Source organism: Papilio machaon, chromosome 12 (assembly GCF_912999745.1).
Source record: "Papilio machaon chromosome 12, ilPapMach1.1, whole genome shotgun sequence".
NCBI lineage: Eukaryota > Metazoa > Arthropoda > Insecta > Lepidoptera > Papilionidae > Papilio > Papilio machaon.
In genome coordinates, this window is record NC_059997.1 from 684,267 (window position 1) to 828,445 (window position 144,179).

A 144,179-nucleotide genomic window follows, 5' to 3' on the forward strand; every position below is an offset into this window, starting at 1 on the left:
AAATTAACCGTTCTAGACTTTACTATCATATTTGCTCACATTTGTATATTACATTTTTGCGGGGAATTTTACGGATAATGTGCTATACGGGTTTAAAATATATACTGATTTTCGTAAAGCTTTCGATCGAGTAGACCATAAAATACTACTAGAAAAACTCGCTTTTAACGGAATTCGTGGTAACCTATGGCGTTGGTTCAAATCCTATGTTACTAACCGAACTCAAAAAGTCATTGTCAATGGATGTCAATCTAATTTCGAAAATATCACATCTGGAGTACCTCAAGGTTCGATCTTAGGACCCCTTATGTTTATTCTTTTCATTAATGATATACATTTATGTTTTCACTACTGCGATTTCTTACTTTACGCTGATGACCTAAAAGTTTTTCATACCATTAACAACATTGACAATCACTATGAAATACAACAAGACCTTGACCGCTTGTGTTCCTATTGTTTACAAAATAAGCTTGAACTCAATGTTGTTAAATGTAAAGCAATAACGTTTACTAAAAAGAGACATGTAAGCAAATTCAACTATAATTTGAATGGCATTACCTTAGAAAATGTTAATCATATTAGAGACCTGGGGGTTACCTTAGATAGTAAATTACACCTTGATCTGCACATTGACAACATTATAAACAAATCATTTAAAATGTACGGTTTTATCATGCGCGCGAGTTCAGAATTTAAACGTCCATCTACTTACCTTTATTTATATAAAACCCTAGTTCGCTCACAACTTGAATATGCTGTGCCCATCTGGAACCCATATTATAATAAATATATCGAATCATTAGAAACGGTACAACAAAAATATCTTCGTTGTCTAAACTATAAATGCTTCCATACATACTTACCTTATCAAGGCCTTCTAGAAAAATTCAAATTACTACGTCTCGAATCTAGACGTGCTCAACATGAAGCGGTGCTGCTACACGATCTATGTCACAATAGATACGATTGTATTTGTTTGATTAAAAGACTCTGTTACAAAGTGCCTACAAGGGCACATCCTAGAAAGGAATGTAAAGTATTTGCACTAACTCGGTGTCGTACAAATTCTGGCAAGAGATCACCACTTAACAGAATTGTAGACACATATAACTCCAATTTTAATCATATAGATATAATGCATGTTAATAAAAATAACTTTAAAAAAGAAATTGTAAAATCGTTGTCTAACTATTAATTATACGTCTAACTATAAATTATATTATACAAAAACTATTAACAAACTAGAATACTACTACTCGAATGTTTTAGCTAAACCTAATTTTAAGAGCAATATGTGGTGAACATTGTGGATGGCACATTTACTTAAGACTTTACTTTGTGTATTTTATATTGTTTATTTTCTACTTATTGTGCTATTGTTAGTTTACCTCAATAAATGAAAAAAAAAAAAAAAAAAAAGTGCGTTTATTTTTAAGACACGATACATGGATCACTATTCCATATATATAAGGTTTAAAATCCTAAAACGTGATATCCTAGAACTAATACAAAATAAAGAAGTAGTTTTCAATGGCCGAAGGTAGAGGCGAGGTTCGGACAAATCGCTAATTTACATAAAACAAATACTGAAGTCACGTTTTCAGAACAAAAATCGTAAGTTTTGAAGACGATATTTGCACGAGGAGCTATTCGATAATACTTCGTGTAGATTATTTTTCCAATCCCTATTGTCTTAGATTTAAAGTTCTGTAAGAAATTTCAACAACCTTAGAAAAAAAATCGAAAAATCATATTTATTTAGTTTATATATATATAATATTAAGTATTAATGGTATGATCAAGATAACATCTGAACACCAATACCTATGATTTGTATTTAATACTATATTATCCTCATAGATACGTGTTGTTATTATTATATTGCATTATCGTATATAAGGTTAGTTTTCAAGGTAATAATTAATAACGTAGTTGTTCTATACGAGCAGTAACCGTGTAATTTTTTAAACCAATGACTTAAGTCGAAAATGTCGTTGATGTCTTTTCTTTTACAAAGAATTCGTTTAAGTCTTTTGTAAGGAGTATTGCAACATTTTAAACGGCGATATGATTTTGTGTTGTTATTTAGGCAGTGAAAATTACAACTATATATAAAAACTAGGTGTCGCCCGCGACTCCGTCCGCGCGCAGTTAAAAAATGGGGGGGGGGTTATGAAAAATAGATGTTGGCCGATTCTCAGACCTACTGAATATGCTCACAAAATTTCATGAGAATCGGTCAAGCCGTTTCGGAGGAGTATGGCAACGAAAATTGTGACACGAGAATTTTATATATTACATGTTGTATTAAACCTTTAAGAAGTGTTTTTAAGCAAGATTTTTGCGGTTTACATAAGATTGTTTATTTTCTAAAATTCTTGTTGCTATAAAATTTTATAACAGACATTAAGGTTTTTTTATCGTTATCTAGTAAATTAATAATTATTAAAGTGAGTCATAACATATTTAATTTGATGATATTAAGCTCTTGATTGCACGTGGGCGTGGGTGTTACCAAAAGTCAGTCTGTGGGATCGCGATGATAATTTTCAAACCCGTTGTGAGCACAAAAGAATCCAAAGAGGTTAACGAAGCTACTGCGACTTAACATCTAATAATAATAAATATCTAATAACTAAACTATGTATACATATGTATCTATTTTTTTTTTATAAAATCACATCTACAGACGCTTGGTCCGTACTCTTTTCTGCACAGGTTTTAGTTATCTTTTTTTTTTTTTAAATGTATCTATTTAGTATATACAATATGCAGGTGTATGAGTCACGTACCAAAAACGTATCATTTGGTATGAGGTAATTTGTTAGATCATCAAAAACAGAATAATTCGTAAATAAATTATTTTCTGTCTTCATTTAAATTATTAAGAATATTGTATATCACTGACATCTATATATCTATATATATAAAAGAAAGTCGTGTTAGTTACACCATTTATAACTCAAGAACGGCTGAATCGATTTGACTGAAAATTGGTGGGCAGGTAGCTTAGAACCAGGAAACGGACATAGGATAATTTTTACCCCGTTTTCTATTTTTTATTACGCGCGAACGGAGTCGCGGGTAAAAGCTAGTATAAAATAGTTATGTGTAAAAAAGGATAAAATGAAAGGAATTATTTTTTTTTAATTATGTATTTTGATATACAAATTTGTATGTTAATTCCACTAATTTCTAATTAAATTTAAATATAAACCCCTCTAAGAAACTTATAATGTCATTTAACTGGTGCATATTATAAATGGAGGTAATAATGAGATAGTACTTCTGATTTACTACGATACCATTTTAGTTAATGCCAGCTTCATTAAACTGAGAGCAAATGTCTTATGAACTGAAATATAACTTAGACGAAATGGTAATGCAATGTAATTATACATAAATTATGTAACATTATATTTATGAGAGTACATATAATGCTATTATGTACTTTTAGCTTGAAGTACAATAGACATTTTAGTACAATCGTTTGAATAGCTTTAAATTCGGAGATATTGTGGCATATTTTATAACATAAAATAATAGAACCTGTGTATAACCAAAGACATATGTATCATTAGATTGGACAATACAAATCTGTTATCTACGATTTGATAACAATAGGTAACAAATTTAGTTTAGAACGCTGACAAGTACCGTGAGATGGAAAAGTCGCTGCTACTGGTTATGATTATATAGTATCATCTTTGTAATGTCCGTTCTATTTTAGAATTGTTTGAATCTCTGTTCAACTAATACTGACTGAGTATTCGTAAAATAAAAGCAGTAATAGAATTAAACAAGCGGATTGTCGGATGCAAAATTTAAGTTGTATCGTAATAAAATGTCGCCGAGAGCCGCGCACGCTCAAACTCAAACCGTCTCAGCTCAGATCTGTATCCAAACTCACGAAATACAAAAGAATAGTGTGGATCGTTGTCATATTTACTAAATCATACTAATATTATAAATGCGAATGTTAAGATGAATGGATCATGATGAAATTTATCACAGTTGTAGTACATAGTCTGGAAAACACATACTTATGAAATTTTTTATACCGTTTTTTATACCGGAGTCGCGGGCGATAGCTAGTTTTATATACATTTTCAGTATAATTTGTTTTATATTCATGTTAACGAATTTAGAAAAGCATAATAACCTTAATAGAAAAAATCTAAGCGTACTTCTTCATTTGTAAAAAATCAATATTAAGTACAGATATGTCATCAACATCATCATCACATGTCCCCAACTGCTGAGCTTAAGCGTCCCCCAAAAATCGCCACGATGATCGGTCCTGGGACGCCGTCATACAGATATGTGTACTTAAGTATCTACTTAAGATGAACGAGGTTCGAATGTCTATCAAGTAACGTTTACAATATTAATAAAATTTAACCGTATCCTTATTATTCTAACAAGTGTGAGTGCGTGGGTGTCGATAGGCGAACGTCAGCACATCTGCGCGACTCCCATTGCCTCTCCGATACTATTGTCATGGGAACGCTGCACCATATCCGGCCAGTTTGCTTATACCACAAGCTCGATCTAGGCATTCGTATAGAAATGTTAGTTTACTCGGTTTGCCTGTACATTAAAGACAGAGATTACAATCTCAAGTATTTTGTTTTAATATTTACTTACGATTGTTTTCATTATATGTCGTTATAATTAATAGATTGTACAAACACTGAAAAGAAAGCAAACAAAACATTGATTTTTTATAGAGGCTAAGCCCGAAAGTGACGAAACTCCTTAGTAACGAAAGCTTATTAAACGTGTTACTTATGTACCCCAATTTAAACTCTCAGCTTTAACAAAAAATAAGCCATAATAGTATAGAGTCACAGAAATTAAAGAATGAAATCAGGTTAAACCAATGAACAGCAGAATTGAAATCATTGTCTCTTCATAATGATCATCATCAGCTCACTATACGTCCCCCTGAGGGGCTCGGAGCCTACCCTAAGTTAGGGGTGACAAGGACATAGTCAATCACGCTGGCCCAGTGCGGGTTAGTTGACTTCACACATATCATTGAATTTCTTCTCTGATATGTGCAGGTTGCATCACGATGTTTTCCTTCATAGTAAGAACGTCGGATAAATGTACATATGTAAATCGTAAATCGAAAAACACATTGGTACATGGCGGGATTCGAACCCAGGCCTGCAGATTGCAAGTCAAGTAATCATTGTTTCCATCTACTATTAATAAAAAATCAATTTATATTGCTGCACTACAATTTTAATTTCTTAATCCAATCTGACATTTAAAGAAATTCGACCATTGCAAATTAACTGACAAATATAGGTAAAGGAAATGTCTTCATCCATCGATAATGAAAGGCTATCGAACTGACAATAAACGTGAATTACATATAATTTCACATCTGTAATGATTGAAAAAAAAAAGGTTAGAAACAATTGTACTCTCCGCGGTGTGATCGATTTAATATGGACGTAATGACAGTGCGGGCGAGGAATCGGGCCGCGATGACCCGTTGAAGATATTATAAGCTCATCAACACCTTGTTTGTTGTGGGAACTGAAAGACCGGAAGAGGTAACGGGTGTCTACGAAGCATCTGCTTTGATATTCGCGTATATCGTCACGGGAACTGATCGAATTAACGATGTAGAAGCAAAGAACGTTAACACTTATCCAACATTACACTGTTAAAGAGTACGGAAACGATCCAAGTTCAGAACCGCAGAATCAGCAGGAGAAGTTCATGTTCAATTACAAGACCGAGAAAGGTCGACTAAACAACGATAGCTAAGGTATAGAATTGATGTGTTCACACTGGTTGCTATGACAACGTCACAAATAAGATATAAATAGATAATTGTGTTTCCTTATTTACGCATTTTTTTCCAATTTACATCTTGTTTATTTCTGACATTGTCATGGCAACCAGTGTGGACACATCAAGAATACACAAACGTATTATGCAGATCCTCCATTATTGGGCAAAAGGCAGCGAGATAACGACGACTAGGTTACTAATTTAAGAAGACGCTGAATAACTAATTTCGATGACTATGATGCAAGTTTATAGAAACATTTCAAAAGTATGTCTTTTGACCTTTTATTACCAGCATAAGATGCAGCGGTACTGTCAACATTCGATTAACATCACTAAATACCTTCATAATTATTTTACAACCGTTTAATAAGTTGCTAAATTAGCTTTCTTTAAAATATTGCACAAGTATCGGGTTATACCAGTATCGTTATCGCTAATAACGGATGCAGCTGGTTGGTACTTAGTTGCTTAAGTATATAAAAAATATACAACATCCTAGAATACTTATAAAGGCTATTAAGTGCAACAGTAACATTTATCGGCTATTGGTCACTTGCAGTATAAAATATGCTGTCAAATAAAATTTAATACGTAAGCGTTTTTATTGCAGACCTCTAAAATATTATGATCCTCTATTTCATCAGATAACTGAACTAAAAATCAAGAAGATCTACTTAAAATGCAGAAAAAAGAGACTAAATAAAAGAAAAATAAACATAAAATACTAGATTATTTTTCCACTCAGTGTCTAGACGTTGCTCTTTCTTTGAGTATAAGAGAACAGTACGGATTCTTCTAGCACGATCGTCACTGTTCATACTATACTTGTCGACAAGTTGGTTTAGTATAAAAGAATATCATTATCCTTAATATATATATTATTTTTAAATGTCATAACGAATATCTTTTAGCATTTCACATCGTAGCCTATAAACTATCAATTACATTTCACTTTATCTCACCACAAAGTGACCACAAATCACGTTGTCTAAATAAAAGTATATTCAGTTACCACACGCATGTTACATTTGTTACCACTTAAACATCCTCATTCTAAATTGTCTTTACAAAAGTAAACGACTGAGAATTGATGAGGTACTACAACGAATGCATTTACTCTGTGTTTGGTATTAAACGTGTCTGTGTTCAGTATACAGCGAGTGTGTGCTTAGTATAAAGCGCATATAGGTACAGTCGTCTACGTTCGCGGTGTTCAAGTTAAAGAAAAATTGCTGTCCTCTACCAAAATGAATTCGAACTCGGCCTTTCTTAAAAATATACAACAATGATGTAATATTTTGATTAAATAAAAATTGTTTATCTGCATTATAGCTCTAGTATTTATTTTGTAATTTTCCTGCATATCTGAATTCGGTCCCATGTTCATATCTTCTTCTACAAAATCTTTGCATACCTCCTTCTCTGTACCTCTATTTTTGTACCCCTGACTGTTGTATTGTAAAGGATACTTCAGCATATTTTCTCGTTAGATTGTTTCAAGGGGTACAAGGAGTTCTTATATTACTTTGTATGTAGAATACCGACAGTAAAGCTCACTGTACATTGAATATAAATAGCGTAGTGCAGGGCGGCTGGCGCGCGATATGTCCTGCTGACGATAAGGCTGAGATATCGCGACTGCGGTGGTCCTTTTGCTTTTCTGCAACATATCGTTTATATCATAGCGGAAAGCGTGGGTATTTGAGATTAATCGTAACTGTTTTTTTTATGCAGAGTCTAAAAAGATTGCATTACGCTATATCGTCTTGCGTTAGTACTTTAAGTAGTAAAGAATCTTACCATGATCAATAAAAAATTAAACTTGCCTTATAACTTACACGATATTGATATCAAAATGTATCTCATTATTGTTATTAATTTTATTTACATAATACGTAATAACAAAGTATTTTCAATACAAATCTGGGAAGATATTATCTCTGAATATCTACGGATATCTTAACTAATATCAAAATAAGGGATACAAGATTATATAATTATTAAAATTAAAAAGAAGGATGTGCATCGTAATATTAGTCAAGGGCGGATATTAGCGATGCACCGGCCCTGCCCACGTTCTGCCAGGAACGGGCAGAGAACACGCGAGCACAGACAGCCACGCTATAACCGAATGGGTACTCCGTTCGAATTAACTTTTATATGTAAAACTAAGTAGAATTAAACTAAAACAAAGTACTGCTAACAAGGAAGTACATATCTGATTATAACATCTAATTTTCGTAAATTAAATTCGTAACTTTGAAATTGGTTTCCACATTAGTAAATTCAATTATGTATCATTTAGATCAATTTCGTATCAAATTACAACAATTTTAATAATGAAAATTATACGCTGCTGTTAAAACATCTATATTTGTAACACGCGAGGTAAAAGACGTTTAAAACAATATCTGATGTTGGAATAAATGAAGCGAAATAATAATCATTACCGTGGTGCGATTGCAGGTCAAGTTACGTTGGTCGGTTATTCGAAGGTCGAACAATGTAGGTGCAACGAAGATCTGCTCCCACGGTCTCGCGACCTCCGGGTCTACAGTTCATGTGGGCAAATGAAATCAGGCGGATCAATCATGCAACAATCACCGTCATATGTGTACTCTATTGGGCTGTGTCGAACTTTTACCTGTGACTTCGCTTGCTTCATTTTGTAACGATCTTTAGCGCGAACAAATGATTGGCCAACATTTGTTAGAATTGCTAACGTTTTGACAAATTTCGAAACTTTATGTGTCTGTTGTCCATCGTTATTGTGATTTTTACGTATGAATTATAACGTTAATATGCCAAACGACTATTTTTCTTTTAGTTTAACGGTAAACAAAGCTCAATTTATTTTATTTACGAATCCTATTAAATAAAAAGAAATGCCTATGGAAATTAATATTAATGCTTACGTATACGATACTCATGTTATTTTCAATTTTAAATATATTTAGCTCTTTTGAAATATTACGTATATAAATATATTACATTCAATTACACAAATGTGTAGAGCAATTTAATATAGAAACATCTTTTGTCAGATTGTTGACGAGACGTGGCGGGGACGTCTCGTCGTCAGAAAAAATCTCGTGTCTTGATTCTTTAGCAAACGGATATTGCGAAGTCAACAAAAACTTGGTGACTTGCAAGTAAGATGAATTAGGGTCACCCGGGTCACGGGTACACTGGGCGACAAAGTTTGTGCTGTGACCTTCGATATGTTGTAATACCATTCAAAATAAGTGCTTTCATAATAAGACCTGTCTGCAAAAAAGGTCTTGATAGACGAATGGACAATTAAGTTATCCTATCCTATAAGGGTTCTGTTTTTTTCGTATGGATGGTACGAGGTATGGAACCGTAAAAAGGTTGTGTTTGCCACGAAAAGATTTAATGTGTCGCTATATCTTGAACTAACTGAGTTCTCCGATAAATTCAAATTTTTTAACGATTATCAGCGACTTTAACCAAACCTTGTAGCCTCAATTCTGATACTTATTTCCATTTTGTTTCACATAACTTTATTATTATTAAGGAGCGGAGAGTGTACTAAGGAGCTCCAAGTAACCATTAAATGACTGTGAGTACGGTAGTTAAAGGCATAAAAAAATCAAGTCCATTAGATAAGTCGCAAACGTAAACACAAACGAAGTCATAGAAGGTAATGACTACCAATCATAAATCCATTTCGATAACATCAAAGCCGAGGTGTCATGGCCAGATGAAATTGGCAGCGTGTTTGAAAATTATAACACTAGATGGCGCTGAGATAAAACTACGTCGCTCGCGCACACAGCTCGAGTTCACAGCAGTGTACGTCAATCAGACGGTGTAAGGTAACCATGATAGTGATGAATGATACCACGAAAACGTTAGAGATATAATCAAAGAGTACTTAAAGAGTGTACTTAGCATATTTCAATATTTTTAAGTTATTTTAAGTTACTTGTTAGACATTTTTGTTAACTATATGAGTATGAACACCGACTGATTTCAGGCTAATAGGGCGCCCTTCCTCGAAATTCGTGCGACTGGTGTTAAACGGATTACGAGGCGAACTGTGTAAGTAGATACTTTATTTATAATGCTAACAGTGACTGCCTCGACTATTGAAATATCATCATTTCATCATCAGCTCACTATAGGTCATTACTGAGGGGCTCGGAGCTTACATTAGTCAGTGGGGACTAGGCCATAGTCAAGCACGCTGGCCCTGTGCGGGTTAGTTCACTTCACACATATCTTTGAAATTCTTCTCAGATATGTGCAGGTTGCATCACGATGTTTTCCTTCACCGTAAGTACGTGGATAAATGCCGAATCGAAGAAAACATTGGTACACGGCGGGATTCGAATCCAGGACCTGCAGATTACAAGTCTAGTGCAAGCCCCCGACATTATCCGGTATTTCAGGTCTAGAGCTTGGTCACCGTATTGGAAGACATCAAGTGCACTAATGTCGGTACATTAAGATTAAGGACACATTTAGTTGCTTTACCGGAGATCGTGTTTTTTTCGCTGCTATTATATTTTCATTGCAACTGGAGTGCGAAATGTCTGCCGCTCGATGATATGGATGTGGTTTTCTTGATGTACGAACGAAACTTGTTATGGCGTGCAAAAAATTGTTTTGTTTTTATAAATTACGTAAACAACTATTAAGGAGAAATACAGAAAGAAGTTTTTATATTTCACAACATATATTTATTTATGAAAATTATGGGAAGTAGGTACCAATGCTTAATTTCTTGACCTATTATTTAATTCATACTGATAAAAGTTCTTAGTAGTTATAAGAAGGACGTCGTAGAGGATGTTTTGACATTTTTAATTGGCTTCTGAGATGTAATCTCAAATTAAACATGATCCAAAAATAAATCGTTAATCTATTTAATAAATAATAAGTGTTTCGATGTTGAATGATCATACTTTCAAGTACACGTAAAAAAGCAAGTTACATAACGCATACATAATCATCCATTCGTAGTTCAATGCACCATTATATAGCAAACAGCGCTCGCAATCGGTCACCTTGACTTTTCCCGATCGGTATAGAATAATTTGACATAATACTGCATCCAACATCATTACGACATATTATTACTTCTTGGTGCGCAATACTTTACAATTGCAGTTATACTTTATGTAATATATTTTATTAATTTATAATTTATATCTTGACCTCAATCTAGTGTTGGAACATCACTCATATTAAATACGATTTGAATAAAATCGATTTATTTGAATGTATTCAAAGATAAAGACTTGCATTTATTACGTACTCATTACGTATTTTAATAGGGATTCTTTTTAAAAACAGTCATCATCATCATCAACCTGCCCTTATCCCTATGGAGGGTCGGCACAGTATGTACTACTCCTCCATACATCTCTATTAGCCGTCATATCTGAATTTACCCCCTTCTTACGCATATCCTCTTTCACACAATCCATCCATACTTTCTTTGGTCTTCCTCTACCTTTATAGCCATCCACATTCAATCTCATTACTTTTTTGTTTATATGATTATCATCCCTCCGCATAACATGTCCAAACCACGCTAACCTTCTGCTCCTCAATTTCTCGATAACTGGCGCTACTTTCAAACTTCCTCTGATATGAACATTCTTAACTTTATCTTTTCTTGTCACACCACACATCCATCTTAGCATACGCATCTCAGCTACATGCAATCTTCTTTCATCCGAAACCTTGGTGGCCCAACATTCAGATCCGTACAATAAGACAGGTCTTACGATTGACTTGTAGATCTGTCCCTTAAGCTTGGGTGGCATTCTTGGATCACAAGTCACACCGGTTACCTGTCGCCATTTCATCCAACCTGCATTTATTCGGCTTTTCACATCCCGGTCAACACCACCATCGTATTGGACGAGTGAACCGAGGTACTTAAAATCGGAGCAGGTTGGTAGGTCAACACCATTTAAAGCGATTGGGGAAAAGCTGGTCGGACCACCAAAATCGCAGAACAAATGTTCAGTTTTGGTTCTGCTGATTTTAAGACCAGCTCTCTCCAATTTATCTCGCCATTTTTCCAACCTGCTCTGCACCTCGCATTCATCCTCCCCGACAAGCACGATGTCATCAGCATAAAGCATACACCAGGGTGCTTCGTCCTGTATGTCTGATGTTAGCGCATCCATTACCAGGAGGAAGAGATACGGACTTAAAGCCGAACCCTGGTGTAGGCCTACCGAGACACCAAACCTGTCACTTTCGCCAACAGCGGACTGGATGTGTGTATTGGCTCGACAATACATAGCACGAATAAGCTGCAGGTATTTCCCAGGCACTCCTTTCACTTTCAAAGCCCACCACAAAACCTTCCTCGGAACCCTATCGTATGCTTTTTCGAGGTCTACAAACACCATGTGCAGGTTTTTATGCACACGCCTATATTTCTCGCAAAGTTGGCGAATAGCAAAAATGGCATCCGTAGTCCCCCGTCCTGGTGTAAACCCAAATTGGTTCCGAGTTACCTCACTCTCCTCTCTTATTCTTCCGTCCACCACTCTCTCCCAAGCTTTCATACTGTGTGACATGAGCTTTATTCCTCTATAGTTGTTACAGATTTGTACATCATCTTTTTAAAAACAGTATTAGTTACGTAATCAGGCAGTATATTTGATTCAAATTATAATGGTAGAACTAACTCTTACAATGCGTGGTGCATCAAAAAATCAAGATAAGCTGGTATAATTTGAAATTTAACAAGACATTAAACAAATAAATGTTCGTGCGGAGTTTAAAAGAGGTGATGAAAAAATTTGCATTTTTACACAACACAAAGTTCACTCAACGTCAATCAAAACGATGATTAATAAGTAATCAGTTAAGGAACGGATACATTGCAGTGGATAGCGGATTTTAAACATTTAATAGGAGACAGGAGTAAACAAACATCACACATACAATTACATAATTAAGATAAGTACTCATATATGTATAAAAATACAGATTTTCAAAACACGCCAAAACATCCTATATATATAAATAAAATAAAAAAAGAACTGTATGATTATTTATTTATTAAACATTTTTTTCGATACATAATCATTAAAAATTGAAAGACACTTCACAGACTGTTAAATAGGTTCTTTTTAACGCATAAATAACGTATCTACGAATCAAAATAAACACCAAAGTCCACTCGTTCATAGAATTTTTACGCCATTACTGTCGTTCAGCTTACGATTTGTCAGTGTATTAGCCTCAATTTATATTCCGGGGCTGTCGTAAAGGTAACAAAAATTGGGATTTAACGTAATAATGAGCTGTGTTGTCGATAACTGCGTGTCGTGTTTAGACAGCCGGCGTCGTGGCAATGGATTTGTGAGCCATTGATTATAGAGAAATGGACTAGGCTAAGAACCGCCGTTGTACTAAATTATTGCCACTTTTCGTGGGGTTTGATGTATGGATGGTAATCACACATGTGTACATAATGCTGACACTTTCGTAAAATAAAAAAAAATGTTTTATTTGAGTTGGTTGGTATGTCCTGTTTCTTAAAAATCAAAGTTGTCATCGGTTGAGCTTAGAGGGTCAAATTATGCTCACATAAAAACCAGTGAATGGTCTACTTTAGATAAGACAGGTCGGGTGTGGACGCCCACGCTTTTTGTTTGAACTTTACTGTCATTTGTTATACAATGTTTGACCTTTGTTTTGATATTATTCTTTTAAATATTCCGTTAGACATTTATTAGAGATATTTAATAATTTAGTATCGTCGTAATATTGTTTTGATGCTTAAATTAGCCTTGACTTATAAAAGGTAATTAATACTGCAAGCGATGGTTACTTTAATTTTACATTAATTTGACTTATAAATACCAGCGATATGTGTATAATCGATATTTTTTACTAAACAAACCCGCTATCCAAATACTAAATTCCATAATCAATTGCTGCAATACATTTTAGAAAAGAATAAAGAAAACAATAAATTAATATGCTTATAAATTATTGATTAGTGGTAGAAGCTAACAACAACAAAATCTATTCACGAATGGGCCAGCTCGACCGGTGAAATACCGCGACCATTCAGAAGGCAGGCGTGAAGTGGAAGTAATTCCGCGTTTCATCTGATGAGTGTTCGTGCCGGAGAACATATTTTAGTCACTTTTCTCTTCCCAGTCTTTTCTTATTAAGAAAGGATAGGAAGGGGAAGTGGATTAAGCGAAGGAGTAGCATAGGAATTGAAAATAACCCCTTTCTGTACGTCCCTCCCTCCGTTGATTTCAGGTAGGCAACTGTAATTGCGGATGTCTATGGGCAGAGCTTCACTATTACTAATTCAGGTTCCCGCTTGATAGTTTGCCACCTCATGATATAGAAAAGATCTCTAATAGCTTCGTAAAGTGACAAATAATTCTGTCATCGAATATCTTTCATATTCTCATTGAATGAATTGATATTTCTACTTTACGCCGCTCTCCGTCGCTTTCCATCGTGATGATAGAACGGTAACACGGACCACCCATTTGCTGGACCACGCTCTGCCAGTATAAGTTATGTTGTGCTGATAAGATGGACTAATGTGGACATGACTTTAATTTGATGGTGACATTTAATAGTCTCGATGAAATACTGTTTTGTGAGTATTATATCTTTAAATAGTATATATGTCTTTAACTATACATTTTATACTTATATAAAAATACACTATTTTATAATTACAGCGACGTAAATAAAGTAAGTGAAATTTGTTTGATATTTGAACGCATATAAATTACAAGATATCGTTCATATTCCAAAAAGTTTGTGGGATTGATCTTTCAATTCAAATCGTATCCATTTAAAACTAGCTGTCGCCCGCGACTCCGTCCGCGCGGAATTAAAAAAAAAAAACTTAATAAGTAGCCTATGTGTTCTTCGAGACTATGTTCTACATCTGTGCCATATTTCATCCAGATCCGTTGAGCTGTTTCGGAGATACATACAAATAAACATCTATCCATCCATCCATCCATATAAATATTCGCATTTATAATATTAGTGAAATTATTAAAAATGAGTAATCAATCAATTGCTTCATTTGTTTTAAGAAATTAAAATAAATGTAAGTCATATCCACACTATTCATACATCGGCTGCCATGTTTATCGTTGTAATTGGATTAAACGATTTTTTTCTGTCATTGTTCCCGCGCTCGGCCATTGTTCTTATGAGACTCGTTTGTTTGTTTGTCTGTCTGTGTGCTAATAATCTGTAATGTGATACAATACTTCATCCCGATACCGACACGCACTCTATAGGATTAAATGGATTATGACAATAGAAATAAGATTAAGGTAAGCGCTTGCTATCGCAGGATCGAGGTGGTGAATGCATAGCATAGATTTTTTATTATGACATTTATGAAGACGTAGTTGTATGTCTTTAAATGATCTGATTATAACTTTAAATAATGCATTTTTTTTTGTTCGTACCAATTTCTGATATCGTGTTGTGATCTTTTTAATTAGAATTTTAATTTTACGAGTATATTTTGTTAAAGTTTTACATCATTAGTAACTAGCCGTCTTTGAAATAATTAAAATTTCAATCGACACTAAGCTTACTTCATATTAATGATATTTGTGACAAGGTATCTCCAGTACAGCTGCATAGATCTCTATATCTGGTATAGGTGTAGAACACAGTCTGAAAGAACACATACGATACTAATTAAGTTTTTTTTTTAATTCCGTGCGGATAGAATGGAGGGCGATAGTTAGTTGTTAATAATTTAACGATGTATTCTTTCCTCAAATTTTAACATCGTAATAAATATTAATCTTGTTCATTAACAACAAAATTATTACAAACAAGAATACAATTCTATCAAACACGTCGCACGAATCACAGCCTTATTACGTAACATTCGATCACAAGTTCCAAGAACGCATTGTGCGAATTCGGTCGGCGTTCGGAGCATAAATTTGACTATCGAAGTCAGATCGGCGCCGATATCCGACTGATTGTAGGTATTAAGGCTTTTTTGGTAAGCGGAGGCTTCAATCGCATCGCTTCCAATCTGTAATTTGTGAGCCGCGTCGAAATCGAACGGGATCGTGTGGCCCAATTGTAATAACCCTCAATCAATGATATTGTATGCCCATGAAAGTACGTAATAGGTGAATTGGTTGTAATTAATCGATGGAATCGATTCTCGGAATCGATGTTTTTCTCGTGCGACCGAGAGAAATTTTAGTATCGATTGCGTATTGCTACCGCAGTGGCAACAATTATGGAACAGATAAAAAATATAAATTTAATAAATCAGTAATTACTTAATAGCCTCGTATTCTATTGGCTACTAACTTGGGCTCAGTTAACATATGAAATAAAATATCAGTACTTAACAATGTTATTCGTATTACCTTACTAATATTATAAACTAGCTTTTTCCCGCGACTCCGTCCGCGCGAAATGAAAAAAAAAATAATAGAAAACGGAGTAAAAATTATCCTATGTCCTATTCCTGGTTCTAAGCTATCTGCCCACCAATTTTCAGTCAAATCGATTCAGCCGTTCTTGAGTTATAAGTGGTGTAACTAACACGACTTTCTTTTATATATATAGAGATAGAAGATGCGAAAGTTTACATGGATGGATGTTTATTAGAAGGTATCTCCAGGCACAATGGGTCTCGATGAAATTTGGCCTAAATGTAGAACATAGCCTGGAAGAACACATAGGCTACATAATAAGTTTTTTTGAATCCCGCGCGTAAGTAGTCGTGTGAGAGTACTTGTACAAAACAATCTACATCATGTTTTATAAGAAGACGTTTTAAAAGTTTAATTTCACATTTAGATATTTGTATCTTATGTTTATTTAAATATTAGTTTAAATCGTAAATTGTGACCATTTATAATGTATTAGGTGATCTCATACTGAAACAGTATTTAGCATTAGATAATTTGATATTATTTATTGTAGTTAAATTGAGTAGTTTTGGACTAAATAAATTAATCTATTATTTCATTAATATTTAGTAAATTCAGCGACTTAATATATCACTTATGATTTAGATTTAATAACTATTTAAATCTCTCGCATATTAGTTTTTCAATATGATAACTTTTACTACTTCACTAGCTGTCGCCCGCGACTCCGGCAACGCGGCGTTTTAATATAAACGTAAAAAGTATTATGTGTTCTTCCAGACTATGTTCTACGTCTATGCGAAATTTCATCGAGATCAGTTGAGTCGTTCCGGAGATATCTTCAAACAAACATCCATCCATCCATCTAAACATTCGCGTTTATAATATTAGTATAATTTAGGAAAGAAACAAATAGGAACTTCTTTTCTTTCACTCAATAAAACATATTGATATTAAATTTCACTATCACAAGCACATCTTAGTGTTTTTGCGTGACACATTTTTGTTGATGTGTAATCTTTGAGGTCCATTTATGTACTTGTTTGATTCACATCAAATTAAGTATTTATAACATTAGCACAAAGTGTTATAATCGCAACTAGTGCATTCAACTTTATATAGTTGAGTAAGAGGACTTCAACCTAGAATCGAATAAATTAAACGCACCGACCGTCTATATCCATCAGTCGATCAAAGCGAAATTATAAATCACCGGCAGCGACGACAATTAATCAATCGAATCACTCGATTGATACAATTCGATTCATCTCTCGATTAGACTGATTCGATTCGGCGCGAAACAATCGCCTCGGAGTTCACTTATGAATAATTCTATATCAATTACTTGTATGTGATTTACTGCGTCAGTAAAACGCTGCAAGGCGCAGAAATAGGTTCAGCTGTAATGATTAACTTGATCTCAATCACTGTCCGTTATAAACTCTATGTGGAAATGTTACGTTAATCTTTGCTTGGTAATTTCTACAGATTATTTTAATTCTTTATTTTCGTGTTTTTTTTTTTAACTATAGGGTGGCAAATACGCATGTGGCCACCTTAATTCGCCAGAATAGCGATGCGACCTCTGCTCATTGACATCTGCAATTGCAGTTGTGTACCTGCAATTAACGGAGGAGGGGACGCACAGAACTATAATATTTCCCCTTCCTATGCATCCCCTTGTTCGACAAATCCACTTCCTCTTCCCATCATTTAATTAAAACAAAAGGGTAGGAAGGGAACGTGGAATAAAATAGGGCCTCCGGTTCCACACTCATCGGCCGAAACGCGGAATAGCTACCACTTCACGCCTGTCTTCTGTATAGTTGTGGTATTGCACCAGTCAATCCGACCTATCTGTGCACCCAATTATTATGTTAAATGTGATTTTGTGAATAGAAAAAATATTATATATTTTTATAATCCAAAATGAAATCTTGAAAAATAAATAACAAAGATTTTTTTTCAGTTTTGGTGATACATAAAAAATATATATTTTTTTATAATCACGTTGATGTTTTCACAACCACTTTGACGTTAATATCACTGGAGGTTAAAGGGTTAACGCGTTTAACTAAAAATTGTCTTAACATAAGGTGTTTAAATATTCGTCAATTTGGTATCAATGCTAACGAATGCAATGTTAGGATACTGACCCTTTAATAAAAATCAGTAATGGCGTTTAGTTTGCATTGTCTACCAGCTGACACCCACGCTGGCTCCAGATAAATTATTAATATTGGATTTGTAAAGACAACATAGATTAATACGCTTACAGAGGATTACTTCGACCAATTAAATTTTAACCGAAAATAGAACGAGAATATACAAATATTAATTTTTAATTATTTAAATTCTAACCCACAAAACATGTAGTTTATAGAATAATTAGAACAATTTCTAATGATTTATGTACAAACTTTTAAAAGTCCTCCGCTGAAATAAGCTACAGTTCTTAATAACAAATTAATTTGTTGTTTGTCAAAATTAAGTTATAAAAAAATTGATAACACATCTATGATAGTTATTACATGACGTTCGTAATTCTTCTTTACATTGTAAGTAAGTCTTGTTTGTTATTGTTCAATCAGTGAAATGGCTTTACATTTAATAATACCTCGTTAGTCTTTAGTCTATAATCGTTTGTGTAGAGCATTGTTAGTCACCGTACGACAATAGCCCCACGTCTTTGTATCACACAGTACGTATATCTTACGCTATCGGCCTCAGCTAGCGATTTGCATAATTTGACACGAGTAATGCTCTAGTACTTGAATAATATAAGCCTCGAATGGTAGCGTACGAAATCGTATTAGAAACAAAGTACAAGCTACTGAAATTAGATTTAGGTCAATGATAATGTGACAGGAAGTAAAACTATGTCGCGGTTTGTTTACATATTAGTTCGTCAAATATGAAAACGTCTGTGAGGACTGTTAGGTAACTGACTTGATTTTGAGGATAAGGATTTTCGTTTTAATTGATATGACAAACTACAGTCGAACCCGGATAAGCGAGAAACTACTATAAACGAGAATCATTGTCCGCTTTCGACGGTTGACCTCCATAAGAGAGAAATTCGGGTTAGAGAGGAAACATTGTAATAAAAATAATGCGGTCCCTGGGACTCTCGCTTATCCTGGTTCGTCTGTATACTATAACTATCTCCTATATCACCAAGAAGTTACTCTTTGTAAGTTAGTCTGTGAAAGACAAAAATTGGCTTTCCAGACAGATCTTTCCCAGACAAATCTCAACTATTCCACAATTTGTACTCAAGAATTCAGGTCTTAGACTACAGAAACAAGCTAACTAAAGCCCGCTTCACACTTTTCAGTCTTAACTGCACTCAGTTCAGAAGGTTTATAGCCAGCTTAAAAGATAAGTGACCTTATCACATAAAATGCGAATCTTTGGATATATGAATGGATGGATGTTTTTTACAATGTATCTCCAAAACGGCTCAATGGATCTGGCTGTAATTTGGCATAGATGTAGAATCATAGTCTGAAAGAACACATAGACTACTTATTAAGTTTTCCTTTAATATCTGGCGAACGGAATCACGGTCGACAGCAAGTATCTTAATATATGCAGTCTTTCAATTTTTTACCAAACATAGACCGCAAGTAACTTGTAAAATTTTAATTTATCAAGGCATAAGTACTGTAAGGTGATGACAATGTCTATTTTCACTTTAATCTTCCGATCTTATCTCCAATTCCCAGTATGTGACCCCTAATAAATAAAGATTTTTTTTCTTAACCAATAACGAATCTATACATTTCATTATTTATGGTTCTGGTCGTCAACAAATCATTGCATTGTGTACTACTTTCCTACTATATTGTATTTAAAGTCGTCGAAGTGCTAAGATTTATGTCAACTTAACACTTATAAATATTTATGGTAAATTCTAGAAGTGACTTCGTTTCGTATTTCATATAAATATCAAAGCATAGATTTTAAGTAATTTGAGCAAGATGGATTTTATAGTTTAAAGGATTTATAATATTTTAATTAAATATGTTATAAAGTAAAACATTAACATTTTATAATACATGAGCCGGATTTCCTTATAGTTCCTGTGCTTAATTGAATAAAAAAAACCTAAATATTACATACTAAGATCAAGAGTACACTTCTAGTTATTGACATATCTTTGGCTTTGATTCAAATAAATGTCAAAATATTTTCAACCCTCATCGTTTATAGGTTAAGTGAAGTAGGGAGCGTTTTGTAGAGCATTTGTTTGATAATTTTATTTATGAAGCGTAAGCAAACCAAAGGTACCTTAGTAGGTACCATTTTAAATGCTTCTATTTATTTCATACAAAAATGACCTTTATTCTAATGGCTTAAATTCTATAGTAAATCTTTTAGGTGAAATTGTAAATTTGTTAATGTACTTCTTTCGCAGTCCATAAATAAAGTACGGTACAGTATTGTAACAATTGATAGATTTAAAGAGCAGTTATTGTACTTTGGGCGCGACAAATCATTTCACCAGTTTGTTCCGCCCCTTAAATTATGAAATAATTGGTAAACTCGACTTTTATGGCATTTAAAATGTAGAAAGATGAAGTTTGAATTTTGAGAAAAGGGTGGAAAAAATACAAAAAAATACTTCGGGGTAGGCATTTAGGAGATAGGTACTAAACTTTAATAATGTATAATAATATTTATTCAGATTTCTTCACTAATCTATTAATTAATTTTAAAGTAATTGTGAATTTTATGACGGACAAAAAAATCAATACTCAGATTTTTCGCGGGTACGTATTATTTAAATAAGCGTTCCATTCCACGCAATAGACTCAACTGTCAATTTTTAAAAGTGTGATGTCATTTGTTTTCCTTCAAAAATATATTCGAAGATACGTCAACATAAGTAATTTCATTCTGGTAATTGCCTATTTGTTCGTATGTCTGGGAACTGATATAATATCACCGTATTAACATAAGAATTCACTTACAATATGCGAATTAACTATATCCCTGATTCTATGGCCTAAGAAATAGTCTTGAACCATTGAAAGCTAGAGTTAAGGCAATAAATTTCAAGGGGGAATAAATTACGACTGGTACAAGGTTATAACGCGAATATATATCGAATTTGAATATTTCACAATTGTCATAACCAGCAATTTATATCAATAACTAATTTGGTAATGACGTCATATTGCGTTGTTATTTGTATTACCACTCATATACGTAGTCTTAGTGCCGCTGTACACGGACAGTTTCAATAATTTGTCGCTACTAAATGCTACCGACAGCAATTGAAAACTGACTGAAGTGGCAAATTTCGACTGCTTGATGTAATCCGTGTACAGTTTAGTCCGTCTTTAGTGGGACAGCTTAGGACGATCAAAAACAATGACGTCTCGTAACTACGAGTATCATGATACATTTTAATCAAAATTTGTACTAGCGAGAAAACATTTTTTATCACATGACATCGATTGCACAGGAGTTTTATAAATCACATTAGTAATTTGTAACATATAGCTTTTAAATTAGCAGAAGAGTAATGGAAGCATACAGTGCATTTGACCAAGGGGTTCGTAGGTCAAAACAACGCTCTGCTGTAATTTTCATTGCAAACGAAATTCTTGACGTTCATGCAGAATAACATTTTCATAATTAAATGACAAATTCGACTACTAATTATAATCTTCTGAAAACTGAAAATAGATTTAAAATAATTATTTCTCAATTTTTTTTTTCGTTTATAATTTCCATTAGATATTTACTAAGAAATTTATAAGAACGACATATGTTAAGTTTAACTTTTTCATTAATTATATAACAGTAGGATAGTTATACTACCTTGATCTAGCAATGGCTACGTTTACATACTTGAAGACTATAACAAAAGATTACAAACATGTCATAAAAGTTGTTATACCAATTCAATAACTAATAATATTTAAGCGCGTTAATGAATGGTAGATATATTAATGACCCTACTAGGACCTAGCATGAAAATTTGCAAGAAAGTATTGGTAAGATCAACAAAATTTGTATAAAATTTTTATAGAACGTAAAATATAACGACAAATCTGACACAACACGAAAACATAACTCGTAAATATTCGTAATAGAACCTCTGGAAGTTTTCACTTTAAAAACACAAATAAGAATACATATTGCTATCGCTGTTTATTTTTTTTTTCAAAGACAATGAGAAGGATAAAAAGTTCTAAACATTTGTTTCCGCAATGAAATTTCACGACAATGATTAACTGGATATACTTAAGTTAGTAAAGCTGTTTTTATACAATCACTAGTTTAATTTAATTTTAGTACAAATTAGTAGTTGGTAGGACAATTCACTCAGCTGGTACAGCTTGATAATACCATTCAGAGAGATTGAAATGCGTCGCCCACGCGTCAAAATTGTTCACACTTCTGAGAATACGGGAACCGCATTGGTATCCGCCATTACTGTAATACTTTGATATGAACAGAATCCAAATAAATTAATATTCATTGATTTATGTATTCATTTTTTTAAAATCAAAAGCTAATGCTTTTTTAAAACTTCCTTCAATACATTTGCAGTTTCTATGGTATTGCATGCACCTCGATGGATAATCATCTTAGTGTTCCCAACGCTCCTTTGCCCCTTCCCTTAAAAAAAAAAATCGTAATCCCAAACAGAGGAACAAACTTTCAATTAAAAGCAATTATTGCGTTATGACGTAATCTTGTTATTTTATAGAAATTTCGGAAATATAAAATACCTTAATAAGTAATCCACAATATTATTTAAATGTTTACGAAGCCTTCCATAAATAGAGTTGGACGCAACTGACTCGGAACTATGTGGTTTTTGTAAAACCAATATAAGGTCATAATGATATTGATTAATGGTACATAAATGTCGAGCGCTTAAGATTATCTCTAGGCGTAACGTTCAGTACAAAAACCTATGTGAAGCGATGCTCGCCTAACGAAGTCGCATTGTTACTCGCGGTATAGAACTCGAGTAAAGTCGAACACCCAATGTATTGACCTCTTCACAAGTCATAAGCGGTAGCGATTATCTAGAATTTTACAATTATAGGATTTTAAGTAACACTAAACAATTGAATAAAGTTAGTAAAATACAAAACAGTACAGTTAATATAAAATAAAGCTTACATTATCTCTGTGTAAGGAAAAAAGTAGTAGAACTATTGGAGCAGAACGTTACGATTTATGTCACAACATTTTAACGCCTCTAGCAAAGAATGATAAAATTAATTTAATATTACTTTTAGTATTAGATTGAAATACGTAAATTACAATAGTCCTTGTACAAATTGAAATTAGTTTAAATTTTAATGACGCAAAAAAAATTGCGACATTATTTATATTTAGCGCTCGTGAAATGCACCACAAGTTAACAAATCCGAGCAAAATCGAACTGCTGTCCAACAATGGTCCGTCCTCAATACAAAATTGACAATAGCGAGAGTAAGAAACGGGGAATTTATCACCTACTGTTTCTCGCACGAACCAAGTCAATATTGTTCCTACACTGTGACTAAATTGTTGGGAGGCCGCACACTGCCTAAACGCTTGCTTCGAACTTTGCCTTTTCAATTAAAATTTAATTGAAAACTCAAAGGATTGATCTTAAAGCTTGTTCATTTTTTGTTTTATTTGTACTGTCAGCAGATGCCAAGTCAATTTTGTGCACGGATATCTTTTCAGTTTTGTATTTTTTGTATGTTATTATTTTAAAATTTTGAATTTGTCAGTTCTTTATTTTTATAATCCTTATCTGTAGTTAATTGATTTGTTATTTTTTTTTCTAAGCCATTTTGTTTTTTTATTCACATTCAAAGTTCACTTATACACTGTTTCATAAAGATAAAAAAATCGTAACAATAATTAAAATGCTCTAACACTGAAGTTTCAATTAATTATTCCTGACTAGCTGTAGCCCGCAATTTCGTCCGCGGGGACATTAAAAAATAATTTAATTGTTATCCTATATGTTCTTTCAGACTATGCTCTACATCTATGCTAAATTACAAACGTACAAACAGAACATCATGTATTTCGTTTTTTATATTCTACCTAGAATTAGAGGGATTGCAAAAAAAATCGAACTTAACCGAGTGTACCGTAAATAAAATATTGTTCGAAGCAATCTTTATAGATATATCAATGATAATAAAAACTCAAACATCAACATAGGAGATAAGATCGGCACCTGGACGATCGGCGGGTAGTTTGGATCAACACATTTCGGTGGGTCGTTAGTGCCCACACGTTTTGTTATAAACAGATGCTCAGCAACAATACACTGGATATTCGGTAGGCGGTGACTGCGTATACTTTGTTTACGACTTGCTTTGGAGACAGTAGCGAGGGTGACGAAAGAATTGTATGGATTTTAAAAAACATTACACTTTTGTAAAAATAAAAAATAGAAAACGAAAAATAGAGAACCATTTAACACGCTTTTTCTGGTTTACAAGTATCTGTCTATCTGTATAAAAATCTTTAATCGAAATGTTATAGATTTGTTTTAAATATAATCCCGAAAAATTATCACGGCATTTTAAAACAAAAATTTTTCTCTTCAAAAAACTTTGATGTCTCAAGGCAGTGGCTACTTAAATTAAAAAATTATGCACCTTGTAAAATACACAGAACAGGTTATCCACTTGTCAGTTATTGCTTAGCCCTGAGATGATAAGTAACACTCCCAATTACTAAGTCGCGCTTCAGACATTGAGACGTGTCTAACGAGCTGTCAACAGTAAATTATAAAGGTGATGTTCGCATGTCATGTTAAGAAAAATCTTCAACATATACTGTCATCTTGGTCGTTGTTTTAGTTCACACTTCAAATGTCCGGGTTTTGTGGTTGTATTTTAAATAAAACTAGTAATTTAAATATTGTTATACCTATATAATATAGTATATCATAATAAATGATCTGCAAAAATGTACCTGATATATTTGCTTTGTTAATCTAAGATTTTTAATATATTGAATAGAGTTATTAAGTCGCCTGAAATAAAGTTTCATTTTCACATTAAGCAAACTACAGATATAAGGTACAAATGTGACTTATACGTTTTTCTCTAATTAATTAAATGAATAACAATAAAAAAATTATTTTAAATTACACTACATATTACTTTATTATTTAAATTTATATTTCAGTTCGTAGATTATAAAATGTTTTATGCTTAATTTGGATACTACAAAAAAGACGTTTTCCGTATTTTAATACTGAAAGGCGTGGTCTTATCCATATGTTTTTGACTAAAAGTAATAATTTTTACAAATTATGGTATATTATAGAAGAATAGCAATAGTAATTTATCTTCAGTGGCCACAAAGCCATCGAAAACATTGTTCAAAATATTGACACGTTTTTGTTCAAACGCGATTTGGGGTCCCATTGGACCCCCCACTTAACATTTTATTGTTGTAATACTATCACATTGTAGATGGGTTCAAGTTGCAATATGAAGCGGAACAAGGAATGAAACATTAGTAGTACTCGTAAATTAGCCTACTTTATTAATAACTAGCTGTCGCCCGCGACTCTGTCCGCGCGGTATTAACAAAAATCTTATGGAGTAATCTGTGTGTTCTTCCAGACTATGTTCTACATCTGTGCCAAATTTCATCAAGATCCGTTAAGCCGTTCCGATGATACCTTCAAACAAACATCCATCCATCCATCCATAATTTGCATTTATAATATTAGTAAGATTGAGGGGCGACGAAGCAGAAACAGACAAATCACATTTTGTTTTTTTTTTTTTTCCTTTTTATGATGCCATTTGCTTGTGAATCATGGATTTGACCACATTTTTATAGTTTTCCACAAAAACAACAATGATTTATATGTTTTTGCTCCAACGCTCCTGCATTACCAGACTAAGTGCATTAGCCAATAAAAAACAAAAAAAAAACGTGTTGACGAATCGTTACATTTCTATTATTTAAATCTTACTATTTTTTTTAAAGTTAATAAATATATAGAAAGAAAAAATCTCATGGCTAATATAAAAACGTTCTCGCTATTGTACCCGCTGTCGCTCATGACTTAAACTTGCGAAAATCGTGCATTGACTGGTTCAATATTTTGAGAGATCGTGTCAAATGATTCCATTATTTCTTTATTGTACTTCGCTTTGCAACTGTTCACATATTGAGTGTGACAATTGCGTACACTATTTATGATATAATTTAAATATAGTATTTTAAACCTTGTCAACATAGAAATAAGATTCGAATTCGTTTGATGAACTTAATCCATTAAACGGTTTGAAGTTCATACTTTGAATGGTGTTACTTTGAATTTCACAAATTGCGAATGTATATCTTCGAAGTCATTCGTCAAGGTACTTAAGGTTATTGTGAATTATTTTACATTGTCAGTTGTTGGTATTTTATGTTCCGTGTCGTGTTACTTTCGAACCACTCTTTAATTCTGTTCTAAATATCACAAAAATGCTCTGCTCTTATGAAGTTTGGAGTGTTCTTTTTTTGAAACAGAATTCATAAATCGTATCTATCCATAAACCACAGATGTTTAAAAAAAACAATGTCACATTTTATTAGTTATCTCGAATGTAGGTCTCTGGTTGCAAAAAATGATCCCACCATCAAAAAGGGATGACCCAAAAACGATAAAACACAACACAAAGCGTGACGATCATTAATCAAAGTATCGATCGCATAAAACGTAACGTGTGGGCGAAAAATTCTTATACCAAAAAGTAAACACAATTCGTTGAATTAAAAAATGACCCTTTACCATTTAAACATATGCCAATCAATAGATTTACTATGCGTCCTAAATAACATGATGTTTGCGAGGATCTCGAGGTTTTTGTTTCAACCGAAAATAAGCACTTTTCTCTGATGATTTAGTAGTGCGATAATAAAGAAATATTATTGATTACTCTATGGTCTAAATTGTTGATTGATTTTCATAGGTGATTCGTACTTGATAGAATAAATAAGAAAAAATTACAGTAAAAATTATGTAACAAATAGAAATACTGTAAAGATACATAATTTATTTTTTCTTCTGCAGTGTACACATAAATATTTGTACATTTTCTATTTGTTTTAGCAACTAACAGCAGTTTAACACTAATTTACAGAACTGCATAAGCTATGAAATAATTTTCAATCTTTGTCTTCTCTTTTGTCCACTGCCCGTTGCCCATTGCCCACTGCCCGTTGTACATTGCCCACTGCCCGTTTCCCATTGCCCTCTGGCCACGTATTGAATTTATTGACACAACAATAAAATACGGCGCGAGATATAAGATTCTAAAATTAATGATACGTTTCGCCCTCAGAGGCCTTCCGAGTATCATGTCTTTGTTGTTTCTCTGAAATCTAAACTTGGCTATAGATTGTTTTTTCAATCAATAAAATATTAAGAAACAAAAAGTGAGCACAGCTAATACAAATCAAATCTGCTGTTATCATTGTTAATGTGTTGCAAATTATTTCAATCGATGAATATAACTTTGATTCACAACTTGTTTATTTCTTATTTTTATTGTCTGCCTTTATTTATCTGAGTCTTTTTTACTAATATTATAAATGCGAATGTTTAAATGAATGGATGGATGTTTGTTTGAAGGTATATCCGGAACGACTCAACGGATCTTGATGAAATTTGCCACAGATGTAGAACATAGTCTGGAGGAACACACAGATTACTTATTAAGTTATTTTTAATGTCGCACGGACAGAGTTGCGGCCGACAGCTAGAAAGTTTCAAAGGTTCATTTGTCATATAATTCGGACGTATGAAAATAATTTATTTCAAAACGTTTAACCGACCGCACTCAATAATCGATCCCGCTTTGCTTAATTTAGGTAATTTTAATGAACATAATTAAATTCATTATCTTAACTTAATGAATCTAAAGATCGCAGTAACAATCTGAAAAATTTATCTATAGGTTAGAGGACGATGAAATAATTTTTGAACTCCCTTTGGTCGAACACGATTCATGGATAGATCTTAATTGTTTAGTTACAGTTAAAGAGTGTGTTTATATATTTTATTGTTACTTAAAAGGATGGCAATGTCCAAAATTACCGTTTTCAATTCTACGTAATATACTTGACATGCCCTCAACATTAAAAAACCATACAAAGAATTGCAGACACATGTTTACGACTAAGATAAAAGGTAAACGATCTCCCACCCTGACGAGTCCAGATCTGAGCAGAGATTTCCGCGGACGTGCATTAACAGTACGGTTGCGTTTGACCGTAAAACGATGACAAAGTTTACCGCGGGTTATTACTGCTAGCTTGGCCCAAGACATAAGAAAATATATTATGGTAATTGCTCAGCGAATAACTGTACTCATAGTCCCGCATTAGTTATTTAAATAGTCGTACTTTAAGAGTTTTCTCTTACTCTTAAAATAAACTATCGATTCTAAGTACGATAGTAGTGTCTAAATTTAACGTAATATTTATGGCCATTACTTGAATAGTCAATAAGTGAAGAATTTATTTAAATTTTATTTTTAGATGACTCGTTTATTGACTCAAAAACCCGCAGTAGGTTAGATTAGATTGATTCGAGATGTTGGACAGGCTTTCAGTGTTACTGATAAAGTTTGTGTTTTTGATGTACCTACTTATGTATTTTTTCTCATGCAGCAGCTAACAATTGCACCACAGTCACGGAGACGCATCATAGCTGTTATGTCAGTTTGTTTATTGCGTCTTAGTTAGCGGGCTCGCGGTTTACGAGCTGTGCAGTCGTGTAGGTAGATTTTACATGCGGCCATCGTAAAACAATCTCACACGTTCGAATCCTTAAACGTTCCCTAGTTACTACTTAAAGGGAAAACTAAATGTTTCCTCATTTACTATACTGCGTAACGGTAAATTATGTATTTTTAAAAATTTGAATTTTTTTTTAGTTTATTTTTGAAAAATAGAAAGATTTGTGTCTATTGATTTAACTAAAATAGTAGTAATATTTATTAGTAGAAAGTTTAAAATTTCATATTTTACTAGCTGTCGCCCGTGACTCCGTCCGCGCGCAATTAAAAAAAAAAATGAAAAATAGATGTTGGCCGATTCTCAGACCTACTGAATATGCTCACAAAATTTCATGAGAATCGGTCAAGCCGTTTCGGAGGAGTACGGTGACGAAAACTGTGACACGAGAATTTTATATATTAGATAAAACAAATAATATAAATTAAAATTTCAGTCCTAAAATTAAAAACATCGATAAAAGAGCTTCATTTTCCAAAAGCACAAGTTACAACTAAGTTCGAATTAAGCGATACTTCTAGCGCCATCTAGTAACAAAGCTCGGAACTATTGCGACGACAAGATGTCACATGCGTGCCTAATGTGACAAAAGCTTAATTTATTGTTTAGAAACTTACGTGTTTACTTGACACTATCAGAATAGCTTTTTAAATACTTGAAAAAAGAAAAAAAATATTAAATATTTGAAATCTTATTAGAATTTTAATGAGACACTATTTTCAATAAATATCTTTAGTATTGAGGTAATTCGTCTTTGTTAAAGTAATTATCACTTAACTGCTCCTAATTCGATCAACATTTTTTAATATTTTTTCACGCAAATATAGTGATAATTTAGATATGATTTTAATGGGACCCAGTATTATTTTCATTACAATCTTCTAACTAGAAAATAATTCAATGAGATTGTTCAAAATTGAAAAATCGCGTTAAAGCTTACAAAGTTTATTTAAAATTTAATTCTACACTTTCAGACTTGAATGAATACTATTTGAACATTTAATTAATTTAACATATCAAGGTTAATTACGTAAAATATTGCTTTATTCATCATTTTTAATTCGTTATTAATTAAATTTATTTATACTCGTAATCTAACTTAGGTGGAAACGTTTCATTTCTCCGGTTAATTATTGTACAGATTTCGTGAAGAACATTTCTTTCATGTACTATTAATTAATTTAAAAAATATTTCGTTGCGTTCGTCACGCCTTTCATCAAAATTATAGTGCACTTACATCTAATTAAAACGTCCAATCAAATTTACTTATATTTCATAAGTTATTTTCCATAAGCGTTTTAAACGGACGAATAATAATTTAACTTTATAGTTGAATACCTGTTTGTGGACGGCATTATGCAAAGATGTTCAGTTAACATAAAAGCTGGTGCTCTTCAAATGCCTCGAGTGACCTCTGAACTTTGAGCTGTTGGAACATCGCTAAATGTACCTGATTTGCGTACCCTGTATAGTTAATTCTTTGTGTGTCGTTAAATTCTTTGATATTGGTGTTACGAGCTTATCGAATTGCTAAACTTGTTAAATATTAATAAGTACATACATAAGTACTACATAAATGGATATTGTACTTGAGTATGCTTTCAGCGTAATGGTTTAGGATGCAATCTGTAAAACAAAGGATTGTAGATTTTAAATTAGATTGAATGTAGCTTTTAATGACTAAAGAAGAAATGTCTCGAAGTGTTTGAAATAAAGTTGATAATTTTTGTTAATTATCTTTGTTTTGTATTAGTTAATTATTTAATTTTCTATTATTATTATTTTTTTTGTATATTTATCATTACTATAATACATACCTAATGCAAACATATTTTGTTTTTTATATAACTGTTAATATTTCTTACGGCGCTATATTTACGTTATAATCAGATATGTACCTACACATTATGTCAAAGGGATAGGCAGATATTACAAATATCTCTTAGCTTTAGGATTAAATAGATGTCTTATTCTTCGCTTTGTCTATGTTAACTTTAATGCTTTAGCGAGAAAGATAATAGATCAATTAGACACTTAGAAGTAGTTTGAAAGTTTTCGTATAGAAATTTTGCAAGATTTAAAACTGCGTATCACAGACTGTGCTAAATATAATATGTCAATAATAAAGTTGACATAATATGTTCCATAAAAAGACTTCTTTTATAAAGACGTATCTGGTAAACACGGTTCACTTTGAAGTGCGAAATAAGATTGTAGGTCGTCATACCAATTACTAGTAAAGCGGTGAAGAAACAAACATTTAATGCGTATTTATCGGGCATCTGTAATAAAATCTCGGCAACGGCATTAATTAGCAAGTAAATGGCATATGTCACAGGTCCCCCACTAGCGGCGGTTGATCTACAAAACCCCCACTTCGGGGGGGAGGGGGGCAGGCCCCTCTGTAACGGTACAGGCGGGGCCTGCAAACACACGCCAATCACGACAGACGCGCGCGCGCGCACGCCGCTCATCTAAACGAATGATCTAGCGTCCGTGTCATTTCGCGACCACGTGATTGGTCGAACATAAAATATTTCGCCCGATGATCATTTTCGGCGCGGCGCGATCTAGTTTCATCGAGCGCCCGCTCCGAGATTTATTGACATTTAACCTTCCTATACCCGCGCAAATGTCTGTGAGACCGACGAAACAGTTTTTGTAAATATTTTTTTTTCCAAGAACTTTGAGAGTTCGCGCTTTCTGCTAGCTGCACGATTTGGGGCTCGCTTTTGGTTAGTACGTGGCACGAAGTAGTGCGAGCAGCATTCCTAGGCCTAATACGGTCTGATCGGTCTGTGACACCGACGCGGGTACACGATCAACTTTTTACGTAAGTCATATTTTTTTGTTTATGTGTATATACATGTTATTTATTTGTTTTTATGTAATGATTTGTCTTGCATTTTACTTGTTTACAACTACTATTTCGATTTATGAATTTTTAGGTTATAAATGCTTCAAAAATGAATGAAGAACGTATTCGATAGTCGTTGGAGGAAGAAAGTTCAGACTCTAATTATGATGATGAATTTGATAGCGAAGTTGAAGATGGTAGTCCAGCCCAAGAAGAAAAACGTAATTTTGAAGATAAAATTCAGTCTTAGGACTGAGAGAATTATTCTCAGAGTCAGAAGATTGATGATATAGGCACAAAAGATATTACCATAGGCCACCTAGGCCTATGGTTATGTTTTACAGTTTGATGAACGTGGCAAGAATAAATTCGTTTGTTTTATATCTTTTGAATAATGCTAACAAGAAGATTAGCCGCAGAATGTTTTTGGAAACACTGTCTTACGAATTACTAAATCCTCGGCGACGAGCTCTCACTTTTTCTCTGCCAAGGACACTGAGGTTGAGGCTCAATGAAATATGCAAATTAGATGGCCCTGAATCTGCAGCTGCATCTAACAATAATAAAATTGGTCGATGTGGATATTGCGAATCAAAAAAAAATAGAAAAACACGGTACAACTGCGCCGCTTGTACCAAATATTTTTGTTTAGAACATGCTGTTATGGTATGTTCTGACTGCTTTGAAAACTGTAATATGTAACTAATTTTATTTTACATTAATCTCAAAATATGTGATTTTTAAAGAATTATAAGGTATTTTATGTTTGTTTTTAGAATAAAGAGTTTTATGTTTGTTTTTCAAGACTATACGAAAAAATGTGACTTTTTTAAGGCTGTTATGGAAAGACTGATAGTCATTACAGTATTAAATAGTTTATGCTAACAAATGATATTTTTTGTTTTATTACATCCTATAGTTCCTGTAAAGTAAAAAAAATATAAACAGTTTAATAGAAAAATAACCAGATAATAGGAGTCAAAGTTACGGTCTGTCACACCGTGCGCGGGTATAGGTGTTAAAACATTTGGCGCGGGTATAGGAAGGTTAACGCCTTATGTACGCGACTGTCTCTTCGTAACAAATGCGAACTTTGACCTACTTTTGAAATATTTACATTTTAACACAAAGCAATAAATATGTATGTTTATGTGGACCATGTGACAGGAAGGCCTTATTAAAATAATATAATATACAATGCGAAGTCATCGATAAGGGATCGGCAGGCACCTGCGCAAGCGCCCAGTAAATTTATCGGACGAGCCGAGAGGACAAAATAGCCGCGCTCAGACGATACGGTACGTTTTATGGTCAGACAGCGCATAGAGAAAGTAACGGTTCATCGGACACGACCTTCCCACCCGGTGTCCGCATGCCGACTGACAGATGAGCACGGTTTAACCTCTGATAATAAGAGAAAACGGGACGAGTATAGGTGGGGAGCGGGTGTGCGAGCGAGAAGTGCGACGTGTCTTCTTCGGTGATCGCGAGGTGCAAGATGAGTGTACAGTCACACACGGGCCACATCCGAGTGAGCCTCGGGGACGGCTTCAAAAACGATACCGTGCGATTCGCGTTGCGCGTACGCACAGATGCGCGCGCTACTATTTTGAATTCGTATTTCGTGCGAAATTCGCAAAAAGACTTTTTAATTTAGGACATAAGAATTAAGTCTAGTATAATTTAGTACAGTGCTATCGGCGGTGGTTTATTACAAGTGTTAAAGTGAAAACATGGATAAAAATACGTAACAGTTAAGTGAAAAACATTCTTAAAATTTGTATCCAAAATTAAGGAGGTCGGGGCACAGGCAATTTTTTATCTGTCAAAGTAAGTTTCTTTGATTTTATTTTTATACATTTTTATTTAAAAAAAAATTACTGGCACATGCTCTGTATTAAAATAATTTTTTGACTTATTTTAAATGTTTTTATTTATGTTTATACACAGTTTAAAATAATAATTACAGATATTTTATTTTGTGAGACTATTAATGTGAACAAAATAAAAGCCATAAATTGCTTCACTTTATTAGATACAACGGTATGCGGATCATTTAGTATAAAATATATATTTTTAATTTAATATCAAGAGCAGATTCACATTTAAATTTGAATATAGAACGACGAACATTCAAAGTGATTCGAATCAAAATTTATAGTTTTTTTTTTTATTGGCCATACATTATTACTGTATTATTAAAAAAGGTTAAAGATCACATCCCTATTGTCTTAACATTTCACACGGGGAATTTTGGAAGCAAAAGGTCGTGAAATATAATTTAAAAATTTGGTAATTACGACCTTATTGTTATTATAGCGTGTAGCTTTTTTAGAACATTTCCTTTGACATGATCAATTTATTTCTCTGAATCATAACATGCTGCGAGATATCACAATCAAGTGTATGATTGATTATATTTCATGTGTGGAGCGTAATATTATTAGTGTGGTAATACTTTTATATTAGTTTGATGTGACGTATAAACATTCTTCACATACGGATGTACGCAGGTCAAATCAGCCGCGTATTTGCAAAGCACTTAATAATCATATTGAGTTTAGAATATTGTGAACGGATCGATAGCTAAACACATTAATGTTGATCAAAATATAGACATTAAAATTATATGAATAAAATTTGTTTTCATTTAAAATGTCGTACCATTTTTTTTTTGTAAACAAATATAATTGAATGAAAATAATAACCTGATTATCCTAGTTGTAAGAGGTGATATTTTACTGTAAAGATAAAGAAATAAGACAAATGAATAACTAATTGTACATTATCTACAAGTGAAATGATTTCACATCGTAGATTTTGGTAATATATATTAGTAATAGTAATATTTTTGTCTTCGTCGTAGTAATATTTTGCTGTTAAAATTAACAGAAAGAAACAATTCACGCTAAACTACACAATAATTTCAAAAGATATAGGGCGTTATTTTAATATTTTGCCAAAAGAGTGGCATAAATAATGACATGAGATGAAGCTAGGTTTTTTACCTACCTCACTTATCAGAACTTAAACAGAACTATAAATAAAGTTTATTTGTCATGTGTTTTAAGGCCGTGGTAATTTTCCAGTAAAACGAGCTTTATAAAATACTAGCTGTCGCCTGCGACTCTGTCCGCGCGGAATTTAATAAGTAGCACATGTGTTCTTCCAGACTATGTTCTACATCTGTGCCAAATTTCGTCAAGATCCTTTGAGACAATTCATCTAAACATTCGCATTTATAATATTAGTCTGAAGTATGGTTTCGGTAAGGAAGAAAATTTTATGAGCCACAATAGAAATACTTTACAAAGTGCTAATAACTTAATGGTCAACGGTCTGCAAAAGTTAGTGTAAAGAAATTAGTATCCGCCTACGCATATTATTGAACGATTTTCAGTCGCAAACATCAACTTATTTGGAATTCTTAACACTAATACTTTAAGTGCATTATTAACATGTTAAAACATTTTACTTGTAACGTAAATAATAACGCAATACTTGGCCTGCTCCAAAAAAAAAAAAAAAATCAAGAAGAGACTCTGTTAATGACAAATTAATTTGGAGTGTGGCTAATTTAGATCGTTTTACAAATTTTTACATAAGTAATAATATTTTACAAGTTAGCGGCCAACCTTCAAGACTGAAGAGGTACTGGAAGAAGAAGAAGAAGAATAACAAATGAACCAGTTCATTTAAAACGCCGTTCGTTCTTGTATATTACGAGATAAGTAGAGTATTACCTCAGCCTTCTCTACAAGTCGTTATCCCATATCTGAGGATCGTGATCATCTTCTTCTGCATTCCCAATATGAATCACCGCTCCAGTTAATACTCGGCTACTCCTAGCGGTAGAGTATTACCAAAATATTACTGAAATATTACCATATATACTGATTACAAAATATAGTTTAAGTGACACTGAGTTACAAGTTTCATTGGACGTCATAAAATCTTTTACATATTCTAAACATAACTTACATTACAGTTTTCGTAACAACCACTAAAAGTTAAACCTTGTAGTCATAAATTAATAGTTTTACGATTTATTTTATTATGATTTTTGTATAACATGAAATACTACAATTTGTCAAATCGTTATGTACAACCGCACATTCAGTTGTACATTAACTTCGTGCGACACGATTTTATTTTTAAATTATGTTAACTATAAAAATTTTAATTGACTCAAAATTAACATAAGCTTTTGTTTTGACACCTATTCAGGTTTTATTTACATTTTAATTAATTCCGTTTATCTGCATGAGGTTGTAAAAAGTTGACATTGTAATCAAGTAAAAATGTTGATTTATTTATTTGAACATCATTTTAAAAGTCATTTAAATGTAATAAAAAAAACAACATTTACATCTTACTAATTCGGTTAAGTTCGGATGTATGGATGTTTGGTTTAAGGTATGTCTGGAATGGCTCAATAGATCTTGATGAAATTTGGCAATAATTTATAACATAGTCTAGAGGAACACAAAGGCTAAATATTTTTTTTTAATACCGCGAAGACGGATACGCGGGCGACAGCTAGTAATAAAATACTTCCCCTTACAAATTTGCGAAACAGTAACTGAAATGTTACCGATCATTTGGTAGCAATATTCGTACTTAGCTCCAAACAAATGCTTTATCCAAAATAACAGAGAACATAAGTCTCAAGATTAACTACTGAGCTATAACCACTTTACAAGAGGATAGATAATTCACAAACCTGTAAATACGATTTTAAACAATCCTCACAAGAAGGTTTTAAAGACCGCAATTACACAACAGGCTTTGACGTCCAAGTTACAAGCTTTAGCGATTATTTAATACTACGAAAAGCATATCTTGACAACACTGAATTAATGTAATTGTATAATATTAGAGACTGCCACAGGTGGGCACAGTTAATCGAAAAGTTAACTTCGTTAATCGTTAATCCGTTAATTAAAAAATTAACTTCGTTAATCGTTAAAGCGTTAAATTCTCGTAAAATTAACGCAAGTTAAAGTTAATCGTTAATAGTTAACCATACCAAAATTATACATACTAATTTCACACTTATTGTGGCGACACTTGTTTAAAATAGTAATTTGAATATACATTTTATAACACATTAGTATTAGAGAGAAGTATGAATGCATTATAGTATATTTCATTACGAGTGCGGAAAGCCTGTCATTGCAATGAGTTCCGACAAATGTCTACCCGAGCCGAGGCGCAGCCGAAGGTGAGGGTTGACAGTTGGAACAAGTTGTAATGACGGTTCCGCAGGTGTCCTAAGTAACTATTTTTAATACAGTTGCGAAAAAATGAAGCAATTTAATAGAATAATAAAAACACAATAAACTCAACTAACTAAAATGTTTGGAAAATGATTTTTTTTTGTTTTCTTCACCCATTCTTGGTAAGCAAAGGGAACTATGCCCAAACAGCCAAGTCTTCAGTAGATTATTTTTATTGATATTAAATGAAAATGAAATTTAATGAGATGAAATAAAATGAAACCTAACCTAATTCATTGAATCAAATCATTAAATCTGATATTGTAACAAATTAGGAGCTTCTTTTTAGAAATATTTGCATGACTCATAAAAACTTCAATGATTTTTTTTTACGTATAAACTTCGTGGTTGGTTTTTTCTTTTTAATAGACATTATTTTGACAGTTGGGAAAGAGAACGCACGAGTTTGGAAAAGGCGTATTGCAGGGACGAAGAGCGTTCGGAATGTGGGCTATTACATACTCGTGCTTTTATATACTCGTAATGAAATATACTATTTCGAATCTTCTTTTTATTTTGTCCTGATGGACGTCTTTCCCGGACGCTCTGATGCATCACACTTGCACGTCGACAGTCGCCCAACATAGTTGAACTTACGAGCGTGGCGTGGCGCGTAATTTAAACAAAATGACAGCACGTCTCCAAGTTTCTAATTTAACGATTAACGGACTTTTATTAACGGAAGTTGAGTTTAACGGAAGTTAACAAAAGCGTTAACACTTTTTAAAGTTAATCCGTTAAGCAAAATGTTAACTTCGTTAATTAACGATTAACGGATTAACGAGTTAATGCCCAGCTCTGGAGACTGCAATGTGAATAAATGAACTTTTTTTAATATCATAAAGTGGCAAAAGAGCAAACGACCACATGAATACGCCTAAATAGCGCAGCGACCGTTATCAATAGATATCCGCAATTGCAGATGCGTTGCCTATATTTAACTTGTATTTAACTTTCTTGTTACTTAGTAAGATTACTCGTTCCTGTTAAAATAAAACGTCATTAGACCCAATGTATCAATTAATACGATTATTGAAATCGCTTAAGCTTATAAATTGTGCTTTACCGAAGAGAACAAAGTAGAAAGTCAGTCGTCTATGGTTTTTACAGCGGGGTGCGCCTGCGGTCAACGGAGACAAGTGATGGCGTTTTCACCTCTTCTCTTTTAATGGTCTAACCATTCTATTTTATAGGTCGACAGCTCCATTTCGTTTGCTTGAACTATTACGTGACATGACAGTTTCGCATCGACTGTATATTCCGAAGATGGTTTTTTTAATCTTTCGTTTAAATCAAGGAGTTTAATAAAAATTTGAATCAAGTTATTATGGAAATATTACATTGTGATCTATTTAATGAAATATTTTATGAAAACAAAGTACCTTTTTTATTATAATATTTATTTATATTTATTGTATACTTGTAACTTATAATCTAATTCAACAGAAAATCAAAATTCCGTGACCATTCGAAACCAAAACATCATATCATATGACCTGAACATAATCTTACTAATATTATAAATGCAAAAGTTTTAATGGATATATGTTTGTTAGAATGTATCTTGATGAAATTTGACATGAATATAGAACATAGACTGGAAGAACACATAGGTTACTATTTTTTTATTCCGCGCGTAGAGTCACGGGCGACAGTTAATCACGTATAAATCTTTACACTACGCTAGTTGTAATAGTTTGGAATTACTTTTGCTTTTACATCAGAGGTCTTCGGGTCTGTCGAGGCGTAGTTCTTAAAGACATTTACTTGCAAATACGTTCATCGATACAGGCCCGGACTTACAATTACTATTTTACCGACATTAGTACATTATTTAAATCGCTCCGAGCAGCTTCAATGTTAAATAACGATAGTCGTATTCAGTTTGCGTGATAAACTTTGCATAAAAACCACACTAGAGGCGATAGACTTACATATTAGATAATATATGATTTTTTATATATTTAAAGATTAGTAAAATTTTTAAAATTAAATGGTTATTATATTCTGGTAATTTAAGATTTTATTTAATAATATAAAAGAGTTAAATTGTATATTATTCCACCAGATAATAAGCACTTTCATCATTGAAACGAAAAGTCTCTACCATTTATTAAAAGACTTCGGTAAACTCCAATTAATGTAACATTAACCTTCAATTTAGGATTTTTTACTACCATTTTACAGAGTAATCTTAATATCGTTCCAATCAAATTATATGTTAATAAATTAAGAAATTTAAGTAAATGTAAAATTATTCTACAAAAAGATTTATTATTGCAAATTCTAGAGACATTTAGGTTTATCAATGATAAATTTGGCTAATAAAATATTTTTCTTTCGAACGGATTTTTATGTCTTTATTACAATGGATCAAGTTTCCTAAAACGAATGAATACATAAATCCATTAAAATGTGGAAAAAAGGTTAACAGTTATCATATTGAAATGAACTCTATGTTTATTTTGTATGTAATATTGATGCAATTAAGACCATAAGTACCAAATAATATTATACTTAAATAAGAATATATATTTTTGTTCCTCTAATTGTACAGGGTAATCACTACTGATAGTAAAATAAACCATTTCCCTTGAATATGATATTTCATTAAAACCTAGGGGTATGAGAATAATTCAAACTTAAGAATTATTTGTTCTGAATTGACTTTTCGAAATTCAAATTGAATAATAAAAATTACGAATTATTCTATAGTTCGTGAATAATTAAAAATTAATAATTCAAATATTTTTTTTTACTACAATAACGATTATTGAATTCTGCTTATGGAAAATATTCCAAATTTATATTATGCTTTAGTTTCCATTTTGTAGTAGTTTTTTAGTTTCCCAATGTAGCAGCTAATTCATGATAAATTATTTTGTCACTCACGACGTTATGACACACGTGTTCCACAATCGTGCAGGATTTGCGCACATCTTTATTTCACAGTTGAACTCCATCACGAGTTTAATAACTTATCTTACTAATCTAACTAATATTTAAATGCGAATGTTTAGATGGATGGATGGTTGGATATGTTGAATTACATATTAACCTGCAACAGTTTAATATATACTATTTAAAAAAGGCCACCTTCTCAAAGGCCGGCAACGAATCTGCGATTCCTCTGGTATTGCAGATGTCCATGGGCGTCGATGAACACCTTGGTGTTCTCGCTGCTCGTTTGCCCCCTTCTCTTATAAAAAAAAAACCAGATGTAGAACATAGAATCTAGTAACACATGAGATACTTTTCACCCTTTTTTTAAATTATGCGCAGATGAAATCGCGGGCAAAAGCTAGTAGGAAACTAAAATAGAGATAGTATTTTGTTTCAATAAACAAAACACTATCTCTGATACATATGTAAGTTGTATTAACTATAGTGTTTTCTAACTGCGTTAATTATATTAGTATATTTTATATATTTGTTTAGAAACGAAAAAGGACTGTGTTATAATTTATGTATTTTTTTGTAAATGCTATGCACTCCTTTTATCATAATGCATTTCTGTTTTACCTATTTCTGGTTCTTTAATTACAACAACAATAACATAACTCATATCTGTAACCTAGAGGGGTAGGCAGAGATCAAGGACCTCCATTTGGTGTGGCCAAATGAACCTGTGCAATCCACTTTTCGCCATTTCGAGAGGCAGAACGTGACAGGTGGCGAGCCGCGTCACCGTCTTTTTCTCCCGGGAATTCACACTTATGTGCGGGTTGCATCATCATTTTCCTTCATCGTAAGAATGTAGGATAAATGTACATATGGAAATCGGAAATCGAAAAACACATTGGTACATGGCATGATTCGAACCCAAGACCTGCAGATTGCTAGTCAAGTGCTTAACCCCTGAGCCACCGACGCTCCTTTAATTCTTCGACGCTTCTTTAATTATTTACAAAATTATAAATAAACAAAAGTACATAAACACAAATGACATATTATAAATGTGAGCAAATTAGTTTTCATTTAATAAAATTAAATGTAACTAATCACCTACAGACAGGAACGGGTCTCCGGCATCAGGTTTCGAAGGCGGCGGGCATTATGATGACATAAACAGGCTTCTACGTAAATACGTGCAAGTTATTTCCTTATAACTTGCAGTTAAATCTATTTTACATACATCCTTTTGTAATCAATTTTTATGTTAAAAACAAGTAAATTGAAAAGAATTTGTTTGTACTCCACAATAACAAGGGTAGGCAGTGCTTAGATTTTTGTAACCTTTAATAAAATATTACTAATCAATAAATATCAATATTGTTAAAGAAACCCAGGTGTATATTTTTTATTAAATTCTTCTGCCACTCAGGAACTTTACTTAATTAATTAAAGACATTACTATGTACATAATTAAAAAAGTTAACTATATTGCAAAAGGAATAAAGAGGGAATTAATATTCAGTGTAAACGCATCTTTACTGAGCCTTGCAATAGTTACTTGATGGACTCCATTTCGCACATACCTGCGGACAGGCGCCTTTACTATAAAGGGGAACCGACAGCACATTCTGAACTACTTTGAAAGCATACCACACAATCGTTTAGCGGCAACAGTTATAGTTGGAATAGATGATTAGTTACGAGAAACTCACTTAAGTGTAACCAATTTATGTGCTCATAACGTGTTTGAGCGAATAAAGTTAAAAAGTGTACATTTACTTACGCGTTGATGTCTTTTTCATGTACTGTTTAAAGGAGCTTTAACCCTACTTACGACTTAAGACTAATGATTTTCGCCCGTTTTTATATATCTTTATGTATAAGTATGTATGTAGAAATATATAAGTTAGACTGAATCATTTAAGTTTTAGATTTTTTTTTAGAGTCAGGTGTTATTCGGTATTAATGTATTTTTATTATCAATTAGGTGTTACTTACATTTTTTGATATTATATACAAAGCATTATATACATAACCTTGAGTGAGGTTAACATAACAAGTAAGTCTATACGCGGAACTAAGCAAATAAACTTTTTGTCCCACACATGTGATGTCTGATGTCTAACCGACTTTCATGTTTTATGTCGTGACTGTTCTGCGCTAGTTGTAGTTAATTATAATAAAATATTAATAAAAAAAAAACTTTCCGCTATAAAAGTAAAAGGAGTGTCTATAAAATGATATGTAATTATAAAACGTTTTATATGACTGATAGAGTTAAAATTATACGCTAAATTAAAGTTTACTGAAACATAAAGAAACTTAAACATGCAATTAGTTGATAATTCTCAAAATAAAACTATTATTTTGCTGTTACTTGTACGTAACGAGCGTCAGTGGATCAGGGGCTAGGCACTTGATTTGCAGTCTGCAGGTTCTGGGTTCGAATCCCGCCATGTACCAATGTGTAATTCGATTTTAGATTTACATATGTACATTTATCCGACGTTCTTAAGATGAAGGAAAACATTGTGATGCAACCTGCACATGTCTGAGAAGAAATTCAATTATATGTGTGAAGTCAACCAAGCCCCACAGGGCCAGCGTGGTTGACCATGGCCTAGTCACCCCTAACTTAGAGTAGGATCACTTCGATGGGAACGTATAGTGAGCTGATGAGAATGAGAAGGTTACTCGTAATACATTTCATTAAAATAGTTCATTAAAATATTCCGAAATGCATAGAATTAGAACATGAAATGGACTATTCGTGTTTTATATGCGGTAGTTCCTGTGGCCGCCAAGTGCAATGGCAGCCATAAAATCCTTACTCTCCAATGAACGGTTCAGAAACTAATTAAGAATTGCTTAATTGTTTTTAACAAAGAGATGTTAGTGAACTGATCAACGTTAGCAGTCTTGTGCAAGTCAAGAGAGATATACCAACATAGGTTTAGTCTCAAAGAAATTAGTACTAGAGACAGTACTTTATATAGGATAGAAAATGGTGAAGAAATTTTACATTAAATTTATTGTTAACTAGCTTTTACCCGCGACTCCGTGCGCGCGGAATAAAAAAAATGCACACAAGATAAAAAAAGTTCCCATGTCTGTCTCCTAGTTCTAAGCTACCTCCCCATCAATTTTCAGCTAAATCAGTTCGACCGATCTTGAGTTATAATAAATAGTGTAACTAACACGACTTTCTTTTATATAGGTATATATAGATATGGAAATTTAATAGATAAAAGATTACTGCAAGTTAAGTATGAATTATCACATATTATTGGTGGTTTTAGCGGCAAATGTATATAGAATTGAACGTTAAATACACCTTAGTTATGTTAATACATCATAGTAACATTTCACTGACTTGGGCCATACTTGTGGCCATAAAGTGCTGGTATATGACCGATAGGTCAAATCGGTTCCCCAACGTTAGTTCCCAATTACGATTAAAGTTTAATCTATCGTTAAATGTATAACCCATTAGTAGATTAACTGGGCTCTTAAATGACACGGAAACTTATTGATTTATACATAAATTGAGCCTAAATTAATACTTTTCCAAAATGTTTAATAAAGGTAAGTTATTAAATATACAATAATACTATTTCTAGTAGAAAAAAAATAATTAAATGTATATTTTTTTAATGTTATCAGGTGGCAAACTAGCTATTAGCCACTGAAATTTGGGGAAATAGCAAAGCGACCCCTACTCATAAACATCTGCAATTACAGATGCGTTGTTTACCTTTTATCGACGGAGAAGGGAAAATATAGAAAGAGATTATTCCTATGCGTCCCCTCCACCTCCAGGTCTTCGTCAGTGTACTAAGTAACGTAGACATGGTAAATTTAATTGTATTGTATTTCTTTAGGTGACAGTGTTTAATTTCATATCTTTGATATTAGGATTTACTTCAGTAGATCGCGCGAGAAAAAACTTTGTTGAAGCTTCTTTTGTTTCCACATCAATACTTTTTGCTAGTCTGAGAAGTTGTTTTTTTTTATAATATTGCGGATAATAGTTTTAAAGTACATATTATATTGATGATACTGGCTGTAAATAAAAATAAATTTCTGCCGTATTCAAGCGAATTTTAAAATGAATAATGTTCCAATATATGAAACAAAAGACTACTCGAGTAAAGGGTCGCCATCGGAGGTGGTCTCTAAATGATTATTGGTCATATATTATGTGAATAACCGCGGGCGAGTACTTCTGTTCGAGCTACTTAAGTAGGTCAGAATTAAATCGAGAAATTAATCATATTGCAGTTTTATGACAAACATAAAGGATTTTATATTTCTTTAAGATATGTTTTTAAATATGGAACAACATTTGCAAAATTTTATTTGCATGCACCGTGTTTTACAATAAACAAATCATTAATCTGATCTCAGTATTGAAGAAAATTATGAAAACTTTATGTTAAGATTTTCCACGCTTGTTGTGGCGTATACAAAGTAATTACGACAAATCTTGTCACTAAGTGAAGTTGCTCGAACAGGTCGTCACAGAGGAACGTTTGAGTTCAAATCTTTATGAGCTTTCGTGGAAAGTAACGCAGCGGTTTTGTATAGAAATAGCTTTACGACCATACCTATTGCATTGTCGAGTTTCCCCGGCTTGTGCGAATTGCGGTGTTGTAAAGTCTTTGTGTTATTTTGTTTGACATTACATAGGTGGGATGCCACATAGGCATGAAGTGAAACTATGATGAAAAATATACTTTATTTGTTTCAAGTTACATGTTTTACTTGACAACTTAAAGCTTGCTTAACAAGTTTAGAGATTTTACTGAATTATAAAATTTGAATATGAAATTTGTAATATTTGATCAACTATCATTGAAATAAATATACACTAGCTGTAGACCGCGACTCCATCCGCGCAGTTAAAAAAATCTAAATGGGGGGGGGGTTATGAAAAATAGATGTTGGCCGATTCATAGACCTACTGAATATGCTCACAAAATTTCAAGCCGTTTCGGAGGAGTATGGCAACGAAAACTGTGACACGAGAATTTTATATATTAGATTTATATGTATAAAATTTACTTACATCATAATATTTTTGCATGTTAAATAAACAACGAACATATTTATAAGATACTTGCTATCGCCCGCGAATCTGTCCACGCGGAATTAAAAAAAACATAAGTAGCCCATGTTCTTCTATGTTGTGATCTACATCTATGCCAAATTTAATCGAGATCCGTTGAGCCGTTTTAAAGATACTTTCAAACAAATATCCATCCATCCATCCAAATATTCGCTTTTTTAATATTAGTAAGATAAAAATTATAATACATCGTTTTAAAATTTACATTTACATAGTAATAAAAATATATTATGCAATCTGATCTTTATTTAAACCTCGTTCTTTAGAGCACTTTGAAACATATCAAAGTCAAACTTAATGAATTGACCATGCACTAACATCCAACTTAATCACTTGTCTTTTTATAAAAACAAACTTTTAATTGCTCGAGAGAAAAAATGCTAAATTATCTTAAGGTACATACTAGTGATAGAATATAAACACTATTTGTATCTTAATTTTATTTTCATTTATTAATTTGATTAATATAAGATGCATATCTTTTTACGACTGTTAGTTTAAAAAAGTGAGAGTCGGTAAACAAATAAAAAAGAACATATTATTTAATAGTTTAAAATGCCGATAGCCTAATGGTTAAGGGTATGACTTAATAAATATACCGTGAGTTCGATTCCCATTATACATATTGTTGTGACCATCCCATCATGAAATGTTAGAAGTTAAAGTCCACATATTTTAACTAATTTCTGAACAAAAATGATTAAGAAAAATTTGACGATCCCATTTTAAGTTGGACAAGGACAGAGATATTATTAATTTACAAGCAAAAAAAAAGTTTTACATCTCTATGAATATATAAGGAGTGTTACAATCGCATCATATGCAATCTGTTCGCGTCGTTCTCTCGCTCGCGTTCGCGTCCATGTCAGATGATCCGGGTCGAGCACACGTCACGATATCTGTCGACCTCTGACGGATCGTGTCAGTCTACGTCACCTCCCCGCGCGCCGTGTGAACGCTACAAGATGCTTCGAGCACGAAATTGGAGCATGTCGTTGCTAGAACGATGTTTGAAATAGCATTGAATTGACTGTTTGAATTTGGTTTGTTGATATTATTTATTGATAATATATTTTATAAACATCTACATTTAGTGAAATAGAATTTAATTTAGTTATGTATTTAACTGGTCTTTTTATTAACTTAGATGTGATATGGTAAGCTCATTTTACATTAATATTTAATTATTTTACAAACATAACTCAGGGTTTCGACTATAGCACTAACATTTTTTTATATAGGAGAAGGGGGTAAACGAGTAACGGACCGCCTAAAATCCCCGTTTAAAACATATTGTTACCTCTATTTTGTCAAAGATAATGACAGGGATGATGATATGTTTTACACAGAGATTTTAGCATTAGAAACCAACGGTAAGTTAGATAAACAGAATTCCATAAAGTATTAAAAATGCTTCGTATATGACGGATAAAAGCTAGTTTGTTTTAATATTTAATTCCGGTTTAAAATTGTAAATTTGTAGGTATAAAGTTAACATTGTGCATCGATGACACTACATGTCACCAATATTATAAATAGAAATGTTTGTATGGATGGATGGATGTTTGTTTGAAGGTATCTCCGGAAGGGCTCTACGGATATTGATGAAATTTGGAATATATGTAGAGTATGCTCTACATATATCTGGAAGAACACAACATAGGCTGCTAATAAAGTTCTTTTCAATTTCGCGCGGACGGAGTTGCGGGCGACAGCTAGTAAGTAATAAACAACATCGTCTGACTCATTTGTGGGACACGTGTAAATTAGATCACCTTCGCAGAAATATGTCGTAACAATTTTAAAAAGGTAAATTGCGTTGAACGTATCTCTTACATTTTTTCCTAGTCGTCGTTCGTTTTTAATACAATAATCGAATAGCGGAAATCAAACTCACAACTAGGTGATCAATACCGTACCAATAGTCATTGGGCTACAGGAGCTTTCCTTTATATATATATATGTTACGATAGTTGACATACGATTTAAATTTCTATATGTTAAAGCATTGATGCATCGACCTCATGATATGACGTAAATACATGTTTTTTTAATAACCAAAAAAATAAACAAATCAAAGAAATATTTACACGAATAAATATATACAATTTAGCAAAGTTTACAAGATCTAAAATGTTAGTCAGACTGTTGACTTATCCTAAAGGGAGTCGGGACAGCAATGCAGTACCATTGGTATGTTCAAGAATTCAACCAAGGCAGCGCCATCTAGTGTGGTAATTTAACATCCAACTTGTAATGTAAGCTTGTAAATTAAATAATTATCTTGTAATGCCAGACATTATAAAAGACTTGTTTACACGTTAAATAGAAAATAACCTATAATAGCTTTGGTCGTTTAATGTATAGGTACTTCAGACATAAAATCTGCACTAAGGAAAATCCTTAGTGGCCATTTAATAAATTTATACATTAGTAAATGTAATAAAAGCTTTGAACACTGTTCGAACTGAACAAATACATTAATGATTTGGGGGAAGATTTGTCTAATTTTACTATTTTTTGGACGACTAGTATAACAAAACTATGACGTCATATAAAAGACAAAATTATAATACAAAGTAATAATAATAAATAAGGTAATCAAATTAATTCTATTAAAACTTGTCACGCCACCTGTAGTTGAATAAAAGAAACATTTAACGCACTAACAGTAAAGTCGCCAACGCCCTCTAGTGAGCATCTAAACCTGTTACTAATTACAGTACTCGGCCTAATGAAGATCCACCCGACCTCGGTCACTCGGTACTTTCTAACCTGTTAAGGCGAAGTCACACTCAAGAATTGTTTAATTTTTTTTTGAACGTAAACTTAGAACGCTTTTATTTATAACGTAAGCATAATTGTGTCTGTTTCGGAAAAGATAAGGGCGATTAGAGATTTTATAGACCCCTTCGGGAGCCTATGGCAAATAATAACTAGAATTACACTTTAAATTGGTTTAATTAAAATAAATTAAAAATGCATCGGTGGTTAGATACTAAACTAAAGAAGTGTATTAAAAACATAGCGAAATTGTTTTATCAAGATTTATTGCGATTGCTTCCCCTTAACAGTGTGACATGCGGCTAACGCGGCGACCGACCTGTGACCCAATGGCGGTACCGGCTCTCAGAATTCCTTATGAACCTTCTAAAAATAACATATAAACACGTTTCATAAAATTAAACGTGGATTTAATTTAATTGTAGGCAAATACAGTTAGGAGATATAACTTTTATCAAACTTTTTTGTATGTGATGTAACTTTTTTTTTATATAATAAGGTGGCAAACGAGCAAACAGGCATGTGAATTCGCTGAAATAGAGAAGCCACCGCTGCCCATAGGCATCCACTGCCTTACTTTAATCGACGGAGGAGGGACAGCACAGAAAGAGAATACTTACTCATCCTATACGTCTCCTCTTCTATTAAATTCACTTCCCCTTCCCATCCTTTTCCACTTAAAGTCACTAATATGTGACAAATCCACATAAGTTACTACTTTTCTTGGTTTTCTGAGACCAAAAATCTCCATTTAAAACATATTGTCACCTCTGTTTTATCAAAGATAATGAGGGATAAGGGATGACGATATGTTTTATACAGAGATTTTGGGCTCAGAAATCTTTTGTAGCGTATTTTGAGATAAAAATTTATCTAAATTCCGTTGCATTTGGGGCCGGCTAACTAAATTTCAAGATGCGTTCTCGCTCTTTTTTGATATGAATGAGGCAACTCGTCGGGCGCTGAGGCAATTTATTGGCTCGGTTTAGTGATACCGCCTCGCCGACAGCCGACACGGGGATTAAAATAATAAATAAGATTATTCTTAACGGAGCTCATTTGAGCAATACTATTTTCAAATTAAGGTAAATTCTTTCGCGTAGACATCGAATCTATCTACCAATCGTATTAACTATTTTACTCAAGTATTAGTACTACTTTTATTATATTAATGCACAAAATTCGAGTTTTCACTGCTGTTCGACTAGTACAATAACATGTTGTTATCTTTTTCTCTGTTATAGAATGACAAGGATGTAATTTTTTCGGCTACACAAGTTAATAACATCTTTTTATAACTTTGATATAACCCAGGTAGAATAATTAAAATAAATCCAGTAGCTTGATAATTTAAATGACGTATTCTAAAACTGTGTAATATGAACTGTTCATTTGCAATATTAAAATTATTTCCTACATTAAATTATTGTCATTTAAAATTTGTTTTAAACTTTAAAAAATTAACAATAAACCAAAAATTGGAAATAAACTAATGATATAAACTTTCAAAACATTGTTTTACACGGGAATGTGACTGGAACCTGTTTCCAAAAGATTCACAAAACCTGCAAAGAATCGTAAATAATAACTACACATCTCACCCACATGTTCAGTGACTTGTGAACGTGTGATGAATACGTGAATAAACTTTAAACTATTTCGTTAAAAATGTTACTCAACATACAGTGGGTGTTTTGATTCAATTGGAAGACTTACTGCGCTCAGGGTCATTCATTGTATACTATGGAGTCTTTTAGTGTAGGTTTAGTGACTGAAATTTACAACTGAAGTTTAATGTCTAAAATTTAAACAACCATTTTATTACACTCATATAAGATGTAATGAATCTTATTACAATAGTTTAAAGTTCATATTTGCTTGCTCTGTTTTCTGTGTCGGTCTCGATTTTTCGCGATTCTTTTAATGGACTTACACACACCAGTTCGTAATTTTAATTTAAACTTTTAGATTCACCGCTCTATCCGTAGGTTTCTGAGACCAAAAACTCTGTTAAAAACATATTGTTATCTCTAATAAAAAATAAAAATAATTTTGTGGCTCAAAATCGAGCTTACGAAGTGTCACTGCGTCCATGGCTTTAACTTTACACGGTTAAATTTGTAAATTGTAATTCCATGTTAATTTTATAACTATTTATGGTCCAGATATTTATAAGTCTGTGCATATTAGTTTCCGTGACAGTGTCACATTGAGAGAAATGTACGAGCTTTTACGATCGATATTTGACCTATGAGGCTACGATCGGCAATTCATTGTAAAATATAACACTTCTAAACTTGATATTCCGAAATAAACTAGTTTAATAGTTGTTCTTGATATGCATAAACATTTTTTATTAAATCACTTTGTGTGTGGTATTTTTTATTTCGATCTAATAAATATGAAATCGTAAAAAACACAAAGTTTAAGACTTTCGTAAATGACAAACTTTGGTACGTTAGTTAAAGTTGTCATGTAAAATAACTAATAGTCATTTGTCATACGGCGATGTCCTTTTAATATTTTTTGCCTAAGCTAAGTTTAATAACAATATTCCCATAATAAGAACACTCCACATTTAATGTGTCATACTTCAAAGCTTTGTCTAAATTTAAATAATTTATTACTCAATACAAAAAACTACACTTCAAATTGACTTCTGGTTTGTACTTTATTGTTAGCATAAGTAGCGTAATATTCAAATAATGAACTTCTGTACTTAACCCATACACTAAATGAATGGTTCTCTAAGGGTTGTTTGGACCGGTTTTATTGTACATAAAGGGTTAAAGATCCTTATAAATAAATCGCTTTGTGTCATTGTCCGACGAAATAATTTAAATCGGGAGCATGACATTTTTTGTATTGTTTTGAAACTATTGTCAAGTGAAAATTAAACCATCCGGAATTATATTGCATAATGTCGTCCTCCTTAAATCATTAAGTAGATAGACAGTAGTGTAGGGCTATGTTTTCTGTATATAAACTAGTGATATAACGTTAGGCTATTGTTTTGTTTACTTTAATAGTGGTAGACTAGTTGACCGAATGGGTCAGTTTGCCCGGTGCGCCACGACTACAAAGAAGACAGTCGTGAAATTCTGTGTTTTGTCTGGTAAGTGTGTGTACCGGAGTCTTAATTTAAGTCCTCTTATCCATCCCACCCTTTTCTTATAAGGTAAGGATGGTAATGGGAAGTGGATTATTGCGGAAGAGGGGACAAATGCTGAGGAGAAATATTCTCTTTCTGTGCATTCCCTCCTCTGTGTAAATGTGTAAGGAAATTGCTGTAACGGTCGCTTCTCTATTTTGGCAGAATTCAGATGGCCGCTTGTTCTTTTGCCACCTTACAAAAAAATTAAATGATAAAAATGCTACTACTACGATAACAGTTCAATAGAAAAATATGCTAATCGACATTTGGTACACATTGTACTTTTGCCTTTGATAATACTGATAAAAACACTTGATATTTTTAACAGCTTCAATTGAAATAATTCTATGATTTGCTTAACCATATATTGCGATTTCGGAAAACGTCAGAGATCAGCAAACCGTGACTAACGGCGCAGATTATCGTCTACGCGTCACGTCACGGATTAAACGACTGTCAATTTACCTTTTATCCAATACTCCATGAATATTGTGACTGTGACGCGTTTGACTAGCGTTTGACATTATTTCGTAACGGACCTTTATCAAATATTGTTGTCCTTTTTTACTTTGTTCATTATATGTCATATTTTTTTACTTAAGACTGAATACACAACAAAGGAAACGATATGAATGTCTTTGTATCAAGTTATTTTATTTTTACTTCTAACCACAATATTATTTTAATTTATGTAGCAATTATATGTGTTAAATAGCGAACATAAAAGAGTAAATGATTATATTATAGCAAAAAAGACTTGTACGTTCTATACAAAATAAACTACAAAGTAAACGAAAAAAAAAATACTGTTAATAAATTCATCATATAAGGTAGAATATCCTAGCAAAAAAGTTATGACATTCAACGTTAGAAATCGAACGTGTTACATGTTAAACGTTATAAAATGAGTACTTTATGTTGTGCTCTAGTTGCACGAACATTTCCCACGTATAAAAATGTTATTACGGTGTATTAGCGTGGTGAGTAGCCAATTTACGTAGGTTTGTTCCACATTGGCCTTAAGTTTGCGACGAGCGGCACAAGTGACGGAGCGGGGCGAGGTAATCGAAAGAATAATATAATGTAGCGCACGAGCGGGAGCAGAGTAGTACTTTTGTTTACATCACACCGCTCCGCTTGTCGCTTATTTCGTACCCGCGGCCTTAAAGTAATATATTAAACTAACTTCCTGGTTTTGTCATGAATGAAAAAAGGAATACGGAATGTGTATTGGAAGGAAATATGAACAGTTTCTCATCTCATTAAAATGTGTAAAATTACACTAACGTATACCTAAATGTGTACCTAAAGTTTAATGAAATAAACCTATTCAAACTTTCGTGAGACATTATCATTAACTTCACGTGAGCGACGGGCCGCGTCCGCGAAATAATAGCAGTCCCACTCACCCTGATGAAGGGTCCCCAAAGGGCTCGAAACTAGTCGGTGACGACACCGGATACATATACGTGAGTGTTTTAGCCGTTTCTATATAAGTTAATGAAATAAACCTTGTGATTTTGTTAAAATTTGTATTTTTTTAAATTAAAAATTAATGGCATGATTCAATAAGTCCAAAGTGGAATATGACTATCTCAGTTCCGATCAGTAATGGCGTTATAATAGTGCCCCGATGATGGCCGCTTAATGAGTTCAAAGTGTTTTGGACAGATCGCTATAATAATAACGTTACACTTTGTTAATGTGCACTATTGCGTCTCTCCATACTTATTTTTGCATCTCTCTAGAATTTAACTTGTTATTGAAGATTAGCTTTCGAATTATTGACCTTTTAATGGCTTAACTATTTTTAATAAAATTGCACCAATTCTAGTGTATCGTAATCATAGATGATGTTATTTTGATTGTGACTGTACTGATGATATTTCATTACTAATTACTAAGAAATGTGTGAGTCGAAAATGCTACTCAAATATTGACCTTACTACATTAACCTTGTAATTTATATCGCTCTGATATGCTATGAAGGTCCATTTTTAGGTCCATTACTGTATATTTAAAGCACGTGACTATTATCGTTATTGATAATTATTTTTAAATTAAACATAAGAAATGAAATGATACGAGTATATTTATTTAACGTAGTACGGGTTACGCTAATAAAATTGCTAAATCTCTTGGTTAACCGGCATGAAGCAATTGCAAAAAAAGCAATACGTGAACGCCATTGAAGAAGATGTAATCATTAATCCTTTGGGTTAAAGAAGCTTGAATATATTTGGGAAACGGTGCGACAACTACGATGTGTATCAATTTTTTATAGCAAGTAACAATGGCAGTACAAAGCATTGTGTTCTATAGAAGTTTACCAACATACAGCTCGACAATGTGACGCGTGATTAATTTTATAAGTGCGGGGTCTGTCCCTTACCGTTTATAAGTGGGTTTTGTGATAAACTCAATGGCGATATCTTTTGTTGAAGTTAAAATATATCGGACTTTGTTCGTGTATTGCCAAATAAAATACGGTTTATCGTAAATATAGCGGTTAAAGTGTTCGCGGCTAAAAGTTCGGATATTTTAATATATCGGATATGTAACATCTCTTGCGATGACCTGATGGTATTTTTTTTTATTTTTGCTTGTTTTAGAGTAAGAAAGAAATGTGAAAATGGTTACGGTATTTTTAAGAGCGCAAATGTTCGATTTAATTACAATAAAAAAGGATTTTTAACATATTTATTTCAACATCTATAAGACCCGTGAAGTTATCAAAATAAAAAATTTCATCTTATATATAAAATTTCCATGTCACAGTGTTCGTTCCCGTACTCCTCCGAAACGGCTTGACCGATTCTCATGAAATTTTATGAGCATATTGAGTAGGTCTGAGAATCGGCCAACATCTATTTTTAATACCCCTATTAAGTTTTTTTTAACTGCGCGCGGACGGAGTCACGGGCGACAGCTAGTATTATTATAATATAATACTTTAATATGATAAAATATTTATTAATTTAAATCTTCCAATTAACAATAATCTATTCCCAATACGTAATGATTACGAAGGGATTTAAATTAATTAAATGTGAAAGAGAGAAAGGTATATCGAAGAAAAGTAATCCTACGTCATAAAATAACAGATCAACGGTAAACGAAGGTAATTTGGAATCTTCACAAAATGTGTCGAGCAATAATCATAAATAAATATAAATTAGTTTCGATTGAATCTCGCGATAAAAATTGATACCCTATGGTATAGAATAGATTAAGTTATACATCACAGGTAAAGATGTAGTTCACAACTCACTTTTGTTCCACCTCATTTATAACGTGAAATACATATATTCTTATCTCACTTGGTTAGTAAAAACAAATCAAAAAAAAAACTTAAAAATAAAACAGCATCGATTATTTTTTATATCGTTATTCGAATTAAAACATCTACTATTAGTCCTTATCAATTATAAAAATTGCCTAGCACGAATATAAGTGACAAGCGACATCGTATCGCTGCTATGGACGAGTGCGGAATTCGAGGGCCAGTCAGTCGATGGTTTAAAGAGTATTTGAGCAACAGAACATTATGTACAAAGATAAAAGATACTATCGGGGAGGAGGAAATTATAAGCTCTGGAGTACCTACTGGATCGGTGTTTGCCCCCTTGGGTTACATCATGCACGTAAACAGCATGGTGAACGTAATTAAACACTGCAAGACCTATATGTATGCTGATGATACGTGCATGATGTACGCAGACCGGGATATTACAGTGATCGAGAGTAAAATGCAAGCGGATTTGATTAATGTCATTAAATGGTCTCACGATAACGGAATTATACTAAATATACAAAAGACAAAATGTATGTTGCTCCAATCGCCATATATAAATAAGCCTAGAGTATCCATAAACATTATAGGTCACTCGTACGAGTGCTTGCATAAAACAAAAAACATATGTAATTGTAGCTGTAAACCAATCGAATTTGTTGATAAATATAAATATTTAGGGTTAACTATTGATACCACATTTAATTGGAATTTGCATACAGAATTAGTGTGTAGTAAATTAAGATGTATTTTATATAAATTTATATATCTTAAAAATGTAGTTGATAAATGCACTTTACGTATGCTGTACCATGCTCTTGCCGACTCAATAATTAGCTACGGTCTATCTGCTTATGGACGCACATTCCGAACTTACGTAGATAAAATACAACATATACAATTAAGATTTGTAAAACTATTAGTTGATAAAGAAAGTAGAAAGAAATGTAAACAGAGTGGTGATTACAATGTATTGTTTAAACTCAGTGGTATTCTACCAGTTATAGAAAAAATCAAATATTTGTTGGCAACTGAGCAAGGTAGTAAAAACTACTTTCTCGTTAAAAAGTATGTGTATGGTAGTCTAAGAAAGTCAGCTCGTAATATTTTTGACGAACCATGTGCACAAAACTATTATGGAGAACGGACGCGTAGATATCTAGTGCCGCGATTATTTAATGCATATGCCCTCCAAGAAGATAGCCTGAGAAAAGGCAGCGATAAGAAAAAATTCAAAACGCAGTTACTAGATACATACGCTACCGAGTAAGTAACTGTTTAACTTGTATAGATTAATTTATATTTTTATTTTAAATTGTAGTGTCTCTTTTGTAGTAATAATTTAATTAATAATTAAGTAATTTGTAGTATTAATTTTGTAGTAATTTGTAGTATTAGTGTATTGTAAGCATTTTGGGTGCAGTTTTTCGCCAATAAACTGCTCTTGCAGTTTGGCGAAATTATTGTAGTGTAATTAATTTTGATGTACTGCATACATAAATAAATAAAAATAAAAATCGAAAAAAATTGTGTTAAATTTTGTGCAGCGTAGTACATAGAATATCGGCCGTAAATTACAGCAGAAATTTCATTATAATTTTGATATAATTGAAAATGACGATACGAAGGTACTTCTCGCAAAGATTCGTGTTAGGTCCACAGTGACAACTCACAGTAGTTCTTACTGAGTTTAGTAACGGTAATATATATTAATGATGTCATAGAAGCGTTGTATTTCTGTGTAAAAACCATAGAAAAGACTTTTAGAAACGACGTCACAAAATAACATGTGAGGAAATCCAATCAATTGATTGTCAACGGGTACGTAAAAATATTTTGAAAATTTATTCTATAAAATTTATAAGGATTACTATTTTGCTTTAAACTGTCGCAATTTTTTTCAATTTTTTAAGGTTTAAGATTAAAAGGAATCAGACAATTTAAAAGATAGACGCTTCCTTTATCTTTTTTGCAATTTGTCATTAGTCATTTAAGTCATTTAAACGTCAATTGAACAAAAACAGTTGACGCAAACAAATTGTACAAACCCGCATAAGAAGGTGAAAATCCAAGGATAAATATCGGATCAAAACAAGTAATTAATGATATAATAAATTTATTGAATTTAGCTCCTTATATACACGCCATAAAGGCGATATTCTCTTGTAGAACAGTAACTATCTTTATATAGGATGTTAAAATTTACAATCAAAAGTTAGTTTTGTGTGATCGAATCAAAAGAATAGACGATCCGCATGTGTTCCGTTTGATTAATGATATAATACGTGAACTATTCGACGAACGAAGGAAGCGGGACAATTGTCACTATAATGCAAGTCTTCTACAAAAAGATCGACCTTATTTTGCATTTGAAATAATATCTTACATCTCTTCATATATCTTAAGTCAACGTAATAAGATTTAGTTTTGTTTGATCAGATTTTCCTTGACTACATTGCTCAGGTAGTAAAAAAGTTGACTAATGATTCTGGTTAAGGATCTAATATTCATGCATTTTTTTTAGTGAGGCGAGTTGTTTTGTTACACTTAACGCTTTTTATGCTGAGCATCTGTTTAATGACATAACGACAATCTTTGTTGTTGCAACTGTCGTTCTGTTTGCTTTTTTATTTAGTTTACTTTCGTTCTCTTTATGATCTTAAGAATTGTTACTGGTAATTGATATAGTATTATTTATATCAAATTTATTTGGACTAAGATTTGAGATATTTGAACACGGAAACTTTTGCAGACCGTTAAGATTGGAAAACTATGTGTTAAGGCATAACAGACATGATCTCCAACTCATATTTTTGGGAAGTAAAAGTGATTGCCGTATGAAGAAATTGTAGTAATGCTACATCCGAGAGTGGACAAGAATTGCGTATGCCGCCCAACTGTTTCACCTCGTAATTTAAATACGGAGAACAACTAACACAGTCAAACTATTTTAAATAATTTTGTGGGTCATATTTCCAAGGTTAACACTGTATTATAAATAAATAAATAAATAAAATAAATAACTCAAAAAGAAGAAGATTACGGAAAAAAAAATTCCATCTTATTATATTATTAATTTTGTTCCGTCTGATAAATTAATTTTAGATGCTTTAGAATTATATAAACTAGACATTGTGAAAACTACAATAGAATACGTAAGTATTCTTTCTCTTCAGTTGAACTTCTTCAGGAGAGTATATCAAAGATTAAGTGCCAAGTAAAGTAAAACAGTGACATAATTTGTAGCATCTATTTATTATTTCCAATCGGTTGGCCTTTAGCTCTAGTCGTTGGTTCGTTAGCGTCTGCAGTGAGGTCGAGAGAGTGCACCAATAAATACAAGTTTGAATGTGAACTTAGAACTGGGGCCACTAAATCCTGCCGCGTGGTAACTAGGCCGGTGTTTAACATTATGGCATCAATTAAACTGTTCATCTGATACTTGGAATATGTTAATCTTTGATGAGGCGATTTGTTATACCGTTTTTAGGGCACTACGTTTTTCTTCTTATTTTTTTAATGTAGGTGATTTTCGTGTACGACAAAATTAATCACATAATAATATTATTTATATATGTACTTATTAATATTTAAAAGTAATTAAATCAGCATCTAATTTGTTAATTAAATTTATCACATAATAAATTCATTTTCATGTATCTAGCTGTGATGCTAATTAAAATTTTAATTTATCTGTTTCCCAAATATTTAGACAGATTAATCACAAGCCTCATAGATCCTTCCTTAAAATAGAAATGTGGAGTTTTGGAAATTTTTTTTATTGAAAAAAGCCTAAATAAATATTGTTATATTTTAAGCTCATTATAAGAATTATCAAACTTTTAAATAATGGAGATAAAACTAGTCCGGTCCTTTTGCTCCCAATTAAATTTGGTTCTGATCTCTATCGACGTTAATCGTTTCGTTTTCTAAAACGGCTACGTATAATGATAACGAATATTTTGTTGTTAGCTAAGGAAATTCATTAAATATCTGATACTACCCACGCGTATAAACATAAACCTACCATTAATTATCTACATTACACTAATTTAAATTAAGAACGGGAGTTTAGAAACTGATTAACAATTCAAACGCATCCAAAATGGAAATGGATCAGGTAATTACGAATTTAAAATTGAATTTTACGTTCAGTTTAGATAACTTTAATTAATGCTTGTTTGTTATTTATGTAATGTTTACTCTTTATGATTCAAAGTATTTTAAAATTGATAGTAAAGTAGAAAAATTACATATAACATCTAGTAGTATGGCTCTTAAAAGAAAAGTGCTAAATGGAAATCTATAATCTCTCATTTTTCTCACATTACTGGCGTGGATTTGGTTATTTTTTATGTTGTTAATTGTAGAATAACATTATACTAAAACCCGAAAAATTAGAACACTTTTTTTTTACCTAAATTTAACATTAATTTAAAACCACTAAGAAACAAAGCAAGCATTATGAAAATACAAGCTACTGTGTATTTACTTAAATTATAATGATCTAATATCCTACACATATTAATGTAGAGACCGCAAAACAAAAAAACAAACAAAACGCAACCGCGAGCGGATATGAGAGCCAGAATGTCCCAAATTTAATCAGCAAAGTTCCCAAGCTCGCAATACGCGTGGAGAATTACATCATTTATCAAACTTAGCTCCTAGACTATGCCACACGCGGCGACTTCTGTTCGTGCGTTAAATGTTTTTACACTTCTCTGGCTACCTGCTTTCGTTGATATCCAATAATTGATTATAACGAGTATATATATATTTGATATCATCAATTATTCTTCTTGATAGATGAAAATAGATAAAGTCACCTATAATTATAATAATAAAATAGCTTGTTACCGCTCAAACTGTAGGTTTCTGAGATTAAAATCTCTGTATAAAACATATCGTCATCCCTGTCGTATGAAAAATAAAATTGTAGCAATAACCTGTAATAACAAAATCGTGTAGAGTTTATTTAGTAGAGTTACAATAAAACCACCAACAGGTATTCTAATATGTAGAACTTTACTAAACTAGAGAGTATATTCTATCAAATCACTTAGCATCAGGTTGGATCGTGGTTAATCTCTAGTATTTTCGTTGTATAAAATGTAGAAAAAGTTTGTTCTTGTAGGCTCTATTTCTATTTATAAGTTAACACACTACTGCATATTATCAACTCGGAGCAGACCACCTAGTTGTGACCTAAAAGTATCGATCCAATATAAAATGTAGCAGATTAGATGCTCGTAAAATCAGTCCAACCTTGTTACAACGATCTTTAATGCAGCTGAATAAGATACGAGATTCCGTACCTCACACCGTTTTGTAAGCCTTGTTCATAATAAACTAGTTTAATTTTAAATTATTTACGTACGAATATATATATACAATAATGTTTTCAATATCATATCCATATTTATCGAATCATATTAAATCAATAAGTGTTCTGAATTATTTACAATACAAATGTTTTATGTTTCTTTATTTCGAGTCTTACTGATCACCAAATTAATAAAATATTTCTGGGAACCAATTAATAGAACTCGATTTGTTCTACCCTACTCAGTTTTTTTAAATCTTTAAACCAGATAACTTAAATTAATTTAAATGTAAAATTTTGTTTTTGAACCGTCCACCACGGTGTATATGGCAGTCACTTTAAAATGTATGAGCACTAAAAATAAAATTTACATATACGATATCAGATTATTTGCTATGGAAATTGGAGCACAATTTTATTTAGTGCTTTTGTGTTTAACGTCTTTTTACACTTACAAAAACAAATGAACAAAGTGTGAATCAATAATCTAATATATAAAATTCTCGTGTCACAGTTTTCGTCACCGTACTCCTCCGAAACGGCTTGACCGATTCTCATGAAATTTTGTGAGCATATGCAGTAGGTCTGAGAATCGGCTAACATCTATTTTTCATAACCCCCCCCCCATTTTTTTTTAACTGCGCGCGGACGTAGTCGCTTTCGACAGCTAGTGTGATAAACATTTCGTGAGGAATTTTACCTGGAAACCTGACATGACATATTATTATTAATTGAAATACATAAAAATTTGGTATATACACTTTTGTCAACTCTTTTATAGTCTCTCTCTTTCACACACACACACACACACACTCTCTCTCTATCTTTATTTATTGAGCAAATATTTAGATGTTTCAGAGCAATCATTTTTAATACATAATAATAATAATAAAGCCTTGTTTATTTACATACCTTACATTTACAATTGTACATCCTATTTTATTTGTTAGTATTGTTAGTTTTGACTTATGTTTAATATGTACAAGTTTAAGTGTTAGTATGGTTAGTTGCACAGCTTCAGATATGGATCTCGCTTTGGGTAAAGCTAAGCTTCCTCCTCCCTTTTCCAAGTTTTTCGGTCCCCGCCAAATACCACCAAATTTTTTAATACATAGTAGTGCCTAATTATAATAATATATATATATATATATATATATATAAAAGAAAGTCGTGTTAGTTACACTATTTATAACTCAAGAACGGCTGAATCGATTTGACTAAAAATTGGTGGGCAGGTAGCTTAGAACAAGGAAACGGACATAGGATAATTTTTAGCCCGTTATCTATTTTTTTTAATTCCGCGCGGACGGAGTCGCGGGTAAAAGCTAGTAAGACAATATAAACAAGTTTAATTGTACAGAATTCGAACTATCAAAGAATAAATCTTGATCTTTAAAAAGTCTTACTAGAATAACCCGTGATTTAAAATGTTACTGAACTCTCTCGTAAAGAATGTTAACCGTTTAACTGAGAATGCTCACTTTCATTAAATGTAAACTGCTCAGCTAAAATAGTTAGGATCTAGATCAAAAACGCTAACTGTTTAAGTAGAAATATCAAGTCATTACACAAGTTTGTAGTAACTACACAGTATAAATCTTACGAATTAATTTGAATCATTTTTGACATTGCTGAGTTCACAAAGAATAAATTAAAAATGAGACTTGTAAGCTGTTAGTAACTAATTTAGTTTTTACTAATATGTTCTATTCAACTGTTAGTTGGAACTTCCGCTGTCTTCTTTACATTTTCACTTATTGCGATGTGCTCTACTGCTACCTATTTGGTTATTATCAAACTACTTCCTTCGGATTATACTTTGTTTACCATAAACTGCACACTTTCCTTTCTAAAAAGTATTTATAGATTGAATTTAAGTGCTTTTTTGACTAAGAATGACTTAAAGAAAAACACTATTAGAAAATGTTTGTTTCTAGCATCCATTATAATGTGTGTAAGTTACAAACCGCCCCAGCCACCGCAACTCGACTGTTACTTTATCCGAGCACTAAATGTTAACATTTTACGCTTGTCTACAAATAGGTGCGAATGTTAACCTGAGATAACTGTCGACGACCAATTTAAGAGTTTATCGTAAGTGATAAGCGGTAGCGGAAAGAAATTGAAGAATTATTAATATTACGCTTAAATTGTATGAGTTATGTTGATTCATAACATTATCATATAGTTCTACAATTTAAACATAAACATAATTGTAAATTAATTTCGTTTTCATTATTTGATCCAGCAAGATTTAAGCTTAAAAGGAATCTAAAGATTTTTATAGGTAGAAAGTGTTTGAAATTTTATAAAGTAAGAAAAAAGAGTTTTGCTTTATTTAAACCAATTAAAAATTTATTTATCTTATCTGCAATATCTTATAACTTGTACCACACATTTCCGTGGGTGGTTACGATCAATAGGAATAATATCATCCTTCGCATTCGCATAGGAATTGAGATGCGAATTCGTAATCACTACGATGCGTGCTCCTTATGGTCTGGAAACTGCGTTGTAAACTTGTAACAATATGCGTGGTGTGCGCGTACTCTTCACGAATTTATCGTAATATTTTGTAGAACGTTTAGCGTTAAATGCATCTCGAATCGAGTCTTGCTTACTTTTAAGGCATCGCTGATATTAAATTGCGCATTAGGGTAAATACAGCATATAATATCAATGTATTTACGCGTTTTAATGATTAGCTTTGAAATCAATACCAGTCTATGTATACAGATATACATAGACGTATCATGATTGCGTTGTGTTTATTTCTAGTATACAAAAAGTGGCTTAATTTACTTCAATTTTAAATCAATATGTGATTAGATTAAGCAATTAAATAAAAGTAAAAAGAAATAAAACTAGAAAGTGAATATCATCAACTCCTGACTATTGTAATTGACAAATAGAGAAAAATAGCATAAGAAATGTCAAGTACTAACTCACTGCTACTGTTCAAATAATTCAATATTTGTCTAAAAATATTATGAAGACTAAAATTGAAATAGAAAGTGCTTGAAATATACGAAAATATTATTTGAAAGTAGTAAAAAGAGGTTCACTTTATGTTGTGGTAATAAGAGTTTTTATACGGTATTGATACTTTCCCGGATTCATAGAAACTTTAGGTAGACTTTGGTACTAAAATGTTTAGTACCTTCTCTGTTTTTTTTTTTTTTTTATAAGAGAAGGGGGCAAACGAGTGGCGGGAACACCAAAGTGATCATCGACGCCCATGGACATCCGCAACACTAGAAGAATTGCAGATGCGTTGCCGTCCTTTAAGAAATATATACGCTCGCTTCTTGAAGGACCCTAAGTCGTACTGGTTTGGAAATACCGCCGAGGACAGACCACTCCACAACGCAGCACGCAAAAGAAATTAAAAATGAAACTGATTAAATAAAAATTGTACTCAAAACTCAAAGCTACATTAACCTTTTAAATGCGTTGAATAAACAACTAATAATTATGATGAGAGTGTATTAAAGTTTTAAATTGCTATCAATTTTTAAATTTCAGTTCAATACAAAATAATTCGTTTAACACTAAAACGCTGAGTATTTACAAGAGTTGGTACTGATCGCACCAGCGGGTGATAAATGACCCATAATTGTGTTCGTATATCGGCGTTACGAGAAAAATTACCGAGACACGTTTAAGGAACGGATATCTGTATCCGAATCTGTTTTATTAATGTAGGGGTGTGTCTCAGTACCTCAGTAGGGCTGCCACAACATTTAAATCAAGTTAATTCCGGGCTTGGTGGGTACGATATTTCATTTCTTTACTTTCTGTTCAGATGATCTTGATGAGGTTTGATTCTGTTCTTATACTTAACAAACAAGTCTATGTTAAATATTTAGGGTTGCCACTTCTATGACGTCAATCAGAATTGTTGGATGTAAATATGAGGCCCTGGTATTTGAATTGTTAAATACCTAATTTAAAACATGCACATTTACTTTGTAATAAACTAGCAAAAGACTTAAATGTTAAAAAACTTAATTCACTTGTTTTTACTCCAATTGAATTCACAGTTTTTTTTCTTTTCTTTGTTAATAAATGCTGTAAACCAGTAACATTGGCACATTATTATAAATAATGTTCATACCACCCACAAGACAATGTACAGTAGGTATAAATCACGTAAGTTTTGAAAAATCGATTCTGGAAAGCGATGTTGAGACAATAACTGATATGGCGCTTTATCAGTATAACGGTGCGGCACTCATTAAACGATAAATCGAATATTAAAATCGATTTTCCCCGATCTTACGAGTAATTGTGTGTAATATAGTTCGAGGTGTCGATGTAACGAGATATGGGTCCGTTACTTGCAAAACGCAGGTGGTCGGGTATATCTTAAATGAATCGATTCGCAATGAATCGATGATTTCGTTCCGATGTAGTTTGACAGATTGTGGCATACATTATATTTATTTATAATGAACTCGATTTTTACCCTTTGAAATATCGCTCGTTCGAATTTCGAATGATGATTTTGCTGATTTTTTGTATCTAATTTTAATACGGATCGTTTTCAGTCATGCTGTGAACTTCGTTAAATATGGAATGTAAATATAATTGCATTTGATATAAGAGTAAAAAAAAATAAGTAACAGATTTAAATCACAGACAGTGATTAAATACAAGTTGTTAAGAATACAATTTTCTCTCTCGCATTATATTTATTTAAGAGTTAATATAGAGAGAATAAGAGCAAAAATAAATTATGTCTGTCAATTTAAAATTAATTTTTATTACTTAAAACTAAACAAATCGTATTTTAAAATACTGTTATCTTAAATAGTATATTTATAGGTACATTTTAGTATTAAAGAAAGACGCAATTCCAGACAAAATAATGTTAAGCTCTTCAATAATATTAGGTTCTTAAAAATAATAATGACATAAATCTAGTGCAATAAGAACTTTGTCTTTTCGGCTATTAAATATTTAAAATTGTACTGAACCCAAACCGTCAACGAATACTGTAGCTTTCGTCCGAGCAAATTGCGTTACATGAATTTCGTGTCGATATAAACACTTGAATGATTCTTCGGTTGACAGCGAACACAAGTGTATCTGCGAAGCGTATAAATAATAAACGTACAAGTATAAAGCGCAATAAGATTTCACCTCCTTAACAAAATGTCACCACGCACTAAAAGTCGTGTTTAGAAAACGCAAATTGCGTATCAGCAAATTTACAGAGCCCGTCCGTTTGTTTGTTCCATTTAGCCGTTATAGTGTCGGCTTTAAAATTTGTTAGCTTTTCACATAGCGACTCGGCGAGAGAATACGTTTGGCTTTAGGTATTCACATTGCGGTTGCACCGCGGTTTTTAACTTAAAGATGTTTAATAATTTACAGATTAGATCGTAAAAGCTTCTTAACCAAAAATGAAACAATGTAAGAATGAAAAGAAACTATGAAAATAATTCTGTTCAATATCAAAAACTAAACGTTAGCTTGAATTTTGTAACAAAGCTATGTTATATATGTTATTATTTTGATAGAATTAAATTCCAAATGTGTACTTGTTAGTAACGCATTAGAAGAACGTGGTTACGCATACATTGCTCATTTCCATTCTGAGATCTCTGTGTTGACATACAAGCTCATGACCATTGAGTATAGACCTCCAAAAGTTATAATAAACATCTTATGATTTTGGAAATAGAGTTCAGTTTAATGTACGTAGAGGTCACGTTTATTGGTGAGTGAAATTAATTTGTTCAGCTTTTAGGAACGTTATCGTAACGTTTGCCCTCTGCTTCTGTTAAGATTTGAACCAAATATAGTGCAATATCATTTTTAGTGTCCTAGTTAAACAGTTAACAGTTTAAACTAATGCATAATGAAATCCTTCATCGAAATGATGTCATGGTGCGTCCAAATCATCATCATCAGCTCACCATATGTCTCTACTGAGGGGCTCGGAGTCTACCCTAAGTTAGAGGTGACTAGGCCACAGTCAACCACGCTGGCCTAGTGCGAGTTAGTTGACTTCACACATATCTTTGAATTTCTTCTCAGATATGTGTAAGTCGCGATGTTTTCCTTCACCGTACGAACGTCGAAAAGTACATATGTAAATTTAAAATCGAAACAACATTGGTACAATTACAATTACAATTACATGGCGGGATTCAAATCCAGGACATGCAAATTACAAGTCAAGTGCTTAACCCATGAGCCACCGATACTCTTCTAATACGCGCAAATACTGCATGAAAAACTTATGTAATCTTTCTCCATAAAAATATTCCTTTACATATGCACTAAGGTACTCGAGAATTATATAATGAACATACAATATTTATAGATGAAATTAAAAATTCTAACAGACCAATCATTTAAATCAAAATATCATGTGCCCTAGAGCTAAAATTAAAATTCAATAGCGCGCACTTACGACCAAATTAATTGACAGTTCCAATAATTAAATACAATGATTTGTGTGTATGGAGGTCGTTGTATAATGCAAGTATCAAGACGCATAAATCCCCTACTATTGTGCTCTAATGACGACGTGTCTTTAATTCGTTTATAATTTGGTAGCAAATACGCGTTGATATTCAAAGATGCTTTGCTACTGAACGCGTTGCAGAATAGACCAATTAAAGCAATTAACAAAGAGTTTTAACCTTTTAGAACTGTAATACTTATTTGTTATCTAGTTTTTAGTAATGTTACAAAAAATATAACCTTTTTGAAATATAAGAAAACATTATCAAGTTTAGTTTTGTTTGATATATCTTTAAAAATCATGTAGAAACCGTCTTTCTAACCTAATATTATAAATGCAAAAGTTTATATGTATGGATGGCTGTATGTTTGTTAGAAAGTATCTTCAGAACGGCTGAATGGATCTCAATGAAATTTGGCAAAGATGTAGAACATATTCTGGAAGAACACCTATGCTAATGATAAAGTTTTTTTTTAAATCCACTCGAACGGAGTCGCAGGCGACAGCTAGTATACTGTAAATATTGCACTAAATGAATTAAAAAAATTAAAAGCTATTTTTACTAACACATTTTATTTTATTTTATCTCAATTTAACAAGCTGTCTGAGCAATAGTAAAGTTAAAGACTCGAAAAGGGGATAGATCACATTAAATTAATCTCCTAACGAAATTTTATGATCCATTAAATAATAATCCCGTCGTAAAAGTCATAACTCAAGAATTTATTAATAAAATAAATTAAAATACCAAATAAATAAAATCGTTGACTTTCGCTTATTAATTCCTGCGTTCGTGAGGAATAGCTTTCGGAGTTCGGGCGTCTTCGGATCCCCTCGGGCGGTGTACGAAACTCAGATTTTGATTAATGAATTTTCGTATTCGAAAAAATGACGAGTTATCTTTTTTTCTCTTTACTCGGAAGGCGGTTGAACCCTTTTTTCGGGCAGGGGTAATTAGCGGTGATTGAATACTTTCACATATTATTTTTTTTGGAATCGTTTTTTTTAAGTTAAGTCTCATCTCTACCTTATATAGAGTGGAAAAGACGATAAATTTTATATATTGCTTGTACCCAATTGCTTTCTACCAATATTTCGGTGTCATCGTTTAATATAACATTTTTATACTTTCATAATGTTATTAGTTAGATTTCTGTAAGTTATTGCCTTATTTTCACTTAAACAGTTAACTTGGGAATACAATTTTAAATAAGTAAGGTAAAATATTCAGAAAAAAGGTTTATTTTCCTCTGAATCAAATAAATCCAAGACAAGTGAAATCTTCATACAACATTACAGTCTAAACAATGTTTGAATGTTGTTTGTTCATATTAGAATAAACAAGAATTCGAATTCGATTTTCAAACATCGTTAAATCCAATACGTTAACAAGAGCAAAATTCTTAAAAGTTTTCTATTTACATATGCAAAGTCTTGCCCGCTAAGCAGGTCATAATCAACAGTCTTATTAGAACGGAATAGAGTATATTATTGAAACGAAAAATTTCTAATTATTCATCTAACTGGTGCGTATAACGCGTCGTCCAGTATTGTACGTTGACCCTTAAAATTTCAACGGTCCATTTTTGTTTTGAAGAAAATTCTAATTAGTACTTTGTTTTTAAAACACAGAAATATATTAACAATGAAGTTTTATTTACGCGTGACGAGTGAAATTAGAATTTGGAGCGTAAACCGTGAAATGTCCCATGTGTGTTAGATGTCCGTGAAAAGTATAACAAATTACTTATTATGAGTTCGAAATGTGGTCACCCTAACGTTAGTTTTAGTCGCACTATAATTTTGCACTGAATATAACGAAATACAAAAACATTTAGTTTAGTATACTTAGACTAAAATTCTTAGATAACTCCAATATGTTTTTCGCAATGGAAATAACCAAATTAATCTATATATATATAAAAGAAAGTCGTGTTAGTTACATTATTTATAACTCAAGAACGGCTGAATCGATTTGACTGAAAATTGGTGGGCAGGTAGCTTAAAATCAGGAAACGGACATAGGATAATTTTTACCCCGTTTTCTATTTTTTATTCCGCGCGGACGAAGTCGCGGGTAAAAGCTAGTATACAATGTAACAAAAATAATAAGGCTATCATGTTATAATTTTATGCATAAACTTAAAGAACACAGGGAGGTAAGTTATCCAAAAAATAAAATTTGATTCCTCAGTCAAAAACCCATCCAATCAACAATGTCTTATCCGAAGCTCAACTCTGACAGGAGAAAAAAGGAACGATATGAAAATTAAATAAATCCAGATACAGTTCTCAATACCGTAACAAGGATCACGAACGAAACGTTCATTGATTTCGCACGAAAATTTTTAAAGGCTTTTATTCGCTTGTAATACAGTATGTAATTACGATTTGATAGGCCTCAGAAAAGGCGTGGTTACATTTACCTGTCAACACTTTCCCTCGTAACTTCGTACTCGCGTGAAGCATTCCAGCTTTCAAGCATTCAGGCATCAAGTTACTTAACTTGACTAAGAAGTGTAATTGTTTTAAATTCGTGACTCTTTCAGATAATACCATCAAAGAAAATTTTATATAAGCTTTTGTACTTAAATGTCAATTTAAATTGCTCCTAGTTATTTAGGGTGTAGTTAATTTTTGTTGTTATTGACTCTTGTTCGATGCAAAAACTTGGTGTATTAACCTTTTGGACAAATTGTATTACAACGCGGACAAAAACAAATTAATGTTTTGGATATGTTTAGTTAACAAAATGAAATTGTGCAAACCTCAATTGTGTGATTAAATATCAATTTATTGTAATAAAAGTCAAGGGAATTAAAGTGGGAGGTTCTAAACAGAGCTGCCGTCTAACAAGCATTTTCGAATATATTTGGAACCTCTGTAATTATATATATATATATATATATATATATACTTGAAAACTTGCTTGTAATGAATTAACTTGGTCAAAGTAAACCTAATTTATAAATAATTGTGACAATATTGGCACTTGACACTTACTGTTTATTATCCACTGTTGAAATTTTCTCAGAAAACTTTGTGAATTCTGTTAATATGTAATTAGAAAAATAACAAAAGAGAAAATAATGTTATTAATAAATTAACTTCGTTATGTAGTTTCTTCTTTTGAAAATTAGTGTTAAATATTCGATTAATTTTCTAAAAAAAATTTACTTCGCCAATCATAGCAGTGTAATCTTTTGGAAAACACATTTTTTATCTTTAATTAATGATAGAAATAGATGAAATTAACTGATATTTAAATGCTTTGAATTAATTTATCATAGATCATCAATTTATGCAGATAATTGCAGTCGTACTGTAAATATCTCTGCTTTTTTTTAGTTTATAATAAAAAGTTTATAGACTGTTAATGTCTTCATCAATGAATACCGCTCAATTATAGATAGCAATCGTTAATACAACGGAAAATCGAAATTTAATTGAGAAATTACCATACGCAAAGCTAACATATTGGATTTCTTAAAAGTCGATTTAAATTTTAAAAAAGCGACAATTTTATGATAAAAGCTTAACGACTCGTCCACGTAAATTGGTTTAATTGGCCGACTATTTGACTCGTTGATTGAGATGTCAGAGTTCTGGCCAACTTTATAAAGATGCTTCTTTAAAATTTTCCTTGAAAAATTTCCTACATTTTTTAACAACGTATCGAAAAATTCGCGTGATAAGAATTAGTTAAACCGACGAAAGACTTGAACGCGTTGATGTCTTTTCTTGAAATCTTAAGAAATTACAGTTTATACAAGTTGCATATAAATTTTGTTTTAAATGGTAGAGTCGGCTCTATGTTTTTATTATAAATTACTTAATAACATGAAACAATTGAAATTAATTAAATAAGAAGGACTAAACGAAAAATACGTTACTCTTAAAGTATTAACAATAACATAACTCACGCCAGTAATCCAGAGGGGTAGGCAGAGATGCCTACCATTTGGCGCGATCCTGAGATTTACTCCTCTATCGCTTCTTGTACATTTATACACCTACGCATACACCCACATCAGTTTAGAATGCTCTTAATAGTATCGTAACAATTATTTTATTTCCGATTTTGATTCTTCATCTAAGAGATTCTTAACGAATTTGTAAATAGAACGGGTCTTAAGTATTAAGTTAATAAGTTAATACTTAAGTTATAATATTTAATATCAAATGGTTACATTTTCCGCGAAAACAGACATTAATTACATTTACCCTTTACTGTATTATGAACCGCCATTTAATCCGTTAATGACTTTTTCATACACCTTTCGCCAAATATGCGCTTGGTAGCCCCGTATCGATGGATCGCGTACGCCCACTTACAATTTATTGTTATTTCCGAGATGCAATGAAACTGGGTCGCTTTTTAACAGGTGGTAGAATATGATTTTTGGTAATACTTTTCAAACTTTTTTTAAAAGATTTATCTTATATATTTTACTTATTATTGAGTTAAAGGAATTATTATTATTAATAAATCAATAGATTTTACTCATATTTAGAGTTGAATAATTACTCGTACCTATAATAAGTACGCTATGACTTAGGGTCCTTCGAGAAGCGAGCGTATCACCATCTTAAAGGCCGGCAACGCATCTGCGATCTCTGGTATTGCAGATGTCCATGAGCGTCGATGAACACTTTGGTGTTCCCGCTGCTCATTTGCCCCTTCTCTTTTATGAAAAAAAAAGTTTTGTGTGAAAGAAACTTAAAATTTTGGATTAAAATGGTTTCTATGAATTCTCTTCTCCTTCAAATTATAATAAAAACAACAGTTATTTAATAAGGCGAAAATAATTCTCTAGAACATCGGAGCGCATTTAGCGAAATGACCATAGAGAGTCGACCATCACTCCACGTGTCTTAACAGACAATTTCCATTCTTGATTTCAATCAATTGTGAGTCGAGACATGCAAAGCGGGATGTCACCGCTACTCTATCCAAGTTTAGTCATGAACTCCTTTTATGAACGACTCCGTTCCTTTCTTGTGCTGCTATTTCGATTATAGTCGCCGGTCCGTCGCGTTTTAGATTCTAGTGCGAACGCCTTTGTTGTTTAGGTGACAGTCGGTGTGTTATCTTGAATATGTTTTCTGATAAAGTGTTTTTACACACCTTTGGAACTTAACTTGCATTATGTGGATAGTTTTACTAAAATTTTATTATTTTACTCTTTCCATATAACTAAAAGGACCTTTTTATTACAAAGAAATTATCTGATAAAGTCAAGTTTCAGTAACCTTAGAAGGTAACATTTGAATTAAAATAAAATAATAATACGACAAAAAAAAATTATAAAGTTGTCAGGATATTAAGTATTCAAAAATCGGATCGTATGTCGGTCTTTTAAAATTATAAGAAGGCTTTGTATGTCCCCTGTATGGATCTCCTTTGATACAATCAACAACATGTAATCTCATGCAATACATCACAAATTACTTAATTAAACAACGACACCATTCGAACACACAAGAATCAGATAAAATTATTAAGATTGCAACCCAAATTTCAGACTTTGATATATCATTCACTCGTTCTTTGATATATTATTCGGTCTTTCATTCGTTCAATACACGAGATGACCGAAGTGATAAGATCATCTCGATTTATAAAATGCGTCTTTGACAAGGCGAATCGATCCTTTAACATATTAAGGGCATACTTTTTAAATATTTGTCTTTGACCAGTATGTATATAATACACTCCTAAGTTACATAAGAGACTTGATAAAACAGATTATCAGTAAATTTAACAATAAAAAAGTATTTTATTGTAAAATAACTTTGATAAATGAGACATTCATTTTAGCATTTAATTCTTATGTTTTTTTTTTTTGTTTTAAAACTTGTTTAAATCAATGTACTAATTAAATTTTTTGAATATTTATTTCTTTTTAAACTGTATTTGTACTTTATTTTGATGACAACTCAAATTTTTTAAATAAAATGAATACAGATTATATTCATTAAATGACATCACTGACTCATCCTTTTTTTCTAAATTGTGACTCAAAATGTTTTAATACCTTCTAAATTACATGATCATTAGTTTTTATTTCATGAATTAATTGCTACATATCATTTTTAAACATAGTGAGACTGCCAATCTTTTATAAAACTAATTAAAATCATGTTTCATGTTTAACTTTTAGAATTATATTTTTAAGTACGAATGTTTTTGCTGCAAACTCGAGCTACATCAATTGCTGTACATAATGCGTGCGTTATTTGGACAGTATTTTAGCCCACGGCCTCGCGCGAAGGAAACGTCCGTAAACAATCCGTCATCGTACTTCCTTCAAGTGTATTTTTTTTATTTGTCTTTACTTCTGTATGTTTGTTTTGTTATTTCGAAATCTTGATTTATAAATTTCGTGAGTAACTGTGTCAACAAACGTGATTGTATTTCAAAAATTTTTTGGATATTTCATTTTAAAAACAGAATGATTAATTAATATTTCATCTTTAGTTTCATGCGTTTCTTAAATGTGTTTGGAAAGTTCATCTTATAAGCCATAATGAATCTAGATGTATGATTACGATACTCCATACTTTGTAAGAAGGTTAATTAGTTCAAATGGTAGAAAATTATATCTATAAGTGATGCTCATATGTACATATTTGAATATTTAACGTATAAATCATAACAGTCGCGAGCGCAGTTTTTATAACACAAAAAAAAAAAAATACAAGTTGTGAAAAGTTAAGAGTGCGCAGTCACGCCATCCAGTTAGCCGACGACGCAGCGTGTCATTATCGCAGCATTTATTTAATTTTTGTAAAGAAAATATGTGGACTTGTTTTTTAACTGGACGAGGAAATCGGTTTAGTAAAATACACATTGTTTGCACGCGATGGTTTAAAGGAGTGCACTCGTCACTAGCGAATACATTTTTACAATGAATACGACAAGGATAAAAATTCTGATGAATCAAAAAATTCTCAGAGTTGAAAACATAGATAAAACAACCATAAACAACCTTATAGTAACCCTATTATGACCTACGTAAAATTATTATTGATTCAAACAGTACAAAACACGTATCAAAATGTTTTTTTTTTATCTCATAAGATGGCAAACGAGCAAGCGGTCACCTGAGTCCGCTTAAATAGGAAAGCAACCGCTACCCATAGACATCTATAATTGCAGATGCGTTGTCTACCTTTAATCGATAGAGAAGGGGACGCACAGAAAGAGGTCCTATTCTCTTCCTATGCGTCCCTTCGTTAAATTCACTCTCCCTTCCCATCCTTTCCTTATAAAAAAGGAAGGTAACTAAAAGTAGGCCTCCGGGACCTTACCGTATGAACCGTACTAGAATATGAATTACGAAAATAGGTGAAAGCGATCGAATAACCGTACACAGAACCGAGCTTTAGTAACAAAATTGCTTTAAAAAAACTCTTGGTACCAAAATACTCCAATTAATTCTTAAATACGTAAAGGCATATCAACACGATATACTTACGGTGATGAGTCAGCAATTATATAGTTACGTAAATCAAATAAAATGACTTGCGCGTAGACCTGTTTGTACTGTTATAAGATGAACCTTTTAAAATTGTTAAGTGATCTTATGAAAATGTTTTAATATTATATTTATTTATTGCTAAATATATTAACGTGTTGGAATATTAAAAAAATACATTTCTTAAAGTTTTTTTTTCTTTTGTCAGAGATCGAGACATTTAATTGCAGAACCAGTTTATGTGTACAGGATATTGCTGGCAAAAGCTAACTCTAGTATCAACGTACTTAAAGTAATATTTAATTTGAACAAAAAAGTTATCATGATATTTTGTGGTTAATAAAACATTTCATAATATTTCTACAATTTTATTGATAGCCAGTTTTAAAATTTGTCGATCGTAGACCATGTTCCGAAATATATAGGTACTTGAAATACCACTGCCTTTTGTGTTGTAGTTGTTTTTTGTTTTTTATAAGCGAATCAAAAGAATATATGGTCAATGGAAAACAACAGAAATGTATCGTCTGTTTTTTTACTTTAATAATAATTAAAAAATAAAAGGTAGGAATGTCGCATTCGCCGCTGAATACGCTTTCATTGATAAACCCGTCAGTTATTAACAAGTTAATCTTTGTTGACGTGATGGATCGACTACTTAAACATTATATCTCGTTTAACTTATTATTTCTTTATTTATTACATTATAATTTTAAAATAAATTTAAATTAATAACAAAATTATAATTAAATTGTGTAAATTATACATTTCTAATTACGACAATGAATTATAAAAATATATATATGATTTACACAACATATATATCTTTTTACATAAATGAGATCATAAAAGTATATTGTTTTCCTTTGTCCTTTAACATTTTTAATTGTTTGTAAATATTTCTGTACCTCATTATTTAGCACATAATTTATTAAATTACTAAATATATTAAGGTATTTTATTATATACATACTAGCTGTCGCCCGCGACTCCGTCCGCGCGCAGTTAAAAAATGGGAGGGGGGATATGAAAAATAGATGTTGGCCGATTCTCAGACCTACTGAATATGCTCACAAAATTTCATGAGAATCGGTCAAGCCGTTTCGGAGGAGTACGGGAACGAAAACTGTGACACGAGAATTTTATATATTAGATTTACACTTATATAAAATAAATTATTACACTAAAATATATAATTTTAAATTGAATTTATACCAACATGTTAGTTAAAATATTTTTTTTTCCAAATAAATATATTATTTTTGTAAATGTATATGACAAAATCAATACAATTTTCAATCGAATACGACCCTGTTAAATCGATTTCATTTTATATATTTTACATTCGTCACTGTTGTTGTGTATTTAAAATTTTAAAGTACACAGAACCTAATTTTTGAGTATCCAACTTTAATAATCATAACACTTGAATTGCGTTTCGTGTTTGAATATCAAACAGTATTGGGTTGTTTATTTGACGTAGTATATTACCATATAAACTTTATGATGACTTTACAACACGAGGAGATGCTACACAGAACAGAATTTAACTGGCATCATGTTAAACGATGTATTCTTTGGGACTTTCCTTTGACTAAATAGAGCTTCACCTGTATACATGCGACAATAATATGCTTATAATGTTTGAATTTTATAATATTGTAGTAACTACTGGTTCAGTATGTTAGTTTTGAAAAAATTGTTTTGAAATATGTACAGTTCTATACGAGTCCAAAAAGTAAATCCGAATATTTATGAATTGACGTAAAAATTGGCAGTGTATTTTTAAATCATATAGGGTGTTGCAGATAATTCAATTTATTTATTGTATCACAAGTTGTTATTTACAATAAAAGTTATTTATTTTACAATTATACAATGCAAATTATATAAATTATAATACTTGTTGAAGGTCGCTTTATATCGGCATCCGTTTATATTATATACATTTATTATTTATTGATGTAAAGGTTACATTATTATAACTATTAGCAACTCCTACTACTGTATAGAATAAATAAGTACACAGACACACACACACACACACACGTAAGTGACACATTAGAGTAGTTATAGATTTAGTACATTTAGTACATAATTGTTATAAATATTTTTAATTGTTTCAGATGAACCAGCAATGTAAGGTGTGCGGGGAACCTGCTGCCGGTTTTCACTTCGGTGCCTTCACGTGTGAGGGATGTAAGGTAAATAAAAATATATATAAGTAAAGTAATTATATAGAATAAGTTTACAAAATTTAACACACAATGATTGTCGTAAATACAGTCTAAAAAAACTTAGGTGAAGCTTAATGTTTTTTTTTTTTTTTTGTTATTAGAACTTTAAAGTTATCTTATACATAACTGTTATATTTTAATAAGAGTTTTTGATGGAATGCGAATGTTTGGATGGATGGACGTATGGGTGGATGTTTGTTTGAAAACGACTCAACTGATCTGGATGAACTTTAAATGTATATAGAACATAGTATAAAAGAACATATAGGCTACTTTATTTGATTTAGTTCTTTTAATAATGTGCGGACGGAGTCGCGCCCTATAGCTAGTGCTAACCAACTAACTTTAATTTTAAATATAAATCAGTATTCGTTAATCGATCGAATCGAATCATAATATGTCACGTTAGAGGAAAATTTTATTTCAGAAAATCATTTTATTCAAAATTTTCTTACACAGTAAAATTAATATATTTATTGACATCGATGAACTCTTTATTTATGAATGCATTTTGTTCAATGTATAAAATTAGATTTCACATATAATATAATAAATGTAGCTTAAATAAAAGCATTAAGAATTAATTGAATTAGAGATCGTATATTTTCCTAATCTAATATATAAAATTCTCGTGTCACAGTTTTCGTCACCGTACTCCTCCGAAACGGCTTGACCGATTCTCATGAAATTTTGTGAGCATATTCAGTAGGTCTGAGAATCGGCCAACATCTATTTTTCATTTTTTTTTTTTAACTGCGCGCGGGCTGAGTCGCGGGCGACAGCTAGTAATTAATAATTATTTGGCTGTCTATTCAGTCGTCAGTCGTCAGTCAAATGCTTTACGAGTATAAAGTTAGAAAGAACTTTTTTAATAAATGTTAAAATTTAATCCTTCTGATATGTCTGAAATCTTTTAAATTAAGATTTATTAATTTCCATCTAGTTAAATCAATTTAATTATAATAAAAACGGTTAACAAATTTTTTATTGATGTTTCCGAATTTACGGCTTAACTTTCGAAACGAACGAAATTAGAAAATATCAACCACACTATAATTTCAAGTAGTTTCACACAAAGTATTATATTTAACTCAATGGTTATTTATTCCACAAAGTTTTATTACTACAAATTGTTCCCTACAAATTATTGGCTGATATACTAGACATGTGTCACCATACTACTATTTTTACGCCAACATGCGAGTAGTGGACTGTGTGCAGAAATTTGCAGCCGCTAAGTGTTACGATGTATACAAAACTATTTAAACACAAGACGGACAGTTGAATGGCATTATGCAGAATGGACGCATCCCATACGATATAAATCATGTTGATCGCTGAAAGAGGTCGGGATATTTAGATTTGTTTACTAAAGACAGATAGCGGCAAATGGATGTTTGAGGAATTGTCAGTGGTTCTTTACATTAAAGTTATTTTAACGTCTCGAACTAACTTTTGCATTTGTCTTTGCTTTATAATACTTTAATTATATAGATTTTTATTTAATTAAACCTAACCTTAATTTAAAAAAACCTAATTGATTGGTGCTTTGATAGATGAAATAGCGCCATCTATTGTCTGCGTTTTAAAACCTATGTTTTTTATTATTGTATTTATTTAAACTAAATAAACTGTAATGTTATATAAGTAATCTGATTAACTGAAATAAAACTTTGTTATCTTAGAATATACTCGACAACAGAAAATATTATAGTAAGTGAAATTTAAACTTGTTTTTTTTTTTTTTTTTTTCATTATGATTGGAAAGATTTTTGTGAGATTTTTTCGAATTTTGTCATTTACGTCCACTATATATTTTTTGTGTTCATACCTTATGTCAATAAGTGGAATACGACGAATTGCACCTACCTCGTCAAAATCGTTACAGTCGCTTAGGCTCTAGGCTGTTACAATGCATTTTACATTCAGACAAAATTACTTACATACACAAAAACTTACGCACAAGCAAAAAATATTACCCTCTTTGTCATTCGGCTAAAAATATACGTTCAATCAGGGTAAAAACCAAAGGTAACACAGATGGAAAAACAATATTCTATAGAGTGTGCTAATTTTGCGACTGTGCCTTATCTCGAGTTAACTTTTTTAGCTCCTGGTCTACTTTTCACAAGTGCTCTTACTCAATCCAATTTAACCCTAGCTTTAAACTCACAGTATAATGTTTAAATTTTTTCGAAGCGCGCATTTCACGGCACCTTAATTTGCACAATTATCGAATATAATGGCATTCGTTCGCGTCTCGTAAATTGTATATCGCAGGTGTTAAAGTCGATTTTTATCGGTATAAAAAAAGTCGCGACTCAATATAGAAAGGGTATAAACAAAAATACATTTTTATATTAAACCGATCTTAGGTAGGTATATAGTAGTAGGCTAGGAAATATTTATATAAGATCAAATAGGTGCTAACTTGTAATTTTTTTTTTAAATTTTGGTCTTTATATACCAGTAACAATACCAAATGTCACTGTCGTGTCTGTAGATATACATATAGAATAGTAAATAAATAAATAAATAGTATTAAATAAATAAATGTTGAAGGTAAAATGAAGCTCTATAAATTATTATCGAATTCATAATTATTAATATCGGTCACATGTAATGTCGCGTGATTGATGACATGAATCCCTATGGAGGAGGAATTACGTGTCGCAATAGAAATTCTATATGCTATTGATTTTTTTTCTTGTGAAATAGTTTCAAAGTTACAGAATTGGTATACATATGATATTTTAATGATACCGAATAAAAATATAAGTAGTAAAAATATAAATTTATGAAAATAATAGAAATTGAAAACAATAATGTATTTAACATGTAACAATAAATGTATTTCTTTCTTTCTTACTTTCTTTCTAATGTAATAGTTTAGTAATTCCTAGTAATAAGTAATTTGTATTGTATGTTAAAAAATTATATGTAACGGCGCCTGGAAAAGGCAAAATGTTCAAATAAATAAATAAATAAATAAATAATCAGCAGTAGACCAGCGTTGATGACGACGACCTAATCACTCCTTAAATTGTTGGCCTATCGACATAATGCGTATGATCCGGTGAAACGAAATTTAAGAAAAACTAAATGAAATTGAGTTTTACTTGTGGAAATATTTAGTACAAAAAAAATGTTTTATATATATTTTGATAAATTTAGTTTTAATCTTCAATTTTGCTTTTGCTATATCGCAATTGTTTTAAGAACAATTGCCTTCAACAAAAGAGAATACGTAATAAGTGAGTCGGGGCGGTACACAGATAGCGAATTGTCGTCGCGCGACCGCCGCAGGCAATTTGCTACCCGAATCAATTTGCCAGCTTTTTGTCGCGCGATAATGTCGGCCGATTCAATTTTCTGTTAAGTGCGTTGAACGCGCCTCCCGCTGCACTTGTTTTGCGATAACGGGCCCCGAGAACTGGACGCGATGGCACCGAGACAGAATTATAAAGCAAACCCGCTGTAGTGAGTACTAGTCGCCTTAAAACGGGCGCTTTGGGGGCGCCAAAAAAACAATCTGATACATCAGCACATAGTACCAAATCGAAACTTAAAGCTTATAAATAAAGTCATGTCACAACTGAAGTACTTAAATTCATAGAAATTTGAACAATTTATCTACACTGTATTTCAGAATTACAAATAAAAATATACAATAAATTTAAACTTATACAGTAAGTCTACATTTGCAACATTTTATATGGTTGAAGAGATTTACATAAAATGTGTGTAACGAAAGCGCACGTTAGTATACTCCGTTTTAAAGGTTCAATGGAATTACACAGCTTCGATAAAGTTTTGTCAATGACTTTAATAGCTATGCGGCGGTGAGCTTTGTACTTTTACGACTTTAAAGTCATGAGATAGAACGTTTTTTTTTATCTATTTACAACATTGACTTCGTCTTTCAATGTAATACCACAATTGTATATGATGGTAAAATAACTTTAAACTTTAAAAATATTTGTATCAATCATACGATTGCCTACTAAGTAATTTTTCCTTATTTGCCTTCGTTTTTGTTCAATACATCATGACATTTAAGTAACGGTTGTTAATTAACATTTAAAAGGTAAAAAAGTAGAACTAATATAACCATAGTTAGAATTTGACGTCAAATCACTTTTTATCATCAATTTTCGTTTAGTGGACATTTAAAAAAAGAACGTAATTGAAATGTGTTAAGTGTTGTTATGAGCTTTCTATATTTAAAACTGACGTGTAATTTAGGCTAAAACTAACAAATTAATTTTAACTTAAAATCTTAATTCAACTGTTAAGCAGTCCCTGAGTAAGATTTATATCAGTCTACACTAATAGACTTCCATAATGACCCCTTACGTTGTAAATCAGGCTGTGTTCCCAAATTTCAAACAATAATGTAACTATAATTAGTGGCTAGCCGGGCGACGCTCAATTTGTCAATAGAACAAGCGACTCATGCGCGGCCAGTCCCAAGTGGAAAATGGATTTAATTGGTCCCTATTTATAGTTAAGACCCGACTATAAATTTGACATTGATTCAGGAAACAAACGAATTCAGAATGTCATTAAAGTATAAAGAAAGAAATGAACTCACTTTAATAAATCAACTGCTTTAATGGACAACATTATAGAGGGCTATTTAACTTCATATTAATTTGGTAAACTACTTTAGATTCATTTTATTATTATGTATTATTAAAAAAAAAACATAAAAATTCCAGACTATTAAATGAAGAACAGCTTACATCCGTGCCGTAAGTTATCCGTTTTTTATTTATTAAAATGTGTCACGAAAGTTTACACAATTTAATTTCAAAACTGTTTTCCGTACCTCTAGTTCATTTATCAATTTTTATATGTTTTTACCTAGTACGTAGCTCTTTTAAAATGTTAAAAAAGAAAAACCCCTACTACATTAATTATGATTATCTGCTACGTACATGTTCTCTGGAGGCATTTACGTCAAACAGCGGTACAGTTCATTTGAAAAATTTATTACAAAAGTCAAGAAAATGTTGATTAAATTTTTAACATAATTAACAATTTATTCAAATTTATTTAAAACAAGAATACCTCAGACAATACGTAGGCGTTTACTACGTCCTTATTACAACGTTATAAGATCCATGTTAAATAGTCGTATATCATTATGTGACTTGATTCACAATTCTTACTTCAATGTTTGTTTTTATAATAAACCTACTTATTTTGGTAGTATACGGAAGTCGTATTTAATGAATACATAATACATGGTTTTTAGAACACAAATATACGTCATACTTACGTTTTACGTCCATGTTATTTTAAAGTTTGGACGTCAATGGTTAAGTGATATGAGTACAATTTGAATACACAATTTTATCAATAACAATTTTTTTTTTGTTATGTTTGCGGTAATATTAAATAATACACACTATTTGGTAATCACTTTATACTAACAAAATTATTAATTAAAAAAAAAACCCAAACGTCAACTAAATGTCCAAATGGTTGAGTGATTTTTTACTCAACAGACCAATTTACTTTCTACAATCAACACTCGAAAAGTAGAGATGCCTTCATACGAAGTTAACAAAGACCTTTGACCTGTAGACAGGGAAACCATTCTCGAAACGCAACAAGATTAACGCACAGGCTCTTTTTTATATATTCGTCAATCATTGCGAAAACGAATTGGAACAATTAACCTTTGAACCACGAATACAACATACTAACAGCTACTGCTTTTTATATCGCAAATGTGTTCATTAAGTGCATTAAATTATTACGATTGTGACATACTGAAACCTCCACAAATCAAAGTCGAGTCACTGATGACATAGACGTGTGAACTTTTTGCTAATGCATCTAGTTAACTATTTTATACAAGTACATTCAAAGAATTAAATTAGCTTCAGCACAACAAACTGTCACCATAAGGACCTTCGTACACAAGGCGATATAAATTTTCGAAACTTGCTGATTTAGTCGCTAAGCGACTTACGCAATACATTGCCATAAAGGTTTGTACACAGGGACGTATCGTCGATATTTCTATCTGTCGTCAAAGTCACGCAACTTTTTTGTCAAGATGGTGGAGCGAGCTATACAGTTGATATACTTGTACTAACCAAATAGATGAATCTCGTCGACGACATTGTACGACGGAGCGCGCGCAATGCTTGCATCGCAAGGAAACATTATTAGTTTTGTACTAAGGGTCATAGAGGTGTTATTTAACAGTGTATTTACTACGACAACTTTTATACCTAATTCATCATCATCAGCTCACTATACGTCCCCACTGCGGAGCTCGCAACCTACCCTAACTTAGGGGTGACTAGGCCATAGTCAACCACGCTGGCCAAGTTGTGTTCAATGTTATATGTGAAGGTTGACTTCACACATAACATTGAACTTCTTCTCAGATATGTGCAGGTTGCATCACGGTGATTTCCTTCATCGTATGAACGTCGGATAAATGTACATATGTAAATCGAAATTTAAAAAGAAAACCAGGTAAATGGCGGAATTCGAACCTAGGTCCTGCAGATTGCAAATCAAGTGCTTAACCCCTGAGTCACCGACGAAAGTGAGACGTATTTCACTAAGTACAAGTGAGGATATAAACATCCATGAATATAAATACATAAATATAAATATGTTAGTGAAATAATTGTCAGTCGAGCAAAGTAATTGGCTCTATTTATTCACAGGTCAGGTCTTGTACCTCATAATTTATTTGGTCTTCGTACGAGATGCGATTAGTATGACAAGTAAAGCAATATAATGTAATAAACAAGCAATTTACAGGCCGAGTGCAATAACTGGAGTGTTGATAATAATAGAGTGCAAGTCAAACGGGAAAGTGTAATGTTGTCATTAAAAATTTTACACCCGACAGCGAAATGTATCTGCATAAAAATGCACTTAAGTAATTTCAGTGCATTTCGATTAATTTCTTTTTTTTTTTTCTTTGCAACATTGAAAATGTATCAAAAAATTATGTAAGAATATTGAAATTAAAGATCGGTTCGGCGCAGGCGCATTGGATATTATAATGAAGTTTAATGTGGGTACGTTGTATGAATAATTTATGTGCGGACTTTTTCGACTTTGTGATCGAACATCGGTGTATTTTGAAACGGAGTTACCGTTAAGAGTATCTCAGTCTTTTTTTATATAAAAGGGGTGTTGCCTCCAACTTTTTGTTACGTCGCACTTCAAGTTGTTTGTCAGCTTTTGCACGTTTCGATCGAATATTCTTGGTATGTAATTTCTTTATACACCAATAATTTTGACACCTAAATTACTAGTAGCGCTTTACTAAGGGAGTATATGTCTTGTTGAACAAAATAACAATATATTTTACGGCGTATAAGTTTTAAAGATTTATTGGATGCATTATTTAAAAAACACCTTTAACAGTTTTTTTTTTTCATGTTATAAGGTGGTAATCGAGTAAGCAGCCTTTTGAATTCACCGAAATAGCAACGCAAGTACTGCCCATGGACATCCGCAATTGAAGTGCACTTTCCTCTAATCGATGAAGGAGGAGACGCACAGAATATTTCGTTTTTCTATGCGTCCCTTGCTCTATGAAATCCATTTCCGATTCCTATCACTTTCTAGTAAGAAAGGGTAAGAAGTGAAGAAGGACTAAAATCAGGCCTCTAGCACGCACACTCATTAGGTGAAACGCGGAATTGCTTCCACTTCACTGTGTGCACCGGACGAGCTGGTACATTCGTGCAACAGACGTTGTTCCTGGCATCTACCACTGTGTTGAGCGTGTGGACTGTATGTTGGAATGAAAGACTGGTTTGATGATGATGTCTTGTAATGTGAAAGTTGGTACAAAATATATGTCAAAGATGATAAGTATGTCGACGCGCGGAGTGCTGAAGCGCAACTGAAGGGCACGGTGCGAGGGCGCACGGGGCGGTGGGTGAGGTCTGAAAGGGCCCCCCGCGCGGCTCCTCCGCCGTCGGTGAAGTAGTACGGAACACACTGTTAAAAGATAACGTGACCATAATGGAATTATCTTTATGTTATTTACTTCATGTAAAGTTAGATGTCGCAATTATCCTACGATAGTCGTTAGTTTCAATACTCTACTTACATTCGTTTTGAAACTATAAACACAGGTGATATTGACCTTATAAGATTGAAATTTATTTGGAAAATAAAAACAATTGCTATCATAAATAAAATTTACAAACTAGCATTTAAGTAATCATGTTCTTGACGTTACTTTTAATATATAAATGATGTTAAATTATGAAAACATGGTATGTGATCTACTGACATTTACAATTGCTTTGTTACGGACCAAATCACAGGGAGTCGTTCATTATCAGACATTAAGCGTTTCCTCGAGAAAAGGATATTTAGTCTTAATAATAATAATAATAATAATAATAAAATTTTATTGCCATTGAAATTTACAAAGTTTTAAATACAATCATTTACAATATACAGTGATGGCAAAAGGGGGTGGCTCAGCTTCGCCAACACCGGTAAGGATACAGTGTCGAGCTGGTTTTCAGCCATCCCCTCTTAACGACTTTAAACTTTGAATATCAGATTAATAAGGTGTTTTGATCATTATGAGATCGTTCTGAATGCTTAACTTGTCAAAAATATTTCAAATAATTATTGATATTCCAAATATTAATATTCCAAATATTCCAAAAAATATTTCAAATAATTGTTTGTTCATATCGTTGCTTTTGGTCAAGATTTTTTTTCTAAATATAAGAGAAGAAGAAAACAGATAAGCTGCGGGGTTAAGGGGATAACAAAATATCTTGAATTCGAATTTTTTCACTAGGCTACTTTTTAACTAATTTCCTAGCACAAAATAGTTATATAACTAAAAAAGTTATAAAATAAAAAAGTTCATTAATTTTTTTTTTTCACAATTTATTGATATTTTAAAATAAAGATAGATAATTTAAAATATCTCAAGATATAGTGACAAATTAAATCGTCCGGGTTCACTCATAACCGTCAGCTTTTTATACCAATTTGATCGGTTGTAATTGACAGCTGTCAAGTGGCTGTCATTTTTATCGACAAGCCTATGAAATTATTGCAAAAAGTTTCGTTGAATCAATTAGTCTTAACGCTTAGGATTCAATTAGATGTGACTTAACCTTATTATTAGGCAATCAATATGTAACTATTTTTTTAAATACGGTTCTGACTAAATTCACAGAATAGTTTGATGGTGTTGAGTTAAATTACTATGTAAAAATATTAAATTGTAAAAAAATATAGCATTTATCAGGTATTCTATCCTCAATTAATGTGCCTCTGTATGGTTTTCTCTTCCTATTATGTATTAATCAGCAATTAAATTGCAGTGTACAATTCGTTGGCGCTATTTAAGTTCGAACTATAATTTCTCACGTATAACAACAGCTCTACATAAGGCGGACAAAGTAATAAAATGGTTCATGCGACACGAGCGGTACCAATTTTGCTGCGTCAATCTTCTTCGGGTGTGCGAACACTATTCCTAATTCAAACATCGCTAACGGACTCAACACTTTCTTTTCCTTTATACTTACTCCGTTCATAGAGGGCGTCACTATGTCGATCATTGAATCGATTCTGAATCGAGAGATGATTAAATCGGTTACGAATTATAGCAGTAACGGTAGTGATTTGTGATTTTCGAACGCTGATTAGATCTATTGTTAGATTTCGGGTGTTCAAATAGAGTGCTCATTAAAAAGATCACGCGAAAATGACGGCGCGGATGTGAGGGTTATTGAATCTATTATGATTGTGATTCGTTTGCACGTTGGCTGTTTGAAAAGAAGCGAAAGTGGGATGTCAGGATCTTCGAATAGTAAACGACAGTTGTAAGAAGTAAGAAATTACTTCATGTTATTGTTAGTTAATAATTTGTATACCACATGTTGATGGAGTTGAAAAAGTGCGAAGTTCAAACTTTAAAAATATGTTCGTTGTTAACTGTACAACTTGTTTCGTTATTTAGTGTTGTCAGTTTTATGAATAGAGTACAGCATTGCATTTTTTAATTTAAGTGGTCTTAAAATTGTGTCTATTTCCTGTCACACTCGTAGATTGAAAAGACTGAATTAATTGTTATGTACAAATATAACAAGTAGTTTAATTAGCCTGTACTTCTTTATAATCTTTATTTTTGTTCTATATAAATTTATTTCGTAAACGGAAATTTTATTTTGCACCAAATATTTCGTAAGTATTTTGATGTACTTCATCACGTAGCCGCCGACAATATAAAAGTGCTTTCAAATTGATCTTAATTCTCAACCTTTGGCATGTTTATCACCTCTTCTGAGAAAATGATGGGGCACCGGCACAACAGTATCGGAGCGATTGTATAAAATTGAGTGCAATCAATTGCAATCGAAATTCGGCTCGCTCAGTTGTCATTATCAGTCAATACGTGATTCCCTCGATTTTGCAAATAAATACAGTACAGATTGTACAAGTACGTTTCAATTTCAAAGTGAAAATTACTTTTAGTTTATTTTTTATTTTAATTTCTAAAATATGTTATCATTTTAAAAAAAGACAATTAAGAAGTTGGGTTTTTTCTGTGATTGTCTTTTTTTTTTCATTGGTTTGATTAATTTTACTGATTAGATGGGCCCAAGGAAAACACATATTAGGTTTTGTTTTATACTTTCATCTGATAAGATTTAAATTTATCAGATGAATACATTTAAATTCGCGTGCAAATTAATAAATAAATAAAAATAAAATAAAATAGCCTTTATTGATTCCAACTTGTATTTGAATGATCGGCTACTGGTTGTTTGTGTTAAAAAGCTTGTCTGTCGACAAATGCCTCCTCTAAAGATTTCCAGGTATTCCTGTCTCTTGCTAAGCGGATCCATAACGTGCAAATTAATATGAAGCTTCAATGTTTTCTTAAAATGTATGTTTAATTCTCTATGGCTATGACTAGGGTTGCCAGGTCGCCAAACCTACTAGCCGGACAGACCAGCCAGTTTGGCCCGACATTTGGGTAGAAAGGTCGGACACCCTATATTATTTAGAATTTTGTCTTAGTATTAATAGGTACACTCTCGTTTGGGAAATGTAAATAACCTAACAAAAGCCGGACAACTCGGACACTGTTTATTTTGGCCGGACACGCAATCAAAAAGCCTACCTATGTCCGGCTTTATCCGGACGTTTGGCAACACTAGCTATGAATATGACATCGCACCGACTGGCGATAAGTATAAATAACGCCGGCAGTGACGTGGCAATGCGTTCGCTCCGCAACCAATAAACTACCGTAGATGCACCTCGCGATATTTAATGCCTGGGAACTGTACGGTTCAGTTATTCAGGTTCTCACTGTACGAAGTTATTGTCGGGAGGTGCGTAAATCGAAAATACCTCGCATGCCTCGACAAAATGATGTCTTTGTTTGGAATCGTCGAGTGAGTAACGGACACTGTTTATGTTGATTGGTGTGACGGTACTTTACCGTGAAATTACACTGACAAACTTGTATTAAAACATATGGTTTGAAGAAAAAAGGTCTTAAAAGTTTTTAATTATTTAAAATATTGTTGTTTATTATAGAATCTTATTGTTTGTAGTAGAACTCAGAATATAGGTATTTTTGAATAAGTAGGTTCCTCTATATATAAATGAAGCTCAGCGCTCAATGATTTTTAATCAATATTTTCCTGATTCTTTAACCCTTTGAATGCAACAGGCAAACAAGGTTATATAAATAACCTTAATGTTATATTTAGGCTTCATTTTCCTAATAAACTAATCGCTATAAGAGATGATTATCGTGATGCCTCGTGCCTCAACAGCTCGGCAGCCGACACGACGCGTGCGGCCATTTCACGCTACGTCGCGCGTGACGATGTTTACACGTGCTAATCTATAAATTGCCTTCATTTAATCTATTTTAATTCACTTTTACTATCATATATTGTTAATAGCAAGTAATATTTATGACAGTAATAAGTGCACTTTTAGGTTCAGTTTATTTTACTTGATGATATTATTTTGTACTTTTATGACATAAATTAATGAAATGAAGACGTGATTTTATTACTTCATAAATAATTTTTATGATTTATATTTTAGAATATTAAGATTTTGAAATACATTTAAGATATTTTTAAAACATTAAAATCTCAGCATAAACTACGTTATTTTATTTATAACTAGCGAACGCCCGTGACTTCGTCAGCGCAGAATTGTATTTAACATGCCTATAACTTGTCTACGTGCATCAGCTACCTTCCCGTCAAAGTCCCGTCAAAATCGGTCCAGTGGCTCCGAAGATTACGCGGAACAAACGCGGCTTTGTGGACAGAAATACAGACAAAAATTTAAAAAAAAAAATTACCTCATCAGCAACGCAAACACGTAATATAACATTTTTTATAATTATTACATACGGACATTCCAATTTTATTATTTATAGATTATTCTTTTTTAATTATTTTTCCATATTTTAAAAGGCCATGGAATTAAAATAGACAGTCAAAATAAATATGAAATAGAATGATTTATTCAGTACAACGTTTGTTGATTAATGAGTTCTCATTTGTTACACTCGTGTTGAGTAATTTGAGGTTTTTTTGCATCGGTCAATTCGTTATTTTAAAGTTTCGTTTTCATACATAATTTGTTGCCAATTACCTACCGACTTATTTAAACATTCGTAACTACTATTACTATATTCATAATATTTTAATTGTATGGTTTATGATGTGCATATTATATATATGTTTACATTAACAAAACATTCAAAACAAAAATATTATAATTTACTAGCTGTCCCTGCAACTTCGTCCGCATGCAATTCCATTCATGTTTGTTACACAAATAAACTTTGTTACATTGTTAACATTGCGTAAAACTTTCAATTGAAAATGTCAAAATTCAATTGCACAAATGACAATGAAGGCCTTCGCCATTGGCTGAGAATTACCGTTTCCATGGCAAACATCCATCTTTGCTGCTATTGGGTTGCAGTTTTTGTTCTTTTCTCGCGCATTTTTTTCACTTTAATCACCCCCTAAGGATAATTGATTGAAAATATATAGCTTTAAATTATTGGTGTATATTACAAGAAAGAAGAGTACCTTCTTACTTTCGAGGGTATTCTTGACATTATTTTGTTACTTTTTAGTGTATTTTTCTTTAAACATTTATTTTTATATAGAATCTTACCAAATTACTATTTAGTAATAAATTTAAAAAACATAATTAAATAAAATACTATATACCTAGGTATATTTTCATCAAACGTGACAGACACCCATTCCTAATTCCTTATATATAAAATATATCTAAATATATGTATACGTTGAAACATAAAATAAGCTAAATCCTCATTAGACGTAGTGATGACAACACCAATAAATTTTCCATAAAATATCCATCAACAGACTATCAACGCATCGAAATCACCGGAGCATCACTAAAATAGGAAAAAAATCGATATTGTTGACCGAATCAATATAAAAATTGCTTCGCACGGGTGGTCTCCATTAGGACGGACGCCGCCACACTTGTCTAAGCCTCGTTTACATATCCAACAGCACTAGAGCATAAATTGTCATTACGGCAATCATTCGATACGTTTTATCTACAAAATGTGCTCGGCGGAATCGATTTCTTGATATCGATTCATTGCTCGGCGCCTTCTGGCGGTGATGCGTTTGAAAATCTATTTGTTAGTAATGTACAATGATTTTTCCACAAGCGCAGACGTGTCGACTTTAACGGACCTTATCCGTGATTTTATTATGCCTTATCGGTTTAATGTCGTAAATAAAATGCCGATCGAGTCGATCGTCATTTTGAATACGGAGCGTTCGGTCCGTGAAGTCGTAATTGTTTGACCTCAAATGTCAATATTAATTTATAAATATCAAAAAATTATTTATTGCTGCGTCTCCTTGTTGTAAATTATCGTCATTTTGGCACTGTCTGTATGAATTTTTAATTGACAAGTAATTTACTATTTGCAATAAAATATAACACTTTGACAACCGTAAGATTCTTTTATATTATAGTCAGAAATGTCAACTTTAAATGATACATTTTGTTTAATATTATGAGTTATCTTAAATACTGAACTTGACTTTATTTGTATTAACTTAAAAAATCCCCATGTCTTCAGTGAAAAAAGTATGTGTAAGATAAGCGTTGCCAAGGCGGGAGGGTGGTGGGTTGTGTCTGCCTTAGAAATCGAAATTGTAAAATAGACAATTAAAAAATACTAAGATACCTAAAATCTTAAAGTTTAACTTAAAAACTACTTGTCACTTTTTATTTACAACTAGCTTTTTCCCGCGACTCCGTCCGCGCGGAATAAAAAAAAAAAGAAAAGAAAACGGGGTAAAAATTATCCTATGTCCTATTCCTGGTTCTAAGCTACCTGCTCACCAATTTTCAGTCAAATCGATTCAGCCGTTCTTGAGTTATAAATGGTGTAACTAACACAACTTTCTTTTATATATATAGATAGATTGAACTACATATTGATAATGATAAACATTCTATTTGGAATAAAAAATATTTTTTTACTACTGGCCTCTTTCCCAAAGTTTATTTTTTTCATTTTACTTTCCTGTTTACTATCATCAGAGTTTTACAAATGCGACTGCTTTTCAGAATTTTGTTGAACGAAGCGATTTGAATCTTTTACCGTGAAATAAGTTATTACGGAAAGATATAAGTATCTACTTGAATATTTATTTCCCTAAGAACAAAGTGAGTAACGAAGAGTGTACGCACTAATACGAAACAAATATGTATCGTGTTTCGATCACATCACCACAGGTGCCATTAAATTAAGCATCACAAGAAATTAAGCTGCTTTATGCGGCCAGCATTTCTCTTGGAGCCAGGGGTTAAGGATACCTGTTTAGAACACCTGCGTCATCGTGATCAAGTTACAAAGTAAATCCGATTACGGACCCCCGATAAAAGAAGCAACCGAATAGCAAGTACATTGACCCATTAATCTACTTCAGCTTACATAACGAGTCGCATCTGGAATAACAAGTGCCGTTTTGTTGAACACCGCCGCGTGCAGTGCCGTCATCGTCGCCTCTAATTATATCTAGGCATTACTGCATTTGAATCTGAACTATCCGCCCTTGGAATACATTTCTAAATACATTGATTTGATTACAAAATACGGTGTTGTATGTTTTGATAGCAGCGTCAAATTCAATTAGTGTTGTGCAATGTGCATACTCGTTTGTCGATAGATTTAAATTGTTTTTGCTAGTGAATATTAATTTGACGACACGTACCAAACGAGCTTTAATTTTAAGAAACCATTGTTAACGTGAAATACTTACTAAAACTGATAAAAGATCGACAGAAATTTAGAAGTTTTTTGTTTTATAAGAACTCAATTACATGAAAGTAACTGTAGGCTGTAGAATTCAAAAAAAAAAAAAAAAAACTTAAAAATAAAGAAGTAAACACCGACATATCTGACTCGAAGCGAAGACATAAAACTGCGTTGTAGTACTTTTTATACAAATTTAATCTGGCTGTGTAGAAAATTTTTTAGAAATAAAAAAGAACAACACTATTTTAATGGCGTTTTCACAAAATTGTGTATGGAATCTTGAATGCGAGGTGAACGCGTTGCGCGTACACAACTATGTTAAATCGGGTGTCTGTTGTAGGTGTTGATACCTGCAAAGAATCTGAATTAGGATTTTGATAAACAAATTTCGCTTTTCGATGACCTTTTACCGCGAAAATGTTAATTTAAACTCTTGATGATGTAAGACGTGAGGTTGTGCGGATTCAAAACTAAATAAAAATCCTTTATCAATATATACAAAAATGTACTAGTAATATTCGTGTATGATTTAGTTTAGAATCATTGAATTATTAAAATTCACAAATTTTATTTTCTTATGTTTCTATAATATAATACGAGCAAAATTCTGTCAGGTTAAATTCCACGTGTTTTCATTACGTAATCGTCTTTAAAGCTAAGTTTATATCCAATTCGACTTCATTGTTATGATTGAGGCATTTTAGCGCCAATAAATATCGAATGATGGCGTTATCGAATAAACAATAGGCGATGCGGATCGAATAGTAATCGACTCATTCGATTGTGCAAAACGAGGTGTACATTCGAAATCAATTTGCAACTTTGTTATTCGACGTGATTTCAAAATCTTAATAATTTACGCGGATGATTTATTAAATTCTTAATTCTCTGACATTCTTATTAATTACAATATAAACTTCAGATATCCTTGAAAATAACAAGAATTTGAATCAACTGCTACATAAGAATATTAACAAAAAAACAAAAGAGTAAATATTGTTTTATTTTTTAAAAATAAAACGCATTCTTAACAACAAAGTGTATAGGTAATAGTCTTTATAATGCCAGTTCTAAAACAAAATGATGATCTAACTCAACATAGATGACAGCATGCACAAGGTCGATAATGGCTTGTCAACTGTAGGATTCCATTGAACATTTTGACACATGTCTGTTTAGATAGGCGCGAGGAGTCTTGATCCTTGTTTGCTCGCATCGGGTAGCCGTGCGAGCGCCGCTTACAAATTGTGTGAATGGGCACGCGCGTTTATAGGGTTGTCAACATTTATACTATTTGAAAACTAGCTCAAGAACTTAAAAGCTATCGCTTTTTGCTACAAGTTTTAACAAACACAAATTTGAGATAATTGTGTTTAATAGAGATTTAAAAAATATATGGAGAGAAAAATCTAGATGGAAGACTAATAGAGCTAAAAGTCATGAGAGAGTGCCACGTCTCAGACGAAGATGTCGAGGATAGCGCGAATTGGTAGAAGCTGATTAGAAAAACCGACCCCACCAGCACTTGGGATATGAGCTAGGCAGAGAAAAACAGGGAGAGAGATGGAGTGATTTAAAAAATATGTCCGAAGTGACGTGAAAATTATTTGTCAAAATCTATTATTTTTTCTTATCCTTTAGTGATTTAAATGACATTGATAACATCATAATGATGAATCTATATATATAAAAGAAAGTCGTGTTAGTTACACTATTTATAACTCAAGAACGGCTGAATCGATTTGACTGAAAATTGGTGGGCAGGTAGCTTAGAACCAGGAATAGGACATAGGATAATTTTTACCCCGTTTTCTATTTTTTATCCCGCGCGGACGGAGTCGCGGGTAAAAGCTAGTATAATATAATAAACAATATGACAACCTTACTCTCGCTAAAGTTATTCGACTATTTGTCGTTGACTTCCCTTGGTCAACACGAAAGGCACTAGTCATTCTATCCAGCTCTCCCTGCCAATGATTCATCGTCGTATATTAGAATCGCAGATCGTAATCACGCGTTAACCCACCCCGCGTACGCGCTGAAGGATATATCGCCACTAAACCGCTTTCAACTGAACCGACGTCACATATTTACCTAGTCGCGAACCGCTATTGTATTTTAATTCACTTCGAGACAGGAATCAACAAACAATCCATTTGATAGTAACCTCCAAGACCTTAAAATAGTACACGATAAGTAAGTTGAATTTGTTGCAAATTTATATTAGAGTAAGGGATGTATAAAAAAATATAATAAAACAAGTATATTACTTTATAAAACATAATATATACGCATTAAGAAAATCTCGAGCCAGTAAACTTTTTGTGTTTTTGAGTAAAATTAGGTTAAATTTGAACTCCGACATTAATCGATTTTTAAAATTATCAAGTATCAAGTTTAATTAGTCTACACTATTTAAAACATGGTTAGTTGTATAGTGGAAGTGATTTTGATTATACCATGCTTATTTTAACAACAATATAACTCACATTAGTCTCTCAGAGGGGTAGGCAGAGGTTACGAACTTCCATTCGTCACTGTCCTGGAACTTCCTTCTCACCTTTTTGACATTTCCACGTGTATGCATAAACGAGTATAGAATAACGAACTGTAAAACGAATTCAATGGGACTAATAACTAATAGCGTCTAACGTAAACCTACAACCACAAAGGTCGTAAATATTGGAAATGGTTGAACTTTTAAGTATAGAATGATATTAATCTCTTACACGCTAATAAATTACCTATTCACAAAGCAATAGAGCTTAGATTTATGTAGAGTTTTAAATAGAAATTATTACAACGCGCCTCGTCCGAGGTGAGAAAAAAAGGTCACGAGGAATCGTAAATATTGGCATAATCTTAGAGTAATGTGTAAACGATTGTACTTACCCAATATTAAATCTTACACTATTTTATTATTAGCTAATGATCTCGAATTTTTTATAATTTGACACATTATATAACTGGAAACATATTTAAGAAAATATTAGAATCGTGTATACTTTACCTTTATCGTCGTGGTCATTAACCAATCTTCTTAGTGTAGATTGTAGTGATTCATTAAAGATCTATGAGTGCAGAAGCTAGCCAATGAAAGTTAAAAGCTGGAAACGCAACAGAAACTTTACTGGTTTATCAGTTGTCTTTGGGAGCTGTTATTTTATATTAGACTAGTTTTAAACGATTTAGTATTTAGATTTTTTAAAGATAGAGATTTTGATTAGACAATCCAGTCTAAATGATTTGCATTCCTACAAATAATGACACTTTAGAAAAAAAGTGTAATATTAATTGCTAACAAGATTAAAACTGGTTTAAACATTTCATATCAATTTAATTAAATGGTCAATCTGTCGACTTAATAAATTTATATTTCTAGATTTTTTTAATTTACTAAAATCTATTAAAAACCCAACACATCTCAACATACAAACTATGCTTATTTTCCCTTCCTCAATGACATGAATAAAGCGAATATATAAATTTAATAAAATTACAAAACTACCGAAACTCGAATATATACATAGTGTTTTAAATTAATTGATATTGACTTACATCATTTTAGTATCGATCTCATAATAAAAGTAAATAAATATTCAAGTATTCAAAACAAACAAACGCAACTCAGAACTAACAAATTTAACAAATTCCCTCTACTGACGCGGCGAAGGAAAAAGGCAAACTCGAAGTCCGTCATAAAAAAAACACGAAACGCCGGCAGGCCCTAATGACAAGCAAGTATAGTGGAGATTACCAGCACTCAGAGAGCTTGCTCATTAGTAAACCAAACAAGCGTATGGTTATGCTAACAATTTACTACACAAGACCCGTGTTTGCACCTTGGCTGACCACTTAAGTGGACCGTTATACTATTAAAAGAAGACGTTTATTCTTAACGCATTATGCTTGCCTCAGATCTATATCGTTAAGGTGAATGGCATACTTAATCTAGAGTTGGCTTTGACTGTCCGTTAATTAAATATAGCAGTAATTAGCGTCACGATATGAAATATTGAGTCATTATTGTACCTACCATCTAGATATTTCTTCATCGACAGCTTAAATAATATAGCATGTTTAATTTATTCCTATGATTAAAATTTAAATACGGTTAATTAAAAAATAACTTAAATCTTATTTGCTGTACGTCTTTTTACCGCCTGGATAACAAATAATTAACAATCTCGCTATCTACTTTTTGTTACTATTTTGACAGTAATAATGTAAAAATATTAGATAAATTAAAACACAGAATACAATAAAGATTAATGTTTTCAATTAAATTTATTTGATAACTGGCTGTCGACAGCGACTCAGATCGTACAAAATTAAAAAATAAGTAGCCTAAGTGTTCATCCAGACTATTTTCTACATCTGTACCAAATTTCATCAAGATCCCTTCAGCTGTTCCAGAGATACCTTCAAATAAACATCCATCCATCCATCTAAGTATTCGCATATACAATATTAGTGAGATAATTTGTATTAAATAACTTTTTATACGAATCAAGATATTTTGAACGATTTTAAAAATATGGCGTGCTTAAAATCATTTCGAAGATGTTCACGTGAGACAAATCAAGGCGAACAGCGCCCAAATCTGAGACCTTTTCGTATACATTATGTAATATTTCAACGTCCGCTTCAAATTAAATTTTTGCTCTCTTTTACTGTGCGTGATGATTTACGCGTGTAATATTTTTTGAACTTAAAGTAGGGTTCCGAATGAGAGGAGATTAATCATTGACAAGATTTACATCTGAAAAATATAAAAACATTCGATACAAGTAAGGTACATCGAAGAGGTAACAATTAACACCTATTTAGTCACATTATTGGAAAATAATCTTACTAATATTATAAATGCTAATGTTTGGATGGATGTTTGTTTGAAGGTATCTTGGAAACGGTTTGGCACGTTTGTGCAGAACATTGTCAGGAAGAACACATAGGCTACTTACAACGTTTTTTTTCTAACGTCTCACGAACGGATTCGAGGGCGACAGCTAGTAATTAATAAGTACAAGTATCAATTAGAGCAACTTTAACATCATTTATAAATATGTAACAAAAGAACACTACAATTCATAAGTTCTAGTGTCTTTCTGTTTTGGAACTCAATTTCTGTTCTGTTTGTTTTGGAAGTCAATTTTTTCATAGACAGCATCAGTTTTTGTAACATAAATTAATAACATACAAGATGTTAATGTTTTTAAAAATTGATTAAAGAATCCTGAACTTTAAAAGATCTAAGATAAAAAATTTCTACATTCTGATTTGTTAAACACCATATATATACGTAGGACGCGAACGTCCCTTGTCGAAAAATAAAATTTTAAGTTACTATACAAATATTGAAGAACATATGAAAAATCTATATATATAAAAGAAAGTCGTGTTAGTTACACTATTTATAACTTAAGAACGGCTGAATCGATTTGACTGAAAATTGGTGGAACCAGGAAACGGACATAGGATAATTTTTACCCCGTTTTCTATTTTTTATTCCGCGCGGACAGAGTCGCGGGTAAAAGCTAGTTTGTAATATATTGTACATCGTTTCAAATGACAACGTTAAAAACAACAGCCTGTATAACCAAAATCTCTCATCGATTAATGTTCTACATTAATCGGCATAGATTATTAATTACAGTCAAAACCGTTTATAGCGACATCGTTTAGACCAACATACCGGTTAAATTGACCAAAATCAAAGGTCCTGGCTGAATGTTATATACATATCTTTCCTATTAATACCTGTCACCGGTTGTTACAACTATCGGTTTTTACGACTCAATATGAGTAGTCCTTTCGATGTCGTTATAACAGATTTTGACTGTAATTACTTAATCAAAATTTATATTCATAATAAATGAAATGATTTCGCATGCTCAATAAACCGCCTCTACTTCAATTATATTCATTACCATATTAATATTGGAAAAACAATAATTAAATTTTTATTTTCTAATAAGGTAAAAGTCGGCGGTACATCAAAAGAAGTAACCCACGTGGAAAAACGTTTCGATTATGATACATAAAACTAGTTATTATACCATTAAAGATTATTCACTAATTGTATTATTTAAGCCTTAATGTGGCTTTTAAGAATGTTGTTACGTTTTGGGATATTTTTTTATCTACAATGTTAACCATAGAGTTCAGAAAAGGCAATTAAAAATCGATTTTCTATCAAAATTAGTTACATCAAAGTAAAGTTAACTTATATCCGTAAATTCTTAAGATGGATAAATATTTTTTTTAATCAAATAGGCTTAAGATATGATTTCATTTCAAATCAGTTACTAAGTTTTAATAAGTTTATTTTATGTAGTTCGATAGATATTTGCAACATATTGCGAACTACATTGAGCCTTATCAAAGTAATTACCGTTATAACACTGAAAATAATATAACTAACCAAATCGTCGATCGGCTCGGCTCGCCTTCCCACGACCTCAGAGCTACATTTCGCCGTGCTCTATCCAATCTCACTTCCTAGTACAAAGTAAAATCAACCCTATAAAAATAGGTGTAAGATCTATTTATCACCCAGCAGCAGTTTCCATTCAAAAGTGATGGCACATCCACACATGCGCAACGACAACTATCTTTGTGTCTATATGGTTTGAATGGCGTATACGATATTTTCCAATTTGAGTTTTGTCTGTTTGCTCGAAGATTTAATTCGATTTGCTGTTATGTTGTGGTGTGAGTGCTGACCGCGGTGTTCGCACGTAGAGGTCGCGGCCGAGTCGACAGGTGACGTCTAGCGATGCTCTAATGCAGGTGTTCATGTGTGCGTGAAATGTCAGAGTTTACCGTCTTACGGCGCGTTTCCACGGTGCGTAACTTAGCGACCGGACGCAGACAAACAAAGACTCGGGAACAACGTTGCAAACCGTTGTACATTGTACGCATCAGTCGGCAGAATTACACCACATGAAGACGCAGGTATAATGATCTGCAAAAATCAATATGTGGAAAAGTATATTAATATTCAAAATGGAAAATTGTATAATAAATACAATTGTACAAAAATTTGTAACTTTAATTATCTAACCCCTGATTACTTATAATGTAACGTAGTTATAAAGCATTTATAACGTCAAAGCGAAACAATTTAGAGAGAAAAGTAATGATTTTAAGAAACCATAAACCACAAGTATAAAGACACTATGACCGCACCCTTTTATGTGACAGTGCGCACGAGACCGCTACAGGTGAGCGCGCCTGTGTACGTGAGGTCAGCCGTGTACACACAGTGTGCTTGTGTGTGCACCCAGCGGCGGGGGAGTGAGGACTTAACGAGAGATACACGGCATTAAATTTCGACAAGAATGATAAAGCTATTGCTTTATCTCTACTCTGTTATTTACGAATTGGACTACTGACTTTTCCTTTATTTATTGTTGAAGAATATATCTTGATTTAAATGTGAATATTCTTTATCATGTTTTGTTCTAAATCTGTATATTTCATATAGAGTAAGTGTCGTTGCTGTTTACTGTTTAGTAAAATTATAATTATGTATCTATTCTAATATTGTCAAAAGAAAACATTTGTATTTTACTGGACCGATTTCAAAAAATCTTTCGCCATTAGACAGTTTCATAAAGTAACATTGGCTATATTTATTACAATTTTTTTAAACTAGTAATAATTCTTTTGAAGGTCGTTGGTCATAAACCGCGGCTCTGAATAGCGAACAGGTACTTTTTCTGAACCACTGGCGAAGGTTTTTTAGCCAAGATAACCTTCTTCTTCCTACACTATATTTTCCCTGAACTTTTCCTTGATCAATACGCTGCAGCAATTCCTATTCATATCTTTCCTAGTCCTAGTCGTAATTACTATTCAAGCTATTTAATTAAAAAAAATACGAGAAATTGTTCTGCCGACAATTAAAAGACGAAATAGAAAACTCTTTAAATATTTTAATTTATGTCTTGTTCTAATTGGTCAATCCCGTACATAATCACGGACATTTTTATTATTAATCGCCAACTAAACTTCAGACCGTGACTAATTTTATAACAATCGTAAAAATTTTACAGCCTGTTAATCGTATTTTTGTTCATTGGAGTTAAACATTCATTAATTATGATTTGTGTAGTAATAGTAATGAAGTAATCGAAACACTGAAACTTTTAAAGGATTATAATAATGGAATTGGATAGATGAATGGAACGGTGGCTTAGGGGTTAAGCACTTGACTTGCAATCTGCAGGTCCTGGATTAGAACCCCTCCATGTACCAATGTGTTCTTACGGTGAAGGAATACATCGTGTTGCAACCTGCACATATCTGAGAAGAAATTCAATGATATGTGTGAAGTCAACCAACCGGCACTGGGCCAGCATGGAGTAGGCTCTGAGCCCCTCGGTGGGGACGAATAGTGAGCTGATGATGAATGATGGAATCCAGTATAGTAACGTTACTACAAACCTACTTCTAAAAAATTGACAGTATTTAATATAAGATCCATTTATAATTGACTTAGCGTAGTCATTTATTCAGTTGCATTTGTTTTTTATTCTTTCTTTGTCTTTTCCTTGTCAATTTTTGTAATTTTTGACATTTAACTTTACCTATAATTTGAATTAGACTCAAGTACACGCTACAAAAATTCCTCAATAAGATACCATTGCATATGACAGCTAGTAATTATTTAACACTTTACTACGCAACTGTACATATCAGTTTTATAATTTTAAAATGAAGAAGCATTTTAAGGCCAATGTACACAAGTACTTTTTCAATTTAATAGACAATGAAACAGTTTAGTCTTTCATATAGATAAATGCAATAACAAAGGTGTCCGTCGACTTCGGTATAATTGCCAGGTACGACACCAGCGCACTTTGTAATCGCACTGTACCTAGTTATTAATGTACAAGATTATAATTTAACTAATACCCGTTTAATAGAGCCGTCTTAGAAACGAGAGTTGATAGACATGGGAATTTTACCGCTGAATATGGTTCAGACTAATTAATTGAAAGTTATTTCTTTCTAAATGTTTGTCGGGAATTTATGTGAGAAAGTTAATTTAATATTTTTATCATTGATATTTTTATTGACTCGTTTCTTGCTCTCTATAAATAACCTCTTACATGCAACCAATTCACATTTTGCTTAATTCACGGTTAAGCGCTATGTATAAAGTTTCTTTTAATTTTTTAGTTTCTCACATAATAAGTAAATTATATCGTAACGATTTTAAACTATCATGGCGTAGATCAAAAAGTAATTTAATTATTTAATTGCACAACAATTGACAAAAAAAAATCCCTTTATCCAAAAATACCTTTATCTCCTTCCTGCTTCTGCTGACTGTGAAAACTTACATAAAAGCCCGGTGAAAATTCTGATTTAATCATTATCATTCAATTTCTTTACCGCCTTCCCACAAAGAGACCGTCTCTAACAACAATTTAATTATCCATCATCGGAATAAAAAATGATTTCGGTAATTATCGATCGGAACGAGCTGTCATTATTGTATGTATGCGACCCGAATATCGCTTTGCTATGAATCATTTATCATAACTATATCTTCAGATATCGATCTAAGTATTTCTATAATTACATGAGGTAGCAGCTACCGATAGGATTGTTGCCGCCTTGGGCGTTGTTTTCTTTTTTTTTCGACTACCACCAGTAGACGGCGTTGATGTCTAATAATGAGGTGTCAATATTCATTAAATTGAACATAAAGATGAATATAATTTCTTTTTTAAGTATATGGTGTTAGAACTATAGATATTAGAGATTACTAATTTTATATCTAATCATATCCATCTTTACGATTAATATCAATAAAAACTAATACTTAATTTTTATCTACCAAATTAGGAGGCAGAGGTTCTTTTTTACTTTTAATTAAAACTGGACGAAATATCAGTCGATAAAAACAAAAAAAAAAATCATACAAACTCTATAGAATCTAATAAAAGAGATGATAACAAATTGAATTCTACATCTGCTACTTATGTTTCGGCAGCCGATACGTGATGATATCCAATTACCGATAAGACACGCTCGAGTTACAATAGATTGACTGACAAGCCGAAAAATTATAATAAATGTTTCATATTCTACCATGTATTAAAAACAATCAGTTATGTTACTAATGGAATAATTTAGAAGATAGGCCATTTTATGTTATGTTGTTAAAACATATTTGAAAGTAAAAATTAAAAACAGCAGCACGGCAGCCAAAAAATGTTAAGTTGTTAAATCCGTATTATTACACAATATACATTTTTAAACGACAATTCTATAAAACTAATTACTACGTTGGTAACTCACGCGCTATTCTATATTTTACCTATCCTTTTCTAACAGAAAAAGGCAAAGGTCTTAGTGGCTAGTATGCCACCTCTTTGGCAGAACGTAAATTCCTTGTCTGCCAAAGAGATGGGATACATAATTCTTCACTCAACAATGATTACTATTAAAAGATTGGACTAAATAAAAACCTTTTAGCACCATAGTTATTATTAAAAATGTTTTATAAAATAGCCACATACATAAATAAAAAAGTATGGATTGTATAAAAAAGGATATGCGTAAGAAGGAGTGACTTCAAATATGCCTGGCTGGTAGAAATATATGGAAGTACATTGGTATGTACTTCCATATATTTAATCACCAATATAATTAGTGTGTTGGTAGTGTTGGTACCCTACGTAGGGAAAAAGGTAGGTTGAGTTGGTATGATGATGATGAGGGTTCTAAGGTATGATATAATTATATTGGCGATTAAAATGGTCTTAGTTAAATTTGATCAATAGCATTAAGGTATGACAGATTATTACACAAATTGAAAATTATTTCATTTTCATTACCGATTTAAAATATTTAAAAAATCTTTTAAGTAATATCTAGTACAATAAAATTATTAAATCTTGACATGTGGACAGTCCATTCTTTATAGAAATACAAATGTATGGATACTTGTCGAGAATGTCCGTTAGTGAAGAGTTGCGGGTCAAAGGCGATGCCATCGCCGCGTTAAACGGAGTGAAAGTTGAAACGGATTAACATACGATTTTTATAGTCACTGATATCTCATTATAATAGATATTTAAAAACAAAGCTCTCTCAAATGCATTGTATTAAATGATTATCGGATTTGATATTTGATAATTGGCAAAACGAGACTGAAAGAAATGCAGATTTTCTGTAACTGCTACTTATTTAATCTGTGCTTACTCTGGATCATTTTAGCATTGTGTTAATTAAATGGGTAATTTATGAATACAAATTTATTCCCATTAAAACTATTCGCAACAAAGTACAGTTAAGTTCAAAAGTAAATACGGTACAGAGTCAATGACCGGACCAAAACACACCCAAAACGAGTAAAACGCTAGTTCCCGGCCGTTCCATTACCACGTGATAAGAGTCTATAAATTTATCACCGCACCTTACACTGAGGGCACTAAATCTCGACAATCTATAAAAAAAGTACAATGTGACACCGCCTGTGTCCGATGACCCTAACAATAAAAAATGGTCACCATAAGCTCCGCTTACGAAACATGCCTTTTTGGTTCAAGGTACACACTGATAGCGGAAAGGAATTTTATATATTTAATCAGTATTAGCTAACTACAGAAATAGACGACCCACATTGAAAAAATATTTTTTTTTTACAAAATTCTCGAAAGCCGGCAACGCGTCTACGGTTCTCCTCTGGTATTGCAGATGTCTATGGGCTATGAACACCTCGGTGTTCCCGCTCGTTTATTCCTTTCTCTTATAAAAAATACGTTATTAGTTACTTAGTTTTGGCTACCTTTACCTAACTTAATATGTTTAATTAATATAATTTTTAGTATGAAATTCTATCGTTTGTTCAATAACTTTAAATATAGCTAGAATCTAGTATAGCTTGTCAACGCCACAGAAAATAATAGATTATATTAAATTCCCGCTGAAATGTTCTAACTTGTATAATAATACAGTCGGCATTTTATCGACTCGTGCCCGACACAGATAAAACTTGAATAAATATAAAAGCGAGAGGCATGAAGGAGCTGAATTAATTAACAGAATTTTGATGTTGACCGCAAACGGGACACTTCACTGACACACGACAAATTCTTTTTAATGTCTAATGTGGTATTTATGCAAAACAGAAGCACTCTATACTAAATGTTTTGGTGAAATATTAGAACTTATTTAAAAATACGACTACTTGTAAATATTGCTTTAAAAAATTTATATATAAATATTGCCTATATTCTGTTAATTTAATTCTATAATAATAGAAAATAGTTAATTGTTTTAAGTCTAAAAAATAATCTTACAATCCATTGCATATACAATAGGAGTAAAAAAAAGTAAACTAGTTTGCTTTTGAAAGATGAGTTCTTTATAACATGAAATTTATTACATTACACAATTATAAATGATAATCTCGATTAAATAAAAAAAATACAAAACAAAAAAAAAAACAGCATGCAATATTTTTATGAAATGTAAAATTAAAGACATGTTGCATAACGTGGTCCCCGCCCACATGTCATTTTATTGTCAAATCACTTGCGCCCGCGACGCGCTTTCCTCGCTTTTATGACTATTTATATTGTTCGACATGTCATAAAACTCACAGACGACGCGGCGGTCTGTTGTATAGAAAAATCATATTTTACACTTCTATTGTACAGTTTGTTGAGAGCTTCTGATATAAAAGGGTTTTCTTAAAATGCTTAAGAAATTATTAAGTTGATTTTTGAATGAATATCATTTGCAATTGTAAAGTTGCTTTCGTTTTATAGTATTTACTCATATTAATTAATAAAAAAACTTGATAGATGTCAAGGGACACCCGGATGGAACGAAGTTCCTTTCAATTAATTACTGAAGGAACCAATGTTCATTCTATGAATAAAAAACTTAAGTCTTCACAAGAAGTACATTTTATTTCTATGAATTTTCGTTATATATTGTCACGTCGTTGCCATGGTGAAGTAGCGCTAATTCGTCGTTATCATACTTACTATAGCAAAAAGTGTCGTGACAACTTTTCGTAAGAATTTTTTCCGTCTAGCCCTCTTTCACAACGCGCGATAAGGAACTTCGTTCCAAAAAATACGTATAAATAACACGAATGACTTGGTTTAAATTTACAGAAAATGTTATACAATTCGTTTATACTTATCAAATAACAGCATGGGATTGTTAAAAACATTTAAACGATACCTTAAATAAAATGTTTAAGATTGTAATTTTGTTACAAAATGTTGATTTCATTTGTTATTCCAAAATATGAAATGATAACAAATGAATAGCAGCTTTATTTCCAGTCATCTCACATCAAAGGCGTGTCGCGTAAGCAACTAAAAAACTTTATAGCTTTTTTATTTCATTTACGGATTTGTATTTTAAGTTGTTGTAAAATGCAACTTAACAGTTCATTAAGTTGAAGAAATATTATAAATCCTTTCCTTTTACATTTTATGAGCATGTTTACAGGTGTGGTGGAAAAAGACTTTATATCGCTTTAACTTGGTTAAAGAGCGATTAAGGAGTAAAAAAGTCTATCCAATATGGCTGACACGTGTCATGAATTTAATTGGCACTTGAAGTATGTTATCGCTACATGTTACTCTAATCGCATTACGCGTTAGTGCCGTAATTGAAATATGATTCTACATATTGTTTTTATTAGACTTTAATAGTACTTATGCTTTATTTCTTTAAGAAATTGACGTTAAAACTGTTATAAGATCGAGTAACGAGTATCGTGTACCAAGTATCGATTCTCAATACTCAATTCCCTTACTTACTACTGAAGAACCTGTACTTTCAGTTTGCAGAAAAGCAATTTAGCTAGTCACATGTCTTTTCTTACTCTAATGTGTCAAACCTGACGTTTAAAAAAAGATAAAATAGGCACTTAAGCTCTCGCGAGCATGTTCTTTTTGCTCATATATTTAAATTAGCGAATTTTGACCTTTAAAAATGATACATAAATTTTTGGAGCCCCATTTCTCACGCGTGCAATAGATTTCACAAATAACACGTAAATTGTTACATATTATGTTGCGAATTCATGGAACAACTCATACCATATGATGTCACGTTTCAAAGTATTTTGCGGAATAAGGAAAAGAAATGTTAAATTGTGTGCCAAGTTATGAATGAATTTCCTTCTTACTTGTTTCGAATACTAAAAGACTTGTTATTTTTAATATAGGTTGATATATCACTGTACCTATTTTATAGTGAATTTGAAGTTATATGTGAAGTTATAAGTTTATTTTATAGCATTTGGAAAGGGGAAATGTTAAATGTCTCCTATAATTTTAAATGTTTGCTGAAACTAATGTTTAACAAATTTTACTTTAATTTTGATGTGTCAATGAACATAAATATTCTGTCTTTTAAAGGTTCTATAAAATCCCTAATAATGTAAACAGTTTCGAAGTTTGAATCAGAAGGAATTTCGGCGTGGCATAGTTACCTGACCATACCAACACACCCGATCTCACGATCTATGCAAATCTGTGTACGTGAATTTTTTTTTCTTTACTTTAGCACTTATCCGTCATCTGTTATTTCAGTTTATTTGTTTTTGGACTTTCAATTCGGAAAAATCCTTTCGTTTTCAATATATTATCGACAAAATATGTATGTAATTTGTATGGAATTTGTCGTTAAACTTAACGCCTGATAGGACCGCTGTACAAATCTATTTCATGTCGATGTCTTTATGAAGACTATTACACATATTTTCGTAATAGGCCCTCAGTAAGAAGCGTAATAAAAAATCGTTTGAATAGAACTAATGCATTTTATCCCGTAGTTTTTAACTATATTGCAATAACGCTTTGAAATTTAATTTATCTAATCACACTTATAGTAAATAAAACAAATGAAAAGCTCCTCTAAAACGCTTGACGTCATATATTAAAAAAGAATTTTATTTTTATCATAAGGCAATTGATACGTAAGTAAATACGGTTCTGTGTTTTTATTCATGTGAATGTTTATATACCTATAAATGTGAATGTTTAGTTGTATGGATGTTTGTTTGAATGTATCTCCGGATCGGCTAGACGTATCTTGATAAAATTTGGCATAGATGTAATCTGGAAGAACACATAGAGATTCCTATTTTGTTTTTTTATATACCGTGCGGACGGAGTCGCGGGCGACAGCTAGTAATGAAATGCTTCAGAAAAAGTAGAAAATCGAATTACTTAGCATAATGTACTAATTGCATATATTTCATCACTTAACTAAGATTGTCTTCATCGTATCTTCATTTAATCAGTATTTTGAAATATTTTTTCCAAATTGGAAGTATCACTCACTCAAATGTGAAACGCATTGTTATTTTATAATCAAAACGGCAAAATTATTATTGAAATTTATAACTCAATCGAATCAATCGCTAATTGGAGGCAACAATTTATTCTTTATTTAATCTCGGTATCAAAAACTAATTAGTAATTCGATGGCCAAGTAATTGAGACATCTACATATCCAATGGATCCATTAGTTTGTTATTTAAACTGCAAATAAATTAACAAGAGTTTAACGAGGCTGATGAATTTATTTTGGCTTAGCTTTTTTTTATTTTTTTTCTTTAAACAGTTTTTATCGTGCGTGATTTGGCAATCAATGTTATTTAAATATCTGATTGTAAGCATATTGTGTTTTACCGCTTAATTATTTGAAATAAAGTTATGTATAAATCAGTTATATATTTGTTAATAGTTTTACGAATAATGGCATCACAAATATATACACAAATACTATTTTGCAAATATGTAGATGTTATAATTTTTAGACAAACTATGACAAGTAAATCAAAAAATACTACTTAAATAGCTGCAGACAACTATGAGTTGCATTCCGTGTCATTACACATTTTTGATTTCAGTACCAAACTGATCCTATTGTTCACATAAGTACTAATATAATAATGTTTAACTTAATTAATGTAATACAGTAGAATCTTTATAACTCGAACCTTTTTAAGTCGAAATATTCCATAAGTCGAAAATAAATATCGCTTCCTTCCGAAAAACCTTCAAATATATTTAGTGTATCTCGAATTATTTAGACTTTGTAACTCGAACAAAATGTTATTTCATGTAGGCATTTTAGTACACAGTTGTACTCGATAATTCGAATTTTAAAAATTCGAGTACAGTCTGATTTACAAATCATAGTTAGGTAAAATATAACGACGACTTACTAGGAATTCCCCGTCAAATATTTCCTATCTCGAAATTTCTAAATCGAAGCCTAAATAAGTCGAAATTTTTTGTATTTCCCTTGACATTCATTATATCAAGATTATATTGTATTTCTATGTAATGATATGTACTTAGCTTACTAGCTGTTGGCATGAGTTGTGCACGACCATGAAGACTTGGCACCAAACGGTCATTAACTACAAAACACAATTGTTTTTATTCTACCCACAGCCGCGCAGCCATCAATTATCCACAATGACTTGTATTTAAATAGATTAAAATGTTTTGTTATATTTAGCTTTGACGAGAATTCACATCTTAATAGACATTGGGATGTTTGTGTGTTTTATACGTAAAGTTGTAGAAAGAAATTATTAGTTTTATTTTAATAAGACTGTATCTTTACTTAAATAATAACATGAACAAATATATCGCAGTTATCTTTAAATTATACGTTTAAGTTTTTTTTTATCAATTTTTTTTATTAAAATTTTTGACCAGTGACTAAATTTTGTTTGATGTATTACAAATAAGTTTGGAGCTAGTGTTAACTTTTGGCGGATCCAATAGATAAGTTAATTTTTCCGTTAACTTAATCCAACTATGAATCTATGCAACCTATGCTTCATGAAGCACATAAAATTTCTTCAAAATTTCAGAATATAATTAAAAAATTAAAATTTTATACGCTTATGGTGAATAAATTTGAAACTGTTTTGGATCCTCTTAAATAAAGTTGTCTCAACATTCACACCCAGACCACTCGACTGAATCATAAGCACTCGAGTTAAACGCCTGAATCACATAACTCAAGTACATTCGTCGTATGAAAGTAACTGAGTAATAACTACTGAGAAATGAACCCAGAAAACCGCAATCACATTTGACAGATGTCCTATAAAGTTACCTTCATATAAATTTACATAGCCTACATTTTTGTATGACCACGAAGCTAATAAGAGTCGATACAACCTTGTCTTGATAAACTAAGTTTATGACGGTAACGCGCTCTGCATAATTCTGCCCTGATCTATGAGATTAACTTCATTTGAGTTTTATCTAAACTATAATGTATATAATTGTAAGACTTGTTAGTGCCTATTTCCATGGCGGCGAACAGCTGGAATTTTATATAAAAGTCGTGCCAGTGGAAATAGTTGCGACTCCATACAGAGGTTAGATGTAAGCAGTTGTACACGGCTAACTGCTCCTTAGAAGTGGGAATTATTATTTTGTTACTCTATTCTCACTGCTTGTGTCTCAAATTGTGTTTTCTTGTTCCATTAAAAACAAATAATTGGAGCCGATGGTTAGCTTCAAACGTAATCTTTCCTACATAATTGATTTCAAAAACAGTTGAAATCAATATAAACGATTACGGAATATTGAAGCGTATAAACTTAATGTCAACAGTTGTGATATTAAGCCAGCTCCTCATGCTTGGCAAACAACGGCGAACAACGAATACCAAACAACAAACATGAACCCTTGGATAGGTATTTGCCTGTTTTTGTTTGGGGTTATCTGTTTGTGCCAGTGATCGACGTCGATGTCGGTTTTGATACAGAAATCAAGGGATATTGAATGATCTTGCCAATCTGGAATAAACTAACAAGTTCGCCAAGTGTGGGCATGCCTGTTTGTGTTGGGTATTTGACACGTGTTTGATATTTCTGGCTGTATGTAACAAACACAAAGTGTGAGGAACAAGCTTTAGCCAAACATCAAAACATTGCTAATGCGGATTGTATAATATAAAGATAGTATCAACTACATCACTGTATCTGGTTAACATTAACTATAATGTATGCATTTTCAACAATCTCAATCGTACTTTTTAGTAGGAAACGGCTATGAAAATGTAGTATTTATTCTACAAAAGCTTTTGTTTTTTTATTCAGTTTTAAATAACCAATTGTTTAAGTAAGAATATGTAAAACTACTTAATATATACGATCGTCAAAATAGAAGGCGCCTTTCTTAAAATTGAATAGGTACAAATAATTTTGACTTCGGCTTTTGTTTATTGCTAATTTATTCATTTGAATCTCGTTCGTAGACATTTGTTTTAGAATATCGTTCTATTCTGAGCATTGTCTGGATTTTTAACTACAAAATCATGATTAACAAGATTGATGACAGATATAGAAAACTAGCTGTCCGACTCCGTCCGCGCGGAGTAAAAAAAAATGAATAAGTAGCCTATGTGTTCTTCCAGACCTTGTTTTACATCTGTACCAAATTTCATCAAGATCCGTTGAGCCGTTCTGAAGATACCTTCAAACAGTCATCCATCCATCCATTCGCATTTATAATCTAATTTATAAAATTCTCGTGTCACAGTTTTCGTTGCCATACTCCTCCGAAACGGCTTGACCGATTCTCATGAAATTTTGTGAGCATATTCAGTAGGTCTGAGAATCGGCCAACATCTATTTTTCATTTTGTTTTTTTTTTTTTGTTTAACTGCGCGCGGACAGAGTCGCGGGCGACAGCTAGTATTAGTATGATAATATTCATAAAATTTGAACTACTTTATGTCACAACTAATTTGTAGAATCGAACTTAATGCAAAGAGGCTAGATACTAATTGCGTGATAATCTGTTATGTGATACATACACTGTGCTACCCTTAATGCTTCCTAGATTATTCAAATTTGGAGACAATTACGCAAACAAAATATGTCATCACAAAATTACAATCAGCTTATAGACATAAATTGTACTCATAAAAGTATACGCAAACACATTGTTACGGAAGAAAAAGTATTTTATTATACGAAAGGCCGTGAGAATCTTCGCCCCGCCTACGCGATACGAATTCTTAGAACATTTATCATTAAAGTAAAAGATGTGTGGCTTTTTGTTTAATACGCACACATTTTTTTGTTCAAACCGGAATTTTCGTTTGACCCAAGTGATTATATTACAGTCTTTTCACCTCAGGTGCCTTATTCATAGTCATATGTTATATTTAACTTGTTTTTAATTTCTTACCACTTATTTTCACTGACAAAACAAACATATACAAATAGATATTGTTATCCCTTTCATTTTACTTCAAAACAACAAAGATAACAATATTTTCTGTCGATGTAATTCTTCGCATATTGCATAATAATTCTATATTCAAAAAACATTCATCGATTCTAGTTTACATACTATAAATATATCCACAAATATTCTTGGAATTAGTTTGAATTAATAACTAATATGTGGATGATAAACCATGAATTCCTATTGAAACTTTTAATAGAATTTGTACGCAGTATTATAAAATTATGCTATTACTGTTGCAATAATGTTATCGTACAAATCAAACATTGGATTACTAATTTATTTATACAGTATTGGAATAAGAGGTTCAGATAAACTCACGAGTCATAAAGCGATGTTAGCATAATCATAAAATACATATCCAGAGACAATTATCGCTGTAATATTTCTCGTAATAACAAAACTGAATCAAGTCACGTACGGACGAGGCTCTTTTACTCAATTAGAGGTTCTATCTCTTACCGCGATCCGCACCCATAAGGAAGAGGTTTATCTCAAATTTCTAATCTAGTGACTCATATAATACGCGTTCGCGAAATTACATCTTCCTACATTCCATACTGGACATTGAAGTAATTTTCTTCTGTGTACACTGTTATGTCTACGTAGATGTAACACATCTATATCTATATATATAAAAGAAAGTCGTGTTAGTTACACTATTAATAACTCAAGAATGGCTGAATCGATTTGAATATAAATTGGTGGGCAGGTAGCTTAGAACCAGGAAACGGACATATGATAATTTTTACCCCGTCTTCTATTTTTCATTCCGCGCGGACGGAGTCGCGGGTAAAAGCTAGTTTATTATATTTTAATTCTCAGAGAAGAAACATTTTATTTTGTATACTTAAAAAGTTATTTTACTGCTATTCAATCTTATGAAAATTAAATAGAATCCGTAACTAAACCGAATTGAAAAAATATTTCACTGTTGGGAAACTACACTATACCCGCGTGACATTGACTATTTTTTTTAATTCCGCGCGGATGAAGTCGTTAGCAACTGCTGGTACAGAATAAAAAAATAAATAACACACAACTTTTGGTTTAAATTTTTAAGTTATTATTTTGTTAGAAGTTAGTGAAAGAATACTTCTAAATGGACAATTCCAGTTGATATACTTGTAATTCTAAATTAGACCAATTGTTAACTTTACCGCTAGAATTCTGGTTATAAGTACGCTATGAATATTGTCTGTGGGTGTCGAGAATGTCTTCATATGGCTACGGTGAAGTCTTTATTTGTAATTTCATGTTTTTAAATGTGACAATCTTGACCACATATTAAAATATTGCTGGAAATTCTTAGAAGTCAATAACTGTACATTGCCAAATCAATTTTGGTATGTGATGTTGATCCAATTTTATAAGTAGTTAGTTTTAGTACAAAATACAAAGATTAAAATATTAATCATCACAAAATTAAGCTTCGACCGATTTCCATTTTGTTAATTTGCAGATTAGGTTAGATTGAAGAAAAATGCAAATTCAAAGGTTCATTTGCATAAGACAAAAAAGGACCGTTCAAATGCAATAAGCAATAAAAAATATTGTCATAATCCCAAATTAATAATACGACAGATCATAATTTAGCACTAAAATCGCACCGACAACGGCGAGGCTCGGTGAAACTGTAACACAATCACATATTTTACGTTTTTTGTACGAATTTAATTGGCTAAGAAAAGAGCCGAGGCCGGTCGCAGCGGGGTAACTTCCAAATATATTTAAAAAATCCTCAGAACTCTCCCATTACTTACGTCAAAGACGCAACAGGACGTGAGAGCACTTCTGCAATATTAAGCGTGAGGTACGGCCTCCTTCGCACTGACCCACATTTCGATCCGAGCACGATGCTCTTTATGATGACTTTTTGAAAAATGTAGTTTTTAATTCTGCCCAGGGCCGGGTAAATTGAATACAAATATGAGGCTCTCCTTAACTGTAACGTTTATAAATTGCCATTTCTTATGGCAACGGAAGCCTGTCGATAATGTAAGCTAAATTAATGCAACCGCATATAAGAAATCAGTATCGTCATCTTTTCGCTAAAACGAATCGACCTTTGTGAATTTACATATATTAATATTGGAATTTTCTCTTGTTACAGTCCTTCTTTGGGCGGACATACAACAACTTATCTTCGATATCGGAATGCAAGAACAATGGAGAGTGCGTCATCAACAAGAAAAATAGAACCGCCTGCAAAGCATGCCGGTTGCGGAAATGTTTGCTCGTCGGGATGTCCAAGTCCGGTTCGAGATACGGGAGAAGATCTAATTGGTTTAAAATTCACTGCCTGCTGCAAGAACAACAACAACAGCATATACAACAAATGCAGACAAGTAAATCGCCTCCTACTTTTAATTCGAATATCAATCCGTCATTCTTACCAACGAACCTACTCCCAGCCGCCGCATTAGCTGAATATTACAAGAGTTCAGAAAAGATACCCTTTGGCGATGAAGTAACGAGACAAAGCGTCTCACCATCCGACTCCGGAGCTTCATCAGCGGATCCTGAAGATGATAACAGCTCGAGGAGTACGAGCGGATTAAGTATTTTTAGACCAGCGTCGTCTCCATGCAGTGAAAAAGATGTACGATTGCAAGCGCTTAGAAATCAAAGTAAAGAATTACGAAGAAAAAAGCCTTCTACTCTGCCACCTTCTCCTTTTAGTACCGCTTCGTCTACACCAAGCTATCCTTCTAGAGGTACCTCTTTTCTGCCTTTACCGACCGCAATACAGAACTTTAGGTCAATTCCCCCTGGGGTCCCTGCGTGGCCGTCGCGCAACGGCGGCGATCTCTTGCTCCATTCCCCTGCCGTAGCCGGCGTAGCTATAGAACAAGATCAACCGATAGATCTATCTATAAAATCAACTGCAGTACTCTTCAGAAGTCCAAAAAGAGATGAAGTCAGCGATTCTGAACCAGAATTAAGTATTGATTTAAATGAAGATAACGCTAAAGAAATTATGAAGAATCCACTTGATTTAAGTCTTGTACCGAAACGGACAGAAGAAGTTCCAATGACTGGATGAGAATAGAATTTCTTTTGATAATAAAATCACAAGGAATCATAACTTTTTTATGATTCATATTGAAAATTATTCCTAATTAGATAAACATTAAAAATGACTATCTTATATTCTGCCATACAGTATTTAGTGATAAGTACAATTTCTCTTCTACTATTACCTGAACTTGCTACCACTATGTACATATTGCTATAACTATGCTTTCAACATTATAAAATATTAGTTTTATCTATTTAAGAAAACTATTTGTATAATAAAACTTCGAACATAAATCTATATATATAGTAAAAATGAAAGCAGTTATATCATAAATCTGAGAGAGTTATTGGTGTAAATATAATTTGAATTAAAATAATGAGAAATACATAATATAGTTATGTACGAAGTGTAATTTACAATGTGCCAGTGTCAGTGCCAGTTTATGTAAAATGCCAGTGTTAGTTATATTACCAATTAATTTTATATAATGGGATAAACGGCCAGTCGAATCGTGAAGCTCAAAATTATCAAATGTACAAATAAATTTAAGATAAATTGTATTATATATCTGATTTGAAGCAACTTATCTAAGTATTTATTTTAGTATTTAGGCCAGTTTACTGAGTCATATTAATTAATTAAGCAACATTTAGTATAATTTGTCAATATTTTAATATAGTTTAGTGGATTTATGTTTGAATTTTTGTCTCGCATGTTACTATACATATTCGTTATTTGTTTCGTTTGTTGGAGATGTTTTGATACTTTGATACATTTCCTTATAATATGCCATTTAATGATGTTAATTTTTAATTTAATATTTACTCTCTACTTATTTGCTTAGACTTTTTCTAAACCTAAATTCAACTTTCATTTGTCATAATATTTTTAGTTACCAAATGTTAAATGCAAAAAATAAAGTGCAATTAGCAAATTAGCACAAGGCCGACAAAATAGGTGCTTAATGTTGGCTATACCCGGACCGTAGTTTGCTGTCACCCGATAAAAAATGCTACTGACATTGCACTGACCGCTTAAGTTCATATATGCCGGGTTTAAAAGAAAGAATATAACATTTACATAAATATATAAAAGTATAGCGACTCGCCCCGGCTTCGCCCGGATGGCAAAGGACAAACATCTGATCTCTTTTCTGTCATTTCAGTATGTACCGATGATGTACCGTCTATAAGTTAAAATTTTGTAAAAATGGTTGCACCAACCCTTGAGTTGATTTTTCGGTTACGTTTATCGTTTATGACCGTGATATATTGGGAACTATTTTTCAGAACTGTTAAAGGCAGAAAAAGGTTCAGATTTCTACTGTTTATTCATGCATACTAAACCTTAATTATAATGAAATATGCACACAAACCATCCGGAATAAATAACCTGCATGCTGGTGAAAACCGTATTTTCATCCGTTTTCTGGCTTAGTAGAACTTAGAAGCCAAACAGAGGTCACAAAAAGCGACTACTTGATGATGACTAATTGATGTCATTTAAAACTTTAAGTTATTGTCTATTGCCTATTTTTGTATAAACTTGTAGTAAAATTTATTAAGAATACGAAGAGAAGTCAATATTAAAATTATGGTTAATTAAATGTTAACTCTAATACATTCCTAAGTTTACAATTTACTTAAAATAATTGGTTGTTATTGTTTTCAGTGTGATATTGATATTATTATTGTGTTTAATTTTTTTTTACGTTTATAAAATAAATCTTAATATATTTCATGAAAGAATAAACGCGAGTGCCTTTATTGAGTCGTTTTATTTATTTATATATTTTCAATACAATTTTACTTTGAAATTTTCATATTATTTAAGGAATATAACCCGCAGTGTTGTTTTTTTATAAGAGAAGGGGGCAAACGAGCAGCGGGAACACCAAGGTGTTCATCGACGCCCATGGACATCTGCAATACCAGAGGAATCGCAAATGCGTTGCCGGCCTTTGAGATGGTAATATCGGATGGTGTTGGTAGCGGTTGGAAAAACCGCCGAGGACAGACCATTCCACAACGCGGCGGTACGCGGAAATTACAGTGTTCACGTGTCTAATAATGGATAGTTCAAACCTAGTCCATCAACAATGAGTTGTATGTACCTTATAACGCTGCCTCGCGTGAGCAGAAGCTCAGCAGCCTAAACAGGGTCCTAAGTCCATTATTGTACTGGACCCGCAATGCATTATAAGCCCTTTGCGTACGTTATGCATTTCACCTAACCAGGTAAAATAAAAATTAGTAAAAAAGGCCTGAAATCCATCAAAATTCGAAACATCTATAGTAAATATAGTTTTTTAGGTTAAGCAAAAGGGATGATCGTATTGTATACGAGTAAATGTCCCGATGGTGGTAATCCTTTACAATGATTTTGTATTCTACGATTCAAGTTTATTAGATATATTAGAATTAGACACATCACTATCACGAATGAGTACAATTAGTAAACATCATTTTAAATTATAAATTAATTTATAATTGTGAGCAATATGTAATTAATTATTGACTTAAATCCGCCCTTTAACCTTGTATATGCGAATTAAATACGGCCATCTTGAATTTTCATTAGAAGTTAATAATTAACGTAAAACATTAAAATTATCAAGCGAAGTAAAGGTCAACACAGTGTTTGCTACAATTAAAAGCATATTTATCTATTTTACATCCATTTAAGTATATAGAAGGCTACCTAAGACTATATAAGATATAGAACATAACCATATAAAATGTTGCCAGTGCTTCAATTACATTTTAGCTAAACATGTCAACCCTATCACACGCTGATATAAGACATTACCGTACTGCGTACGAAATGCAATGTTAATGTTGTAAATAACAAAGTACTTATACCAGAAGTACTAATTAGAGATACATATTTCAAAACATACTCTTTTATAACCACATTGGTGTCTATAATATCACCGGCGAAATGGTTAAAACACGTGTCTTACTAAACAGTGTCTAACTGTATTTTTGGAGTAACATTAATATATGGAGTGGAATAATTTTGCTGTAACATTTATTTCAAAAATTTTACAACTTCCTCATAGATATCGACGCCAAGGACTGCAAATTGCAAAAAAGCCCTAGTAAACACTAGAATCTCTTCTATCAATCTAATAAATATAATATCAATCCGTACCATTTTCAACTTTACTATTCGAGGAAAAATATTTTACTACGAAAGTTCTTTCCTTTAATTTTCTGTATGCATCAAAACATTATGTAATTAGGTAACCTAAGAACATCTGACGACAATGAATTTTCCATGAAACAATTGCCTCATTGTGCTTTAAATTAATAAGTTGTTTACAGACGAAGGAATTTTCACTACTCGAATAACACGGGGTTTTTTGAGCGAGCGTTACATTTTAAAGGTTAATCAAGTAATATTAATTATGACATATATCGCAGTGATCATTTAACGTTACGCCTTACAACGCAATCAGAGCAGTCAGAATGTCGAAAAATATAATGCACTCATTTGTAAACTCGTAACTGTCCTCCAAACCTAATAAGGTCCGAGCACAATAAAACCTTAACTGATTTAATTGATATTATTAAGTCTTTCCGTTCTCAAAGCGACACCTATCAGTGTACACTTCTTGCAACATAAAATAGGCCTTAAGTGTAATTAGATAAGGCGGAAATATGATTTTTAAAGACGCAATGAATATAGCTGTGAAGAGATTTTTGTCACTCAATTCATGCGAAGTCATGTAGCGGAGAGGTAACAAATCATCATTTTTTCGAAACGACCGGCAGTCAGTCATTACCCGATATAGCCGGGCTGTTTACGCGGGCGAAAAGAAATGTTGCTCGTTAGCGCGGATAATGGGAGCTTTGCATTATTGAGATGCGTACACTTTCGTACAAAAGTGTTTAGAAGTAACCAACAAATATTGTTTTTTTTAAGCATCATTTCACATATATTCCCTTGCCACGCTTCCTATGCATTGATCACATACGGCAAATAAAAATATCTCAATAAATTATACAATCTGTAGATATCTACGTGTATAAAATAATACGTCATCATTCAATAACCCTGATATATCTATACTAATATTAAAAAAAGGAAATTGATTGTCTGTTTGCATGGAATAGCTTCCGATTTGAAAAATTCTATCACTGTTGGGAAGCTATATTATCCCCGTCTTACATCTATATATATAAAAGAAAGTCGTGTTAGTTACACTATTTATAACTCAAGAACAGCTGAATCGATTTGACTGAAAATTGGTGGGCAGGTAGCTTAGAACCAGGAAACGGACATAGGATAATTTTTACCCCGTTTTCTATTTTTTATTCCGCGCGTACGGAGTCGCGGGTAAAAGCTAGTAAGCTATATTTACCACTAGATTTTTTTTAATTCCGTGCGGACGAATTAACAGGCAGCAGCTAGATTAAAATTTAAAAAAAAAAATTGACTTTCTATATAATGTATATGTTTTTTTTTTTCGTAAAATTTATAAATTTATTTAAATTATACAGCACTTTTCGTCTTGAGTATACCATCGAAAAGTTCCAGTTCTCGGGTCTGATTTTAACGAGGAAATATATCGGCCTAATTGAGATTACACCTCGTGCAGTTGGGCTCCAAAAACTCATGTCGTTATGCCATAGATGGCGCTGATTTATTAAGACATCTTCTGAATAGACAGCTCGAAAGTGGAGCAGTCGGGACGACGTACATTTTTCAACCGATTATTTTCGTATTGTGAGAAATGCTAAAATAAATGACAAAATACTGACGTTTTATTTTTTGATTGTTGTGATAAATGAATTGAGGACATAAAAATAATCTTTTTTTAATCGTTTCTAGTGAGTAATTACAGACGTGTATAGGATGGGTTCTGCGCTACACACAGTCAGCAATCGCACCTTTAATGTTAGTTTTAGTCGAATTTTTATTTTTGTTTTATAAACATGTATTGATTCATTTTAAAATTTATAAAAAATACATTGAATTATGGAAAGGAACTCTCATTATTTCAACTTTTTTTTAGCTAATTATTATGTATAATTTTATTTATTTGGTACAAGCACTACGGGTGTTACGATCTGGTATACGTAACAAAGATAAAATTATCTATTGTATAAATTAAAATAAAAACAATAGCTTGACATTATTTCTATTAAATATTTATAAATATTTATAAGCAAAATTGCATTAAATGTCAAATTTTAATGTAACCATCAAATTGATAATATATCTATTAACATTCCAGAAAACCACTTCAATAATATTGTACAAATTGTTGTTTTTTTTTTTGCAGAAATACAAAATTTATGAATGCGTTAATTCCACATAAAATGTGATTTATTTATTACTTATAGGAACCCGCTGATTTTTTTTATTTTATTTTAGCAAAGTCATTAATGCACTCTCTATAAATGTGAAATAATAAAACATGTAAATTGACTATGTTTAGTCAAATTTACTCTTCCTTACAATATTTACGACCAATAAGCACTACTTATATAATTTTGAAAATACGAATATTACAATATTATAATATTAAATATAATGTTATATAAAACAGCACAAAATCTTCAAAGTTTTGGTAATCAAATAATATAACAACATCAAATACTATAAAATAGGATGAATAGGAAAATAGAAAAAACCACGGAGCGTATATATATAAAACTAGAAATAGTTTTTACACCATGATATTGAATGATTTTTGTTAGTTTAATTTTTTTTTACAACAATTTCTACACAGATAAAATCAATTATTCAATAGCGAAATTCATATAATGTTACGTGTAGTCTTTTCTAGTTTGTTTCTATTCTCCCCCTTTGATATGTATTAGAAAGGACGATCGACTTTCTTATTAAAGATTTGTTTTTAATTTATAACCTATTAAAAAACAAAATACCAAAAAGGAAAATAACAAACATAGTTAATTAATTAATTTATATATTTATTTTCAATTATAAATGACATCAACTTCGACAGACAGTTTTGCTACAAACTTTAAAGTTTAACTGAGAAAGTGGATAGCAATAATATCTTAAGTTTACAACGACCCATGAAGATACCCAAATATTGTTATCGAATGTCTCATTTCTTTTGTCCCATGGTGAAAACTCATAACATATCGAAATAGAGTTTCGTAATACGTTCCAAAAGTCACAGAAATCATAAGAACGTTATTTAATTTCCGTTAATACCTAAAAGAGTACCGAAATGAAAATTACGAGTGGTTGTGACAGTTTTTTGCGCGACTCTCAGCGTACACCAGTACGAATATATAATATTTTCGTTCAAAATAATTACTGGTTTGTCACAGTGGGCAGTAAACGTCATATAAAATGCGTGAAAGACAACTCGAGATTTCGATTCAACGCTTTATTGTACGTAATGTCGTGTTCTTTGATTGCTTTAAAATTTTATAGATGTTTTTTATTGAATATTTTTTATTCAAAATCACTATGTTAAAATAACTACCTAGTTTGGAAAGGTTTGTTGTTTTTTTTTTTAATTAAACACTTATAAGTGTTAAATACATCAACTTTTTATCGGTAACTATCTTTAAGTAAAAAAATAAATATATTGACAAAGGTATTGTTTAACTAAAAAAGCGTATACACTAGCTATATCAATTTCAATTATTAAAAGTACTATATTGTCTATTGTTAAATAGACTACCATTCATGGTTATTCTATGATTGTGGTATGAAAACATAGAGATTCAAATAAATCAGTCATAGAGTGGACATTTGAAACATTTCCAAATAATAATTTTCCTCAGTAAAACCAAAGTCACTTAACTTGTGGGCTTGTCAAACTAGTGGTATATTATTATTATTACTATATTATATTTTATTATACTAGTTGTTCCCATGCGACTTCATCCACATGAAATTCCGTTCATTTTTGTTACACAGAAATACTTTGTTACATTGTTAACATTGCGTAAAACTTTCAATTGCAAACGTCAAAATTCAAATGCTCGAATGACAACGAAGGTCTTTACTGTTGATTGCCGTTGCCATGGCAACCAGTCCATCTATGCTGCTATTGGCTTGCAATTACTCACCTCCTTACTTTAATGGCGTGAAAATATATAGCCAAAATCCTGTCGTAAGTATAGAGCTTTTCATTGCAAAAATAATTATGCTAGAACTTGTCGTGGCTGCTATGATCTTGCGTTATAAAGAAGTGTGTGTTTACGCTTTACTACATCTATATATATAAAAGAAAGTCGTGTTAGTTACACTATTTATAACTCAAGAACGGCTGAATCGATTTGACTAAAAATTGGTGGGCAGGTAGCTTAGAACCAGGAAACGGACATAAGATAATTTTTACCCCGTTTTCTATTTTTTATTCCGCGCGGACGGAGTCGCGGGTAAAAGCTAGTTGGTATATATTTTGAATGTCTTTGCATGAATATTAGTGGATTCTGTTATTATTATTCATTCAATTGATCAGCAGGACATAAGTTATTTATGTGATAAAAAACTAATCGAATTATGTGATACAAAACTAAAGTATTTTTAAATTATAAATATGTCATTAATAATAGATGCTAAATGTGACTGGAATCAAAACGGAATTTTAAAAATGTAATAAAAAACGACACCTTATTCTTATTTTATTATTTATTTTTTTGCCTAATTATTTATCGATCGTAATTTATTCAAGTCACAAGCCTGTGTGGTAGAAATTTGCAAACAAATTGCTTTCTAAGATAAACAAGAATCACATTTCGATATGACCTTTTTCTAATCAGTGTTAATTAATTTTATTTTATGGATCTATTTTATCTATGATTTCATTTTTGAGATATTTAATTTTCGTACTTTTTTTTAACGAGAAACTTCCATGTATTATTTTGTATTGGGGATGGCTGAAAACCAGCTCGACACTGTATCCTTACCGGTGTTGGCGAAGCTGAGCCACCCCCTTTTGCCATCACTGTATATTGTAAATGATTGTATTTAAAACTTTGTAAATTTCAATGGCAATAAAATTTTATTATTATTATTATTATTGAATGACACTCGATTTTTTTCACAACCAGCCAGTATGTCCTCTAGATCAAAAAAGTTTACATAGGTTTATTACCTACTTGGTAAGAAATAATATAATAATTGATAAAAAATTGGAAATAGTATGTGTTGCTTAGACTTTTTTGATGTGTTTATATTCTTAGTACCTACGTTCAGGAGTTTCGATATTGTTTATATTTATCGTATAAAACAGTTTTTTTTTTTCTGAACATTGAAATCAGTAACAAGACTGTAACGCCCTATCTGTTCTGCATTGCAAAGCTTCATTATAATTTCTAGTTGTGTTTTTTTGTTGATGTATCAAATAAAATGTCCAGTATTTTTCGTATCCTTAGTTCTGAATAAGTGAAGTTTAAATTTTGATATTTTTTTTTTTTTATTTTATATTAGGTATTTTTTCAATGTATAAATACAGCATTGCCTTTATTAAATAAGTACACGATTTCTTTCAAACTTAACGTTCTTGTTTTTCATTAAACAAACATACCTCGACAAATATTACCAAGCTCGAGAAAAAAAAAACAAATTATAATTATACCAACTGATCAAATTATCATTATGTATAATTTAATCGTAAATTTATCAAGGTGTCATATTTTATCGATCAGTCACCAGGGGGTCGGTATAATCTGTTTCCAATTCGATACAAAATGCGATAATAAAATTTATATCGCCTCATCGCCAAATTGTGTCAATCGTTAAAATTATAAAACCGAAACGGAGCGATATGTATAGCACATTATTGTCATTACTAAAAGGTCGTTACAATAATTATAATATTTTAAGAATCATAAAGTCGTAAGTATGCCAATTACAGAAACGATTTAATTTCGAGTTTTCATAGTAGAGGTTCGACTGTACTATAAATGGACTCATTATGTAGGACATTTTAGTGAAATAAAATGATCGTACGAATAGATTAATATTTTATTTTCAACCTTGATTTTGTCTAATACATCGATGATGATTATTTCTATAGCTTATGAATATTGAATTACCAAAATTCGAAATGATTTCGAATTATTATTTACTGAGTGATTCAGAATTAACCCATTAAAATATATCCCGTTGATTTTGTTGGTATAGTTTTGACGACTATGACTTAATTCAAGACTTTAGACTTGGATTCAAAGACACATATAGAGAGGCTATTATATTATTTAAGGATTTTTTGGCTATAATGGTAGAGGAAGACCAAAGAAAGTATGGATGGATTGTGTGAAAGAGGATATGCGTAAGAAGGGGGTAAATTCAGATATGACGGCTGATAGAGATGTATGGAGGAATAGTACATACTGTGCCGACCCTCCATAGGGATAAGGGCAAGTTGATGATGACGATGAAGGATTTTTTGTATGAAAGAAATACACTAATTTGAAATACAAAGCAAACTTTTGTTAAGACATTGCAGAACAAAAAATTTTAACCGGTTTAATTGTTCCTAATTGATATGACCTATCAGTTATTAATTTAAAGAGAGATTTAGTAATTTTGATATTCCGTTTCACAAGAAATAATTCAAATACTTTTCAGATCCATCTGAAAGATTGAATATTGCCGATAGCAAATTAATAAATCGCCTATCGATGACATCAATATATCGGACCATAAAGGTTTTTTTTCTGAATCAGAAGTGTCTCGAATGAATCATCGAAAGGTTTAACGGATATCAAAATTGAACGATCAGATCTCGCATAAATAAGATAGGACGACGTATAATTTGTCAGTGACTTATTTGGGGATTTTAGTTGAATAAAAATTAAAGATTATATGTAACGTAAATAAATGGAATATAATTTGTTTAAGGCAAAATATGACGTTTAATTCATTTAGTACTTACTACATTATTCTCCAAGCATGCTTCAGCATTATTGAACCCAAATATAATAGTTTGTAGATGATTAAATTTTCAATTAAAAATAAATAACTTATATAGAGCGGCTATAACACTCACGTACATATGTCCGATGTCGGCACCGATTAGTTTCAGTGAGCATCGGGGGACCCTTCATCAGGGTGAGTGAGACTAGTATTATTTCGCGGACGCGGCCCTTCGCTCACTGAGTGACGACGGCTCGAATCTAGTCGGTGCCGCCACCGGACATATGTATGTATGTTTTAGCCGTTCCTATATAAGTTAATGATAATGTCTCACGAAATTTTGAATAATTTAGAAATAAATAAAAAACAACATAAAAAATTATATTAAATCAAATCGTTAAAGTCAATAGCTTACTCGTTCTGATAAAATACTTAGAAAAGGCAAAAAAGTAGATGTTTTCCATATTAAAAAAGCTTAAACCGCTAACTTAACCTATAAAATTTAAAGTATTTTTTGTTATACTAAGTTAAACTGCAAAACTGTGAAAACTGGTCTGTGTTCGTACAATATTGAATGATGAAGCGTTTTGATTCGTGACCGTCATGGTGGGCGTCGTACATAATAATGAATTTATTTCACATTAAGGCAATAAATTACAATATTACCCATCTCATTATATAAATTAATTCATCGAACATTGTGCCAGATGTTTGGGAAGCGTCGAACGTTAAAAATATGTCACGAACTCTGAATTCGAAATATAAAATTCGAATTTAGAAGCCGAATTCGGAACTCAAATTAGAATGGTTTGACGAATTATCAAGTTTGGAGCGAAAAACAAAACCAAAACATGTTTTATTATGATATATAAAAATAACTTGTGATTTACTATAAAAATTATAAAAAATAGTTAATATTTACTGAGTGTTAAGTTTTTGTATTTCAATATAAGGACACGAAGAACATTAGACCATTAGCGTAAAATGTCTCTGGAGTTAAAACTATAATTCCACCTACTCTTTTATGGAATCAAATGCCTCCTGTTATTATATTTTCTAACTAGGTTTCTTACGTTGTTTTCTTAACAACTTTTGATCTTTTCGGCAAGAACTTAAAAATAAAACATAGCTGTTTTTAGTATATATGTATTAATTTTGGTTAGGAAACTAGCTAAGAACATAATTAATCAATACACAATACAAATTTTGCATAGTAGGCTTTAAATTTAATTTTGACCATAAATGTGCTTTAGTTATAAAGGTTACCTGTCCGTGCCACTTTGCTAACAAACCTTGAAGATTTCTAAAAGGCAGATAGTCTGGTCTAAGGTCCTATCGCGATCCTAGCGCCACCTAGCGCGACTTATCGGGTGAAGATTTATTCGGCACACGCATCGGCGCAAGCGCAGCTAATTTTGGTATTGCCTCTGTGTAATGGCGGTGGGATGTTTATTTTATCGCCGCAAAGCCTTTTAAGTTTAGATTTGCTCGCTATTTGTACTTTGTTAAAGGGGTGTTTGTTGTTCAGACATCTTTGGAAAGTAAAACGGATTAAAAATTGTTATAGTATTCAATGTTTAATTTATTAAACTCCTAATAGTAAATATTTATTTTATCTTAGGGAGCCGACGACCGCCATGATACTGTTTTTTTTAATTAATGTTACAGCTGTTTTTGTTTTGTTCATACAAACAGGATATGAGATACAGATTTCAAACAAGTCGATATGGTTTTTTTTAGATTAATTCAGTCCATTCTTTGTTTATTAATTAGTCTATATAGATTACGAGTATAATAAAAATATTTTTAATTAAAAATGTAACATTAGCTAATTTAAAAACTCGATAAAGTCTCGAATGGTGAAATGCAATTAATTTACATGATTGAAATCAATTCTTTAAACGACGATAGAATTATTTAAAAAAAACTAATTAATATGGAAATAATCATATTAATATGCAAAATTAAAATTCGGACGTCGGCTATATAAAGGCAGTAATTATTAATTCTTAACAAATTACTTTTGGTAGTGGGAATAACTAGCGTTGGTCCAATTTCAATTATCAACGGTCATAAGAAAAATAATAGCTTTATACCATGTTATGGAATTATTTAACAGTGGTAGATCCCGCAACAACAATATTTGTTGGGTGCACGAATGGGCCAGGTCAACCGGTGCACTACCACGACCACACAGAAGACAGGCTTGAAGTGGAAGTTTCGTTTCGTCAGATCAGTGTGATGTCGGAGACCTAATTTTAGTACTCTTTCCCTTCCCACCCTTTTCTTATTAGGAAAGGATGGTAAATGGAAGCGGATTTGGTAGAAGAGGGGACACATAGGACGGAGAAATATTCTCTTTCTATGCGTTTCCTTCTCCATTTATTAAAGGTAGGCAACGCATCTGCATTTGGATGTCCATGGGAAAAGTCGCTTCGCTATTTCGGCGAATCCAGGTGGCTGTTTATTTGTTTGCCACCTTTTAATATAAAAAAAGTTAACAATAATACCGCTTGACTAAGCGTTGATTTCTGATACACCCTGTAAAATCTCCTTATAAAAAAAATATTGTTATCTTGTTAACTGTTTTGTTAAAAATATACGTTATAGACACCGATTTTGGCCTCAAAATCCAACGATATACGATTTAATACGTGTGTTTTAGTTTGTAGGATAGTTACATACTAACTTTATAAGAAGGGATCGAAAAGTATTTTTACTATTGTAATATTTTTATGTTTAAACCTAAATTGTTAATAATTTTATTTTTAAGAAAACAATTTATTTTTAATTTTTGGCGTAGATTTTTAAATGTTCAATATTAATAGGTTACAAAATAAGTAGATAGTAAATATTATTTAATACGTATGATGGCAAAGTATCTACTCTACTCAGACGAACTCTTCAATGATTCTAGCTTTAAATAAAACCCGTCCAACATTGCGGAAGTGTAAACTGTGGCACAACGATTAATTGTACGAGATATAGAGTAATGAAGTGAAGATGTGACAAGGTCTTTGAAGTATTTTATTAAATATGTTAGATCATTAAAATGCTTATCAATTATACATAATCAACTAAGAGACATGTTACTTTATAAGTAACTAACGGTAAACTGTATGATTAGGAATCAAGTGGGTGAATAGAAACAAAATTAGAAAATAATACACTGTAAAATTCAATGAAGTACGAATTAAAATTAGAATAAAAAAATCTATAAATCTCATGACATTTCCAAATTCCATAAACATATTATTGTCTCCCTTTTTTAAATAAATGATAAATGCTTGTTCAAAAGCCGCAGTACAAATTAACATATTAAAATCCTAGAGTAAACACTCTTTGGTAAAAAACTAAAAAACACATCTACTCTATGATCTCTGACCACCCAATCATTGCTCATCGGAGCAGAATAAAGGCACCTAATTACAAGACTGTCCTCTCCTCACTGTTACGTCTTCATTACCTATTCGTGACTGATGACTGCGCTTTCAAGTCGCGTGAAAACAAATTAGATACAACATCAACTGATCTATGCTCTATGAATGGACGTCAGCTTTCGTTTCACATTGTACGATATTACACACGTAATGCTAGTTTCACACAAGGGCAGAACAGTAAACAGAAAATAGCATACAAATTCACATTCGATTAACAATATTTAATTTTATTAATATAAATCTGGTTCATAACACGTGACATATCGAAAGTTATCAGTTCCATACATCATTACATATATCACTAAACGAATATTGCTTTATCTAGGAAGACAGTAGTGCAATTATTTGAACGCAACAACATTACTTCAGTGTCTACTGATCTGCCGCATTCTACCCTCGTGTGAAATTACTAGTATGTTATCCATTGACTTTTCCTTGTAACAAACAATAGATCAAGTGATCATACGCCTGTAACTAGCATTATGGTCATAATGTAAGTTAGTGTCCTTCAACAACAAGGAAGAAACATAGGTGTGTAAAGTCTTACATTAATAGACTTCTAATTAATAGTTAGTACAAGTAAGGCACTAAACGCTCATTTTTTTTAATTTTTAAAAAAAATATTTATTATTGGTGAAAAACGATCATTATTATGTACCTTTATAGTCCGTATTTTCTTTATTTTTTTGTGTTATGTAATAACATATGAGAAATAAAAAATATCCGTGTATGTCACCGTTATCTAAGGCCGGCAACGCATCTGCAGTTCCTCTAGTGTTGTGGATGTCCAAGTTCCCGCCACTTGTTTTCCCCCTTCTCTTATAAAGAAAAAATATTACAGATATTAATATTACTGGCGTATATTTCACATAAATTGTTAAATTTCGTATCGAAGTTTCGAATCATTGACAATAACATATTGACTGTCAATATTATGTAGTTATGACATACATCATGTCGCAAGATTTTGTATAATAATTGGGATGGATAGGGAATATATAAAGAAAAGAAAAATGATTATTGTGAGAAAACTATAAAAGATAGATATATGACACATTTAAAGAGCTACAATTAGTCCATACAACATTTTTATGTAGGTCCTATAGTTTAGCCTACGTAAGTGCTGAAAGAAACATTGTCCCTAATTTTCGCAACAAATTTTGAAGCTAAATTCAAAATCTACTAGTCTACTAGTTATTTAAAAAAAATTGGACTCATCTGCAAGCACTTCCTTGCGATTAAAATTATTTGTATCAAAATCGGACAACGTGGCGGAGCATCGCGGTAACACACATAGAAAAAAATATACAGTTGAATTGATAATATCTTTCTTTTTAAAGTCGGCTAAAAATAGTGAGACATATGTTGTGGAGGGGTACACCGGTAGAGGTAGGCCTAGGAGTAGATGGATGGATTGTTTGAAAGGTGACATGATCAAGAAGTGGGTGATAATGGAAATGACGGCATATAGATTGATTTGTAGGACAGAAACCTAGTGCGCCGATCCCACGTAAGTGGGACAGTCAGGGAGATGATAATGAATTAAATCAATTGCTTAAGGCGATACAGAAAAGATATTATAAATACGTAAATGAACATATTTGAAGTGAGGCAACTAAGATTTTTAAGATTTTACATTAGTTATTTTGACTGCTCTGTCCGCGCGGCATTAAAAAAATCTTTATAAGTAGTCTATGTGTTCTTGCAAACTATGTTCTATAACTGTGCCAAATTTCATCAAGATCCGTCAAGCCGTTCTTGAAATATATTCAAACAATCATCCATCCATCCATCCATCTTAACATTCGCATTTATAATAATAAGATTATTATACGTATTATTCATAATATGCCTTTTTAAACATATTTCATTAAATTACAATTTTTTTTAATAAAATAACAAAAAAATAAAAGCAAACAATAATTTATTTAGAAAATGTCCACTTAGCCCATAACGATCGCATTAACCCTAATAAACATAGACCCAGAATAATAAAGATTTGTATCGAAATCATTAAAGTACGAAATGTCGCCGGTCGGAATGATTTCACCAAAGTCAAGAGATCACTCACTATGGAAATTTAAATTCAAATGTCGACCGTCGCTCGGTGACCACACTTATCTTAGTTGTCATTTTGGTTCGCGAATTATGCGAAATTGATGACCCACAGTCATCTGATAGCACTAACAAGCAGTAGCAGATGCACGTGTGATGCCGATCTCTTGAAGGATGCTGACGTGTGCTCAGCTTTGGGTGCGCTAACCGGGTGCGGCAATGGTATAGATGTTTGTTGTATTTATTACAAAAACCCTTATTACATCTGCCAGAGTTTAACCTCAATGCTTGCAACATTACTTATTATGTAAAAGGTCAAAACAGGTTATAATGTTCTTAGACTATATTAAATATAATCCTCAATAGAAAATACTTATAAATGATGAATAAGACATGTAATGTAATGTAATATATAAGGTACGGCGCGTTTCTTGACATCGGTCCTTGCATTTAGACACGGTCGAATTATTCTTACAGAAGAGTACGGACCAGTTTCGAGATCCAGATTCACGGACAAATTGTCTTAAATGCGAACGACGAAACTCGAAATAAAAAGCAAATCATTTGGCAATTAGCTGATTAATTGTTTAATTAATTGTACACTCTGTGGCGACATTGCGTCCGGTCAGAGCGGGTTTTTTGTCGAGTGACAGAGTCGAAAGATTTCTGCGTCACTGAATTTTTTTGTACGACAATTTCTGAACGTTAGCGGTAGATAATTTGTAGCAAAACAAGGATAAAATTCGTGAACAATTAACCTTCATTACGTGCACCAATCTTTTATTGTGGAATCTTTAAAACTTAAGTGTTACAATTACGCAAGCTTCCTCGAGAAAAACATAAGCGAACATTGTTTGTAACACCGCTCGTATTTATAATCTGCTATGGCACCAAAAACTCAATTTCATTTATTCAATCTCTGTTGTAGAGACAAGAATATAGACATATTTTTTTGCTTCTGACAGTAATATTTACTACAGCTCTTAATCTCGAGTTCGATTCTTCTGTATTTTATATTTTCGGTTATCCACGCGGAAAAAACTCAATAAGTAGCCTATTTGTTCTTGCAGACTATGTTTTACATTTGTGCCAAATTTCATCAAGATCCGTTGAGCCGTTCTACCCATACATTCAAACAAACATCCATCCACCCATCTAAACTTTTGCATTTATAATATTAGTAATATCGATGCAAATTATCTAGTGTCACTCTATTTACTAAACCTATATAACTCAATAACGAAATCAACTGTCTTTACATTTATGATATAACCAATACACCTTAATTTAATTGAAACAATAATCATACAGACGAATAAAATACCGCTATTCACAAAAAACTCACCACCGTGTATGGACGTAATGAAAATCCATTTTTGAATACAGTTGTGAAACGATAAAGAAGATTCATGCTGTCATCGATGAATCCAGTTCAGTATTAATTACAGTTGGCAACTGTCGAGGCGTAACCAAATGCAGGTGAATTGTTTTACTGTACAGTGAAATATAAATGGTTTGCGATCCGCCGCAAGAGATCGCCGCCTTGATCGAAGTTATGGCATTCGCTGGGTCATCGCATTCTCATCCCAATTCGCTTTTTCCGTTGTTGGAGTACGTTGACATCGAATCAAAAACAGTTTAGAGTATTATACCTCTAATTATTCTTCAATAAAAACTTAGGCTTTTAGTTTAAGACGTTATCCGATTCCTAAGTAAAATAATTAAATAAATATATCACATTTATTTCTTTACATATATTTAAGCGTAAAGCGTAAAATAAAATTAAACTTTCCACCCGAATCGGCGAAGGTTTTTCGCCTGACAGGTGCTATAAAACTTTATGAGGTTTGAAGCTGCTCTTCGTTTCGGCGTCCATTGTTCAGCAAAAAAATTGGAGCATGCGTACACAGTACGCTCATGAAAATTAATAAGTATTTCGTCAGAAGTCTGTGGTGTGTGCGTGCGTTGTTTTTTTTTGGAATTTTTGTCTGCAATTTGTCCCTTTATAATTGAATACGGGGCTTATATTTGCCGCTTCCTCTCTGATAACGCTGCAATTTAGTGTACTTCATTTGTCCCTATCTCTTTAATACGAGTACTTTTATTTTACACTTTGTTTAAACATTTGAATTTAATTTGAAATAAAACTATATAGAATAGAATAACCGTTGTCTAACATATTATCTATGTATTTGATTTTTTCCCCTTTTACTCTATATATAATAAACGTCTTATAGAAATATATTTTTAAATTTAAACAGTAAATTAGATGAATTACATAAAACGTAGTTAATTTCAATTTCTCACCGCTGGTTAAATCGCAAAAACAATCGACTTCGATTTTTCACAAAAATTAATGTGAAAAAGCCGAAAACCGGAGACGAGGCGGGCCATGTAGTCCGAATATGGCCGCTGAACGGGCGGTCGGTATAAATGATTCGAAATTGTTTCCGTGAGCGTACGAGACACAGCAAAAACCACGTGTCACAACAATAAATCATTCGATGCTGGCGAGTTGAGTTTACTCGATTAAACGTACTGTTCGATTGTCGATGCGACGGTTACATACGAACGTATGAGGTACAGATCTACCACACTACTGATATGCCACGTTAATAATAAAGATTTCTCCACATATTTGAAGAATTCAAGGACACAGATCATAGACAATGGAACCAAAGAAGTTACAACTAATTCATGAAAAATAACATCTTTTTTTTTTTCAATTAAGAAGAAATTGTCCAGCTTAGAAAAAATTTTTCTTTTCTAGAAAATTTCACCATCGTTGTTCTTTTGATTTTATAATATTTTTAATGACAGATTGATACTGATGATAATGGAAAGGAAAATTTTCATTACCTCTAAAGATAAATTGGATTATTCGTAGTTACCAAAAAACATTTTTCTTTATTTGCCATGTCTATAAGTTCGATGTGATTGTTTTCGCGAATGTCTATAGAGAGTTGTAAAGAAGAATGTCGTTCGGCGTTTTTTGTTTAAAGCCTTTTTGAAACTTCTTTTTGCTTGAATAATATATTTGTGTTACATTGAAAGGTTGTGCGTCGCTTCCTTATTTATTGATGTTCGTTATAACTGTAAAATGAAATTAACGTTATTAATAATGTCCGACGGCATTATTAGTGGTACATTTTTTTCAGTTACTGACCGATTAATGTACAAGATTATAATGAAAATTCAAAACGAGAACGTTGGTGACAATATAATTTGGATTTTTATTTAAATTGAAAAAAAAAATTTGTTATTGTACAGAAGTATTTTTTTAAATTACCCTTTTTTGGACTTTTTTTAGAGTTTAATCTTTCTACATGCTGCAAATACTGGAATACAATTATTTTGTATAAATTGTATGTACAACCTCTACGCAATATAGTCGAATTCAATGGAAATGAGAAATTATATTTACACATATCACTGGCTGAAAATGTCAGTTTTTGTCTATGGGTTTATTTTGGAACGTTTCCATTTTTAAATTTTTGATGTAAACATGCCTATTTTACCGACTTCAAAAAGAAGGAAGTTATCAATTCGAATGTATTTTTTTAATAACTCTGTGGCAATTGCCTTATAAATATTAAACTGTTTAGATAGGTTAATTATAAAATTAATTGTTTTAAAAACTGCATGCAAACACGAAGATTTAACTATTTCTGATAAGTAATAAAATAACATAAGAAATATAACCGTATTCTGTAATTAAATCCAATGAAGGCATCATATGAACATTTCATCTGGCAACACAATGACGAATTAAGAAATTCCTTCTGTGACAATTGTGGAGCCATGCTGTATTAAATCTTTTTGGAAGAAGTTAATTATAATTTTACTCATCATTTAATTGTTATGATTATGACTAGTGAGGTGTCATTTGATACGTCTTCTTCCACAGAGTGTCATAGAGTGTTATCAGCACGAGACACACGTATAGTGGACGTAGGCAGTAAAATTAGTTAAAAAAGAGTTCGAGACTCACTAGTCATAACAATTTTATTTTTCTATGTTCTCGAATATATTGTAAAATTAGAAAGTGTTACATATAACATTAGAGTTTATCTAGTTTGGATTATAAAAATCTTTGTTTCAAAAATCATCCAATAGATGGCGCTATCTCATCTTTTTTTAATTAGAGTTAATTTGTACATTTCACCTTGATTATGTAGTAGTAATTGTGATTGTATTTTTGTATTTAAGTCAAGTATACGATATGGACATAGAATGTAGTCACAACATTCAGATTTCTACAGAAATTATTTATGAAGTCAATTATTAAAATTGCCTACAACTAAGATAACTTTTATATAATTTCTAAGTAAAATTATTGTATTATCTTCGTCAACTTATCTTTCTTCTAATTCCTTTGTAATGGATTCATTTAAATATATAAAATATTTTGTAAATTCACAGACATGTCCACCTTAATATCGCTTAACTCGTTTTAATTTAAGTCACGAATAATTACACAGATCAAGTGCCATTAAAAATGGGAAACATGAATCTTTAAAAACTATCTAGAATTGTGTACAATTAAAACTGGATAAACGGGAGTCTAAAGAACCGCGACATTTTTCACGGTTTCTATAAAGGTTTCTATAACCCGAGATTCTCGTTAATAGAGGTCGTCCGTCGGAACAATGACTCTCACTTATCTAGGTTTGACTGTACAGCATCAAAACCGGTTCCGAAAATTGTTCTTAATCGGTTCGAAAGTCCAAAAAACTCGGAATACGACTGCGAAGTATCATGCCTTTATGGTGTCAACCGAAAAAGTACAACTCGTAAATAACAAACGCTCCCGCATGCATACGCGATGGAACGTCCCAATGTAAAAAACTGTAACTCCAAAAAAACGAAAAATACCAACTCAATAATTAAAGTGGGCAATGCTCCCACGGAAGAGCAACGCTTTCATACTTGAGATACTTCTCTGCGCTGCCTACGCGAGGAAAATTCGCAACACACAAGAACGAGAATTAAGACATAAATATACGTATAAATGTACATAAAAAGAGTGTGTAACAAATTAGTTTTCTTAATAAAAAGTTAGCATAATTATTTTGTAATTAACATTTGATTATAAATATTCACCAAATCTAAGTCCAAATATTATAATAAAAAAGCATTTCATCCGTTAACTGTAGAAACCAATATATTGTTACTTATCCTAGTCTTCGAAGGGAAAGATATTCAAAATAAATTTAATACTTTCAACGTATTGTGCTTTGCAAAATTTTGTAAAATTTTATTTTTAATTCAACTAACGTATGAATAAAACACATTTTATTTTAAGTAATATACCTTTTTTATATCATAAGGTGGCAAACGTTAAGTGGCCATCTGAATTCGCCGATCAACGAAGCGACCGCTGCCTATAGACATCTGCGATTGCAGATGCGCTGCCTAACTTTAATCGAAGGAAGAGGGGACGCACAAAAAGAGAATATTTTTCCTTACTATGCATCACCTCCTCCATGAAATCCAATTCCTCTTCCCATCCATATGAAAAAAGGATAGAGAAGAGGACATAAATCACAATTGCTTTTACTTGACGTCTGTCTTCTTTGTGAGATTGCACCGGCTGATGTTGCCGGCATCTACCACTGTTAGATACCTATTGAAAAGATATAGTAACTACTTTATCATCATTGTATTATCATCTATATATATAAAAGAAAGTTGTGTTAGTTACACCATTTATAACTCAAGAACGGCTGAATCGATTTGACTGAAAATTGGTGAGCAGGTAGCTTAGAACCAGGAAAAGGACATAGGATAATTTTTACCCCGTTTTCTATTTTTTATTCCGCGCGGACGGAGTCGCGGGTAAAAGCTAGTACTTTATAAATGAACATTGTAAAACCATGTCTCAATCTATAATTCTATTTCGAAAAGAAATGCAACAATTCAAACATCGTATTCTATAAATGGTGCTAGAAAAAAAAAGCATAAATAGCAATTGAAAGCGCGAAAGATCTCAATCGGGACATCAATTAAAGTTGCGCCGCGTGGCCCAAGGCGGCGAGGCAATCGTGACTACTGCCCTCTAGTTTGCGGAGGCACGAACTCGTGGGAACAAAGACTGCTACTGTAACGAACGGACTAACACATTGTGGTTCTGTATGGAATAATCAAATTTTAATAGATATCCGAGACATTCAGTTTTCTATCTCGTTTATGTCCTGCTAATGCATATCAAGCTTTAGAGCGTTCTAGTATGTTCTAGTGGATCATTAGGATGAAGGCCAGGTTTATGTTCAACGGCCAAGTTATAAATACAGTAATTCAGTACTAATTAGATACAAAACTGAGTGAGTAAAAAATTACTTAATTCTTAACTTGTTACATTTACTTAATATTCTTAGTAATGTTTAAACTACTAAAATTTCTGTTCGGATAAGGTGCACCTTAATACCATCGATTTAAGGACGAAGAACTTTTTTTTCTACTTCTTTAAAAGTACGATATTATGAAGGAAAGTGCGCACTTCGAAAGAATCTGTCTACAATAAAATAACGAATTGAATAGAGTTGTGCAAAGCCAACGACGGGCGCTAATCTCAAGCGATTTATTTAAATTGAACAGTCGCCGTGTCTAAATATGCGCATGCAATAGAGAAGTGTGAAGATCGTATCTGGTCTCCCGCACGATTTATGAACCGTCATAAGATCCGCGGTGACGGTCTATGGAGTACTTATTATATTAAGGTCATCTAGAGGTCATTCTGATGCAGAAATATGGAAAATATTTACATACGTTTCTACACCTCATTATACGCCAAGTTGCAGTATTGATGATCTCAGATACAGATGTACTATGGCGATAGATTTAAATTTACTAACGAAGTGATTTATACATTTTACAATCATGATCCAAATGAGATGTTAAATCTCTAAGATTTGGAAAGAAAAGACAATTATATTTGTATTGGAATTCATACAATTTTGAATCAAAGTTTTCTTTTGTAGCTTGTATTTACCAAACAAGATACTAAAGAAATGGAATGATCTTTTTTTTTTGAATTTAGAACAAACGACATATCTACAGACTCTTGGTCCGTACACATATTTTTCACATGTTCCTAATGATAAATTACAATAGTGAATTCCTTATTTATTAGTTAATTGGAAATAGATGTTGGCTTAATTGTGTTCGTTTGTCATTTATTTCGTGATAGAATTCGCTTGTGTGTAGCTTTATTTAGAGACATCTTTTTTTGCGGAAAACTATTATATTACTATTCAATCATTTGTAGATTTTTGAATTCATTATTTTTTTATTAAACAAAAGAAATTCACGATCATAATTCATAACGAGGTTGAGTACAACAATATCCTGGAATTTAACACACAACGTTTACTTAACGACGATGTCACGATTCTCGTAAAATGACATACGTCTCGATAAACGACATGATTGTATATTCAAAAACAACAAATAAAAAAAACCAACAACAACAATGAAATAAGAAAACAACAGCAAAAGACAGGTGTGTTCAGTGGCGGTGTAAACGTCAGAAAACAATGTTAAAGTCGTTAAAACAAAATACTGACAACTTTACGATGCAAAGACTTAATAAAGATAACATTATAAGGGTAATGTAAAACTAAACGTTTATGATGGATATAATTTTAAGTGACACTTATTAATTTAAGTGACAGTTTGGGACTCTTAAAATTAGCGCAAAATTAAACGAAATTATACAAAATTTTGTGTAATATAAATAAGAATGTATTATTAAATAACCTAAATGAGGGGAAGAGTAATTAAAATTATTTTTTTAGATTTAATTTTCCACGCTACGGGAGGTAAGTCCATCGTTCTTCAATTCATCAAGTTCTTCAATATGTCATTACAATTAAGGCTTGGATCCGGGAAATATTATAGTTACGGCAAACCAACAACTTGATTTACTTTCTTATATTTCTTACTTACATGTACTGTCATAAATAAAAGTTTGTTTTTTATAACGAGTCTTTTTTAATCTTTAATTTTAGGGCCTTATACAGGCTAGTTTTACAACACGCAAAAACGTCGATATTTTCTTTATGTAAATACTTAATTATAGTTAATTTTTTTACTTCATAGATGGGCAATTCATTTAATAATTTAAGTGGGGTTTTTACAAAATGTCACGATCGAGAAAAGAAATAAACATGTGTTTTTTTCCATGCGATTCGGAGTCTTAAGGATACAAAAACATTACTTTTGTTTTCAACTTTGGGTTCAATAACTTTTTTCTTTTTTTTCTTTTTTTTGCTGACAGATCATAATGCCGTAATAAATACTAAATTTCAGGTAATTATATTTTATTATAACGATTAATTTTCAAAATTTTAAATGATGCTGGCTTCGTAGCACGCTTTAGCATTGCGTTAGCCCGCATTTTTTTTAACCAACAAAATTTCTTTCCTTTTTCAGTATTATAAGTAATTTCAATTAAGAGCTTTTTCCTTCAAAATTTACAAAACTTAAGATTTTAAATAAAATTTATTAAATGTAAAAAAAATCTATTTTTAACCCAGTTTACCATGACCTGATCCATCCTAAGTTTTGTCATTCCAATCTATGTCAGCATTTCATTCAAATACAAATTAAAGTGTAATTACGTAAAACAAATTGCGGCAATCTATGCAGAGTATTCAAATAAGACACACCTCACATACAAGACGCATGTTTCAATTACTATGGCCATAGCTTGTACTCTATGAGCGTACTGCTGGTACCCTATAAGGCTGCCTTATTTGCTGCTCTAGAAAAAGATATTGATTTAATCTATAAATAGATACATGACACTTGGAACCAGGTCAATTTTTTATATGCTATTTAAACATACACATTTTACTTTAGCGACCTAACCTAACCTAGGACAAAATTAAAAGATTTTTAGTAAATTAGGTATAGACCATCGTAAATTCTGAACTATCTAATAGTACTCATAAAACTGTAAGATTATTCAAAGTACCAAATTTCATAGTCTTATTTTCACTCATCAAATGTCCAGTATCAAGAGAAAAGAGTTTCTCAAGAAGAGGGAATTCAAAAGTCCGTAGCGGAACAAATCAAGCCACAGGACACACAAATATAAGATCAATTCCATACATCCAGATTGGTTACGACCAATAAATCAGTCTGACCAAATAAAGAGAACTGGGCTACCATTTAAGGCGTACTGATCCGAATGTAACACGGGTACAGAATAACGCATTATCCCCGACGTAAATTTATATTGATTTGATATGTTAGGCAATGGGGCCCGGACTACTATTAAACCGTCCATGATTGCAAGAAAGAAAAACTACTTGATATCACATCCGTAGATACAAGTTGCGGAAAAACTGCAGACATGTCTCGATTTACAACGAGACTTGCTCTACATGGTACACTATAGAATCATTTTGATGGTAAAAAATCATTTGACGTTATTGCAAAATAGATCGCTCCGCAAACTGAAATGGAAGGAACAGTGTGCTATTAATTTAGAATAAGTGCTGCATTAAGATCCAAGATTGAATAGAAATGCTTCTTCGATGTAAGATGTAAGCAAGAAAATGATTAGGAGATAACAAATGTGTTATTATTCTTAACATTCAAATAAAAAAGCATACTCGTATAAACGGATAGGAAAGTAAAATTCATAAACAAAAGGTTGGCCGTTCAGAAAAAACTTTTCACTAATTTATTTTGAGAAATAACTCCTTTTAAATTAGTCAGCAATGTGCCTTGAAAAGTGTCTTCTGTGCACCGTAATAATCAATACAATTTAATTCAAGATTGCAAATTTCCCCGCAATACGATTTCTGTCAAAGACTCCAATAAAAATTGTTGATAAATGCCTCTCGATGCGTAACTAAAGGGAAGAGTATGCTCCAAACTAATTATCATTGCGGACAAACAAAATTCCTTTTAAAATGCTCATGTAGTAATTCATGGAACTTTATTTAATGTTTATTTTCTGTTTATCATTTTACACATTTTTATTTTATTCGATGAGCAAATTGGCTCATCACTGCATGAGTTAAAATATAATAAGAGAGTCATTTTGATTCGTTTTCTATCCGTCTTTGTTCCACCATTTTTTGTACTTCTCTTGATTCCGTCATTTCTGCAAATATGTTTATAATATGGGATTGTTAAAAAACAAGTGAAGTGATGCATTATTTCATCAAATTATGTTATAGTAGTACCAGTCTTTTATAATTGTAAGTACTTAAGTTCTAAGTTCGTGTTACGTTAGCTGGCTATAATTTCATTTCGTCTTTTCTTCGGCACAGGAACGTGATTACCAAATCGTTTTAAATTCGTGTTAAGCGGCGCAACCGCATCTCGATTGCATTTTAATGGTGCTGCTTCAACCAAAATCAAAGCACTATCAATCATAAAGTGTAAAATTTCAAACCCTCTTCGCCGTTAATGATAATACCGCTTAATATCGCAGTTATGTTTACTTTGTTTTGTTTAAATATACTTAATATAAAAAGTGGTGAATAATTATCCAGGAAACTTAAGCGCTTTTCGTTTGCGTAAATAAACACATCTTGCAGAAAAATAGTGTATGATAGTAAAGTGGTAGAAGTTTCTGAATAGCTATTAAAAAGTAGCCTACAAGATGCCCGCTTGCGTCAGCCATCTTTCCGTCAAAGTCGCGTCAATATCGATACAGCCGTTTCTTGCAGCCGGCAACAGGGTTATGTGGGGTTCCCCGCTAAAACCCCCCTCGGTAGTCATCTAGTGCACAGACGGAGTTCCAGGATCTTCGGTGGAACGCACCGGCACTGCACTCAGCTTGCGCGGTACCCAAGGAGCATACGGTCCAAGATATTTCTCACTTGACACTGGCTGAGCCACTTGCTCATTTGTTCACCTACATCAAAAAAGTAAATCGAAGCGACTCTTTCCTAAAAAAGAATCATAAATTCATCAGTACAGTTCGAATTGTTTACTTAGGACTACAAACAGTCGCAGTGGACACATGATCGGGTCTAATGAACGTAACATTTATGAATCAATACCAGTCCAATCCTACGCAGCGCAAACAGAATTAATACAGGCTAATAGTCTGCGCAAACTAGCACCATCTACCGATGCTACTTAAGAAGGCTTCGAATCACCCACTAAATGTTAACACAAACAAAGTCGTATCCACGAAGGAATTTAATTTATGTTAGCTGGTATCACCCGAGTGATGTTTACGTGCCTTTTTTCCCACTTCTCGTGGACCACACACGTTGGTCCTCGATTAGCCGTTGATGAGATAAGGCCGTCGCGACAGCTCATTCCCCGACATAATTTCTTCTAGTAAATATTGATGCTTTATCATTGAGGAAATAGTTGAATGAATCTCTGCACCCACGTACGGTAACCGATACATTCAATATTTGATTTCATCTTTCTTTTGATCGTTACTTGGCGGTTGATGATTTACCTTTTATGAACGGACGATTTCAAATTCAAATATTTGTAAAATGTAATTCAAATATACCTTATTTGACAATTTGAAAGTTCGTTTTGTATCTGTGATAATTTTGAAGTAAAAATGATTTTATTTTCTAAACTGAACTTCATTTACCAACAACTACAAAGTAATTAAAATGGTGATAAACATTTGAAATCTGTCCTAATGAATTTTCAAATAACATGTTTTCGTTTCAACATTACGAAAAGTTTTTTTTTTCTTCTTGTATCATCACGAACTCACGAAACGCAAATAAATTCGGCTTTCACCAAAGTCACTTTTTCGTTTTGCGTAAAACGATTCCGCGCTTAAATTTTTAAGCCAGAAAAAAAATCGTTCAAATTTATGCTCGCTATCAGCCGTGTCTCACAATGCGCCCGCGCAGCGCCAAAACGTGCGCTTTAAAATAAGAACATCAGTTAAATAAGTTACGGTCGCGTATCCACAATTTATTATAAGACCTCGCAGATCTTATGAACGGTATAGTTCTTACAATAAAAATAACTGTACAATCCTTAAAATACCTAAATGTTTGCGTAAAACATCCAAATTGTCAAATGTGTAATGTTTATAACTTCACCGAACATAAAACTAATTAAACGAATTCAAAAAAGCTTGTTAATCTTCAGTTGTCCTTCCTGCAGTGTTTTTTCTAAAAAAAACATTTTACAGTATTCAAGATGCGATATTAAAAAAAAATTTTTAAAACATATTATTATCAAGTAAAAACCTTTTAAACCAATATACATACATGGTCATCTTTATTTATGTAAAATTGTTTAAATACATAATAAGGTTCTCATATTGTTCATGGAAGTACATAATATTATTTATGAATACAACATAGTCATAAAATAATGATGTTCGATTTTGTTTAATATTTTTCTTATACGTGAGAATTAATTGCCTTTACACTCATTAACTGGAAGAAGTTATCCTCAACAGTCATTTATACCGTAAATAGATCAGTAGATAATTACTATCACAGCGGTACCACAGTTTATAAAACGCAAGAAATTTTTACTCTGAATAGATTTACTTCTTGTTTGGCTTTGTCTTACCGTAACGTTTGCTTTTTGTCCTTGCTCATGCCTTCACGCCTAAGAATACTGACGCATCTGTTAAGACTTGAGGTAGGTAACATATGTACGTGAGATAATCTCGAATCATCATCATCATCATCATCATCAGCTCACTATACGTCCCCACCGAGGGGCTCGGAGCCTACCCTAAGTTAGGGGTGACTAGGCCATAGTCAACCACGCTGGCCAAGTGCGGGTTGGCTGACTTCACACATATCATTGAATTTCTTCTCAGATATGTGCAGGTTGCATCACGATGTTTTCCTTCACCGTAAGAACGTCGGACAAATGTACATATGTAAATCGAAAATCGAAAACACAGTGGTACATGGTGGGATTCGAACCCAGGACCTGCAGATTGCAAGTCAAGTGCTTAACCCCTGAGCCACCGACGCTCTTCACGCGACAATCTCGAATGAAAAGGGATAATTGAAATCGTGGTAATAGTTAATAGAGTAAGGGATAATGATCAACGATGTAGACAAGCTAGATAGAACGCTTGACAATATTCATCGTTCAATTTTGCTGCTTCTTCAAATACAGTTGTATGATACAGTAGGAGATTTTAATAGACATTTAAAATTATCTGCAACTTAACAAATTGCTAAATTACTAAAGTTTTATTAAATTAGTGGTCATTATTTGTATATTGAAGAACCAAAGTACTTGAATCTAAACAGTAAATGTTTGTTGGACTTAGACCACCCAAGTCTCTAGTCGTAACGATAAAACTGAACACCTACTAAGGAACCGCAATAAACTGTTCTATAATTCTAAGAAATAGTCGATGTGTTTCTAACCTCGAATACAATCGGTTAGACACTCGCTGAGATTTACAGCCAGAAGTGAATCATAGGCACTAGCGCAGCGCACCTGTCAGCGGCTTTGAATGCTCTCACAAAAACGTACGAACCGGGGAGCCACGTACGCGACCTGAGGAGACATCGCGACAGGGATAAGGTTGCGATCATATTGATTAATATAGCGGATTGGAATGTCGCTCTCATCATAATATTAAATTTCTAATTTATATTTTTAACGTTCTGCAAGTCTATAATAATAAAAAGAATATTTAATTGTTTACAAAATACAAATGCTTACAATATACCTAATAATCCTTTAAAACAAGGTGAAAATCACAAGCTGGTTGGTATGGTATGCTTAGCAACGTTTACTTTGAAAGAAATGGGTTAAGCCAGGAATTTTTATACTCTTATTTTTCTACCCTTTCAGATAAGAAGAAAAAAAACTTGAGAGGTGTCAAGGGACACCCGGATGGAACGAAGTTCCTTTCGATTAATTAGTGAAGGAATTGTAATAATTTTTTTTTTTATTTTTTTTTAAGTCCCGACACCACACTGTTCAATGCGAAATAGAAATGAAAATATCTGGCTTGCTTTCTATAAGAGAGAGAGAGAGAGACAGACAGAGAAACACGCGACGCCGCACAGCTTACAATAGCTTACTATAGCAAAAAGTGTCGTGACAACTTTTCGTAAGAATTTTTTCCGTCTAGCCCCCTTTCACAACGCGCGATAAGGAACTTCGTTCCAAAAACTACATACTTAAGACTGTCTCAAGTCTTGTAGCACTTATGTGGTCACTTGCTAGTTTTATAAAAAAATATATTCACCGTTCACTATATCCACACCCTTAGCACATGAACACGTACAAGTCGGGAGCGTTACAAATCATACGCAGGACAGAGCTCTGCACGCTATTGCGGTGCTGCGACGGCACGGCGCACTACTCGCCTTTGATTCAGTCGGCAAGCGCTGAAGGCGCGGTTTCCGAGTTTCGCAGTACCCACTTTTCTGTCAGTACCCATATGATTTTATCCGCGATAATAAGATGTACATTTTTTGCGAAAAATTCTCGCTATGTTTGCTTACTTTCTAATCAAATTTTAGGTGTGTCAACTGTATAATTTTTGGCACATTGAAAGTCCGTGGTAATCCTAAACATTTTCGTATTAGAAGCATTATGAATTTAGATGACGAATTTAACGATGGATCTCTCAAACTTCTCACACCCTTATACTAATTTATTTATTTAGATTCTTCTCAATAAACTAAAGAAAATTATTTTTGTTAAAATTACTTATAACGTGATGATGTTTAAATTTATATAGATTTCAATCCATATTATTTACTCTACAATTATCTGGAAAAGTTGTTCGTAAAGTTGTTAGAAGTTTTTCTTTATTAGAAAAGGAGATATTTCAAAGCAAATACTGTCACTATTTCAAAGAAATCGTACATCATAGCGAAACGGATAATTAATTAAAAATAAAATACATTTCTTCATTGATACATAATTACCTTTAAGCGGTACGGAATCAGCTTTTTATTTGCTATAAAACAAACTAGAGCGGAGCGGAGACACGCAACGGAACATTTCCCTAATTAATGACCCGCATTACGACGATGCCGCGACGATCAAATGAATAACAAGAAAAAATAGAATAATTACCCTTTAATGGTCTACCATCAGTAGGTTCTTTGCTTAAACGTAATAAATATTAGGAAACATTTAACTACAAAAATAGTGTCTAGAGTTTGGTTACTTGCTAATCTATAATGTAGAAATGTTAAAAGTAACCACCAATAACAATTGAAATCTATATCTCGAACAATTTTTGCGGTAAAGTGTCGTGCTAGTTACACTATTTATAACTCAAGAACGGCTGAATCGATTTGACTGAAAATTGGTGGGCAGGTAGC

At 32.2% G+C, this 144,179-nt stretch overlaps 1 protein-coding gene across 1 annotated transcript; it reads left to right on the plus strand.

Moving 5' to 3' along the window:
- Positions 1–33,382: 33,382 nt before the first annotated feature.
- Positions 33,383–113,742, plus strand: LOC106718933 (protein embryonic gonad). Its single transcript, XM_014513137.2, has 3 exons — positions 33,383–33,691; positions 75,805–75,882; positions 112,646–113,742. The coding sequence occupies exons 2-3, from the start codon at positions 75,805–75,807 to the stop codon at positions 113,576–113,578; spliced, it is 1,011 nt and encodes a 336-aa protein (XP_014368623.2). The 5' UTR covers positions 33,383–33,691; the 3' UTR covers positions 113,579–113,742.
- Positions 113,743–144,179: the final 30,437 nt, after the last annotated feature.

Bases quoted from the DNA above. Each gene is read 5' to 3' on its own strand.
- LOC106718933 (XM_014513137.2), top strand. From the start codon at position 75,805: ATGAACCAGCAATGTAAGGTGTGCGGGGAACCTGCTGCCGGTTTTCAC. The intron at 75,883-112,645 runs GTAAATAAAAAT...CTCTTGTTACAG, and splicing joins TCACGTGTGAGGGATGTAAG to TCCTTCTTTGGGCGGACATA.